This window comes from Myotis nattereri (genome assembly GCF_964212035.1).
Source record: "Myotis nattereri genome assembly, chromosome: 4".
NCBI classification, from domain to species: Eukaryota; Metazoa; Chordata; class Mammalia; order Chiroptera; family Vespertilionidae; genus Myotis; species Myotis nattereri.
In genome coordinates, this window is record NC_138079.1 from 103,802,383 (window position 1) to 103,924,278 (window position 121,896).

Here is a 121,896-nt window from a genome sequence, read left to right on the forward strand (position 1 = left end):
GTCATCTTAGCAGGTGTGAAGTAGGAACTCGTGGTGGTTTTGATCTGTTTCTCCCTGATGACTGTGATGCTGAGCATCTTGTCAGACACCTGTTGGCCATTTGCTTATCTTCGCTGGAGAAATATCTATTTAAGTCCTTTGCCCATTTTTTTGTTTTTGTGTTCTGAGATATAGGAGTTCTTTATAAATTCTGAATATATTCAATATAGGGTGTGCAATTTTTTTTTTTTTATCATTCTGTAGGTTGTATCCCCTGTTGATTGTTTTCTCTGCTGCCGAAAAGTTTGATGCCATCCTATTTGTCTATGTTTGCTTTGCTGCTTGTGCTTTTGGTGTCATATCTGATAAATAATTGCCAAGCCCAAAGTCATGAAGTTTCTCCCTATATTTTTTTTCTAGGAGTTTTATAGTTTCAGGGTTTACATTTAGGCCTTTAATCCATTTTGAATTAATTTTGTATGTGATGTAAGATAAGAGTCCATCTTCATTCTTTTGCATGTGGATTTCCAAACACCACTTGTTAAAGAGACTACCCCCCCCCCCCCGCCTCGCCTCCTTGTCAAAGATCGTTTGACCATGTCCACAGGGGTTATTTCTGGGCCTCTATTCTGTTCCATTGGTCTCAATACCTACTTGTCTCCCTTTGTGCCAATACCTACGTTGATTACTGTAGCTTGGTAATATATTTTGAAACCAGGAAGTCTGAGGCCTTCATCTTCATTCTTCTTTCTCAAGATTTGGTTATTTGGGGCCCTTTGAGATTCCATATAAATTTTAAGATTTTTCTCTATTTTTACAAATAATGTCATTGGGATTTTGACAGAGATTGCATTGAATCTGTAGATTGCTTTGGGCACTTAAAATATATCAAGCCTTCCAATCCATGAGCATGGAATATTTTTCTATTTATTTGTGTCTCCTTTAATTCCTTTCAGCCGTTTCTTTTGTAGTTTTAAGTGTCCGAGTCTTTCACCCCCTGATTAAGTTTACTCCTAAGGCTGTTATTCTTTCTGATACTATCGTAGATGGCATTGCTTTTTAAGTTCTTCTTGCATTGTTCGTGTATAGAAATGCAGCTGATTTTTGAGTGTGGTTTTGTATTCTGCCACTTTACTGAATTGGTTAATTAGTCTAACAGGTTTATTATGTGGAATCGTAGGGGTTATTTATATTTAAGATCATGCCACCTGTGAACAGAGATAATTTTGCTTCTTCCTTTCTAACTTGACTGCCATTTGTTTATTTATTTGACTAATTGCTTTGGCTAAGACATCCAGTATTATGTTAGTGGTGGCAAGGATGAGCATTCTTTTTTTTAAAAAAAATATTTTATTGATTTTTTACAGAGAGGAAGGGAGAGGGATAGAGAGTTAGAAACATCGATGAGAGAGAAACATCGATCAGCTGCCTCCCGCACACTCCCCACTGGGGATGTGCCCGCAACCAAGGTACATGCCCTTGACTGGAATCGAACCCAGGACCCTTGAGTCCGAAGGCCAATGCTCTATCCACTGAGCCAAACCAGTTAGGGCAAGGGTGAGCATTCTTGCCTGTTTCTGTGTTTTTATTTTGTTGTTAATCCTCACCTGAGAATGTGTTTTTTCCATTGATTTTTGGAGGGAGTGGAAGGAAGGGAGGAAAGGCGAGAGAGAGAGAGAGAGAGAGAGAGAGAGAGAGAGAGAGGGAGAGAGAGAGAGACATTGATGTGAGACACATCCATTGGTTGTCTTCTGCACATGTCTCAGCTGGGGCCAGGGATTGAGCTTATAACCCAGGTACATGCTCTTGATCAGGAATCGAACCTGTGACCCTTCGGTGAGTGGGCCAACACTCTAACCACTGGGCAACACCAGCCAGGCCTTGCCTTGTTTTTTTTTTACATTAGAGGAAAAGCTTTTAGCTTTTTACCATTGAGGCGAACAGTGTATTCATTTATGACATTTATTATGTTCAGGTAATTTTATTCTATTACTAGTTTGTTGAATGTCTTCATCATGAAAAGATGTTGAATTTTGTCGAATGCTTTTTCGGCATTATTTGAAATAATCATGTCATTTCTGTCCTTTTTCTGTTGATGTAGCGTATTTTTGTATTTTGAGCCATCCTTGCATCCCAAGGTTAAGTCCCATTTATTCATAGTGTATATCCTTTTTTAATGTGGTGTTAAATGTGGTTTGCTAGTATTTTGTTGAGGATTTTTTGTGTCAACATTCCTTATGCATGTTGGTCTCAAAATATCTTATTGTACTGTAGTTACCCTTATTTTTGTGATGATGTGAGATGATAAAATGCCAAACCTATTCCTAAATCAGGGTAACCATCCCTTACTTGCAATAAATGACTTGGTCCACTCATTTCAGGGGGCCTTTCTGATCCAGCATGTTGCCATCAATTAGAGCACATTTTCTGTTCATGTCTTCCACCCACAGATTTAATGTCTTTCCCTTTTTATTCATTCATTTATTTATTTGTTTTTGTTAATCCTCACCCGAGGATATTTTTCCATTGATTTTTTAGAGAGTGTGGAAGAGAGAGGGAAAGACAGAGAAACATCGATGTGAGAGAAACACATCGATTGGTTGCCTCCTGCACGTGCCCTGACCAGGGCCCTGGCCGGGGAGGAGCCTGCAACCAAGGTATGTGCCCTTGCCTGGAATCGAACCCAGATCCTTTGGTCCACAGGCCAATGCTCTATCCACTGAGCAAAACTAGTGAGGACACCTTTTCCATTTTAACTAAGCATTTATCATGCACTGTGGCTCTTACTTTTGTAGTTTGAAGTGTGACAGCAAAACTAGCATAAATTTCTTTTTCCCTCTTCACAATATCATGGATAGAAGATTTATTCTTACTGCATATCTTAGCAACCTCAGCATATGATTTTGATTCTTATTACGTATAGAACTTTCACCTTTTCACTTAAAGGAAGCACTTTATGGCTTCTTTTCGGCATATCTGAATCGCCAGCATCACTACTCTTGTGCTTTGGGGCCATCAGTAAGTGAAATAAGGGCTATTTGAACACAAGCGGTGCAATACCACGACAGTGGATCTGACGACTTCTGAGAAGGCTAAGTGATCAATGGGCAGGTAGCATATAAAATGTGGCTACACTGGGCAGAGGAATAATTCATGTTCCAGGTGGGACAGTGTGAGATTTTATCACACCAATTTAAAATTATGCATTATTTATTTCTAGAATTACTTAATATTTTCAGTCCGCAGTTGACCATGCATGAATGAAACCGCATAAAATGGAACCGTGGATTAAAGGAAACCACTATACCGATTTTCAGATGTTGAACTAACCTTGCGTTCCTGACATATATCTCATGTGATACTGATGTATTACCTACTTTTGCATATATCATTAGATTTGATTTGTTAATATTTTCCATAGAATTTCTGTATGTATATTTATCAGAGCGTTTGACCTATAATTTAAGTTTCTTGTAATGTCAAGTTTTGGTATAAGGTTACGTGTTTAATTCAAGTGTTTAGTTTACTTATATTTGATAAAGGTGCTGATGTGTTTGAGATGAAGCCTATCATCTTGCTATTTATTTCCTTTTGCCTCATCTATTCTTTCTTCCCTTTTTCCCTTTCTTTTCCCATTGTTTAGAGCAGCGGTTTTCAACCTGTGGGTCGCCACCCCTTTGGGGGTCGAACGACCCTTTCACAGGGGTCGCCTAAGACCATCGGAACACACATATATAATTACATACTGTTTTTGTGATTGATCACTATGCTTTAATTATGTTCAATTTGTAACCATGAAGTTGGGGGTCACCACAACATGAGGAACTGTATGAAAGGGTCGCGGCATTAGGAAGGTTGAGAACCACTGGTTTAGAAGGATAAAGTTTTAAACAAATTGTTATTTTATGTTTTCAGTCTATTGTTAGCTATACTTCCTTTTTTAATTCTGTTAGTGCGTATATTAGAGATTACAACATGCATGTTTGACATTTTTAGAGACTGTCTTATATTAGTACCTTTAACACTTCCCAGACAATGCAGTGACCTTTTACTTCATTGACCTTTGGGGTATCATTATCATGTATTTTAATTCTACACATGGTTTAAACTTCACAATATTATCATTATTGCTATTTTAAGCAATTCATATTTATTTATATTTATAATACTGTCTCTTGCTCTTTATTTCTTCCTATGGTAGCTTTCTTCCCATCTGGGATTCTTTTTCTTTCGCCTGAATAACTCATTTTAGTATATATTTTCATGGGGGTATACCAGTGACAAATTCTATCAGCTTTTCCTGGTCAAAAAATATATTTATTTTGCTTTCAATTAAAAAAAATTAAGATCTAATTTACATATAAAAATCACTCTTTTAAGTGTACAATTAAGTGATTTTTAGTATATTCACAGAGTTGTGCAACCATTTCCACTACCTAACTGCTGAACATTTTCATCTCTCAAAAAACACACAAACCTACGTCCCTTAGCAGTCACTCCCATTCCTCTCCCTTCAAAGCTCTAGTCCCTAGCAACCACGACCTACTTTCTGTCTCTATGGATTTGCTTAATCTGGACATTTCATATAAATGGAATCCCACAATATGTGGCTTTTGCTTCTGGTTTGTTTATCTTTGCATATATTTTCAAGGCTCATGCATGTGGTAACATATATCATTACTTCACTCATTTTTATGGCTGAATAATATTCCACTGTATAGCTATCCCACATATTGTATGTCCATTCACCAATTGGTGGAAATCTGAGTTGCGTCTAGTTTTGGGCTATTATGAATAATGCTGCTGTGAACATTTGTGTACAGGTGTTTTCTGTGGACATATGTTTTCAACTCTTTTTGCTACATACTAGAGGTCAAGTTGCTTGGTCATGTGATGACACTATACTGTATTAACATTTTGAGTAACTGCAAATTCGTTTTCCACAGAAGATACACCATTTTACGTTCCTATTATCAATGTACAAAGTTGCCAATTTCTCCACATCCTTGCCCATACTTTTATTTTCCTTTTTTTTTTTTTTAAAAAAAAAAATAGCCATCTACTTGGTATGAAGTATCACATTGAGGTCTTTATTTGTATTTCTTTAATGACTAATAATAATGATTATCTCTTCATGTGTTTATTGGCCACTAATATAACTTCCTTAGAGAAATGTCTACTCAGATCTTTTACACATTTTAAGATTGGGTGATCTTTTAAGTCTTGATATATTCTGAATACAAAACCCCTAACAATGATATGATTTGCAAATATTTTTTCTCATTCTGTAGATTGTCATGTCATTTTCTTGATAGTGTCTTTTGAAGCACAAAAGTTTTAAATTTTAAACAGTCCAATCTAGCCCTAGCTGGTTTGGCTCAGTGGATAGAGCGCCGGCCTGCGGACTGAAAGGTCCCAGGTTCGATTCCGGTCAAGGGCATGTACCTGGGTTGCGGGCACATCCCCAGTAAGGGGTGTGCAGGAGGCAGCTGATCGATGTTTCTCTCTCATCGATGTTTATAACTCTCTATTCCTCTCCCTTCCTCTCTGTAAAAAATCAATAAAACCTATTTAAAAAAATAAAGAAAGAAATAGTCCAATCTATCTTTTTTTTTTTTTTTTTTTAGGTTGCTGTGCTTTTGGTGTCATATCTAAGGAACTATTGTATTTGGTTGTTCATTTGTTTTATTTCATTTTGTTTTTTTGGTGTTTTTTTGGTGTGAATTCCTTAGGATTTTCTATACAAAATTATATAATCTTAAAATAGCAACACTTTATTTCTTTTCCAATATGGATGCCTTTTACTTCTTTTATTTGACTTATCATCTTGGCTAGAAACTCCAGTACAACGTTTAATAAAAGTCATGAGAGTGAATATTCTTGTCTTGTTTATCTTAGAGGAAAAACTTTTAATTTTTCATCATTAAGTATGATGTTAACTGTGGAGTTTTAACTGATTTCTTTATCACCTTGATCTTAACTTTTTTAAAAGGATATTTTTGCTGGATATAAAATTTAAGTTGGCTTTTAAGTATGTATTTATCTTTAATTTTTTTAAAAAAAGTTTTCTATGATGTATCTAGATGTGTTTTTCTTTGTATTTTTCCTTTTGGGATTTTGTAGAACTTCTTGAATCAGTGGCTTAATGTCTTTTTCTAGTTTTGAAAAATACTTAACTCATTTTCTATGATTGCTTCTGAGTAGTTCTTTCTCAATTCCAAATACATGTATTTTAGATCTTTTCACAATGTTTTATGTGCCCATTTTGCTCTTTTCTGTATTTAAAAATATTTTTTCTCTGCATATTTCAATCTTGGCATTTTTTATTGACCGATCTTCTAGTTCACCAATCCTCTCTTCCAATGTTTCTCATCTGTGGCTAAAACTCAGTTTTTATCAATTTCAATTTTTGTACTTCTCATTTCTAGGGTTTCTGATTTTAAATAAATTTCATATTTCTGGTGGAATTCTTGAACATACTAATCATAGCTATTTTAAATCATGTCTGATAATGCCATTTTCTGAGTCACCTATGTGTTTTTCCATTGTCTCTTTTCCTCTTGTTTTTTGGTCATTTGATATTGTTTCTTGGTTTTCCTTGTCAACTTAAGGGAATGCTGAACATTTTGTATGAAAAATATAAAGGTTTTGGATAAATCTAACTTTTTCCAGATAGGTTTTCATTTTCTTCTAGTAGACATATAGCATATAGGCAGATCCCCTTGATGCTGTCAAGGCTAAATTATTTCTCATTTTTTTCTTACTCTTAAGGCATAACCTTTCCTGAATAACTGGGTATTTACCAGGGCCCATCTTTCTTTTTAGGCCTTGAACTTCAATTCCTCCCTCAGCATTGTGAAATTGCCAAAATCTCTTCTTAGCTTTTTAGCCTATTACCAAATGCTCGCTGCTAGGTTTCTTGGTATGCAACTCATTAGCAATGACTTGGCAAATTATTTGAAAGGAAATTGCACACAGAATTTCAATGCATTTCCCTCCACTCCGACACCCTGTCCTCTCAAGTACTATCTACCTTGGTTGCTCTCTCGTGCTTTCTCACAATATTTTCCCTGATTAGTAGTTGTTCTCAGTAGGGGAATTAGTCTGAGACCAGCTACTCCATCATAGCCAGAAGTGAAAGTCCCCCTCCACATTTTACTTTCCAAACTTAAGATTCACTTACATTTAAAAAGCTATGAAATAGTTTGGACATACAAAAAGGTATGAAGAATAATATAGGAATCAACATCCATGGGAACGTCACTCAGGTTTACTGCCGAGAGCCGGTCCATGCTTGCTGTTTCAAGGAACCTGGCATATATGGCATACTGTTCTTAATATGTTTGCTCACCTTCTTGGCACTATGTGTTTTAACCAAGGTCTCTGAGAAAGGTTGTTTCCCCAGGTAGGGATTTTCCCCTGAAGTTAGGGAGGGAATAAAACCTCTTAACTAAGTGCCAGGCGGGTAATTAATCACTTTAACGATGAACAATCATGCTTAAGCTACATAATCTTTACTCCCTGGAATGGAGATAAGAAACGCCCTAACCTTTGAAATAGAGATTGATAGGATTGAATCAACTGGTATAAATACAGATGTAACAAGACAGCAAGAGACAGAGAGAGAGACAGAACCTAGGCACAGAACCTACACAGAATGTTCTCTAGGGACAGAAGGACTTCGCTGGAGAGAACATGGCAAAAGATCCTGGACAGAAACTGGCCTCAGAACCTAGAGACAGAACCTAGCGAGAGAACATGGCAAAAGATCCTGGACTGAACCTGACTACAGAAATTGGCAAGAGAACCTGACTAGAACCTGGTGACTGAACCTGGCTGGAGAACCTGGACAGAACCTGACTGGAGAACCTAGCAAGAGACCATGGACACAGAACCTGGCTAGAGATCCTAAGCAGAACCTCTCTGGAGATCCAGACCAGAACTTGGCTGGAGATCCTGGCTAGAGATCTTGGCTAGGCTGCTGATCAACTGAACACTGTCTCTGTATCCTTCCTTCTTCGCCGACTCCGTCTACGCCTTTGGGAACCCCTGGACCTGCTGGGGTTGGACCCCGGCAGTTTACCAAACTGTTGAGACCCCTGAAGACCCCTTTTCATCACATCCCCTCCTTTTCTCCACTATTTGAAGTTTGATGTTTGGGCACCTCTTTGCTCTGTAAGGACACGTGGAAGTCCACCTGAACAACACATAGAGCAGTTGTACCTGGTGCTGAGTGTGCCACGGATGGTGTTCGTTCCTAACTTGTTTTCATTTCGCATTTTGTTTGTGAGAGTCATTTGTTTTGTGGTGTGAAGCTATGATTCATTTTCACATTGAGTAATTCTACCACTATTTACTTTTCCATTCTCTTGCTGTTGGATATTTAGGTTGTTTCCAGCTTTTCGTTATTAAAAATCAATGCTGCTGTAAACATTGCTGCATACGCTTCTGGTACACATGTGGCAGAGTTTCTCTTGTAATGTACGTAGGGGTGGAATGGCTGGGTCTCACGGCAAGTGCTTGCTCATGCCGATGAGCTCATGCAAACTATTTTCCTGACCAATTGTATCAATTTACATTTCCGATAACTGTGAATGGGAGTTCCCATGACACACGGGGTGTCGGCAGACTCTAGGTGTTGCCAATTGATAAAATTGAAATGGTGTGCTGCTGTGCTTTTTATTTGCATGTCTCTGTTGACGGGGAAAGAAACCACTTTATATTCTCCACAGCAGCTACTTCAGTCTTGTTTTCTGCCCCCAGGCTGGTCTACTTCCTCAGAATCTTCTGAAATCCGGCCAACTTCTAAGCTGCATTACCACAAGCCCAGAAACCACTTCTCGGCACTGGGGCCTGGTGCGCAAGCGCCTGTCCAGGGCTCCCTGCCATCCAGGGCTGTGCTGGAGCGCCCAACCTGCAATGAGGCGGGTAGTGCTCCCACAGACTTGTAGCCAAGAGTCGTGGCCCCATTTTATAGATGAGAAAACCGAGAACAGAGGGTCAGGAACTTGGCCAAGGACACCCAGTTGGGACCTGGCAGGCCAGGTGTCAGGTGCTCTTCACTCCTCTGCAGGAGGCTGCACAGGGAGGTGCTGCTCAGGGCCCCTTCGCAGGAAGCCCAGCAGGGCACCCTCTGTCCTGCGCTGAGGAAGCACACCTACCTGGGTCTGGTGTGCAGCTGGCAGGTAAGTTGCTGTCGCCCTCAGGAGCCCGGGTGAGAAGTCCCATAAATAGGAGGATTCGGGGCAGGGAGTGCAGTGGGATGCGGGGGAGTTCCCACTCGGTTGGGTGGGAACACGAGGAGAAGACGTCATCCATCGGTCATGGCTGGTGTTTCCCAGAAGCAAGCGGCCTGTTTCCGCTGGTGGTAAACATCCCCGGGCCCCTCTGAAAGAGTTAGACCCTTTCAACCTTCTCTCAGTCCACTGATGGCGGAAGGCGAGAGCATCTCGGGTTGGTGCTAGGATGTTTTAAATGCCTCTCAGACACTCTTCCATCCCCCTTCAAACAAAGGCACACAAAATCTCAGGTCCTAAGTCTTAAGCAGGGTCGCATCTTCCTAAAATTCAATGACTGTCTTTTGTTTTCCTTGTATTTAGTTTTCATATTTCGCTGTATTTGGTTTTATGGTGAGTTGACTGTTTCGTTTAAGAAACACTTAGATAACATCTGCTATATGCCAGGGTTTGTTCCAAATGCTTTACAAATATTGACTAATTTAATGTGAAAAACTTATGATGCAGGTACTGCTATTACTACCTCCATTTCACCCTGAGGACCCCGAGGCCCAGGAAGTAAACTTCTCAAGGCCTGGGAGAGATGGGACAGAGCTATGCAAATGGCAGTGCTGGGATTTGAACCGAGGCACGCGGGCCCCAAGTCTGTTTTAACGACTGTGGTACACACTGCCTCTGCTTCATGCTAATTACCTGTCAATGGTAGTGTTATTGCATCTTCCTTTAAGACATGTTTATTGGCGCGGAAACAGGAGGTAAAATAAAGATACACGGCAAATAGAAAACAGCACGGTGGAAACCTTGACTGCAGTGAGTGGTAGGAGCTCTGGAGCATTTCAAGGTGGCTTCCTGGGTGCAGGGATAAAGCAGGTGGGCCGTGAAGGCAGAGGCTAGAGTGGTGGGAGGGGAAAGGGTGTTCAAGCAGAAGACGGCATGAGAATTTGCCTCAGGCAAAGGCAGAGAGGCCTGACGGGCCTGGGGTGCGAGGAGGATTCTGAGTAATTCAGATCAGTGGGACAGGAACAGCCGGAGTCCAGCACCCTCGTATAGTCGCTGGCAGCCACAGAGCACGGCCCCGTCTGCTGTCCCCCGGACTCCCCTTCACGGCCAGGTGCCCTGGGCATTATTGTCCCCATTTTAGAGATGGGAACTGAGGACAGAGAGTGAAGGCCCAGAAAAGCTCCAAGATCCTCTGGCTTCAAATCCTGGGCCCTTTACTCTATCCCACTGTATCAGCTTTCTTTGGTGGCAAGCAACAGAAGCATGATTCCACATGGTTGAGCAAAACAGGTTCCCCGCCCCACCCTCGGCTTATGCAAATGAAGAGTCCAGGCATGGACTTCATGTGCGGCTGGATCCGGGTCCTAAATGAAGCCCCGGGGCTCTAGTCTGTATCGCTCCGTATTGGCCTCATTTCCAGGCAACCTTTCTGTAGTAGGTGACAGAGATGGGCACCAGCGTCCAGTGGGCACCCCCAAAGTCCCTCTCAATTAGAGTTCTAGAAAATTCCCAGGACGGCTCTCACGGGCATGCCTGGGCTGCTGCCCATTCTGACCCGCTCCCTGCGGCTAGGCTGGTGGGTGCTTTGCTGGCCCGGCCTGGGCCAGGTGCCCACCCTAGGGAGTCCCAGCCAGTTGGAGGAGTGCCTCATAAGAGGGGCAGAGAGGCCAGGCGGACAGAGCAGCAGCTCCCCATCACCCCCAGGGCCTGTGTGCCATTTGTGTAGACCTGAGGCATGTTGGCCGAGGGGTCCCTTGGATCTGGGTGAAGGAATTTGTGCTTCATCCTGCAGGCAAGCGGAGCTGCTGGGGAGGGACGGGGCAGAGCGATGCAGGGCCTGTGCTGGGCTGGGGCCCAGGTGTGGACACGCTAGTGAGGCGCAGGTCTGGCTCCGTCTCCTGTGGTGGGAGGTCCAGTCCTCCCAGTGTGGTAACAGGACTGCTGCTGGGCTTGGGGCCAGGTCAATGTGCTTCAAAGCAGCTTTATGGGGTTTTCCCCAACATTATCGTTAAAACAACAACCCACAAATTTTTATTGATTTCACGGAGAGGAAGGGATAGGAAGAGAGAGATAGATACATCGATGAGAGAGAAACATCCATCAGCTGCCTCCTGCACGCCCCCTACTGGGGATCGAGTCTGAAACCTGGGCATGTGTCCTGACCAGGAATTGAACCAGCTACCTCCCGGTGCATGGGCCGGCGCTCAACCACTGAGCTACACCGCCGGGCTATCGTATTTTAATAGCATCGTTACTCATTTTAACGTGTGTTGGGAAAATTACACGACTATGGAGATTATTGCTTAGGATGAGGTTGGAATTAATTTTGTAAGTAACTTCATTTATAGAAAACATTAAATAAACAAATGATCTGCAAATATGGCCAACATTTTGAAAGTGAGACATTTGGGGAGCTCTTGGCTAGGTCCTTCTGGAATTCCTTCATTTCTGAAGCTCTAAATTCTGTATCAATCAGGGCTCTTTATTATTGAGTGTTTGGGTGTCAGGGGCATGCAAATCACTCTGAATTCTCACAAGAATCCTGGAAGTGGGCTTTACTGTTTCCTGCAAGGCTCAGAGAGGGCAAGTGACTGGCCCAGAGACACACAGCTGGTAATCTGACCCTCTCCGTGCCCTTTGCGGCTGACTACTTGGGACTTGGACGGGAGCTCAGAGCGAGCTCTTGATGGGGCCGGAGTAGGATCTTGGGAACCCCGGTGTGTGTGTGTGTGTGTGGGTGTCCCGCTGTGGGCTCGGGGATGGTCTGGAAGAAGCCAGGTGTGTGACTTGCTCCCTGCATGGATCATTCTGTAGGCTCCAGGTCCAGCCATTCCCCTGTCCGTGGGGGAGGTCTGGGGGAGGATCCTGGCCTGGCAGGCGGGCCCACTGGCCTCTGGCTGGCACCTCCCCAAGCAGACACAGAACTGGGGATGCAATGGGCAAGGCTGGCACTGCCAGCCTGGTGGCTTGTTCCTCTGTCAAGGGCACCAGAGCCCACTCCTCCTGGATGGGCTTGCTGTTCTCCACAAAGGTCTCTTCTCCATCTCACCTAGACCGGGGTGCCCAGGTCCCCTTTGGTTGGCGGGGTCTGGGTTTCCAGGACGCTGCCTCATAGGCAGCCTGGGCTTTGGATTGAGTAAAGGCTCATGGGACGAACCTTATCTTCGGGACCCAGTAGGGGTCTCCTTTGTGGGTGAATCTTAGATTCGTTGTTTAGTGAGGAGACAATTTACAAAGCTCATGTCAACACGAGTGTCTTATGGGAGGGGGCACTCACGATTGCTGGTCATTGAATATCACTTTCCAAACCAGCGTCCCCTCCCCGCTCCTTCCTCCTCAGCTGCGTAAATGCCCACATTTAACCCCCCACACAGTGTGGACTGAGTGTGTGGGGGAGAGCAGCGAGCCCCTCCCTCTTTGAACTCACCTGTCACTTGTGGCTGTGTAAGGGGGACAGGAAGAAGGTGGGAGAAGTGGGAGGGGGACCCACGGGGGAGCTGTTTCCAAGGGGCAGGAACTCTTGGGGGTGCCCTCGGGCTCCTCAAAATCTTGTTTTTCTGAGACACATTCGGGACTCTGAGGCAAGTCTTCCAAGGGAGGGATGGGGACCGGAGGGATGGGGACCAGAGGGAGGCTGTCCAGGGTCCCCTGATCCCCAGGCGGGGGCCCACCGTCTGCTGTGTGTCTCTTGCAGGCCCGGAGTCAGCATGCCGTGTGGCTGGGCCACCCCTCTGCTCCTGCTGCTGCTCCAGGGCGGTGAGTAGCGGGCCGGCTCTGCAGCGGGCGGGCGGGCGGGCGGGCGGGCCTGTGGGCTCTGGGTCAGAGTCCATGGCACGTGTCCACTCGAGGCGGACACAGGGGGAGCCGCCAGCTCTCCACGAACCAGAATTCACCCACCCAGAGCGCCTCATTAGCCAGGTTTGGGCAGGTCCAAGCAGCTCGGCCCTAGCTTGGTCTTTGAGGCTCACTGGGGCCCTGGGAGACCGCACCCTGCATTCCCGTGGCCCTGCCATGGCAGGCTTCGACCCCACCTCCCAGGCCCCCCCACCTCCAGCCCCCCTGTGAGGGAGTCTGCCTCTGGTCCCACCTCATCTCCTAGGGGAAGTTCTCCAACCATCACCAGGCTGCCCTCAGGCACTGATGCTCCCAGCGAGGAAGAGGGGGTGAGGACCAAAGTAGCAGAACCTTAAAGGTTCTGGAGAAGCTGCAGCTGGTGGGGGTGCCGGGGGGAATGTCAGACACGGAGCTGGGGAAGGCCAGGAGTTAGACACGGGGCATGGCCAGGGCTGAGATCCAGGAGGCCTTCCCAGAGGAGGGGCGATGCAGCACCCAGGCTCCAATGGGGCTGGATGGGGGCAGGGGGCCCTTCAGCCACTCGCTGACCATCAGCATTTCTCTCTGGTTTTTCCTTAAAGACCCAGAGCCTCGAACAGCTCCTTCAGCAAACAGGTGTCAGGCTCCCGTCCTGGGCAAGGCCCACTCTGCCCTGGCTCTCACAGGCCTTCGGGCACCCGCCACAGCACCGCCCCTGTGGGCACCAGTAGCGAGCCCGCTATGCATGGTGCCGAGCGCCGTCTCAGCCCATGCTCCTGACAGCCCACGGGCCCAGGCCGAGCGCCGCCCGGTTCTCAGCTGAGAAAACTGGCCCCGAGAGGGTCAGGGACAGGTCACGGCCACACGACGGGCGGCGGCAGCCTTGGGGCCAGGCCACAGGTGTGCTGATTCCCGTGCTCACCTGGCTTGGCTGCTTTCCTCAAGCACGGGCTGCACGTGTGACAGACAGCACACGCTCACCTCCACACCCTCCAGGCACCAGGTCCCGTTACAGGTGGTGGCGCGAGTGGCCTGAGGCACGTGTCCACGCTTTGGTAACCACAGGCCAGGGACAGCCCTGGGGCTCTCGGCCCAGGTGGCCAGGTTTTCACTCCCTCTGGTCCCTGATGTCACCTCCATCCCAAAGCAGTGCCCATTCTCCACAAGTGCCCGGGGCAGGCCTGCCTCCTCCCAGAGGGGAGCCTAGAGCGGGAGTCATTTCCCAGCCCCGGCCGTGGGAGGCCTCTGAGGCCGCGCCCAGGGAGTGTCCTGTCCACCAGCATTGCCTGCCCGTGTGTGGAGGGCGGACGCCCGGACTTTCCAGAGCGGTGCTCCGGGCTCCGAGCCCAGCTTCTGACCCGGGTCCCCATGAGTCCCGGGAAAGTAAGGAAAAGCCATTGAAGATGAAGCTACTTGAACAGGGAAACACATTTCTGGTAAATGGTGGGAGTGGGGTGGGGAGTGGGGAGAGCAGCACTGGCACTTGATCTGATAAAACAAAACTAAAACTTATTACGTTTATTTTGTTAAATACGGAGCAAAATGTAGATTATGACCCACTGAGTTAATTCTGTCTCATTAGGAGTGTCTTGTCCCCGTGGCTGGCCTTGAAACTTTGGGGGCTCAGACCAGGAATCTCAGACAAGGGGACAGGACCTCCTTGCCTCAGTCCCACATCTTGGTGGTCCCTGACTCGCCGTATTCATCCTGTCCCTGGGACCCGCCTCCACTCATCCTCCAGCCCTGGACGGGCTGAGGGAGCGGGGAGCTCTGCAGCCCCTCCCAACCCCTACCAAGGCCTCTCTCTCCCTCACCCTGCAGCCTGGGGATGCTCAGACCTTGTCTGCTACACCGATTACTTCCGGACAGTCACCTGCTTCCTGGAGACGTGGACCCCCCACCCCAGCATGCTCACCCTCACCTGGTAAGTGGCTGGGCCTCACCAGCCCTAGGAGTGCTCCTCAGGGGAGCCTGGTCCCAGGACAGGACCACAGGAGACCATGAGCTGAGTTGGACCTACTGTGTGCCAGATAGGTAGTTTAGCAATAAAGACAAGAGCTGCCGCTTCCTGGGGGCTCACTCAGCAACGTCACCCACAGCATTTGGTTTCACCCCAAGAAAGACTGTGAGATGGGAGTCACTGTGCCCATCTTGCAGACGACCACCCAGGGCTCATGGGACTTGTGCAGAGAATGCCTGAGAGGCGTAGGGCTGCTCTGTCCAGCTCTAAGGCCGTTCTCTGTCACTCACGCAGGCCTGACTATGGTTTTGAGACGCCGAGGTGACCGGACTGCCACACGATGTTTTTGAGCACTCAGTACATGCCAGGCAGCCCGCCATGTGCTTCACATGAATGACCACCTCCGGTCCTCACAATTATGACTCTCATTTTACAAGTGAGGGCACTGAAGTTCAGAGAGGTTATGCAACTTGCCCGAGGTCACACAGCCAGCGAATGGCGGACCTCGTTTCAAACACAGGCAGCCTGACTCCAAACTCCACGGGTCCTTATAAGTCCATATTGTTAAAGAAAAAAATCATGCATGACACTTGTTCAAGAACGGTAGGGCGGACTTTACTGAAGACCATAGTGGCAGGCTCGGGCCATTGCACAGGGTTTTGCTGATTGGGCTCCACTCGGAACACAACAAGGAAAAGCTGGGCTTATAGCCAAGGAGCAGGGTGGGTCAGTGCAGGGAACCACGAGGAGGGGACACCAGGGGTCCGAGGGCTCCGGGCTAAGCCGACCTAACAGGGCTCCTGCTGAGGCAGCCCAGGGGGCCCAGACTCCACCGGGGGCTGGTGGGGGAGGAGGAGCCCACTTTGGCATTGAGGGTGGGGCTTCCGGCTGGACCGACTCAGCAGGAGCCTTGCTCAAAGTAGACGACGCAGAGACAGACACGGAAACCCGAAGGTCAGGGCCACGGTGAGGAGAGTGCAGAGGAGCCTGCGTAGCGTGTGGTCAAGGAGAGACTTTGCCATCACCCACTCATCATCCACTCACACGGCACTTTGATTAGGCTCCTGCCTGACACGTGCAGGCACTAGTGACTCAGCAGAGGCCCAGCCGTGCGGTCCCAGGTGTCCTGGAGCTGACACACGCAGCGGAGTGGCTGGTGACACACACACACACACACACACACACACACACGCAGCGGAGTGCCTGGTCACACACACACACACACACACACATGCAGCGGAGTCACTGGTGACACACACACACACACACACGCAGCGGAGTGCCTGGTGACACACACACACACACACACACACGCAGCGGAGTCACTGGTGACACACACACACACACACACACACGCAGCGGAGTCACTGGTGACACACACACACACACACACACACACGCAGCGGAGTGCCTGGTGACACACACACACACACACACACACACGCAGCGGAGTCACTGGTGACACACACACACACACAGGGGAGTGGCTGGTGAGACACACACGTGCGCACACACACACACGCAGAGGGAGTGGCTGGTGAGACACACACACGCACACACACGGACACACACGCACACACACGCACACACACGCACGCACGCACACACACACAGCCAGCAGGATGCTTTCTGAGTGCAATGAGCGCTGTCAAGAGCAGGAAGCTGGACCCCATGGTAGAGAGCAGAGATGTGGGGGAGGGCCAAGGGGTCAGGGCAGCCTCTGTGGGTGAGGAGGAGGCAGCCGATGAGCTGGGGAAGGGCCTTCCAGGCAGAGGGCACTGCATGTGCAAAGGGCTCAGGCGGGAGAGCTGGAGAGCCTGAGGCATGGTGGGGAGGTCAGTGTGGCCGGAGGGGGCGGAGCCAGGTGGAGGGGAACCGTGAGTACAGGAGGCGGGAGGGTGGGCGGGCCGGGCTCTGTGGTGTGGGCGGGGAGAAGCCACCGTGGAGTGCTAGGCAGGGGAGGGACGGGGAGTCTTAAAGGCCCCTGGCTGCTGTGCAAGTGAAAGAGATCGCAGGGAGGGCGGGCAAGGCGAGGACCCCACCTGGCAGCCATCAGTGTCCAGGCTGGAGGCTTGGAGAGCATTGATTCAGGAGATGTTTCTATTCCAGCCAACATTTAGCAGAGACCTGAACCCACACGCCCATACTGGCCCTGGGGGTGGCCATGCTCCGAGCCTGAATCTGTAGGCAGGGGGAAATCGCTGGTGAACTTCTATGCATCCTTCAAAACCCATTGTTTCTGCCCAGTGGGAGTTAAAAAGGCAGCACATTTCCCCCAACTCCGTATTAACTACCCCCCTGGAAGTTCACCAGAGCAGGACGGAGCTTCGTGTGGCTCTTGCTTCGGTGATCGGTGGATTTTGGATGGAAGGAGAGTGGGAAGGAGGCCAGAAATGCTTAGCGCCCTTCCCATGGGACAGTGATCCAGGAGGTGGAGCGGACAGGGTCAGAGTTAGAATGCATTCAGGCAAGAGTGGCCCGATTTCTGCAGCTGAGAGTTGCTGCTCTGAGTGACAGAGTGAGTCTGGTCGCTTGAAGGGGTGCAAGCCCGGAGCCGGGACCAACCCACCAGGGCTGCTCCAGGGGAGGGTAAACCTTCGCTGGGAAGGGTTGGTGGGACTAGGTGAGCTCCAGCCCCACCGCCAGCCCCTCCCGTGCACTGAGCCCGCCGGCCACTAGCCGTGACTGGCTGCTCTGTCCTCGAAGGCAAGACCCCTACGGAGAACTGGAGGATGAGGTCACCTCTTGCAGCCTGCACCGGTCCGCGCACAATGCCACTCACGCAAAGTACACGTGCCACATGGATGTGTTCCGCTTCATGGCCGACGACATTTTCAGTGTCAACATGACAGACCAGCCTGGCAACCGCTCCCAGGAGTGTGGCAGCTTTGTCCTGGCCGAGAGCCGTGAGTACTCCTTGGAGGAGAACCCAGGCGGGGTTGGGCCCCAAGCTCCCCGGGCCGGCTCCCCCGCCCCCACAAACTGACGGTCCCACGCCCTGCCTCTCGTTGGAGGTCGGCCCTGTAGATGCCGCGTTTGCCAGGTGTGGGGTGGCAGTGGGGCCTGGCCTGAACCAGAGACAGGCAGCAGGGGGTGAAGGAGATCTGGGACCGGGACCTGGGGCTGCCGTTCTGGTTCAGCCCCGTGACCTTGCACTATAGAACGAGAGCCCTTTAACTCTGACCTCTGGGACTCTCTCCCAGTGTGAGGCAAGTGGGGGACACTGAGTCACAAGAGAAAACCTCCCCAAGTTTCCTCCCATCGTTAGCTCCAGGGAGGAGGCCCAGGGACAGAGGGACCTGGCTGGTGGAAGCAGTTGTCTTTGTGGGTCCAGAGCCAGGGTGGGGCAGGGAAGGGGCCGAGGCAGCTTTTAGTGTGATGTGAGCGCAAAGTGGGGTGTCCAGGCAGGGAGTGAGAGGCCTGTCCCCAGAGGCATGCAGAAACGAACCGCCAAGAGAATCCCGCCCTCGGGAGGGCGCAGGCCTGCGGTTTGGCAGTGTCTGCCTCCCGGGCCCCAGTGGGGGGGCAGGGGACACGCAGGTGTCTCATTCGCACTCTGGGGTCCAGGTCTGCACCACTTTGCTGAGTGAATGTCACACCACAGAGCATGTGAGCAAACTTCACACACACGCAGGCACACCCAGACTTTCACATGTGCACACACACACATACACAGAGACACACACAGAGACACACGGACACACACACAGCCAGGCACACCCAGATTTTCACACGCGCACACACACACATACACACGGGGACACACACACACAGACACACACATGCACGCACACGGACACACCCAGACTTTCACACGTGCGCGCACACACATACACACAGGGACACACACACCCAGACACACACAGACTTTCACATGCACACACAGACAGACACACCCAGACTTTCATACGTGTGCACACACACGGACAGACACACCCAGACTTTCATACGTGTGCACACACACGGACACACCCAGACTTTCACACGCGCGCACGCGCACACACACATGGACACACAATGACACACAGACACACACACACACACACACGGACACACGGACACACTCACACTCACAAACCCCCTCAACCCCTGGCCTAGACAGCACGGACACAGATGCCCACATTCTCATGTTTATGCACACACACGCACACACATGCATATGCCTACACACATGCACACTCACTCAGCCATTTAGATCCAGGTGTGTTGGTTTACCAAGCAGGGGTGCCCTCCTATCTCCCTGAGAGCTGGGCAGGCAGAGGAGGGCACAGGGCAGAGCTGCCCCTCCTCCTGGCATTTCTCCGGCCCTCCCTCCCCCCTCCTGCCAGGGTCTGAGGCCAGGCCTGTGCTCAGCGGAGGAGGAGGCAGTCTCCTGTCCCTGGGCAGCCTTCCCCGGCCCCTTGGTCCTCCTGGGCCCTGGGCTGCGCCAGCCTCTCCCGAGCTGAGTTCCCCCGTGAATTGGTCCTTACCAGCCAGCCAGGCCCCAAGGACGCTGACAACCAGGCCCCCGCCGGCCTGGGAGGACAGAGGAGGGCTTAGGGACTATTCCAGTTCAGAGGGGCCCGTGGCTGAGAGAGCAACCACCACAAAGCACTCAGCACGGCGTGAATGTGCGCCTTCTCGCACCTCAGGCCGCGGACGGAGTCGGCTTCAGAGCTCCTTTTGGAACACCTGGATTTAACAGGCATTTTGTGAGGGCCTACTGTGTGCCGGACTCTGTCCTCAGAGGTGCAGGCACAGCACTGACCCCGGAGAACTAACCCTCTGCCCCAAGGAGCTGAGATCCCAGAGAGGGGGTGGCCAGCAGCCCGGAGAAGGCGGGTGCGGGCACAGGCCCCTCTTCCCTCTGACAGGAGCAGCTTGCCACTGGCTTCCCTGACGTGCCCTCCTTCTCTACTTAGCTTGGTCCATGAATTTTCACTCTATGTGATAGGAACCGACTCCCTTTTCCAAGAGAGGACATGAAGGCACGCGCTGTGGGTGCCCTGCTCAGGTTGAAAGCAGATTTGGGAGGGGCCCCGGGGCCGCGTGTGTGGTCCAGATCGCCGCGCTTACACTTTCCGGGGGGTGCCTGTGAGGTGAGGGCGGTCACACTCTCGGCCACTGCGGGCCGGCTGCTCAGCCGGTAGCTTCCGGTAGCCACAGCAGGACACTCACTGCAGCCGAGGTCCGCAGAGCAGAGTCATCAGCCCTCGCTGATCAGCGTCCTCTGCCTTCTCAGGGCCGGAGGGGCTCACTGACGCCCTCACTGACAGCAGGACTAGAGAACCTGAGGGTGTGGCCATCAGGGAGCTTAGAAAGGCATGGATCAGCGCCTAACTTTAACATTTGAGCGATTTCCTACAATAATCTGGGCTTTCCGGGTTTTTCCTTCCTGGCCACCCTGGTCTGCACTCCTGCCCGGCCCCTGTGCGCTCGGAGGGCTCTTTATAGTTCAGTGCCCACACCTGCTTCACCGTAGCTGTCACCTGCCGCCTCTGAATTTGCCACCCCACAGCAGTCCATTTTTCAGATGCATAAACTGAGGCCCGGAGACAGGGGAAGCTTCACCCAGCCACCCGGGGCCACTCGTCCTGGTCACAGAAGGGATGGGCCACCAGGGCATGTCCAGCTGATACAAATCTCACCCATTTTATCTTTCTGGCATTTTTCTTTAAGTCAAGCTGTCTCCTCCTTTCAACGTGACCGTGACCTTCTCGGAACATTATAACATCTCCTGGAGCTCCGATTACGACGCGTACGCGCTCAAGGGCAAACTGCAGTATGAGCTGCGGTACAGGAAGCGGGGAGACCCCTGGACGCAGGTGAGACTGCAGAGAATGGGCAGGCTGGCGGGGGGGGGGGGGGAGTGCCCGGGAGACCACTGAGGTGGTCATTCACAGCCAAGAATGGAAACCCAGGACACACCCAGGATGGAGCTCCCCTGACACGCTCTCATGCTGCCCTCTCTCCTTCTCCCTGGGGTAGGAGACCCCTTACCCCTGTTTCCTTCCCGTTCCTGGGTCCTGTCTACCAGCTGCCAGAGAAGGGGCTGGCACCTCTGCAGGTCCCGCCTCACGTCTAGCGACAGTAATTGTTTCAGAATTGGAGGTTTGGAACCGTCCCACTTCGCTTAGGACGGCTGGCCGCAGTTGAGGAGTTCCAGAAGCTTCCATAACCAAAAGGCCCAGGGTCAGAAGGACATTGTTTCCAAGCCGAAGGGCCAGCGGTGTCCTCTGTCTAGGTGTCAGAGGGTTCCAGATGGCCGCTGTTAGGAGGGCTCCAGCGTTCTCTACCCTTTAGAATGGCCCCAGTTGAAGGTCTTCATGGTTTAGTCTGTCCCCGTGGAAGACTCCTGAGGTTTCCACGGCTAAGAGGCGTGTGGTGGGAGCCTTTCAAATGCCCGCTGTGGGGAATGCCCGCTGTCTGGAATGCTGCCCGTTAAGCACTGCCAGGAGTGGCCGCTGCTGCTCCTGGGGCAGCCCCAGTCCCAGCAGGGAGGGTCCCCTGCTGTGGGATCAGAGGGCCATGAACAAAGCATCGTGACCTGGGCAAGGCCGAGACGTGCCCATGGCTCTGCGCTGCCCACACTGGAGTGGCCAGAACTCCAGCTGGGGCCTGGCTCTCGGGCAGGGAGTGCAGACCCCAGGAGAGGGCTGGGGGGGGGTTCTGCTGAAGGCAGGGGGGTGAAGGCAGGGCCGCCCGCTCGCCCTCACAGCGCATCCTTCCCCTGTGCTGGCAGAGTCCGGGGAGGAAGCTGATCTCGGTGGACGTCAGGAGCGTCTCCCTCCTGCCCTTGGAGTTCCACCCAGGCGCCAGCTATGAGCTGCAGGTGCGGGCGGGGCCCCAGCCCGGCTCCTCCTTCCAGGGGGCCTGGAGCGAGTGGAGCGACCCGGTCCTCTTTCGCACCCAGCCGGAAGGTAGGTGTGAAGCTGGGTGGACGCCCACTCTTGGTGCCAAGCCTTGTCCTGAGCCCTGAGATGTCCAGCGTGGTGCAAGGTATCCACGCAGCTGAGCCATATCCCAGGAGTAGCCATTTGACAGTCGGGAGCCCCTGCTTGCCAGGCCCTGTGTGGGGTGCCAGGGGCCTCTCCTGCCAGGCTGTGCGTCTCCCTCCCTATCAGTCTGTGAAGTAAGCATCCTTAGCCCCGTTTCGTAGATGAGAAAATTGAGGCCCAGCAGATAAAGTCTCTTCCCCAGGGAGGGGGTGGGAGGGGGTTCAAGGCACCGAAGCCTTCCCAGCCCCTTCCCGCCACCCAGACCCCTGCCCACCACCCACGCCACGTGCCTCTGTACAGGTGGGTTCCATGTGACCCACTATGTGCTTCTTCCCAGAGCTCAAGGCAGGCTGGCACACGGACCTGCTCTATCTCTTCCTGGTCTTCACGCTCCCCATCCTTGTCTACTTAGGTCTGAAGATCCGCCTGCCTTGGAGGTGAGGCCAGGGGCTCGGGGTGGGGGGGATGGGGTCAGCCTGGGCCACAGCCCCTCTGTGACTCGCCCCGGCTGGGGCACACCCGTCATGGAGACGGTGGTCGTGACAGGGGTGGTGACAATGACCAGCTCCCGGTTTCCTCCGTGCTGGGCGCTCACTCAGCCTCACAGCCGCCCCGTGAGCTGGATTCAGGCAGTGACCTCCATTCGACATATCCGGGCACTGAGGCACGGAGTCGGCAAGGACGCCGCCCGATTCACACGGCTGTGAAACAAAGGAGGACCTTGAGCCCTGCGCTCTTTTTCTTTGTTTTTTGGTGAATCCTCGCCGGAGGATCCTTTTTCCATTGAATTTTTAGAGAGTGGAAGGGAGGGAGGCTGGGAGGGAGAGAGAGAGAGAAACATCCTTGGAGAGAGACACACTCATTGGTTGCTTCCTACAAATGCCCCAACCGGGGCTGGGGATCGAACCTGCAACCCAGGTGTGTGGCCTTGACCGGGACTTGCCCCTTTGATGTGCGGGCCAACGCTCTAACCACCGAGCCACCGGCCGGGCTGAACCCTGTGCTCTGAACAGTGGCCTCAGCTGTGATTGTGTCAGGGAATTCTAAGCTTTGACCTGGGGGGCATGAGGGACTGCCAGGTGGGGTGACCCCCCTCCCCCGCCTCAACCCGAGGTTTTGCTTTTATTTGTTACGTGTTGGTTTCTGCTGAGCGTGGTCCCTGAGAGAAGGTGCTGCTGGTGGCGAGTCCAGCATGGGCTCCCCGGCCTCCGAGCGCGGCCGGCTATGGTGGGGCCTCGCCGGGTGGCAGCGCGTCCTGGTCCTCTCGGTCTAGAGACCGAGCAGAGCCAGAGGCGGCGCCGTGGCTCAGGGGGCTCCTGGTGCCGGGTGCGCCCCGAATCCCCCACAGCCCCGAGGAGCCGGCCCTTTGCCCACCTGGCCCTAGAGGAGGAGTCGGGGCTCAGAGGGGCAGCGCTCACCAAGCACACAAAGGGTGGCGGAGCCCTCGTGCCTTCAGGAGCCGTGGGCGACTCGCTGCCTCAGTTTACAGATGTGGACATTGTGGTCAGGGCAGGTGGGGGGAGGGGAGGTGGAAAGGAGGCACTTGGGTGTGTCCTGTAGGACAAAGAGGGGGAGGCTGGGCTGCCCTCCGTGAGACCGGGGGGCTTACCTTCTCTCTGCCCTCCCAGGCTGTGGAAGGTGTGGGTGCAGGTGCCCAGCCCAGAGCCATTCTTCCAGCACCTGTATGTGAGCCACAGCGGGAACTTCAAGGTGAGAGCCCCACCCGACCAGCCCTTGACACCTCTTACCCTCTCCAGCCCCAGCCCCAGATGCAGGTCCAGCCCCAGCCCCAGCCCCAGCCCCAGCCCCAGCCCCAGCCCCAGCCCCAGCTGCAGGCCCAGCCAGGCCAGAAGCCAGACCTCGGTCTTGGCATCTGCCAAGTGCAGGAAGTAATTCCGGGGCAGAGTTCATCAAGATCATGCAGCCTTTCCCAGCCCCAGGAGCCAGCTGGGGGTGGGTTGGGCCAGGTGCACCCTGGGGCCACAAATTGGCTTTCTGGGTCTTAGATGTCCTGGTGTGAGGGTGGAAAGGGAGGGACATGCCTGCAAAATGCACAACCCCCTGCCAAGCTTCAACCACCACAGCCACCACGGCGCCCACGGTTCTCTGGGCCCATTTACTGCTCAACACCCACCCTCGGTGGCGGGAGGGGCCTCCCCCGGAGAGGATGTGGTGAGGCGGGAGGAGCCTGGAAGTCAGGAAATGCGGGCTGGCGCCTTGATTGAGCTCCTGCCAGCTGCCTGGAGCTGCGCTGAGCGCTCTGGGCTCCACCCCACACCTTCCCCGCAGCCCCTGCAGGGCGGGCGCTCCTCCCCCCGGGGGGCTGTGAGGAGACCCTGCTCAGATCGCAGAAGTGGCTTTCGTTGGGGAGGGGAGGAGCGTGGACTCCAGCCCACGTGGGTGGACCCTTCCTCTTCCCTCTGCTCCTTCCCAGAGCTTCCGATATCACCTCTATTTTGTATCCATTTTGCCAGTACTCATAGCACTCACTGTGTCCTGGGCAGATATTAACTCACTTAATGCTCACAGCAGCCCTGAGGAGTGGGTCCTATGCGCAGGCCCACTTCACAGATGGGGACACTGGGGCCCAGAGAGAGTAAGTAACTGGCTCAAGGCCACACAGCTGAGAAGCGACTTCAAAGCAGTGGTGGCAGCCACGTCAGGGTCCTGAGATGAGCTTTCCAGGGGCAAGAGGCTCAAATCGAGGAGATTCCAGTTCTCGGGGATTCTCTCTGCTGATTGGATGGGGACCCTGTGTCAAAAGGGGGATTCTCAGCGCTTAGGGGCCGCTGCCCCAGTCCCTCATGGCCCCACAGCCCTTAGCCACTGTGCACACATAGGCCATTCCAAGTTGGCGGTCTCTCATTCAGTTAAACATTTCTCGGCCACTGACTGTGTGCCAGGCACTGTGTGAGCCTCGGGATGCAGCTGTGACCAGAAGAACCGGGAATTGTGCCCTGGCCGAGTGTCCGCTGTAGTGGGGACACAAACAGGAGAACGCTGGGTTTTAAGAAATAAAACAGGGACTGGTGGGGGCTCTGTCACTCAGACCTCAGGGTCTCCTGTATTTTGGCCCCCGCAGGCCACCGAGTGGCCCACGGTCTGAGTTTATACCTTCCCTGGCCCCCGACCCATGCGTGACTCTCCCTCCCGGTTCTCTCTCACAGAAATGGGTGGGCACGCCCTTCACTGCCTCCAGCCTGGACCTGGGCCCCTGGAGCCCAGGGGTGCCCTCGCCCTTGGAGATGTACAACTGCTGCCCCCCGCTGAGTGCAGTCCAGGGGCTGGAGACCACGCTACTGCCCGCGCCAGCAGATCTGGTGGAAACCGACTGCACCCCTAAGCCCGAGCCCGAGCCCGAGCCCGAGCCTGGCTACTGGGGCCCTGCCCCCTGCACTGGCAGTGCAGGCAGCTCAGCTTACAGCCAGGAGGGGGACCGGCCCTATGGCGTGGTGTCCATCGACACGGTGACCGTGGTGGGTGCAGAGGAGCCGTGTGCCTGGCCCTGTACCTGTGGGGAAGATGGCTACCCAGCCCTGAACCTGGACGCTGGCCTGGAGCCTGGCCCGGGCACCGAGGACCCGCTCTTGGGCCCTGGGGCCACAGTCCTGTCCTGTGGCTGCGTTGCAGCTGGTGGCCCTGCCGGGCTGGGGGCCCCCTTGGGCAGCCTCCTCGACAAACTGATGCTGCCCCTTGAACATGAGGCGGGTTGGGCGCCAGGGCCGCCTTGGGGGGGTGGGCCACCCGGAGGGGTGTCTGACAGCGAGTCGGGCTCGCCCCCCGCCGGCCTGGACATGGACACGTTTGACAGCGGCTTCGCAGGCTCTGACTGCGGCAGCCCCGTGGAGTGTGACTTCTCCAGCCCCAGGGACGAAGGGCCCCCCAGGAGCTACCTGCGCCAGTGGGTGGTCATGGCCCCTCCGCCTGCTGGGCCGGGGCCCCAGGGCAGCTAATGAGGCTGCCGGCTGTTCAGAACTGGCCGTGCCCCCGGGCGGTGAGGCATGGGCGCCTGGGCTGTGGTGGGAAGAGGCCTGCGGCCTTTGGTCTCCCAGGGCCCTGAGCCTGGAGTTGACGCTGTGCGTGTGTGGCTCAGGGCGCACGGCGTGTCTGCGTGTGCGAGCAGCACGCACGGGTGTGCACACGGCGGCAGCCTCCCTCCCTGCCGGGCACGTGGGCTGGCCCCTGGGTCACATTTGAGAATCGGGTCCAGTGCTGCCCACAGGTCTCCTGGGACCAGGACACGGCCCGTGACAGACACCAAGCCCCGCCCCCGGGGCCGGCCCCTCCAGGAGCCGCACACTGTTCCTGATCAGGTGGGAAGCCCCGGGGACAGGGAGAGGCCTGTAGCCAGGTCTGAGCCTCACTCTGACGCCTCCTGGCTGTGCCACCTCGGGTGCTGGTCCCCCCTCTGGGCTGGGACTTCCTATCTGGACATGTGGATGGCACGCTGCCCTCGGGGAGAAATCAGTGCAGTCACCCACCTAGTGCGCAGCCCAGAGCAGACCCTCAATAAACGTCAGCTTCCTTCCTTCTGAGGCAGGACCGAGGCTTGTGCTGAAGGTGGGTGGGGGCAAGAAAGCAGCCACCACCTGGGCCTGTGGCCATCCCCACCCTGCAGAGGGGCACTGCGTGGGCGGGCGGGGGGGTGGGGGGTGGGGGGGAGGGTAGGAGGTGTTTCCGGGCTTAAAATCAGTCAGCCTTGTCTCTTCAGACAGCCTCCCACCCACTAAAAATTGTTTTTCTGGCTCCTTCTGCCTATATTTAAATTCCCTTTATGCACCCAGGAAATATTTATTGAGCACAGTGCGTGCTGAGCCTTGTGCCGAGTGCTCGGTACAGGGTGGGAGCACAGGCCCAGGGACCCCCTTGGCACGCAGGGTGGGGACGGGGCAGCGGGAGTTGGCAGGAAGGACACAGCACTCTCATGTGCTCCTTGGGGAGTGAGGGGAGTCACGTTCTTGCTGATGCCTTGTAAGTCTGTTGAAATGTGAATTAAGAAGCCAAGAAAACGGTTCTCAGCCATGTCTTGAAGGCACGTCCTGAACATCATTTTGCACAGGCGGTGACACAAACGCTGCATATTGCACTCTACTCACTTGTATTTTTTAAAAGAAAATGGGCTGTTTTCCCCTAAGAGCCTTGACCTTTAGAGGTGACTTTTCAAGACCATCCGGATGGCGAAGGCAGCTGGGAGGTGACTCAGAGGCCACTCCAGGGCCCTGAGGGGAATCCCCACCCAGCCTGGAACCCCACTGGGACCCCCGCCTGTCACCCTCCCCCCGTCAGGCCGACTGCAGGGCCAGGCCTCAAGCAGACAGCTCTGGCTCGTCTCTCCTTTTGGGCAAGTCTGAGCTACACGTTGGTCCATCTGAAAGCTTCTCTGTGACTCATCTGTAAAACTGAGCGGTTGGGAAAAGTCGCTGAGAGAATACACGAGTCCGTGGTGTGGAAAATTCTAGAACATTATTAACCTGGATTAGGCTGTTTGTGGCTCGACGGCAGCACAAATGTGAAACCACAGCTCCTGCATATGTGTGAACAGCCCTCACCACCCCACCATCACCCTGGAGACACCTGAGCCAAGGTGGGCTGTGGTTTTCTCACCCCCTTGGGGGCAACAGGTTCTAGGAGCCACCTGGTCCCCTAGTGCAGCTGCTCAGCTCTCCACACACACAGCTGTGTGCTGGGGGAGGGGAGCTCCTGGGGCTGACTGACGTCAGGTCCCGGGGTCCGACCGGGGCTCTGGCCTGAGCCAGACATAGCTCTTGACTAACTCCATCTTTGGCGGAGCTCAGATCATACACACGGGTGCAAAACGAAGACAGGAGCGGGCCCACCTGGGAGCATGGAGGTGTAGGAGGAGGCCAGATGGCTGGATGGTGGCTGGACCTCCAGGCACATTGGTGGGTGAATATGGATAAGTGATGGAGAGACAGATGCAAAAGCTGGAGGAACAGTTCGATGGGTGGATGGAGATAAACATGCTAGAGACAAAGGTGATGGAGCCAATAGACGCTCCACGAGGGAAGGACTATTTTGTCCACTGCTTTCTCCTGTCTGCTACATAGGAGGCCCTCAATAAAGCCCGATTTGTAGCGTTTGCTCATTTCCACGGTGTAAATACGTCCACCATGGCCAACTTCAAGCACCAACGCCATGGCCACACATGGAACTGGGAAAGGGTGTGCACTACTGACTCTCCCAGCTGGGCCCGCCGGCCCTGGGACGCCAGGGAGGGGAGCCACGAGGGGCATCAGAGGGGAGGGTGGGGGCTGCAGGGAGGATGCGCTGTTTGTTGAAAACCAAATAGGAATTGTTAGATGCACCAGCCTCCAGGCAGCTGGAGGAGCTTGAGCAAAGGCCTGGAGGTGTGACCAAGCCCTGAGCACCTGGAGGTGGGGGAGGTGGTCTTTGTCACCCCAAGTCCAGGCCAGAGTTGCTAATGCCCTGCTCTTAAGAGGCGGGAGGACTGGAGCAACACCCCTTGCACAGAAGCCACATTCTGCTCCGGGCCCAGACCCTTTCCATCGCAGGCTCTGCAGCGAAGGAAGGTGTGGAATGGGCCGGCGACCTCCTGAGGTCACCCACTGAGTAAAGCTGAGTCAGAACCTGAGCTCTGGTCTCCGGAGCCCAAGTCCAGCTCTTCCTCACTGTGCTCTGCTCATAGGGACTTAGGTCAAGAGGCAAGAAACTCAGCGGACACCTCTGGGTGCCCGTCGCTTCTCCCTGTGCAGCACCCTTATGGGGATGGCTGGCTCCAGCTGTGGCGTGGCTATGGACCCAGGCCTGGCCAACCGAGCATTCCATCCCCCGCGGCCACAGTCCCCGTCAGGGAAAGACATGTGGCCCAAGCTGGCCCATGCACCTTCTCCTGGGATTGCTGAGCTGCTGGGGCACCAGGAGGAAACAGGCCTCCCAGCACCCAGGAAAGCGGACTTGGGAGACGGCGACATAGCCCTGGGAATCTCTCTTGAGCTCCTGGAGCCAGCCATGCCTGAAACCAGGCCCCTGGACCAGCGGTTCTCAACCTGTGGGTTGCAACCCCTTTGGCGGTGGAACGACCCTATCACAGGGGTCGCCTAAGACCATCCTGCATATCAGATATTTACATTACGATTCATAACAGTAGCAACATTACAGTTATGAAGTAGCAACGAAAATAATTTTATGGTTGGGTCACAACATGGGGAACTGCATTTAAAGGGCCAGAAGGTTGAGAACCACTGCCCTGGACCTTGAGGTACATGAGTAGGGAAGGCCCCAGGCCATCCCCAAGCTCTTCCCAGACGGTTCTCAGAATGAGCCTGACGCGGCCCTCTGCCAGGATTGGAAGAACCCCGAACTCCAGCTTCACGCCCTTCCCCGCTCGAGTCACTGGGAGCTCTCAGCCAGGGCTGCCATCCGGCTGTCCCAGACGCCTGCTATGGGAGAGGGAGGGTGGGGGCAGGGCGGGGGGTGAATCAGACCTGGCCCTTCATGTTACCCTTGACTAAGGAGGCCCAGAGGGCAGTGACCTGCCCAGAGTCACCCGAGGCTGTGAGCCTCACTCCGCGTGCTGGGCTCCTTTCCGCCTCCTCCTGCTGGAGGGAAAGCCTCTTCCCTACTCCCATCAGGGACGCCGTTCCCTGTCTGGCTGCGGGCACCCTGTGCTCAGCCCTTCACGGCCCATCCCAACGACACTGGCCCCAGATGCACCATGGGAGTCAGGAAGAGGCCTTCCCGGGGAAGGTGAAAGGGTGAGCACATGCATTTCCGTCCCAGGAGCCCATTCATCACATCAGGAGTCAGAAGTCTAAGTTCTCAGCAGAGAGGGACATGGGAGAGGAAACGAGAGTTGAGATTTTGCTCACATGTCACCTCAGTGGGACCTGCACCGGGTCCCTTACTCAAAACTGCAGCACCCACTTCCCTGGTTTTGGTTTTCCTCACACTTATCATCTTTACTCTGTCCCACTAGTGCAGGGGTTTTACTTTCTTCACTGCTGTTTCAGAGTCTAGAATAGAATAGTGTGGCACGTAGCAGGTACTGAAAAATATTGAATGAGTGAATCAATAGCAGGGCAGTGACTGAAAGGCAGTGGGCTGGGAGGCCCCAGATCTAGGATGCCACAGAAAGATGAAGACGGGTATCCTTGGGAGTCTGTAAGGGAGCGAGCCCCTGCCACACTGCTCATCCTCTGGGGCAGCTGTGAGTCTTCCCCATCCCTACTGGCAACAAATGGTTTCTTTCAAAAACTGACGGCCCCAGAGGAAAACCCTTTGCATTCTGCTACCTAAGGGTCTCCCAGCATAATGCTGGCTGCCTACCCCAGGGCAACCCCTGTCCCTGGAAAGTGGTGTCCCGGAGGCGGCATTTGAGGCAGGAAGTCTGAGCTGGAAAGCCAGCAGATCCACTTCCCAGCTTCCAAGTTTGCAGAAATTACTGGGCCTCCTGGAGCCTCAGTTTCCTCAGACGTGAAATGGGTACACTGATTGGACATACCTTTTTGTATGCCTGCCTGTTGAGACAAGTGCCAGATACAGTGTCTGGCACATTTCAAGTAAGAAAATGTTATCACTTTGTCAAGATCTTTTTGTGGGAAAATCACACCACCCCTGTCAGCTTTTACTGAGCTCAGCCTACAACCTGGACTAAGGTGAAGCAGCAGGAACAGATGCTGGGCTGCTGCTCTGCTGTCCAGGGGACTCCACTTGCATCTGCCAGCGCTGTCGGGTGGCTTACAGAGGTGGCCCTAGACCATTGCCACAGCAATCCTCTGCGATGGGAACATGGTGATGAGGACCAAGGTGAACTGGCAGGTTCTTTTCTTGAATTCAACAAGGGCTGACTTCTTGAATGGGTGGGCCCGCACTGGGCCCTGGGCAGTGCAGGTGGTGAGGTCACTAAGGGGGGGGGGATCACACGGGTGCACACACCCCCATGCACAGATACACACATATAGGGAGACAGACACATGCACACGCACATTTGGAAAACCCCTGGCAGAGTGGGTCGAAGGCCTAAGGGAAGGATGGGTGGTCAGCGGAAGGGAGAGGACAGAGATCACTCAGCCAGGGGCGTGGGCAGCCCGGAAGGAAGAGGGCGCGGAGGCTGGCAGCAGCAGCAGGAATGGAGGGAGGGAGGGAAGGAAGGAGGGAGGGGTGGCTGTGGAATGCGCAGAGGTCGCCATAGGAAAGCCCCATCTCTCCACTTGAGGTGCATCCTCACCCCCATGTCCAATCTCCCCACCACCTGCCTGAAGTGCCCCCCACCCGGGGTACGGGCCAGGCAGTGAACCGCTGAACCCTGTCGTGTGTGGGCACTCGGTGTTCTTCAGCCCCTCTGCCCTCCTGGGAGGGAGACACTGAGTAACGAACGTTCTGGAATGCGAACGTCAAGAGGCCCAACCTACCTTCCTTCTAGCACACGACGCATTCCCAAATCACCAGCATTGGCAAGTATTTGATGTCTATAAAGCAGACCACATCCATAGTCCTACCTGATCTGGAAAAAATCACCCCCAACACTGCCCTTTCACACTTGAATAACAGTGACAAAGAAAAACATAATGCTAAGACTTGGCCAGGCTTTGGTTGTGCTGGGTTCACCCTCAGGACTTCAGACCCCATGTTCCTGTCCCTGGCCTTGGAGTCAGGCCTGGAGTGGCCAGGTCCCGGGGGAGGGAGGACAGGCCTGGAGTGGCCAGGTCCCGGGGGAGGGAGGTCAGGCGTGGAGTGGCCAGGTCCCGGGTGAGGGAGGACAGGCCAGGAGTGACCAGGTCCCGGGGGAGGGAGGACAGGCCAGGAGTGGCCAGGTCCCGGGGGAGGGAGGACAGGCCAGGAGTGGCCAGGTCCCGGCGGAGGGAGGACAGTAGCACAGGCCTCACGGCCGGCCAGGCCAGCGCCGCAGGTCAGACGTGCACAGGGAGGCTGGTTGTGTAAGGAACGGACGCTTCAGTGGCTGAGGCCAGACCCAGGTGGGGCCGTGCTGACTGGGGTGTGGAGGGCATGTCCCAACTTCTGACCTAAAAAAATGTGGAACCAATATTTTAAAATGCTGGCAACGAAAACAAAAAGAGCTTCCAGGGACCAAACCCATGCCCAGGCCTGTGAGCTCGGCCCCATGGCCCGGGTGGGCCTGCCGCACACCTGCACGGCTGCTGCCAAGGAACAGCCGGGCCAGCTGGGAGGCGGGCGGTGCAGGTGGCCGTGCTCAGCCACCGCTCCCTCTCCTCCGGTTTCACGGGGAACACCCACTCCCAGCTGTGAGGCAGCTGAAGACAAGGACTCCCCCAGGAACAGACTCTTTAGGAAACACACAAAACTGAATGTATTTTACTTCACTGTAATTGAACAATAAATAAACACATGCCAAACGATTTTTCTTTCTTTTTTTAAATGAAGATGCTGAAAAATGAAACAAACCCCAAACCTACAGAAACTCTGGGTTTCTTGCCAGCAGGAGGGCGTGCCCACCCAGCTGGAGGCCTGCCAGGGGGCTTGCCAGGCTAAAAAGGGGCCTGCACGCTCCTCTCTGGGAGGCCAGCCCCAGCCCCAGGGGTCAGACGTCCTGCCTGGACAGGAGTCAGTCTCCGCGGGGCCAGGGGCGCCAGGGCACACAGCTCTATTCTGTGACACGTCCCCACAAGGCCCCAGCGCTCAGGGGCACTTGGGCTCTTGGGAGCCGGGACACAAGGTGTGCACGGACAGGGCAAACCCAAGCCCAGAGCTCAGGACCCCCACAGGCCAGCAGCTGACAACTCAGGTCCGTACAGGAGGCTCGGGGCCCAAACAAGTAGCGCAGTTCCTCAATGGCAGACACCTGGGAAGCCTGTGGAGAAGTTTGCTGGGGCCTCTCAGACTCACACCACCCAGGAGGCTTCAGAGAGAACGGCAGGCAGCTCGCTGGCAGCGGAAACGTGTCTGCAGCGACGGCCGAGGCCCGGCAACAAGAGGGAGAGCAAGGGCAGGGGCCGAAGTCTCTGTGCAGCCGCTCCCTACAGCTCCAGGGTTCCCGGGCCAGTCGGGCACAGAGCAGGCGGGTGGCCTCTTCCTGAGTTCCAGGCCGGCTCGGGGAAGGCAGAAGGCCCCTCCCCAGGGGAGCTCGCCCCCACCCCTGGAGGCAGCGCCTGGATGGGAGGGGGCTGGTGGCCACAGGTGCCTCACAGGTGGATCCACTTGTTCCAGTTGACCTCGTGGGGGAACACGCGGCCCAGCCGGAGGGTGCAGTCCAGCGTGGGCTCATAGAACGCCACGCAACTCTCGCTCAGGCTGGAGGGCGGCTCGGCCTCTTCCACTACGGGTTTGGAGAAGAGCGAGACGGCCGTGGGCTTTAGCAAGCGCTTCTTAATGCAGCCAAGGTGTTCCAGGCCCTGGAGAACCAGACACACAGGTTGAGAGGCGCATTTATGGACACATCTGCTCCTTCCCAGACAGGGGACACCTGCATTGGCCTTGAGTGACAAGTAGGGACATATCAGGAGGCCAGCGAGAGAACGGTGTGACCAGCATTCCCCTGGGCCAAGCTGCTTCTAGATGGGGTTCTGTTTGGCCGCACATGCTTCAAGGCTCAGGAAATTCCAGTTTCCACTTGTGAGGAGCTGGAGCCCCTGGGCACACATGGCCGTGGGCACAGGGTGGCAATGGGGCCCGCAGGGACACAGCTGCCCGCAGGAGGCTGAGGCATGTCTCCAGCTCTCCCTGCCACCCATGAGGGCTCGCCACTCGTCCACCAGGCTGCCTGTGGGCCTGTGAGCTTGTGGCCCTCGCTAGAGAAAAGGGTCAGAAATAAGAGCCGGGACTCCATGTTTAAGCTGAGCAGCAGCCTGGGGCTGGTGGAGGCCGCTGGGAGTGCCAGCCAGGGCAGGGACCCAGGTGGCTGGGGGAAGAGTGCTGAGCAGAGCTCGTGCCAGGGTGTCAGAGGGCAGGACACAGGCGTGGGGCCTGTTGCCGGCAGAGCTGCCCCGGAGGGCAGACTTCTCAGTGCAGGGCTGAGAGGAGGTGAAGCACGTAATGGGGACACCGGAGCAGAGGCTCTTCTGAGGAGCATGGCGCTCTGCCAGGAGGACGGTGGGCCAATCTCTGCATCTGTCGCCCCATGTGGGTGGCGCTTTATGTGGCCGCAGCACCCACCTCCCCATCCCTCTGAGACCCCCGGGAGGGGTGCACCTGGAGCAGCTCGAGCACGGCGATGGGCTGCAGGACGCCCTGGTAGTGCTGCAGCAGGCAGCTCTCCGGGATGCCGGGCCTGCTCATGATGTGGTACAGCACGGCCTCCATCATGCCCTTGCACACCGGCGTGTTCAGGTGGCCGTCCACGATGCGCCAGGGGCGGCTGATGAAGCAGATGCTCTCACAGTCCCTGCAGGGTGGGCAGGCGGGCATCAGGCTTGGCGGGAAGGGGAGACGGCCCGCTCACACGTGGCCCCCAGTTCAGACGGGACACTGAGGCTCAGAGAGGTCCAGGGTCTGGCCCAGGTCACAGGCTGAGGATGGTCTACCTTCTGCTCTTCCCCCCGTCTCCCCTCCCACCTGGGCAAAGAGGTCCCAACCCCAGGGCCCATGAGCACCGGCCGAGGAAAGAAACAGTGTGGGACCTGCCCAGACTCAGCTGCAACCACTGGCAGGGAGGGAGAAGGACTGACTTCTGGGTTTCCCTCTCCAGCTGGGCCCCGGCCAGCGGCTGCCTCCACCCAGGCCAGGTTCACAGAGGTCTCACTGCAGCTCTACTGTGTCATGTAGGGGCTTCCAGACACACTATCCTTAGAGCAAAGGTTCTGCTGACCCTAACCCAGTGACTGGTCTGCCACTCGGGCCCAGGTGTGGGACAGGCTCTGGACCGGCTGGACACCGGCTGTGGCTGGGCCCTGGGTGCATGGAGCCTGAGCTCTCGGGAGCCAGGAGCACACGCATCCCGTCAAGCTGAGGCCATGCACACAGGTGGGGCGCCCCTCACTGTGAGACAAACCGGACGCTGCACATGCCCAGCAGGCGGGCCCCGTCGCTGCAGGCGGGGAGCACCTGCCTCGTCCTGCAGGGAGCCCGACCACCAAACGCTCCCACGCGTTTCCATGTCCCCGGCCGAGAACCCCTGTGCCGGGCAAACCTGATACTGTGACAGGCCGTCATGTTGTCATTACTGTGGCCTCCTATCGGGGACCCTACGGACACGCTGCCCAGTCACTTCCGCCCCAGGCCTCCTGACTGGGCCACTCACCGTGCTGCCCGGGAGACACTGCCGGCCACACCACTCTCTGCCGAGCCTGACAGAGGGAAAGGACGGGGGGCTTTAGAGGGTGGAGCCCGTCTCTCCCACCCCATTCACTCGACAAGTACCCCCGGGCTGTGGGGCGTCGCTGTGAAGGAAGGGACAATCCCGTTCCGCACGGAGCCCCATCCTCCAGTGGCGGCCACGGAGTCCGCAGCCAGCACACCCAGAACCAAACTGGGACGGACCGCGGGTACCTGTGTGGGTTTGTTCCCAGAGCCCAGCGGAGGTGAGTCACGCCTCGCCCTCCACCAAGAGCCCTGACCACAGAGCTGGCGTGTAAAGCCCTCGGAGAAACAGCCCCAAAACAAAACATCCCGAGAAGCACCTAGGAGGCCCCTGCTGCGATGCGGACAGGGAAATGGCAGGGTCAGCCAGGGCCAGGCCTGAAGGAAGGGGGCGCCCTCCTATTTCTGCCACTGCCCCTTCCACTGGGACGCAGAGAGCCTGCTCCAGGGCCACCAGCCTCTGCCGGGATGCCCAGGCCTGCTCAGGAGCTGCAGAGCCCCCTGCCCTCTGGTGGAAGCACCAAGTCCTCTCCCTCCAGGTGAGGCAATGGAAGCTGAAGTAAAGGTTCCCGGTCTCGGAGGATGGGCAGGCCCAGGGACAGAGAATGGACGGGCGGGGGGCCGGGGAGTCGAACAAGGTTCTGTACCTCTCGCGTCTTCCGAACCCTCTGGAAGCTGGGCCTGACAGCTCAGCTGCTCTTGGCCTGTGGAGCCCGGTACCCCGACTCCCTCCTGGTCCTCCTGTCTGGCTTCTGATGCTCCTGGGAGGGGGTCCCCTGCACCTGTGTCTTCAGGAGCTACGGGAAGAGCAGGTGCCGGCGTTTCTGCCCCCTCCTCTGTCCTGGGGCTCGGGCCCAAGCGCACGTCCTGGAGCGTGGGCCTCTTGGCTGGGGGCCCCTGGGCACTCTCGGGGTCGCTCTCCCCACGCGGAATGACCGGGTCGGTGCTGGCCCAGCTGGCACGCCTCTTGCTGCCCTGGGAGCCCTGAGAAGGTGGTGCCTGCCTCTCAGGGTCGTCCTCGCCGGAAGGCTCCTCCGGGGGTCTGGCCTGGGGGTCTTCTCTTTGAGTTTCCGTGTCCTTGTCTTTCCCTCTCAGCCGCACCGAGTGCAGGAGCCAGGGCTGGGCAGAGGCCATGGTTACCAGGCGAACGGAGTTGCCGCCCACTTCCAGCACCTGATGTCGCTCCAAGAGGTCCTAGGAAAAGCAGGGGACACGCTGGGTCTGGGCGGGAACCCGGATCATCAGGGTCTGTGTCCCCTGCCTGATGTCCAGTGTCCTGATCAAGTGCCCAGGGCCATCAGGCAGACAACGCGAGGAGGAGGCGGGGCTTCCAGCCCCAGGCAGCCACCAAGCGGGCCGTGTGGCCCTGGGGCAGCCCCTTCCCTCTCTAGGCTGTGTGCCTGTTTGTAAAACGGGTCAGATGCGTGAACTGCACCCTCGAACCTGATGTGACATTACAGGTCTCCTGCCGGCCAGTGTCCTCCCACAGAAGCCAACACTCCGAGCGTCACCAAGTTCTGCAGAACCCACTCTTGTTCCACATGAACAACAGCCCCCTCACTGTCTCCTGTGCCCTCCTCCCAAGTCCTTGTCCTTACCCAGGAGCTGCACCCCTTGGAGAGGCACAGGGTGTCACCATCATCTTTCTTTTACATTTTCTATTAAAAACCCACAATTTGGGGCTCACGGATTTGCCTGGAACCAGCCTCTATCAGGCCTAGTGGGTCTGGGGAAGGTCAGGAGTGGACACTCGCCCTCGGGTTTCTGGGCCAGGCACCAGGAGCCATCCCACCCCCGCCCCCCGCCCCCCCACCCCCGGCTCCAGGTGCACCAAGATGCCCATGAATAAGCGAACCCCACGGACAGCAGTTGTCACCACCTCTCCCTTCTGCACTCGCACGCGTAAGAACTTGTTTGATAACATGCCACGGCCTTCCTCCTCCCCCTCCCCCAGGACACTGCGAGGCAGGCGTCTCCGAGACACCACCACTGCCTCCCACTACGGACAGTGCGAGGAGGGCAGCAGGCCCCAGGGCACTCCACTGAAAAGGCCCTTCTGTTGCGACAGTCTTGGGTTTAAGGGTCACTGAAGCTAATGGGTCCCGGCAGGTAAAGTGGTGAGAAAAGGGCTCCAGCCAGGTGGGCTGAAGGAGCAGGGCCCGGTGTGGACAGACCTCTTAACATTCAGGAGAAGCTGGCTTATAGGCCAATCTCCTATTTTTAAATGGTGACAACGAATTCAATTTTTTAAAACATTACACGCTATGCCTCACACCCAGCGCACCCGCAGTGTGCCCCTGGCCTGTGAGCCGCAACTAGTGCTTCGGCTGCCCCAGGCTACCTGCGAGCAAGCTCACCTGCACGTAGTCTGTGAAGGTCTTGGCGCGCTCACCATCCGCCCTCTCAAAGGCGGAGAAGCGTCTCCTCAGCTCCGCCTTGTCCACCCCAAAGCATCCCGTGGCCGCGATGGCCCCCTGGACCTCCAAGGCGGCAGACACGTCGGCGGGTTTATAGCCAGACAGCGCCACCTGGTGCACAAACTCTTCCAAGCTGCAGGTGTCCTCCCGGCGGTGGATCAGCCTGGTGAACGTGCCAGGGAGGCAGGAGGTTCCCACTGCCAGCTCTTCCAGAGCAGGGGCTGCAGAGACAGGACGACGAGGGTCAGCCCGCCCCAGGCCAGCGCATCAGTGGTACCGCGTCAGGGCAGTTCCACCGCAACTCGCCGCTCCCAAACCTCCACGGTGGGCACGGTGGGCCCGGGCAGTCAGGTCCCTGCGACATGCCCCTGGGTCCTTGACTGCAGCCACCAGGGCCGGATTCCTGCTCAAGACTCAGAGGCGAGGCGGGGTCCGAAAACTGTGACCCCAACCTTCTGGAGGGAGGTCCTCAACTCGCTGGCCCTGGGCCCCACCCTCCCGACACCGTGCCCACAGCCCCTCACAGCCGGATAGACTCAGACCTCCCGAAAGTCCCTGCTTTGCCTACACGAGCCGGGCTGCTTTCCGCTGCTTCCTGCGAAGGTGCCTCTGCTAAGACCACAGTCTTAGGTAAGCCCTACCCTGCCCGAATCCAGCTCCAGACAAAGCACAGGATACTGACTGTGGTTATGAAACCAAAGGTAACACCATCCACCTCAATTCGTAAAAATAAAGAAGGTCAGACAGAGGCAGGAAACGGGTGGGAAGGACGACGAGACATGCAGGGGAGGGAGGGCCCTAACATCCTCGCTTTATGCCAAGGGGAGAGACTGCCTAAAGTTGAGGGTTCAGGAAACAGAGGTCCAAGTCAGTTATTTGAAGTTTCAAAGGTAATCAATGGAACTAAGAAGAAGTCTAAAAATGGGGAGTAAAGGAGGTGAGAGATAATGAAATGTAAGGGGAATACTCATTTTTCACAGCAAGAACTCAAAATACTTAGAAGTTTCATACAAATGCATCATTTAGTTACAAAGGGAACCAGAAGAAGAACTAAAGACAGAAAGAGAGAAAAAGCTGCCCCGCATAACAGGCCAGGCCTGGGGCGTGGGGGCAGGGCTGGGAGCAGGTGCATGGGCGATGGCGAGAGAAGGCAGCGCAGCTGGGGCTCCACTGACTGGCAGCAGGAAGGCATCTGGGAAACGTGCTTCTCGAGCTGGCCAACAGGCTGGGAGGCGCTTTCCTTCTGCGTAGCCCTGACCAGCTTGGCCTACAGAGCTGGGAGGTGGGAGTCAGGGCCTGGGGCCAGGCCGGGCCAGGGGCAGCCCTCACCAGGCCCCCTGAGCTGGGTGGGGTGGGGCAGCGCTCAGCAGGCCCCCTGAGCTGGGTAGGTGTGGGGCAGCGCTCAGCAGGCCCCCTGAGCTGGGTAGGTGTGGGGCAGCGCTCAGCAGGCCCCCTGAGCTGGGTAGGCGTGGGGCAGCGCTCAGCAGGCCCCCTGAGCTGGGTAGGCGTGGGGCAGCGCTCAGCAGGCCCCCTGAGCTGGGTGGGCGTGGGGCAACGCTCAGCAGGCCCCCTGAGCTGGGTGGGCGTGGGGCAACGCTCACCAGGCCCCCTGAGCTGGGTGGGGTGGGGCAGCGCTCACCAGGCCCCCTGAGCTGGGTGGGGTGGGGCAGCCCTCACCAGGCCCCCTGAGCTGGGTGGGGTGGGGCAGCGCTCAGCAGGCCCCCTGAGCTGGGTGGGCGTGGGGCAATGCTCACCAGGCCCCCTGAGCTGGGTGGGGTGGGGCAGCCCTCACCAGGCCCCCTGAGCTGGGTGGGGTGGGGCAGTGCTCACCAGGCCCCCTGAGCTGGGTGGGTGTGGGGCAGTGCTCATCAGGCCCCCTGAGCTGGGTGGGTGTGGGGCAGTGCTCACCAGGCCCCGAGCTGCGTGGGCGTGGGGCAGCGCTCACCAGGCCCCTAGCTGGGTAGGTGTGGGGCAGTGCTCACCAGGCCCCGAGCTGCGTGGGCGTGGGGCAGCGCTCATCAGGCCCCCCGAGCTGGGTAGGTGTGGGGCAGTGCTCACCAGGCCCCGAGCTGCGTGGGCGTGGGGCAGCGCTCACCAGGCCCCTAGCTGGGTAGGTGTGGGGCAACGCTCACCAGGCCCCCTGAGCTGGGTGGGGTGGGGCAGTGCTCACCAGGCCCCCTGAGCTGGGTGGGGTGGGGCAGCCCTCACCAGGCCCCCTGAGCTGGGTGGGGTGGGGCAGCGCTCAGCAGGCCCCCTGAGCTGGGTGGGCGTGGGGCAATGCTCACCAGGCCCCCTGAACTGGGTGGGGTGGGGCAGCGCTCACCAGGCCCCCTGAGCTGGGTGGGGTGGGGCAGTGCTCACCAGGCCCCCTGAGCTGGGTGGGTGTGGGGCAGCGCTCACCGGGCCCCGAGCTGGGTAGGTGTGGGGCAGTGCTCACCAGGCCCCGAGCTGCGTGGGCGTGGGGCAGCGCTCACCAGGCCCCTAGCTGGGTAGGTGTGGGGCAACGCTCACCAGGCCCCCTGAGCTGGGTGGGGTGGGGCAGTGCTCACCAGGCCCCCTGAGCTGGGTGGGTGTGGGGCAACGCTCACCAGGCCCCCTGAGCTGGGTGGGGTGGGGCAGTGCTCACCAGGCCCCCTGAGCTGGGTGGGTGTGGGGCAACGCTCACCAGGCCCCCTGAGCTGGGTGGGCGTGGGGCAGTGCTCATCAGGCCCCCTGAGCTGGGTGGGGTGGGGCAGCGCTCACCAGGCCCCCTGAGCTGGGTAGGCGTGGGGCAGCGCTCACCAGGCCCCAAGCTGGGTAGGTGTGGGGCAGTGCTCACCAGGCCCCGAGCTGCGTGGGCGTGGGGCAGCGCTCACCAGGCCCCTAGCTGGGTAGGTGTGGGGCAGCGCTCAACAGGCCCCCTGAGCTGGGTAGGCGTGGGGCAGCACTCACCAGGCCCCCTGAGCTGGGTAGGCGTGGGGCAGTGCTCACCAGGCCCCCTGAGCTGGGTGGGCGTGGGGCAGCGCTCACCAGGCCCCCTGAGCTGGGTGGGCGTGGGGCACCACTTACCAGTGGACCTGAGATGGGTGGGCTTGGGGCTGCAGCGGAGCCGGAACCTCACGTGGCAGGAGTTCACCACGATGCTGTCATTGGGGTTGAGGTTTCGGGTGCTGACGATGCCGGGGGCACAGTAGCCCTTCATCAGCAGGTAGTTGGTGTGGGAGGCCTGGGGGGCCTTCACCTCAATGCTCCGGCGCTTGCCCCCCGGGTCTTCGTCCAAGTCTTCCTCTTCGTCCTCATCCTCTTCCAAGGCGCCGTCCTTCCCCAGGCTGGGAGAAGAAAGTGCCCCGATGACCGAGCTCAGGCCCTGCCCACCCGCTGCCCTGCTGCCCTCCCGGGGCACACAATCCCAGCAGACAGTGCCTGTGACCAGGCCTGAGCTACAGCCGTGGTCCCTGTGGACAACCCTGGCCCTTTGCAAGGCTGTTCCTTTTGCTGGAAAAACCTTTCTAGTCTCTGTCCACAAAAATGCCTACTTCCCATTAAATCCCAGTTCAGCTATTACACCACCAAGGAACTTGTGCCATTCCCTCCTTCTCTGTCAACCCTTCTTGCCACTATACCATGTCCTTGCCCCCTTTGGCACAGCCGTCACGCCCCTGGCTCCCCTGGTGCCAGAGGCCCCAGCAGAAGGGCCTGCATTGATGTGGAACTGGAATTACCAGTCTGAAGGCATCACTTACGCTCTGCCGGCCAATGCCCAGTGCTGACAACACGGGAAAGCCAGCAGGTGCTTGTGGCATGAATGCAGACCAGGTGACCGAGCAAATAAAAGTGCAGGCGCCACAGGGACGAGGAACAGATGGCCGAGGCGCAGCCCTTACCTCTTAATGACCTCGTTCTCCACCATGGAGCTGTCCACCACCACGATCTGCTCGGGGATCCTGACATCCACGGAAACGAGGCCCAAAGAGAAGAGGCTCAGGGCGGCCACACAGTGTCCCCCAGGACCGTCCAAAGAAAACGCCACCATGTCATCTGGGGAGTCGTTACTATCCTGGTCTTTGAAGGAAAAATTATCAGGCTGGTCCAACTTGCCGGCAGCCCGGATTCTGTTAAAGAACTGGAACGATTCGGTGCAGATGGTGCTCGGAAATCGCCATGTAAAGATCCTACAGACAGAAGGGAGGGCCTTGCTGAGGACGGGGTGGGAGCCTCACCTGGGAGCTGTGCGCACTGCAGACCACTGTGGTCCAAACACACGCTGCTTCCCTTCCCCTCAAACGCCAGCACCGCCCTTCAGCCCGCGGCGTCCCTCCTCCCCACTCACCCGAGCACCTTCAAGGCAGGCCACGCCTTTTCATCTACCTCTGTGCCTCCCAGGCACTCACTATACAAGGTGCCAAACTGGGGCGATGATGTGCTTTTTGTAATCATCTTTGCACAAGGCAAGCCCTGAACCATACAGAGAGGAGGGGACATGTGTGTGCTCAATCCCGCCGCCTCCAAGGGCGACTGCGGAGTCAAGCCCTCGCCTCTGCCCAAAGTCAACTCCCAAGACTCTGTCACAGCAGAGACAGCGGGTCTAGGCCAGAGGGAGGGGCCCACAGGCCTCCTGATCTGTGACCACCGCTTCTCAGCTCACAGATGAGAATGGGCTCAAGGTCAAATGGCCTTGTTGGACTCGTCTTCTGCCGCCCAGCCCACTCTCCGGAAAGGAAAGGGGACCGAGAGCCACTCAGGATGGCATTTAGGGAAGGAACAAGTTCATCCTGTTTGTTGTTCTGATTCCGAATGCAGCCACTGCAGGTCTGAGGGCTGGTCAGGAGGCCAGCACGGAGGCGGGAAGCCAGCCCGGGAAGAGCTGCCACTGAGAACTCCTGGGTCTGTTAGGGGGTGGTTAAGGAGGCTGGGGGTGCAGAATGCCAGAGCAGCCAGGCTTGTGGCCGCGAGTGAGCTGAGGGGGTGCTCCTGGCAGGAGGGGCCCCAGGGCAGAGACCCTCAACAGTGCACCCCAGCGCTCAGGTCGCTGCTGTGCTGCGACCGGCTGTCTGAGCAACACCTGACGGCTTCACAGCCCGTGAGCCTGCGAGACGGGCAGCTGTGCGCCCTGAGCGAGAGGACCAGGGACGGAGGTTAAGACCAATCAGGACGGTGCACTTTTAACCGGACCAAGCAGTACATCAGAAACTGGTCTTATCCAATGTGACAGGACAAAGGGAGACCACCGGCAAGAGGTAAATGCCCCAACACAAAACACCACTAGTGTGAACCATACGCCATCACAAGCTCGGCATCTGACATGGGCCCTGCCCTCCCCAGGCCAGACCCAGGGCTCCTGCGCCGTGCTCACTTGTAGTAGCTCTGGGACAGCTGGTAGGACATTGGCACGAAGGGCAAGGCCCGGTTTTTCTTTGGGCCCAGCGTGTGGTTGACCCGGCGCCGGTTGACCAAGCTCCTCTTCTGGCACTCCACGAAGGCCTTGCACAGGATCTGGTCCTTATACTCCTGGTACAGGCGGAACGTCTGCAACACACCGAGTCGGGGGTGAGCGGCGGGCAGGGGCACAGCAGGACGGGCAGGTGCTTAGGAGCCTGAGCCGATCGTCTGTAGGGGAAGCAACTGGCATGGGGACTAGGGGTGGGGAGGCCAGTGCTGACACCTGGGGGTGTGAGGGGGGAGCCTGTCAACTTCTACCCCCACCATCATGTCACACCCGAGACCAGAGAAGGACAGGTGACTGGAGAAAAGGAAGGCTCTGCACCCACACCTGTTTCTTAAGATGCAAAGACACCAGGAATCAACGCAGAATCACCAGGGATCCGCTTTCTCTTACTCCTCGCCCAACACGTCCTATGTCTGGGGGCTCTACTCCTAAAATATGTTCCCAAGTGTATCTGGTTCGTGCCGCCTACATTGCCACCACCTAGTTCACGCTGCCATAGTTTCTCATTGCAGCCTCCAGCCAACTGCTGTCCCTGCTTCTGCATGTGCTACCTCCTCCAACCTGATTATTCTCCACAGCAAAGCAACCCTTGGATGCCTAGGTCACACATGTGTCTATCCCTCAAACCTCAGGGACTCTCCCTGCAGGTAGAATGTCCACCCTCTCTATGCTGGACAAGGACCCCTGCGAGCGGGACCTTGCCCACCCCAGCCGCACCCCCTCACAAGTCCACCTCTCATCAAAGCACTGGATTTTGGAGGTCCCTGGGTCCTCTGCCCACACTTGAAAGATGAAAGAAGTGAGGGCCAGAGTCTCAGGTGAAGTCAGGGCCCTGCACCACACGGCTGAGAAGAGAATGAGCAAAACCTCGCACGGCACCAGCCTCTGCAGGGACCCTGGCCCTGAGCCTGCTGCCGGGTCTCGCTACGCACCTGGAATGACTGGCAGGACTTCATCTGGCTGTCGGAGAGGGCCAGCGTGCTCTGGATCAGGTTCTGGAGCACCAGGTAGTGGATGTCATCCATGCTGAGAGAGAAGGGGCAGCACGGGAACGTGAGGCCACAGAGCACCGGGCAAGCTCGGGAGACAGAGTTCTTATTGAAAAAACATTTCCGATCTCACAGAAGTGACCTGAGCACCCAAACTACTTATAAACCAAAACAAAACGCATGATGGGCTTTAAGCCTTACTAACTGGTCAATTTTTGCAGGAAAAATGTGACAGCCTAGGGCAGTGATGGCGAACCTATGACACGCATGTCAGAGGTGAACGCGAACTCATTGTTTTGGTTGATTTTTCTTTGTTAAATGGCATTTAAATATATAAAATAAATATCAAAAATATAAGTCTTTGTTTTACTATGGTTGCAAATATCAAAAAATTTCTCTATGTGACACGGCACCGGAGTTTAATTAAGGTTTTTCACAATGCTGACATGGTGAGCTCAAAAGGTTCGCCATCACTGGCCTAGGGGGTGAGGGGGTGACATAACCTGGAAACAGGTTTTCATGACAATTAACAAATGTGGTTAATTGCTTATATGTTCTTTTCATCCAATTTTAAACAAGCTTTTCTCTAAAGGGAATAGGCTTCTCACTGAAACACAGAGTTCAAATCAAACTGAATATTGCTCATCCAAGACAGGGAGAAAGCTGGGCTTTCTAGCCACTTCTGCTCAGGAAGCTCATGGGCTGAGAGTTCAGACCCTTTCCCCAGCCCACTTAAGCCCAGGCCAGTGACACTGGAGGTCAGGGGTCAGCAAACGTCTCCTGTAAAGGGCCAGACACATAATTTAGTCTTTGTGGGCTATCTGGTCTCATTGCAACCACTCAACTCTGATGTGCTGATGAAAGCAGCACAGACAATACAGAATTGGCACGGCTGTGTTCCAATAAAACTTTATATACAGGGGGCAGGCTGGAGTGGCCCTAGATGAGCCCTGTGTGAGGCTGTGGGCAACCCAGTCAGACAGCTGAGGAAAGGCACTCGGGACGCCAGTACTTGCCTATTAAGTTTGTCCTCCTTCCTTCCTTGATCTTTTTGGTCTCCAATCACCAAAACTCGGTATCTGCATAAGAAACAACAACAAAAAAGCATGTCCATGCACCATAGCAGACCTTCACTAACTGAGCAGCAGCTGGCTCAAGATGGCCATTTATTGGCTGACATGTTTAAAAAATGTTAAACTTGAGAATATCATGCTAGGCAAAGTAAGTCAGACAGAAAAAGGCAAGAACCATATGATTTCATCCTATGTGAGATGTAAAACTGAAAGCAACAAATGAGCAAACAAGAAAAACAAACCAACAAAAACTCACAGACACAGCAACAGTATGGTGGTTCCCAGAGGTAAAGCGGGGGGTGGGGGTGGGGGGGTGGAAGGGTAGTGAAGGCTAGAGGGGGTTGATTTCACTTTGGGTGGTGGGCACCCCAGGCAACATACAGATGATGTATCATAAACTTGTACACTTGAAACCTATATAATTTTATTAACCAATGTCACCCCAATAAATTTGATAAAAATAAATTTAAAAAATAAGAAAAAATGTTAAACTTACTAAAATGAAAATATGTACCTATAAGTTAAAATGAGAAAATACTATGTTCTGGCTATCAAATGAGCATGTAAAAAAATGAGGGTTGAGAAAATGAGGAATGTTCACTTATGGACAATTATGAAGCGATACAAGACAATGTTAATAGGCAGGGAGCTACTGTTAATTGTTCAGGGAGGATATAAACTTGTAGGCTCATTATGATTAAAAACAAGCACAAGAAAGAAGACTGGAAGAAAATACCCAAAAAGGGAACGGCTGTATGAGGTGTTGAAATTACAGATTATTTCTGGTTTTTTTTAAAGCTACAGACGGGTGAACAGGACATGTGACTATAAACCATGCAGCTGGGGAATCAGGGGCACAGTTCACTGCCATTAAAAAACCAAAATTCCCAAATAGCTCAAGGGTATCAACCCTGGAAATGACTACGAATCCGTGGGCCTGGCATATAGCAGCCCAATATAAATTATTTGCTGATCGTATGAAAGAATAAAATCTCCAACAGAATCAGGTATTGGAACTAATCGATGAATGCCGTCTCCTTACCGGAAGAAACTCAGAAATAAATTTTCCTAGAGAGACTGTACTGATGAGGATGGCGAAGAGGAGATTCCCACTGGGATTAAGCAGAGGAAACAGGTGTGGTTCAGACACAGGGCTTTACACGTGCACAGGGTTCTATGCTCAAACCCAAGCACGCTTTCTCCAGACGCCAAGTGGTTGAGTTGGAAACTGTCGGAGCTCTGAAGTCAGACCCACCCAAGTTCAAATCTTGGCCCTGTTGCTCACAGGCACCGTGACCTTGGGCAAGTTTCTTACATCTCAGAGTTTCCCTGTACGTAAAATGAGCAATTTGCATGTTTATATTTTATTTATTTTTTATCTTATTTTATTTTATGAGAGTAGAAGGGGACGGGGAGAGAAACATCAATGTGAGAGAGGCACATTGACTAGTTAGTTGCCTTCCACACCCGCCCCGATTGGGGCTGGGGGTCAAACCTGCACCCCAGGTATGTGCCCTTGACAGAGAATCGAACCCAAGACCCTTTGGTGTGTGGTCCGACGCTCTAACCACTGAGTACACGGGCAGGGCTAACATGAGCGATCTTAGCAGAAGCACACCGACCTGAATTAAGTCAGCAGCAGGGCTGAAAGGGAGGATGAATGGAGTGCCGGTAGTGGGGCAGCGGCCTCCCAGCTCACCGTAAGATGAGGTGGCCCAGCGTCAGGACAGCCAGCAGGCTCAGCTGCAAGGCCACGTGCGACCACTGGCCCGGGGCTGGTGACATTTCCTCTTGTTTCACAAGGACCACACTGAACCCCCAGAAGAACCTTACCTGGCAAACAGCTCCTGGAGTGTGTCTGGGATTTCAAGGTTAGGATTCTTTAAGGAGGAACTAAACTTCTTTTTAAGCTTCTCCACGAATTCTTTAAACTCGTTGGCACACACCTTTTAACGTGAGAGAATGAGATGTTAGGACTTCCTCCCTGAAGGGCGGCTTCAGTAGAGATGTCAAGGACAATCTTGTAACCAACTCCCCTGGCAGCGGCCGCCCAGAAACCCTAACTGAGAAGTGCTGTCTGCCCCGCCTCCGGCTCCCCGCCCACCGAGTCCCCCTGGGAAGGAGGACACACTGACAGTCCTCACAACTGTACTGGCAGCGCTGCCCTGGCCCCAGGAAGACCCCAACTGTCCACACAGTCCCCAGGATGCCCCCCGTGTCCCACCCCAACCCCCAGCAGCAGGCCTGTACCCCATCACCGCCTCCTTCCAGGTCTGCTCCTCCCTCCCTCACTCTGTTTGCGCCCACCTCCTTCCTCTCCTCCCCGCCTCCAATCAACCATGGACCCAAACCAGTCCCCTCTGTACACCTGCACTGTGACCATCCCATTCCAGACTGAATCACAACAGCCCCCTCACTGCCCTGCCACCTCCAGTCTCACTCCTCCAGCTCATCCTCCATGGTGTGGCCAACAAACCGACCATGTGTCCAACCAGGATGAACGCTCTCCCTCCCTGCGGCCCTCCCAGCACTACACCCACGGGCCACCTCAACCCCTTCCTTCACGGCCATGGCCTCAGCCGGCCCCTCATCTCAGAGTCTGGGATCAGCGCCGACACCTTCGGGAAGCTCTCTGCAGCAGATGCCGTTGGCAGCCTACTTCCTCGCCCCAATCTTTCCCAGGAGCGGACCCAGCTCCAACCGAGTTTGGGGAGGATGCACCCTCACCAGCTGGATGAGTCAGGACAGGTCTAAGCCAGTGGTGGCAACCTCAGGGGTCTCTGGGAAAGGCTGTCCCTCCATGACACAAGGCCCAGTGGGCCCAGTGCAGCCCCTCCCCAGTTCCTCTCGCCCTCGGGTTCTGCTGTGAGGGGCTGAGCTCCAGTCGCAGCAGCGATGAGGGGACTGGCCTGAGGATGGAGAGCTGACTGCTATGGACGGGAAGTGCAGTGACAGAACGGACCTGCCTCCCTGCCGGCACCTGCCCACACTGCCTCCTCTAGACGGCTTGGCGTAGGGAAAACAAAGCCTCAAGCCCCTGAGACAGTCTCTGTCCTTGCATCGTAAGCACTCCTGGTTCTCCTTCGGACCCGTGCCTTCCCCTCAGGGACTGCACTGTTCTCGCAGCCCACTACCCCTGGCTTCCTGAGGGAAGGGCTGGCCCTCCGTTCTGGTTGGCCTCGCCTGGCCAAGGCCTGACACACACAGCAGAGACTGGCGTTAGCTCAGTGAGCGCGGACGCAGTGGGCTCCGAGCTGAAGAGCAGAGACATCTGGTCTGTAAAGACAGGCCCGCCCTTGTCAGCCACTGTGCCAGCCCCACTCAGAGTCTCATCTGCAAGCGTTCCAGGAAGTCTAGCTGCTTATAACTTCTGCAGAGCTGCCCTATTTCCTTAACAAAATAGGCCCAAGGCACAGCAGTACTGCAAAGTTGCACGTCAAATTCTAATCATCTTTAAAAACGGATCCTGGAGCCAGATCCAATTACGTCCAAAGTCAAAGACCTGCCCAGCCCATTTCCCCAAAGAGCAGGAAACCCCCATGTTGGTGAGGCTGGCAAGGCACGTGTGCCCTAGGGGAAAGACCAGGACCTAGAAAGCCTGCCTGAGAGCAGGCTGAGCCAGCCACCGCCTGGGCCTACCTTTGGGTCTTCATAGTCACATTTTCGATTCATGAACTCTCCAACAAGGGCCTTATCTTGGTACACCTCGGCCAGGCACACCCTGCAGAGGGAAGATCAATGAGGCTGGTGCTGCAGTTTCCACGCTCAGACCTCTGGTCTAACGTTTCTGGCTTCGCCTAACCCAGTGGTCGGCAAACTGCGGCTCGCAAGCCTCATGCGGCTCTCTGGCCCCTTGAGTGTGGCTCTTCCTAAGCCTTAGGAGTACCCTAATTAAGTTAATAACAATGTACCTACCTATATAGTTTAAGTTTAAAAATTTGGCTCTCAAAAGAAATTTCAATCTTTGTACTGGTGATATTTGGCTCTTCTGACTAATGAGTTTGCCGACCACTGGCCTAACCATAAAGCGTGACTTTCTTATATACCTCTTGTGTGGTTATAACTTGTAAAAACGAAGGATCTGGGCTTAGCCCAGCCGTGGGCAAACGGGCCAGATCCGGCCCGTTTGAAATGAATAAAAGTATTGAAAAAAAAAGACCATACCCTTTAATGTAATGATGTTTACTTTGAATTTATATTAGTTCACACAAACACTCCATCCATGCTTTTGTTCCGGCCCTCCAGTCCAGTTTAAGAACCCATTGTGGCCCAAAAAGTTTGCCCACCCCTGGCTTAGCCAAACCTGATTCAAGCCAGGCCTGAAGCAGGTTACACCTTGATTACTGCTCAGACTTTACACCTTGGCTTCTCTGAGCTTCTGTCCTCCATGTGTAAGCTGAGACCAGTGACTCCAACTGCCCTCCCAGGAACTTGGCCAAGACCAAGTGAGACGACTTGTGTGAAAGTGTTCTGTAAATTTAAAAATATTCACACAGGCACTGGTGCTCATTATTGTCAAGAGTTCCAACTTCCTCCCAAGCCCTGTCTGTCTACGCCACAAAACTTCAGACACCAGGATGTAGGGAGCCTGACTTGCCCAGAGGAAATGGAGGAAGAGACAATAAGAGTTTGCTGAACTCTTATGAGCCAAGCACTTCAATCTGCATAAAGAGCTGGCAGACAGGCTGTCATTCCACTGTAAGCGTGGAGGGACGCCAGGGTCACACATGTGCCAAGCCCGGGCAGGTGTGGCTGCTATTGGAATTACGATCCTGTTCCCGGGCGAGGAAACGGCCCGAGTGGAGAACCCCGTCCTAGATTGCACCGTTCTGACTGCAGTGAAGATGGAGACCCAGGCCTGCCACCCTGCAGCCTGCCGGGCCCAGGTCTCACTTCACTGCCAACTCCCTGGGCCATGGACAACTCATGTACTCTCTCTGAGCCTGTTTCTACTCTGGAAAAAGAAGAGTTTGAACCAGGTGATCAGAACACTTTCAGATAGAAAAGTTTAAGATTCTGTGCACAGGGAACAGTGGCTTCACATGGGAAAGCCCCTTGTATGTGGAACCCAACGGCTCCACACTGGGCTGATACGCCCCCCCCCCGCCCCCCCCCACACACACATCTGGAGACAGAGAAGGAGGTGCTGACATCTAGTGGGCAGAGGCAGGGATGCTGCTCAGCCTCCAACACTGCACAGGACAGCCCACTGGCAAAGAGTGGTCTGGCCCCGATGGCCCAGTGCCAACGCTGAGAAACTTGGGCTGAGTTGCGTTTCCTCCACAATTCAGGGCTGGACCCAACTGACTGCAGACAGCCCATGGCTCAGAATCAACCCAGAGCCAAGCTCTTCTACCAGTGGGTGGAGGCGGCACTTCCCACCCCTCCAGGTTTCCCATCCTGGCCCCGCTCTCACACTGGCTGCTATGCCTGGGCACCTCCCCCAACACCTGGACGCTCTCTGGTGCCCCTCACTCAAGCCCATGCCCGTGGAGGAGTCTGAGGAGGCTGGCACTGGCTCTTTGCCTGGGCCCTGTGAGGAGATGTGGGGAGGGGGCCCCCTCACTGGCAAAAGACAAACCACAAGGGGGTGTTATGTGACCCAGCCAGCTCACACCACCACACAGCCAGGCCCTGGCTGGGAAACCCTTAGGGAACACCCAGCTGTGCTGCTATTCGGCTGAGTCCGTGTGATCCGAGGACCCCAGTCCTGCCTAGCTAGCTCCCGCAGTGACGTCTGTGACCAACAGGGAGATCAGGAGCTGCCCAGAGTGCTCGAAACAGTGGTGACATTGGCAGATGCCCCGCCTTCTCCACGTGCTAAGTAAGTCACCAGCCTGCTTGGCCCCTGTTTCTCCATCTGTAACCTCCTTCCCTAGGCTTTCCTAACATCTAAACAATACTTTGCGTGAGAAAGTGCCTAGAATTGGGCCCAGCCCTCAACAAATCAAGGCCGATTTCCCTAATGAGGACCAGCACGGGCAGACGCTGGCGTGTACTGAGCAGCTCCGCGTGCTCTCAGGGTTCCACCCTGACCCTGACGCAAACGGACGAGGGAGGAGCAGAGTGAGACAGGCTTACTTGTAGTTCATGTAGGCTTGTGGGTTTCTGACTATGTAGCGAGCTCTTCGGCCAACCGAATGAGAGGTCTTATCCAAAGACTCTTCAAAGGTAGCGTGCAGAATGTCCCGCACGACCTGCCAGGGGACGAACGGGCCCTTTACCTGGATCAAACACAGAGCCAGACGGGAGATCAGGATCCTCGGAGCCCACCTGGGTCACCGACACACACAAGTGGACGAAGGTGTTCTGTGGAGCCTCCCTCGTCAGTGGGCACTCCGCATGGCCACCTGCACTTACGCGTCACATTAACTTGGCATTAACAATGTGCCTGGCAGAGTGAGGTGCTGGGCAGGGAGGAATAAATAAGGCCACAGAGTCCTGTGGGGAAGGTGCTTTTGACAAGACTGGTGCTCAGAGGGTGCTGGGTGTAGGACTGACTAGAAGGGCAATACGCGAGGGGAGGTTATGAATGTGAAAGGTGCTTCGTTAGAGGGTTTCACAGGCTTAGCTACAGAGTTTGCGTGCTCCAAACACTCTGTCTGTTACACTAGCAGACTCAGAATGCACTAGGTCAGCAGACTCAGGACGTCATTCACGCAGGAAGGCAGAGCTGAGAAGAGGAAGGAGCTTGAAGACGAGGCATTTTCTCATGGCCCCAGATTGAATAGCCTACGAATATGGTGTAAGTGCAAGTGAGTGAGTGGAGGTCCGCCTCCCCTCAGGCGCAAGCCTCTCCTAGCTCCTCCCGTGGCATCCAGGGTGGGTGGAGGGAGACACCGCTCACCCATGTTGTGATGAAAAAGCCAGTATAGAGGCAGAGAACAGAAAAAGTCCCCTTCAGGTGTTTTGTTAGAGAAGGGACTGGTTGGAATTTAGGAGGGGCTGAGGGTGAGAATCAGGGAAGGTGGTCAAGGGATCTGACGAGCCTGCGGACAGAGCATCGTGGCACAGGACCTCGAAGTAGACCTCGCTTGGCTGTCACGGCTGAGAGCAGGAAGCGCCAATGGGGCTCTTACGACGCTGCCTCACCATCTCCCTGGAAGTATTACCACCTGCCAAAGCCCTGGGTTGGATGATGGCAGAACTCACTCTCCTGGTGGCTCTGTGACCCAGCCTGATGGGACACTCGCCCACCTGGGTCGCTCTCCCGGGCCTTGCTGCAAAGTGGGACCAGACAGCACGAGTGGGGAGACTGCTCTGGGGAGCACAGCGAGGAGATGGACTCTGGTTTGGGTTGTGAAACCTTCTTGGAGGCAGTGACATCAGAGGAAAGAGGGAGAGTTTGCTAGACAGGGAGCAAGTCCCTCCCCACCCATCAGGAATTCAGGGACACAGGCAGGGAGGACACACGAGTGTGGGGACTGTGGTGCGGAAGGCAGAGGAGTGAACCATGTGAAAGTTGGAGTCGGGCGAGGCCGCCACTCAGCAAATACCGACTGGATGGGCAGTGTGAGGCAGGCACCACGCTGGGGGTTACAGCGATGAAAACAAATAAGAAGTTTCTTTGCCTTAAGGAACAGCCATTCTAGTGGGCCAAGAAGTGCCAGAGGCAACAGAGGCAGTATATGTCCAAAATATATGTCCTGGCTGAGTGGCTCGGTTGGTTAGAGCATCATCCCGATACACCAAGATTACGGGTTCAATCTCTAGTCAGGAGACACAAAAAAACAACAACCAATAAATGCATAAGTGGGTGGAACAACAAATCGATGTTTCTCTCTCCTTTCCTCTCGAAAATCAATCAATAAATAAAAAACTTAAAAAAAAAGTGTATGTCCAAGGGGCGGAGGGAGAGCACAGAGATCACTCGCACTACACAGGGTCAGTGAAGCCTTTCCATACAGGAGGAGCAGCTACTGAAAGAGGAACCACAACTTCTCAGGCATATGAGGGTGGGAGGAGGGGAACAGGAAAGGGTTAGTTAGATTCCTGATGAAGAGAGAACAGCTCTGGTCTGCTTCGCCTGCAGCCAGGCAAAGATTCGTATGTATTAGCCTAAGGCTGCAAAGAAATGTGCAAAAATGGGAGTGGTGTTAATTGGTAGGATTCTGGGAAATGCTTTTCCCAGAGACCAGTTGGGATAGATGAGATGAGCGGCCCCATGGGTCGCACAGGAAAGAGCTCCCTGAAAGGGACAAGAGATCAGCCGGCGGGAGGCTGGGAGGAGCGGGGGGCGGTGGGGACGGTGGCCGAGTACCTTGGTGTTGAGGATGTTGCTGGCAATTCGGCAGAGCATGAGCAGCCCGTCTTCCTGCATGGACCACACGACACGCAGCCGGGTCATCCTCTTCAGGGCGCTCTGGTCAGCCTCGTCATGGTAACGCAGGCTTTTGCTTTTTTCTTCCTGGACTTCTTCTAAGAATACAAGGGGAGAAGGGAGTGAGCCTGAACAATTGGTGGGGAGCTGTCACTCTGCAGAGGGGAAGGTCGCTGCCCAGCTAGCAAGACCTGACCAAGGGTTTCAGTTATCAGAGTCTCACTGGGCCCGGAAGCTGTATAACTAATCACAAAAGACACAGCCCCTCCCGACAGATTTTCCACCATTTCTCTTTGGTGGAATTTCACGGACGGGCTGGGCAGCCTGAATGCAGCCTCCTGTTAGCTGTCTGCCCGTCTCCAAGCCGCCTTACTGTGGCGCTAAGCCCTTTAAGGCACCTCCACAGAAGCCTGTGGAGCACGCTCAGGGCACGCCTGGCAAATGAGTGGAAGCCCAGCATTCCGCTGCTCTGTGACCTCAGAGATGTGCGAACTCTGGTGCACCGTGGGGACAAGGCCCACCCTACAGGGCTGCCTTGAGGACCGAACAAGACGGAAACATCTAGTGTTGCACCTGGCACAATGGAGCTAATAAAGGATAACAGTGCTAACAGGATGGATTATTTACTATGTACCAAACACTGATTGAAGCTTTTTACATATATGAACTTATAATACTTTGCAACAACCCTATGGAAAGATATAGTTATTATCCTGGGTCTGCAGTGGAGGAATCTGACACAGCGACTTGCCCAAAGTCACACAACTAAGTAGCAGGCCGAGGATTTGAACTTGAACTAGTACCCACTGGGTTTTCCAAGGCCTCCTCCTCTTGGGGGAGACACTAATGACAGTATCTGCCATGTGCTACTGCCAATTCCAAAGGGCTGTTTAGTGATCTTCCAAATGAAGGCAGAAGAAAAGCAGGGTGGGAAAATTTGGGTTCAAAGCAATACCGCACCGTATTTTGCCTTGTAATGAATTCAGGTCGTTGTGAGTCAAGCTGATCTGACACATAACTGGATGGGCTACGCTGAGCGGCCACTTCAACTGATACAGACTGTTTGTTATAAACACCAGCCAAATAAGCCGCCGAAAGCAGGCTCCTGTTTCAACACTGTTTTCATCTGAAATTGCTACCTATCAGACCATCGCCAAACCACACAGCCACTTGGGTGACATAACGACAGACCCTTCTCCTCACTGCCCTCCTTCCCTGTAAACACTGCCCAGGTGAAGAAGCCAACGTGCGGACAAAGGGTACCACACAGAGCTTCAGGAGCTCTGAAGAGACTGCAGGCTTCCAGGACCCGTCTTTCCTCTAATTTAAATATACAAGCCTTAGACTTTGGCCTGATTAGCAGAAATGCAGATATTAAAAGTAAACCAAAAGAATAATAGGATTTTAGCTGGTTATGATGAAGATTTTGCTACGGACTTTTGCTAAGGTTTTTTCGGTTGAGATGAAGTCTGAAGTTTTACTGAGGCAGTCACTAGTGAAAAGGCTCATACAACACAGAGAAAGCAGGGGGCAGCATGAAGGAAACTCCAGGATCTCTGTCTGGCAGCTGGATTTGGAAAACAGGGCAACCACAGAGTGAGCACTGTAAATGGAGGGCAAATGGAAACCCAAGTCTGAGGGCAGAGCTCGGGCCCAGCGGCGCCAGCCCGCTGCACGTCTCTGAGCCTGAATGTGCAAAGATAAGGCCTGGCAAACATAAATGATCATCATATAACCTTTCTTCTTTCTCTTCATCTTCTTTCCAGGGTCCTTCTTCAGCCGTTTCCGCTTCTGGTTCTTGCCACCCCTCACTCTCTGATTCCTGTCCAGCGTGGGCTCTTGGTCAATCTCAAACTGCTCGTCCTGGTCAACACAGAGCTCGGACCCTGCTCTGGCTTCTCCCCAGATATCCAACCTGCCATTGCCTAGAAGTGATCACAGGAGATGAGCACTTCAAGATGAGCTCGGCAAAGCCGAAGCCAAATGAAACGTGCAGCGGCCATGCTGGCCCTGAGCTAGTACCATGTCTGTTCTGGGCAGAACTGGCGCACACGTACCTCCAGCGCCAAGGGGCAACGTGCGCTTGGTCAGAAAAGACTGGAGCCTCACCGTGAGCCCATTCTCTGCAGCGGCGTTCTCCTACAAGGCAAGTGCGGCACTGGAATGAAGCCTGCGGTTTCATGAACCCCAGGAGCCCAGAGCCACAAAGGCAAGGAGTGTGAGTGTGACAGAGAAGCTGAGGACGGCTGTGCGGTGCCTGCCGGGAGGCTGGCAGGGTTGCTGCAGGACACGGATCTCTTGTCCAGCTACTTTCTTTTTTTTTTTTTTTAAATATATTTTATTGATTTTTTACAGAGAGGAAGGGAGAGAGATAGAGAGTCAGAAACATCAATTAGAGAGAAACATTGATCAGCTGCCTCCTGCACACTCCCCACTGGGGATGTGCCTGCAACCCAGGTACATGCCCTTGACCGGAATCGAACCTGGGACCTTTCAGTCCGCAGGCCGACGCTCTATCCACTGAGCCAAACCGGTTTCGGCCAGCTACTTTCTAACTGCACACGCGCTCTTCTTGTATGAGTTTTGTCTCACAGACTTTCTGTTCCTCCTTTAAAAAGGAACACTGTCCACATCACAGAATAAGTTAGAATCAGCTGAGAAGGAAAACAGTCCAGGCTATCGATACACATGGAAGTAAATATTTGTGTCTCTGGTCACTTTTGGTTTTACCAATTCAGGAACTGTGAGCTTGGAAAGGGACAAGAGGATGTGTGGTGCTGGCAGCCCCGGGGTGGGAGGGGGGGTGGCCGGGATGTGCGCACCCACACCTCAAAAGCCCACCTTTTTGGCCTTGTTGATGATATAGCTGGTCCAGATCCAGTTGCGCTTTAGGTGTCCATAGAAACTGGAATCGAGGCCAGCGGCTCCCAGCCCATCCCCGGGGATCAAACCTTCATCCACCACCTCACGGCTGCCCCTGAGGCGGGAGATAGAGAGAAAGAGTGCTCCTCAGAACTAGAGAGTCCAAGGAGCAGGTGAGGGCATTTCCCACAACTAGCTTTTACCTCCCCTGACAGAAAAACACCTGACAGAATTGAAGAACTTGTCAAAACCCCCAAATTTTAGGTAAAATTCCCAAATTTTGAATTTTTGGCTATTGACTCATTTTTTGTTTGTTTTTTAAAACAATGTCTGGGCTAACTAGAGTATGGCGGGACCAGATATGGCTGGTGGCCACCAATCTGCAGCTGCCGCACTGACGACTCAGGCACTCCTGGTCTGACAGCTGAAGCCCACAGGGAGCCAGAGCCTGTGGGATGAGCATCGCCATGACCCTGCACATGGGGACAGCGTGTCAGGGACAGGGACTTACGTGGAGTACTCCATCATGGCGCACTTGCGCTCCAGGTTGTGCTTGTGGATAGCGCTCTCCTGCTCCTTCTGCTCCTTCTGCAGACTGTCCTTGTCATCACCACCCTGATCTGGGTTGCTGTCGTCTGGGTTGCTGTCCTTCCTGTTACGCGGGTGGCGCACCACACCTGGAAAACCAAACAAGCCCTACTGAGCGCCCTCCTGCTGTGGTGCTGGGGGGCCACCGTGTCTGCGGGGTGGCCAGAGAAGAATGGATTCCCTTTCTGTGACCAGGGTCCCCCAAACGGAGAAGGTATGAGACCGGTAGAACCTCTTTGCACAAAATGCCTTGGAACAGGTGCCGGAGCGAGCTGGAGGAAGAGTTAGACACTGACAGGGGACTGAGAAAAGGGCCTGTACTCTGACTGAACGCCATTAAGGTGGGTGGGCAAGTAGGCAACCAAAGAACAAGCAGGCTCGGGGAGTTATGAGCAGAGGAACCACTGCCTTCCCTCCTGGGGGCCCGTGGGCATGCTGTGTGCTGGCAGAGGAGGCAGTAAATGGAAATGACCGCACGGGGCTGTGGCTGCAGGGTCGGGGCGGCAGGGATGGGGCAGATAGCTGATGCGGCATCAGTTTCCCCGAGAGCAGCCAGGAGCAGCCACTTGTTTCCCGAGTGCCCAAGAAGGGCACTCATTCAGTGGAGCGATTACGTTCAGTTATTCCAAAATAAAGAAGATCGCATTTCTCCTAAGAAAACATAAATTATTACTAAAACTGCTGCTTGAATAGGGCAAGGGAAGGTGATGATAATTTGCAGACTATCGAAGACCCGCTCATAACATGCTCATCTGGAGACTTGATGGGGTGGGGGAGGGGTTGTGGGGAGAGGCCATGTCCGCGCCCCCCTCAGCCAAGTTTACAGAGACCTCTGGGTGAAGCTTCGCCTCTGCCCATAAGGTGGTGGTGGTATTCCCAGTTTAGGAATGGAGACACTGTGAAACAGTCCCCTAAAGTCAGGAGGTTACAAAGAGCTTGTCCAAGGTCATGCATTTGAATGGAAAGTTGAACCTAAGGGGACTTAAGGTGATGCTTCTGTGCAGCACAGCTGCTGGTAGGAATGCAGGTGTAGGCCAGCCCAGGTCTGCCGAGTCCAAACCTCTGCACGGGGCCCAGGAACCTGCACTTCAGTCTCCCAGGTGCTTGTGTCCGGAGCCCCTGCTCTAAAGGATGCTCACGTCTTTTAGATGGTGCTTTCCCCTCATCCTTGGGGAACCCCTCACATGTTCGCTAAATGATGGGACAATCAAGGTCTGATTAATGGATTCAATAAGCCCCCCACTTGTCTGCTCCCAAACACTAAAAGGGAGGGATGGAAATTCACCAACTGTTAAGCCTGAAAATCTTTGGTGCAAATAACACACTGGCTCACAAGTTCTCATCCAGGGATAAAATGCAGGGGAATTAGATAACCTAAATTCTGAAATGGGAAAAGCCGAGCTCACTAGTGAAGGCCAGAGGAGTCTGTGACACACACTGTCCTAAAATTTGTCTGGACCCATTAAAGGCTCTAAACACAAGTGCTCATTACGCTATTGACCCTGAACAATTCCACGGAACAAGTATGTAATCCTTGCTGTGCAAAAACCAGCGTGTAACACTGATCTGCAGCTCTGTGACAGGAGGAGGAGGATCAGATGTCTCTCCCGGGTGCAAATCCGATGCCCATCCTTTTTCTCCTGGTAGAACTGGCAAGAAAAGACCAGCTGAAAACTGGCTTTGAGGAAAGCACGCTGGGCTGGAGGGAGGCTCTATAGCTCCCACAAACCCTCAGTCACTCGACAAACATTTACGGGAGTCACTGTGTGCCAGGCACTTTGAGACACCATGGGGATGCAAGCCAATGTCCTGTGCTCACAGAAGCCACAGAATGAAATAAGACGATGACAGTAAAGGTGCTGGGAAGGCTTTCTCGAAGAGGAGACACGTGAAATAGGAGTGGCCTCCTGCGAGGCGAGCAGGGGCTTGGGGACATTCTGGAGAGGAAAACAATGCAAGCAAAGGCCCCACCCAAAGCCCGACTCACCAACCGGCAAGTCTGACAGTTCTTCCTCCCAGCCTTCCCCATCTGCCCCTCCATCACCGTCACAGTGTGCATCTCTCTGGGGCACGAGTCACAGCCCCAACTGGCCTTTCTCCTACTCCTGTCCCCGTCTGTTCTCCAGGGCAAGCACTGAAAGGCATAGTGACCTTGTTACTCCTTGATTACAACCACCACCATCTTCCTGGGCTTCTAGAACACACCCAAACCACCGTGTCCCGCATGGCCCCCAGCGTCTGCCTCCTGCCCACTTCCCAATCTCAGCTGCCACTCCTTCCCACCATGCCGGCCTTTTCTGTTTCTCCAACCACACTTGGGTCCTTTGCACTCGCTGCTCCCCGTGCCTGGAATGTTCTTCCCCAGTTCTGGACACGGCTGGCTCAGCCTCAAATGTCTCCTCCTCAGAAAGGCTGCCTCTGACCTTTCGTTCAAATGCCCTCAGCTCATCGCCCTGTTTATTTCCTCGGTGTGTGTGTGTGTTTGTGTGTGCGCCTTCTCCCCAAGAATGAAGTCGCAGGAAGGCAGGGACGAGGTGTGTTTTCACTGCTTGTGGTCAGGCACAGGAAATGCACGCTGAGGTGCTCAGAAACACCTGCTGAGTGAACACATACATGAAGACCGAGTGGATCTGCTGGACACGAGTGGAGCCCCAAGGACACGATAGGCCTCCGGGAGCCTGAAAACCATGAGGCATCATCTCGTCCTCTCCAGCTCTAATTCCAGTTGTTCCACAGAAAGGGGGGGAAACAGCGAGGACCAGCAAAGACAGATGGTACCTAGAGGGGTGTTGAGGCAGACGCACTGCAGGTCAAACCAGTAGTTTTCCACATCCTGCATTGAATTCAGGACATAAAGACGCCTCTCAAAGGGCCGGCTGCTGTGGGCGAGGTGGTAATGTGGGTCGCAGATGGTGGTGTCAACGATAGCCGCATTCTTCTTCAGGAAAATGAAGATCTGCAAGGCAGGCAGGGATGGGGCAGGAGAGACCTCAGAATCAGCCTCAGGTTAGCTGCCTGGAAACTGCTTAACGGTCAGGATTGCTTCAGTTTGGGCTTGACAGATGCTACCTGATCTTTATCCTGAAACTTCTCTGTGGGACCGAACTGCAGCAGCCCCATGTAGCACAGCCGCTGCAGGTTCTCCAACACTGAAAAAATGTATCGCCTGGAAAAGAGAGGGGAGGGGCAGGATCCAGTCACACTACACGCTCACTGTGGTCAGGGGGTCTGCATCTGGGGCAAGGAGTGCACCTCACTTACTCTCCTCTTCCACCTGGTGGGACCTGGAGGACTGGCCTTGGGCCTGCACAACACGAGCCCAGAACTGCCCTTCCCACACCCAACAAGGGCAATGGAGCATCAATTCTAACTGGGGTTTTGGGTTAGAAAGTAAAAGTAACAAAAGGACAAAACCACATTAAGGCTTGCAGACTTTATCAGCAGAATTTACTTTAAAACAGTGGTTCTCAACCTTCCTAATGCCGCGACCCTTTAATACAGTTCCTCATGTTGTGGTGACCCCAAACCATAAAATTATTTTTGTTGCTACTTCATAACTGTAATGTTGCTACTGTTATGAATCGTAATGTAAATATCTGATATGCAGGATGTATTTTCTTTGTTACAAATTGAACATAATTAAAGCACAGTGATTAATCACAAAAACAATATGTAATTATATATGTGTTTTCTGATGGTCTTAGGTGACCCCTGTGAAAGGGTCGTTCGACCCCTAAAGGGGTCGCGACCCACAGGTTGAGAACCGCTGCTTTAAAAGAACCTTGAAATCAAATATGAAATTTACCAGCCCACATTTCATTTGCACGGGCTTTAGCAGGCTCACAGGTGGCTGAATTAATGAAAACCTCGAATCTTTACAACCAGCGAGGCAGACACCTTTCCTCTCCCTGGTTAATGAGGATTCAGACCCTACTAGCTTCAAGGGGCGTGCAGGGAGCCTCGGCCACTCTACGTCAGTTCTGGGGACTCACCTCTTGTACAGGAGCTGCTGCCGGATGGGCCTGGGGAGAAAGCGGATCAGCGTGTGCTGCTTCAGAGGGTCATTCAGAAATTCATCCAGGTTGTCCACCTACAAGGTGATTTAGGGTTCAGTTGAACCTCAAGACCAGAGTGAACTGCTAGAATTGTGAAAAAACATTTACCACTATTTTCCTTAATCTTTTAAAAATTAATTTTAGAGAGAAAGGAAGGGGAAGGGAGAGAAAGACAGAAACATCGATGAAAGAAAATATTGATTGGCTGCCTCCTGCATGCCCCTCACTGGGGATTGAGCCGCAACCCGGGCATGTGTCCTGACTGGGAATCGAACCAGCAACCTCTTGGTGCATGGCTCGATGTTCAAACACTGTGCAACACCAGCTGGGCAAAACACACCACTATTTTCTGGTCTGCAGCCTCTCTCAACCTGCCTATCAGCCCTATGGTGATTGTGCCTCCTCCTTCCTGCCTCCCCCAAACCTCCCACATCTCTGCTTTCAATCATGTTACCCCTCCTTCCCAGCCCATCTGCCACACTGCCCTCATATACTGCTAATGGGCACTCAAATAGCTAAAATATTTCCAGGGGATGACATGGGAATATACTCATTTATATTTTAAAAACAGATGAAGATGGCAGCACAGGTAAATGCAGTCCTTGGAAACTCTCACAAGCACATCAAAATTACAACTAAACTACAAAAAAATAACCACCATTCAGAACCACCTGAAATCTAGCTGAAAAGAAGCCCTATAACTAAAGATATACAGAAGAAGCCACACGGAGACTGATAGGAAGGGCGGAGATGTAGAACAGCTGGTCTCACACCCATGTGTGGTAGGGAGGGATATCTCAGCTGTGGAGGTTTGAGGAGCGAGGGTCCCAGCCCCACCTCATGCCCCCCCCAGCCTAGGGTTCCAGTATCAGGAAAGAAGTCCCCATACTTCTGGCTGTAAAAACCAGCGGGGACTGTGGCTAAGTGAGACGGAGGGCTGCTTGAGTCCCAGGCAGTTCCTCTTAAAGGGCCCACACAGACTTACTTGGACTCATGTGCTCTAAGCTCCAGCACTGGAGCAAAGGTGGAAAGGCACCAGGGATATACAGGGAGGAACTGAATTGACTGGCATCAAGGTGAGAACTGTGAGGGCACCTTTCTGCCAGGCAGAAGCGCTGGCAGAGGCCATTGTTCCTTCACTGAGCTCTCTGTCCCACAGAGCCAGCAGGCTGGGCTCCATATTTGAGTTTCCATCAACCTGGCTAACACTGTTCATCCTGCTCTGGTGATTCCCTGAGACCCAGCCTCATCTCACTTGTGGGCCCACCCAAGCTGTTTCCAGTGGCTTTTCCATATGAATGGCCCATCTTGGCTCACACTACACTTTCCTAAAATCTCTAAACAAGTAGCATTTGGCCTCAGCATGCTGCATGCCTGTACCTCTCACTAAGTGGCCCCAGGCCTGTCACTAGTGGCAGCCAGCCTTGGTGTGCAGCTTGGCCTCTCCTGGGCATCTCCAAGCCCAGCACAAGCAGCAGCCATCTGAAGATTGCTTTGTAACTCATGGGGTGGGGGGTGACAGTATATCCTGGGCAGGGCACAGGTAGCAGCTGATCTTGGCCTGAATCTTCCAGGAGGACCCAGAGCCAATGCATCCCATGGACAGCTTCAGACCACGTCCAAACACCACCCAACTACCTTCCCAAGAGACACACTCAAGGGACGGACTCGGCAGGCACCAGAGCCCTGCCGAAGTACGTCCTGCTTTGTGGGATTTGCTCCTGCACGGCTGATCCTCCAGGGTGGTCACAGGTCATCCTCACAGCCATTGGCCTGGGGGTAATTCCCTCCTATTGGGGTGCCAACAGTAATCATAGCTTCCACAGGAAGGTGCACACAGCCCACATGGGGGGCGCATGTGAAGTGCCCAGCTTGGGTGATTGGGGTTGGGGGGAGGCTGTGCCACTGGATTCAACAGGATAGCTACTACACAAGGCCACTTTACCAAGCCTGGGAGATGTAGCAGCTCTACCTAATACAGATAAACAAACACAGGGAGGCAGCCAAATAAGGAAACAAAGAAACATATCCCAAATGAAAGAAGAGAACTAAACTCCAGAAAAAAAACTAAACTAACGGAGATAAGCAATCTACTAGATGCAGAGTTCAAAACACTGGTTATAAGGATGCATAAGGAACTTAGTGAGAACATCAACAAAAAGACAGGAAACATAAAAACAAAGACAGAAAACATAAAAAGGAACCAGGCAGAAATGAAGAATACTTTAACTAAAAGCAAGAATATAATTACAGAGAATCAACAGTGGAGTAGATGAAACAGATATTGAAGATAAGGAAGCAGAAAACACCCAACCAGAACAGCAAAATGAAAAAGAATCCATAGCCCTAGCTGGTTTTTCTCAGTGGATAGAGCATCAGACTGTGGACCAGACAGTCCTGGGTTAGATTCAGGTCAAGGGCACATACCTCGGTTGCAGGCTCCTCCCTGGTCTGGGCCCTGGTTGGGGCGCGTACAGGAGGCAACCGATCCATGAGTTTCTAGCACATCAATATTTCTCTCTGTCTTTCCCTCTCTCTAAAAATCAATAGAAAAATATCCTCCGGTAAAGATTAAAAAAAGAAAAAAAGGAAAAGAGAATCCACAAAAATGAGGACAGTTTAAGGAGCCTCTGGGGCAATTTCAAGTGTATCAACATTCGCATCATGGGAGTGCCGGAAGGAGAAGAGTGAGAGAGAGCAAGGAATTGAAAACCTATGTAAAAAAATGATGGAGCCCTAGCCAGTTTGGCTCAGTGGATAGAGCGTTGGCCTGCGGACTGAAGGGTCCCAAGTTTTTATTTTGGTCAGGGGCACATGCCTGGGTTGTGGGCTCAATCCCCAGTAGGGGGCATGCAGGAGGCAGCTAATCAATGATTCTGTCTTATCACTGACTAGAGGCCCAGTGCATGAAATTCACGCATGGGTAAGGTCCCTAGGCCTGGCCAGCAATCAGGGCCAATCAGGTTCCCCACCTCCTCCTCCCCTTGCTGCCCACACGCTACCACTACGCGGTTCCCCCTGCCTCCCCGCCTCCTCCTTCCCTTGCTCCCTCAGTGCCCTGCCGCCACCGCCACTGGTCGCCCACCATGTTCCATGACGACCCCTGGTAGTCAATGCATGTCATAGCGAGTGATTGAACTCCTGTTCTCCCGGTCAAACTCCCAAGGGGATGCTTTGCATATTAGCCTTTTATATATATAGATGTTTCTATCTCTCCCTCTCCCTTCCTCTCTAAAATCAATAAAAATATATTTTAAAGAAACTGATGGAAAACTTCCCTAACCTGGTGAAGGAAACAGACATGAAAGTCCAGGAAGCACAAGAGGGTCCCATACAAGATGAATCCAAAGCAACCCACACCAAGACTTATCATTATTAAAATGCCAAAGGTTAAAGACAAAAAAAGAATCTTAAAAGCAGCAAGAGAAAAACACTCAGTTACTTACAAGGGAACTCCCCAAAGTTTGTCAGCTGATTTCTCAACAGAAACTTTGCAAGCTAGAAGGGTTTGGTAAGAAATATTTAAAGTGATGAAAAGCAAGGATCTAAAACCAAGATTACTCCACCCAGCAAAGCTATCATAAAATAGAAAGATAAAGAGCTTCCCAGATAAGCAGAAGCTAAAAGAATTCATCACTACCAAACCAGTATTACAAAAAATGTTAAAGGGTTTTCTTTAAGAAGATTTTAAAGATTAATAATAAAATGTAATAACTACATATCTGTCAGTAATTTATTTATTTATTTATTTATTTATTTATTTATTTATTTATTTACCTGTATATATTTTTGTTAATTCTCACCCAAGGATATTTTTACATTGATTTTTAGAGAGAGTGGAAGGGAAGAGGAGAGACACACAAGAAAGAAACATTGACATGAGAGACACACAGCGATTGGTTGCCTCCCGTGTGGGCCCTGACCAGAGCCAGGGACTGAGCCTGCAACCTAAGTATGTGCCCTTGACCGCAATTGAACCTGAGACCCTTCAGTCTGCAGGCTGGTGCTCTCTCCACTGAGCCAAACCAGCGAGGGCTTTATTTTTATTTTTTAAACATCTTTTATTGATTTTTAGAGATAGAGGAAGGGAGAAGGATAGAGAGATAGAAATATCGATGACAGAGGAACATCACTGATCTAGCAACTTGGGTATGTGCCCTGACCAGGAATTGAACCAGTGATTTCTTGGTTCCTGGGTTGACACTCAACCGCTGAGCCACACTGGCCGGGCAGTCAATAATTACTTTAAATGCTCCAATAAAAAGACATATGGAGGCTGAATGGGTAAGTAACAACACAAGATCCTTACATATGCTGTCTACTAGAGACTCAATTCAGATAGAAAGTAAAGGGATGGAAAAAAGGTATTTCATGAAAATAGAAACAAACAAACAAAAAGCTGGGGTAACAATAAATACACCAGACAAAACAGACTTTATCACAGACAATAGTATGGTGATTGCCAGAGGGAAAGGGGTTGGGAGGAGGTACAAGAAGGTAAAGAGGGGATAAATGGTGATGGAATGAGACTAGACTTGGGGTGGTAAACACGCAATACAAAATACAGATGAGGTATTCTAGAATTATATACCTGAAATCCATATAATTTTATTAACCAATGAATTTTATTACTCCAATAAATTCAATTAAAAAACCACTGACTTGTAAAAAAACAAAACACAGGCTATCTAACAAGAGAAAAAGAAGGACCCAGCAATTCCATGTCTGGATATTTACCTGAAGAAACCCAAAACAATAAATAAAAAAGACATATGAACACTGTAGCATTATTTAGCCCAATATGAAAGCAACCTCAGTGTCCATCAATAGATGAATGGGTACAGAAGTACACATATATAATGGAATACCCCGCCATAAAAAAGCATGAAATCTTGCTGTCAACGACAACATGGATGGACACAGAGGGTATTGTGCTGAGTGAAGTAAGTCAAACAGAGGAAGACAAATACTATATGATTTCACTTACGTGTGGAATCTAAAAAATAAAATAAACAAGCAGAACAGAAACAGAACATTCTGACAGTTGTCAGATGGGAGGAGGCTGGGGAGTTGGGTGAAGAAGGTGAAGGGATCAAGAAGTAAAAATTGATAGTTACAGAAAAGTCAGGGGGGTGTAAAGTACAGCATAGCCGATATAGTCAATACTATTGTAATAACTATGTACAGTGATGGGTGGGTACTAGATTTATTGGGGTGATCACTTAATAAGTTATATTAAAAAGAGAAGAAGAATGATGATTTCCCTGGAAGTCAGTGATTCCATTTCTGTCCTTACCATAAAGAAAAAAACGTTGGAACTTCCCAAGAATATGTCTACCAAGAGGTATTATCACCTGTCATTTATAATAACAAGAAACTAGAACTTAAATGTCTAAGAATAGAGGACTCATTAAATAAATTAGGGTATGTGCATAAGAAGGAATATTATGAATTTACCTAACATCAAGTCAAAACTCAATGATGTGGAAAACACAATATATTGTTCAGTGGAAAAAAAACACATAAAAAGTAAATATAGTATAGTCTCAATTCAGTTAAAAAAACAAAAACAAATGGGAGATCTAATATACACATATACATGCATGTACACACAAACATGGCATAGGATAAAAAGACTAGGAGAAAATCTACCAAAATCACTAGCTGTCTGAGTGATAAAGTTATGGGTAATCTCTATTTCCTCCTTTTTCTGTATAAACCAAATTTCTAAATAAATATTGTATTGTTACACCATGATTATTTGTCTGTCTTACAGTTGATCTATCTAAAAGAACAAGTCTTTGACTTATCAACCAACCATCCATCCAGTCTCCTCTCCATCCATCCATCCATCCATCCATCCATCCATCCATCCATCCATCCAGGCAACTGCAGTCTTGAGGCATTTTAGCTTGACCAGGTGAGTATGGGCTCTCTGGCCTGGAGCTGAGGGACCAGCCCCTGTATAGCTTGGGAGCTGCCAGTACCTTGTAGCTGACTTGCACAACCTGGATAAAGATGGAGAGGGGCAGGCAGAGGAGAATGTCGCTGACAAGAGCCCAGCCGAAGCCGAAGTCCCTGTAGATTGGGATGGGAGGGACGTAGCGTGTCCATGAAGCTTCATCCACATATACTATGAGAAAACCAGAGACAGGGTCCAAGTCATGATGGTGGTATCACCTCCTAGTAGGTCTTGGTTCTCTCTTACCACAAACTTTGATAAAATCCTACTTGTCAGGCAGGAAGCCCAGAGGTTCAGAAAGTTTGTGATCAGGGCAGTGCAGATATTCTGCCAGTTCAGCCCACAAGAACAAGAAACCATCATGACTCCCCCTTTGGGTCCGCTGCTGCTGGCCTGCCCTGGGTCATCTCACCTTTCTCCGAGGGGAGCTCCACTTCAGCCTCCCGGACTTCTTCATCTTGGTTGTCCTTCGATGGGGCATCAAAGGAGGCCTCCAAGTCTTTTCCGGAGGAGGGCGGGGCCCCGGGCCTGGCCGGCTCCTGCTTCCCTGTTCTTTCACTGCTGAGGCCCTGCTTCTCTTCCGTGTCGCTGGCAGGGTGCCCGTAGATCAGGTACCACAGAAACCTGTGGACCACCCGCAGGCGAGCCATTTTGGGCAGAAATCCTATAGATCGCCCAAGTCCAGGAACTGAGGCAAGAAAGGGGGAAGGCAGTGTTTGAAAAGCCCCAGATTCAAATCAGTTCAATTCCCTAGAAATCTGTTGTGTGCCACCATGTCTCAGGTGCCAGGGAGACAGAAAACGTTCTTACTCTCGTGCAAGTTACTTTCTAGTGGGAAAGGGCAGACAATACCAAAATCCTAAAAGAAAATAATACATCAGATGGAAATAGCTGGCGCAGAAAATAAAGCGAGGAAGGGACGGGGAGGGGGACTGTAATTCTACATAGAGGCCAGGAGAGGCCTCATGGGGAGAGGCCTGAGTGACGGCCACAAGTCCTCACTGGGCAGGCCATACGGAGAACCTGGGCTGTCAACCCAGGGTAATGCAGGTGCCTGACACATTCGAGGAAGGGCCACAGGCTGAATGACAGGGTAGAGCAAGGAAGGAGCGCACAGGAGGTGAGCCAGAGAGTAATGGAAGAGGGAGCCACCATGAAGGGCCCGACATACCTCCATTTAGAACTGCCTTGATGGGGGTTGTGCAAAATATTCCCAAATCTAGGCTCTTTTAAAGTATCTTATTTCTTTGTTGGTACAAATTAAGTGTTCCTTAGCTTTCCCCAGCAAGAGGGCGGTAAGGACAGTGAGTAGAGGCAAGCCCAGCCCATCTACTCAGCTGCATGCGCTGTGCAGCTGCGCACACTCGTGCCGTGTTTTCTCTCCGCCTGCACTCTCTGACTATGGAACCCGGAGAGTGAAGGCCACGCTGTGTGACTGCAGCCTTCAGAAAGCGAAGTCACGCGGGTGGCTGTCCTGTCTGGCGTCCCGAGTCTGCCACATCCCATACCAGGACACTTTCTGCCTGACAGCCTGTGCCCTGATAAGTTGCCTTTGCCCTCACCACCAACACGCATTTGTGACTAGGAGAGGAACAACGAAGCACTCGATTATAAAGTCCTGCCACTGCACTTGACCCCACACATTTACATTAGAGCGCTTATGGGGGATGAGGGAGGAGCCAGCTCTGTTAGAGACCCGACTCTGAGAAAAGTATATGAATGCTCAAGCTCGCCAATGGCTGTAACTACCAGAAGGCTCGTGGGGTCAGCAGAGGTAGAGATTTTCTGAAATAGAATATTCCAGCCCAAGGGTAGTTAGCAAAAGAAAGTAATCTTTGTAAATAATTCCTCATGTTGGGATCTAGAATAGTTTCTTTTTTTAGAGAGAAAGGGAGAAGGAGAGAGAGAGAGATTGATGTGAGAGAGAAACATCAATCGGCTGCCTCCTGTATGCACCCCACAGGGTACGAAATCTGCAACCTGTGTATGTGCCCTCACTGGGAATCAAACCTGCAACCTTTCTGAATATGCGATGATGTTCTAACCGAGTGAGCCACACCAGCCAGGGTGGGATCTGGCATAGTTTCATCTGAGTCTTGTAACAGCCTTGTGAGGTATATTGGGCAAGAATCATTTCCATCTTGCAGATAGGGAAACTGATGCCGGGGGAAGTCATGTGACCAGCCCACATGACCCAGCCAGTAATTCAGACCTTATTCCCTGACTGCAGTCCAGTGCTTAAATGTACACCAAGTGACTCAAAGGGCATCATGCAAACAACCAAGGAAACACAATTACACATTGACGAGAAGTTGCTTTTTACCTACTACAGGGTTGTAATTTTTAAGCTGGGTTATGCCCATTTTCTCATCGGTTTTTTTCACCCGTCCACTCTCTGGTTTAGAGCAATCATTCGGCTGAGAGTCTCCGGATCCACTCGGGTCCGCTTTTGCTTGACCTTGTTCTTTGGCCTCCCCTTTGGGCACTGCAGACTGGGGCACTTTAAGCCTGCAGACCAAGAGCGAGCCAATGTTACGGTGAGAAAACCAAGGGCTGAGAGAAAGGGCAGTTTGTCCTCATGAATAGATGAAGCCATTTGGTCCTGAGGCCTCAAACTCAACTGCCCTAGTGGCCTGGCAGGTGTTTTAAATGAATAAGATGTGCCAGGTCACTAGACACTTGGGAATGAGCACTGTGGTGACCTGGAGAATGCACCCCCACCTACAGGGCAGCTGTGAGAAAGGGAGCCTGACAGACCAGGTCCTCTGATACTGCATAAATGCCAGGAATCAGGAATTTAATATAAAATTAATTGGCACCTGATTCAAAGTACATGTGGCCAATGCATGGCAAGACGCACAAGCCAGGCCACTGCTCATCCACAGACCACCTGTGGTTTAGACCCAGCTATGAAGTCTCTCCCATCCCTAAGTTTCTTTCAGTCCATTAGAGGATTTATGGGCAGAGCTAGAGAGGACGTCAGGAAGGCAACTAGAATCGTTCTGAGCCATTATGAGGTGGAGCAAGTTTCACACATCACAGGGCCTGTGACTTGGAGTGCTCTGCCCACAATTAGAATGGAATAAAAAATGCGAGGATTTTCCTTTTTCTTAAAGAATCCAGATATTGATCCTTGTCATACTAGGGGGTCATGACCACAAAGCCCAACCCAGTGAATTCACTGAGAGCACATGAGACTAAACAAAGCTTTTGTGAAAATGGCTGCAGAATGAAGACAGACCCGGGCGGCTTCCCGTGCACTCCTGTGGGTGCTGCTACTCGCCTGTTTGCTGTGCTTGAATTGGAGATCCGGAACCGAACCTGCTCAATGGCACTTCTCACCAGAGGGTCGTTCTGGTCCATGGACGGGTGCACTACCAGATCCACCTGCAGAGAGAGGGCAGTGTCCCCAAGGGGGGGGGGGGGGGAAGAGCTCAGGGAGACCGAGCTCCACAACTCGGCTCCCTGGTGGAGCGCCGGTGACCCGCTCATTAACCTTTCCTACAGACAGCTATGAGACTGAAGCAAAGTGCGCCGTGAACCATTTCCCATTGTCACAATCCCTCCGCTCATCAAGCGATCAAGTGCTGCCATGCGCAGTGCGCTGCTCTGCTCAGGAGAGGAATTCTGGCCTAGAAAGAGCCGTCTTCCCTGCAGAGCCCTCGCTGGGTGTCACGGCCCTGTGGTCTCACATCTACCTGGTGGGCTGTTCCCTAAGCCCCGCTCCTGCTATCTGAGAATGTTCCAGAAGTGCCTGTGAATCCTGAGGGCTTCCATCTGGAAAAGGTAAACGCCTTCATTAATCTCCCCTCGCTGAGTGCCGCTGTGGGGCTCCTGCCAGGCGCGCCTCTAAACAAACTGGCAGAGGATTTAGAGCTGCTTTTGTTGTTTTAGCTTTTCCGAGGTGCTGCAGCTGAGCAGTGCGGGTGGTTACCACCTCCGGAGGGATAACTGGAGGACGAATGCAAATGACCTGGAACTGAGAGAGGGTGTGGGGTGACAGCTGTGCAGGAGACGGCAGGCACAGTGGCCAGGCACCTGGACAGCCAGGCTTCCTTTCTGTCTCTGTCACTGGCAGGGGAGAGCAAAGTGAGGTTTTCTAAATGGCTAACTCTGATCAGCAGGCTGCGAGCCAAAAATGACTGGAAAGAGGGTCACAGGGAAGAGGCAGCAACGCCTCATGTTTTAGAAAACAAAACACCAAAAGCTGCCTTGGCTCAGTCTCCTCTGCTCCTCATTTGTGAAATGGGAACCCCTCCCTCAGGCCCTGCCAACTTTTTTGTGGTTCTGTGAGGCTCAAATGAGAGACAGCTAGATAGCACCCAGGGAATTTGAAAGCATGGCACAAATCCAAAGCATTCCTATTTCCCCACTTTCCACAGCCAAATGGCACAGCCAACTTTCCCCAGGCCCAATGGGCAGGTGGCCAGATGCGGAAGCCAGGGCCAAGGCTGGTGCTGGGGCAGAGCAACTCTGGTCCGCATGCTCCAGGGGACCAGGGGCAGCCCAGGCTCCGGGTGCCAGGGTATTCTGGAGGCAGATGTACAATACTGCAACCCTTTCCAGCTGGAAAAGTGGGGTACCATGTAGTGGCACCACTACAGTGGTACAGTCAAACCTTGGTTCTTGAAAGTCTCCCGTCTTAAACAATTTGGTTCTCTACCAAGTTGTTGGGAGTGGGGTGAGGGTGGGGGATGTTTCGGTTGTTGAACAAAACTTCTGTTCTCAACCTGACAACCCCTTCTTGTTGGTACATTAGCATGACAAAAAGCGTTTCTCAGGCCACAAACAAAGGAGAGTTCAGTCAGTTTACCACAACACCTCCTCTTATTAACATCTCAGGAAATTGTGTGTGAATATTTTTGTGTTTATTTGCACAATTTTAAAACAAAGAGGCCATCAAGAGTGCTGATGTTGAGTGTGAAAGTGCTAACAAAACAATGATTACAGGCAATTGAAGAGGCAGTTGTTTTGGATAAACAAAAAGCAGTTACCCTGTGAGAGCACTTGGGAGGCGACTATAAGTGAAAAAGTGAAGGCTGAACAGTAACCTCCTAAAATCCACCTGTCACCAGTGCTGAAAGGGATTTGGTTAAGGCCAGTAGGGGTAGAAGGCCAGTAGGGGGTGGTTCGATAAATTTAAGTAATGTTTGTTAGAGATTAAATAGACATTAGACCTACTGTACGTAAGAGAAGTTAAAATAGGAAATCATTTGGGAGTCGAATGATTTAATTCAATTTACGTTATTTCTAATAGGGAAAAATGATTCAGTTTTCAAACAAAATGCTTTTGAATAGCCTTCCGGAACGAACTGAGTTTGAGAACCGAGTGTACTTGTGGCAAGAGGTCCCCGGTCTGGGCACCTTCATCTTTGAGTCCTCATTGCACTTGCTCCCACCCCCACCCCTGTCCCACTCATGCCAGTTTTGCCTGGTAGTTATGGGGCCAAATAGGAATTGGAAACACAGGGGATACCGTTGTCAGACTGCCCCTCTCCATGACTAGATGGAGTAAGGCTTTCTTGCCCCCAATTTCTGCCCAGACAGGTCTTTCCCCTCTGAAACCTCTGCTCTGTGAAGACCAACAGAAATCAGAGGTGTTGCAACTGATGGGCTTTTGTCCTTCCACGGGAGACAGAGGCAGAAGGCCTCCTGCCACTGCTTCAGGGGCTGAGTGGCAGGCTGCTGGGGATGGGAGAGGAACACGGTCAAGGGGACTCACAGCAGACATAAAGATCGATGAGTGCTGTCAACGCAGAATGGCAGAAAATGTGTTTCTGAAGTCATTTTTTGTACTGCTCTTTTTCAAATTTCAATGTCTCAATAAATAAGTTAAAGTGAAAAAAACTGAAATGACCTTGCCAGCTTATTAAGAAAACAAAACATCAAAGCAGAGCTCTCTTAAGGCAGAGATTTAAGGTGCAGTCAGAAAAAAAGGTCAGGAAATTACAAGTGACTGTCCCCACAGCACCATTCCCTTTGGTCCCAGTGCCCAGCTGGGCTCTCAAATTATTCTGACCCTGAAAAATTTATGCCTTAGAATATGTGCAAAGTCACTGAGCTACAGTTGCTATGGGAATACCCCCAAACTTTAAATTTTACAGCAACAGATACATTGAGACAGAAGAGAGATGTTGTTCCCATCGGATAAGCACAGCAGTGCAAGCTAACTGAGCCACAGCCATCATCTCCTCTGGGAGATGTTTCCCCTGATCTCTGTGGAAAGTGTTCTTGCTGCTTAGTCTAAATTTTCCACCTCCTAAGTGTTGCTTAATTACTCCCCATGCTACACTGCTGAACATTCATATGCCTCAGTTTCCCTCCTCTCTTCCACGGCTGGACACCTGCTGTGGGCGGCACATGCTGCTCTACGATCCAATTACATTATTTTTCTCTTCTGTTTCCAGCTTCCACAGAAAGATGGGATGAACCCTGTTCCCCAAATTAGGAGGCATAACAGGAAACTCCGAGTGATTGACAGCAGAGGAATGACAGAGATCTAACAAGGATATGAGAAGCTGGACAAGGAAACTTGCAGCAGTTGGCTCTGCAGGCATCAGGAGAGCCTGTGGTTACCTTCTTCTTGATGCCATCTTGGATAACCGTAGTCCGATATAGTCTCAAGAGCCCTTCCTCAGACAGGTTCCGCACCAGGCGGACAATGGACTTCTTACAGCACTTGGTGGACACGCCTTCCTGCTTCTCCTGATCCATGATCATTTTCTGAATCCTGGGGCAACACAAAATAAGCAGTTAATATTTCCAACCTCAACATAGAAGACCATTCCCAACCCAGGCAACCGAGACATGCCTAATGGCATCCAACAGAAATTGGGGGAGAATTAAAGGGAGTTTCACCATTGAAAGGCTGACTCCTTGAGATACTAAGATCATCTCTCTTGGGGATAAATAGTTGGCTAAAGACAAACCACCATTCGCAGCAGCTTCACGTTCTGAGCTTCTCACCAGGAACTCAAGAGATTACATGATTTGTGACGCGATGGCAGGGAAGCTGGGAGCCATGATGGCAACCTCTGGACGAAGTCTCTATGCCAATTTAACACCCAGCGAGGAGTGCTCCAGCTTACCACTGCTGACACCTCAGATTGGAAGCTCTTTTTGATTCCTCTCATTTACCTTACCCTCTAGAGCAGGGGCGGGGAACCTTTTTTCTGCCAAGGGCCACTTGGATATTTATATCGTTCATGGGTCATACAAAATTATCAACTTAAAAATTAGTCTGCTAGCCCTAGCTGGTTTAGCTCAGTAGATAGAGCATCGGCCCTCAGACTGAAGGGTCCTGGGTTCGATTCCTCTCAAGGGCAAGTATCTTGGTTGCAGGCTCGATCCCTGGCCCTGTTGGGTGTGCGTGGAAGAGTCAACCAATCAATGTCTCTCTCACATCAATGTTTCTCTCTGTCTCTCCCCATCCCTTCCACACTCTAAAAATCAATGGAAAAATATACTTGGGTGAGGATTAACAATAACGAATTAGCCTGCTATATGTAGTAAAACATTTAATTAATTCACTTCTAATGGCTTGGCAGAGCCAGACCCAATGATTTTGTGGGCCTTATATAGCCCAGGGGCTGGAAGCTCCCCACCCCTGCTCTAGATCTTACTGAGTCACTATGGCGACGTTTCTAGATCACTGATGGGAATGGCAGGGACAGTAGGAACATTTGGCCAAACCCGTCACTGCACCAAAGAAGGGAGCTCGGCAGTAGTGTCTGCAGATGGCCTCCCCATTGCCTAGAGAGGTCACGTCCTTGACTCAGGTGCCTTTCATGCTGGGTGCCTCAGGAGCCATGAAGATGCCGCCCAGGAGGTGGTGGTAACAGCAGTTGGAAGGACCAAACCAGAGTGCAGAGCCTCTCCATGAACAGAGGCACCCCGCGCACGGAGTTCTACTTGCGTCTCTTGTTTCTGCTTTCATGTGAGATTCTAGCCGATGCTACTATCTGCCCAAGTTTCTTCTTGCCCCTTTGCTGCCACAAAGTTTCCAAGGAGGGAGAAAGGCGCAGCTGTTCCCCCAGGACTTCCAGCTCACGCTCAGTCTCCACTCCGTCATGTACTGATGCTCCTCAATGTCCACACTTGTCAAATCACAAGAACAAACTAAATCCTTTCTACCACAAGGAACACCATGATCTATACAGGGAGGGGAGATCCAAATGGCTCTCGGCCATTTCTGCACTTGTGATGACTAACTGGCCTGAGGTTTATCCCTAGTGCGAGACCGACAGACTCCTTACGTGAATAAGCTCTCGATTAAGCGGAGGTTGGTGACAGCTTCTATGATCAGATTCCTGCGTTTCAGCAGTCGGTAAGTTTCGTGGGGTTTGTCTTGGCCTGGGCCGTGCTTCCCAGTCTTCTGGGAACTGCCACTCTCCTAGAACAGGGACCAAAAGCACAAGAATACGATGGGCTCAGCACAGTTTGGGGGGCAGACACCACTCCTGCGGTGTACTTTCCCTCCTTAGGGAACTTCTATGCCCTGTTTCTAGAAGGAAGCCAAGAGGACTACTTCCCCGGCAGGATCCACCCCCCGCTACTTCGGGGTCGTGAAACAACAAAGGCATCTGCAGCAGACGGCCCTGGACTCTATGGAGACCAGCTGGGCTCAGAGAGAAGACGAGGCATGTCCTATGGCACCCCCTGAAGCAGCACAAAGCACACGCTCCATTTTTCCTGGGTCCTTCCCCAAGAAACTGACACACTGAGCACAGCTCCACGCCAGTCACTCTATAAAGCTTCTGCTCATCAAAAACTCCCATTTTACGGGAGAGGAAACCAGGGCTCAGTGGGGCAAAGTAACCGTTCAGGTCGCAGAGCGTGAATGTGCGCCAGGACAAGTTATGCCCCATGGGCTTCTGACTCCAAATGCAGGAAGTCATGGGAAATCTCTCTGGGAATAGAAGACAGAAGCAGAGACCGGCTTGAGTTCAGAGCAGGCCGCCCTAGGGAAATTAGGATGAGGTGAGGGAAAGAGGAAGGAGAAAAAAGATCATTTCTCCCTCTTATCCCTGCCAAACGCTCACTTCTCTCTCACAGCTCCCTTCTGTCCTCTAGGAGCCTAAATGAACTTGCTCTCTCAGATCAAACATGCTGCAGCTGAAACGTGCACGTGCCGTGAAAGGAGATTCCAGCTCTAACATACTCCTTGCAAACCACTTGGCACAGATCAGCGCCACACGGCAGCCCAGGGTCCTTCTCTGGGGGCCCCTCGCTCGGAGTGGCGCTTTCAGGAGGACGAGAATGCGCTGGAGGCGGCCGCTCAGGGCTGGTATCACAACAGATCGCTGCCCTGCCTTCTGCGGGAGCTCCGAGAGGCACAGCTCTTCCGTTCAGGCAGAAAGGCTCGAGGGCCCAGGAGTGGCACAAAGACCTTTGTTCTCTCTTGCATTTCAGAGCAAACATTTGGAGAAGAACATGAGTAAATGTGCCACACTTGAGTGGGGCTGCTGGAGAGCCACGTGGGAACAGGCTCTGCTAGGGGCCTGCGGGTAGTCCTTCTCACGCCCCTCTCCTCAGCAAGTACAAGGACGCGATCCTGCCAATACTTTGGCAACACATTTCTAAGAGGAAGAGAAAGAGCTGAGTGAGGAAGCCAGCAACAGGAGTTCTAGGGCGTGGAGGGAGACGCGTGGGCCTGATTAGAAGTGGGAGGAGAAGGCAGGCTGGGATCCACTTGCATGCAAGCCTAGGTTCTTCGATTAGACAATACCAGTCATGACTCGACCATGAGGAGGCATGGCATCCAATGCACAGGAAAGGGCTGAAAGGTTTTAGAAAAATCCAGAAAGCCTTTCCCACCCTCCACCCCAGTCCTTCTGCAGCCCGGAGAGTAACAGCATAGAACTCCATATAGAAAGGGAGAGGCAAGGGAGGGGGTGGGAACTGCACACAGGAGGGTTTTAATTCTCAGTGTCATGAACTGGGCAGGCACCTCACCCAGTTCCTAGAGCCCCACTGTCCTCTTCCCGGACCAGAGCTGACACCGCACAGGGCTGCTGTGAAGCCTGAACAAAACAGCAGCGGCAGCATCCAAAGCCGCCCTGATCACAGGTCTGTTCTCTGCTGGGAGCCTCCTCCTCTGACCCTGTGTTTCTAATGTGCAGGAGGCGCCACCATTATCTGAGGCAGTTTCAGGTGGCTAAGGACAGCGAACTGAATCACTTGTCTTTTAATCTAATTACATTGATGAAAAGGCCTTGGTTTGATTGTACTGTGTCTTTAACCCTCTGACATACAACAGTATTTGGCCCAAATGTACCAATATAGTTTTATTTTCATTACATCTATCTTATGGTTTATCTCTTTTTATAGTAATGATGTTGGCCTTTTGTCTGCAGCAGTTTCTCAGTCCTGGCACTGCTGGCATTTTGTGCTGTGGGCTGTCCTGCACATTCTGGGATCTGTAACAGCACCTCTGGCCTCTCCCTGCTAGATGCCAGGAGCACCCTCTCCCCCAGGTCATGACAACTAAAAACATCAAATTTTGGTGCAAAATTGGGCCAAAGTGAGAACCACTCATTTAAACTGGCCATATACATTTCCCTCCAGAACAAATTTAAGTAGAAAGTGTAAGGTGCTGGAGATGTAACAACTCTAGGTATGAGTGCAGGTGACGTGTGGTGGGTGAAGGCCAGGCTGCGTCAGGTGGTGTGTGGACGAGCGCCTGCGGCCTGGCAGGACCAAGCACTGGGCCTCTGAGGCCTCTGAGGTCGTTGTGATCCTTAAGCACAGAACTGACAAGGCTGACGTCCACCTGCCGCAGGCTGCTTCCTGGAGAAGACGCACCCTCATGCGGGCACGCGCTCACCTTTGGGTTGTCAAGCCGGACCTCTTCGATCACAGCTATGTCGCCGCTGTTACTCTCCACGCAGTGGGAGCCGAAGGCCGAGGTGGCTTCTGAGGAGCTGCTGGTGTCCAGGAGGCTGTCGGCCCCGACAGAGCCCCGGCGGGCCCTCTCCTCAGCAGCTCCGGGGGAGGACGTCGGCTGCTTCTTCAGCGGGTGCAGGTTTACTTTCCAGCCACCTGGAGGCAGAGTAGAAAGAATGAACTGCGGCCACATCAAGGGGAGAGCGAGAGGGGCCTCTCCTCTTGGCAGCCAGCCCAGACCCACCCAGGCTAGAAGACCCACGTGCTCAGCGTGAAGATGGGGCAGTGACCCAGCAAGCAGGGCGGTGTCCCCACAGCTGGACACCTGATTTGAAAATCTGTCACCAGCACCACCCTCCACACATTAGGAATGTCTTCTGTGACTAAACTGAAAGCCTGAGGGGTTCTTAGGTTGTTGGAGGGACTGGACTAAGGGAGCTTATGGGATTCCATCGCTTTAACAGTGAAAACACAAACCAAAGCATTGCCAAGGAGCCAGGAGACAGACTGCACAGCTGTCTCCTCTAAACTTATGACGTGACGTATGTGACACCAGCAGGTCCCGAACTAGGACGGCACCGAGGACATTCTCAGTGCCTGCTGAACCGAACGGGGTGTTTTCTGAAGAAACCAGAGCAAGGCCGATGGGCAGCAGCTCAGACCGAGGCACTCGTGCCCGGCCGCTCCCCTGCTCCCACCCCGAGCACCGTACCCTTGATGGGGGTGGAGTGATGAGGCTGGCTCCCGAGACTGGAGTTCAAGGAGGATTTCATGTCTCCCTGCGACCCTCTGCCTCTCCGTTTGCTGCCGCTGCTGCTGCCCTCCTCCTCGCTGTCCAGCTCAGAGAGGAAAGTGTCCTCTCCCTCAGGCGGGAGGGACTCCTCCGGCACCGAGGCCAAGCTCACGGTGGCCAGCAGCTCGCTGCGCGCCTTCTCCCTTTCGTACTGCCGGCTCAGGTCGCTCTCCTCTGCAAACGCGCAGGAGATGTACTTGGTGGTCCGCTGCCGCCCCTCGTCTTCCATGAATCCCTGGGAAGGTGAGATGTGTTTAATTACGTTCAAAAGAGGGCATTGTTCACACAGGCATTCAGGTGGCCCCTGGGCCTGCGGTGTCCATTTCCTTATCATGCCTGCGTTCGCCTGTGTCTCCTCCACCTCACTGCCCGGGCCCCAGTCGGGCCTATGGATGCTCCCTCACAGGTCTCCTGCCGCGGCCCCCTCAGCTCCTGCGTCCACAGGCCTGTCGGAGTGTTTTCTCAATCGCAATCCTGAATGTGTGTCTGCTCTGCGAGACACGCTTTGCTAGGGACCTGCAGGTAGTACAGTTCATGCCAGGCCCTAACTTGGTCTTCCACGTGCCCCCATGGCTGGCTCAGGACTAGGCCATAAAGAAATGGTTAGTAAGCAGTGAGGGTTTGTTATGTACAATTCAATGGTTTAGACCTGTGACCACAGACTGGCGAGTCAGGGCCCGGAGGTCACAGCTCCATTCAGCCACTGCATGGAGACTGATATGAGGTCATCACCAATCCACACTCTATCTTCTAGGACAGGGCAGAGGGGCTCTCCCAGGGCCCTAAATGTCAGGAAGAGCAGCATTTTTTATATTCCAACCACATGCCATGGACAGTGCCAAGGGCCCTACAATCATTAGCTTCATTCTAATACTGCCCTCCAGAAAAGTTGCCAAAAAATTCAGAAGAAGAGAGTGAGGCACAAAGGGCTGAGACAGCAGGTCTGAGTTCTGAAAGGAGAACGCCAGACATGCCTACTTAGCCAGCTCAGGCCCTAAGAGCCAGACAAGTAGCATAAAAAAGAGGGGGCCAAGAGGGCCTGTGGAGCCCTGAAGGGCACCTGCTTTGTCTGCAGGGGCGGCCGGAGGCTCTGTCACAGCAGCTGGTGCCCCACACGGAAGGGGGGTACTGCCACATGTCCTGACTTTCCAATGCTGACAACTCCTTCAGTTTTTAAGAAGTAAAAACTAACAAAACCACAGTATGGGGCCCCGGGCAGCATTTGCTGCCTCTAGAGACGGCAGCCTGTCCGTTTTCTGACCTGCTGAGACACTCCTTCGTGATCACACTGTGTGCACACCCAGACAGTGAATGGCCGGGAGGACTCGCAATGTTACCTTGACAGCTTTGAATCTTTGGAGAAGACGACACAGCATTCTTGCTTCCAGCTTTCCCACATTCATGGCCACTCGGATTTCAGCCTGGGAAATTCCTTTCGTGCCTCTGCGCTCAACTGTGTGAAACAATACACTTGAACCCAACCTCTGCAAAGGGGCCATTCTGCACCAGTCACGTCAATTCCCACCCACCTCTAAAGCAGGCATTTCAGTGCAGTGACACCAACAAATAGAAGAAAACAAATGCCTCCTCTCTCCCCTCCCAACACTCTGAATACCATCACTAAGGCCAGTTTTCTTTTTTAATATATTTTTTAATTGATTTCAGGGAGGAAGGGAGAGGGAGAGAGAGAGAAACATCAGTGAGGAGAATCATCGACTGGCTGCCTTCTGACGACCCCACAAAGGATCAAGCCTGCAACCCGTGCATGTGCCCTTGACCAGAATCGAACCCAGGGCACTTCAGTCCACAGGCTGATGCTCTATCCACTGAGCCAAGCCGGCCAGGGCTAAGCACCAGTTTTTAAGTGCTCACCATCCAAATGGCAAGTGATCAGCTTCTGATCTACTAAGTTCCAGCAGCAGGAAGTTAGCTCTTTCCCATGAATGGACTTTTTTAGATAAATTTAATGAATCCCTTGAAAAAGCATCCCAATACTGTTTAATTAAAAACTTCAACATTTTCCCAGCCTTTCTCGGTGGACACAGAGGTGATGTGGATCACTGTCCTGTCACAGCTGTCAACCAGCAGGACTCTGGAAGGGATCATGCTAGGTGGCCCCATCTACATGGCCAGCAGGTGGCTGTGCCTTAGCACTGGCTCCATCTGTTGGCTCCGGCTGCTACATGGCCACACCCAGTGCCGTTACTGTATCGCTAAGAAGCCCTGAATGGGCTGGGCTACTGGAGCCTGGCAGCCCTAGGAAGGAGCCTGGCAGGAGCCACGGTGGGCAGCAGGGAGTCCCTACAAGTAAAACACGCGACTGCAGGGCAGACTTCCTGGCACAGCCCTTTGCTCAGAAATATCTTCCCCTTTATTTCCTGACTCACACACACTTGAGGCTACCAGATACCGCCAATCCGGATGAAGGAGGTTTGCTGTATTGTACATGTAGAAAAAGCAATGTCAAGATGAAAAGAGGTGACGAGATGTGTTCCCAAACTGAACTAGTAACATGCTAATGGTGGGGCGGAGAGGGTCCAGGGTGACCTTTCCCAAACTGTGTTCTGAGGAACCCATTCTGAGAGATGGGAACAGCTGATAAAAGCTGCCACTCAGCCTGTCAAAAATGCTGTGCTGACTTGCCAGTGTGTCTTTTCCTGCGGCCAAATCAGCTCTCTGGCAGCCACCTCACCTTCTACTCTGTTCCCTCCCTACAGGGACCGGCAGCCACACCTACTATAATGGGGCACTGCTGTCTTACATGGATTTTAGGGGATCCATAGGAAAGCTAAAGAATGAGGGGAGACATATCTTCCCTCTCCGCACCCCACTTGTCACTGGAATTCTCAGCCTGCAGTGACTCCAGATCAATTTTAGAAGATGGTAGGTGGCTCTCAAATCTTAGAGTAGTAACACTAACAGCTAATATTTTTAGTGCCTTCTATATACCAGGCACTACACCAAATGTTTTAATCCTAGTCCTCATTACATGCCATGGTGGGTATTATACCCATTTTGCAGATGAGGGAACTGAGGCTTGGAGAACTTGCTAAAGTCATAGAGCTAACAAGTGGCAGAGCAAGGATTCAAACTCAAATCTGATTCAAAAGCCTACACCCTTCAAGGACCCATGGTGCCTCCTGCTGTGCTACAGCCTCAAGAGCGAAGCCCTCTTGGCACACGGGCAAACATTTCTGCCTCCAACGCTCAGGAGCCGCCCACAAGCAGGTGTGAGAATGGGACTTACTGAGTTCGTAGGTCTGCGTGAGCATATCCCGCTCGTACACGATGTCCACCGGGGGCACTGCCTTGGAGATGACCTCCTCGTCCTCATCGTCGTCCTGGTCGTCCTCAATCTTCCGTCTAAATTCCTTCAGCAGCTTCAGGCAACGCACCATGACGTCGGTCCCTGGGAACACAGGCACGGCCTCCAGCAATGAGTGAACAGTGTTGGGGGAGGGCACTTCAGCAGAGAGAGACCCAGAGAGAGGACCCGCACAGCATGGAGTTTGACACTCTTAAAACTGCACGTCTTGGGGTACAAGACCTGAAAATTTACTCCGTAAAACTGCTCTTTGTTTTGGACATAATTAGTGAACAAAGAAATGCAAATGAGAGGAGAAATGAAGTGCCCTGTCAGTCCTACTAAGTAAACAGCAGCCTCTGCTTGAAACATGCTCCAGGCCTGTCTTTTCCCACCGTAGTCGCCCCAGCCCCCAGAACAGTGCCGGGAGCACAGCAGGCAGCAGGCAGTACTGCTGACAGGATGAAAACCATCCTGTTCTGAGTGCCGATACCCACTACCAATAAAGGGTGGGCATTTCAGGAAGCCTTTAACCCAGTGATTCTAAGTGCAGACATTTAGTCCAAAAGAATAGCTCAAAACAAGGTGAAAGCTGCCACCATAACAGGCCCCCCAGCACTCTGTGCAGCAACAGCTTTTATGTATAATATAAAAGAAGGACGACGGGGACCAAGTGGTGGTACCCAGAGAAGCTTCCTCACCCTGGGCTGGCTTCAAACCATCACACCGCACCTATTCTGAAGGCACAACGTAGGAGAAGGGACAGTGAGTGCCCACGGCTGGAGAAGATAAAGGCACGAGGAAAAGCAACAATGTCTGACCTTTACACATGCTAACTTATTGGATCCTGACGACGCCAGGAGGCCCTTCGCAGATGAAGAAACTGAGGTACAGAGGGGCCAAGCATCCAACAGCTCGCCAGCAACAGGGGCCTAGCTGCTCAGGCAGGATCGCAGGTCCCCAACCTGGGAGAAGCGATTCTGCACTGAGGGGTCCTATGACACATGACAGTGTGGAGGCAGAACACTGCCCGTCCAGGATGTCCCCGCCCTAACTCCTGGGACCTATGAACAAGTTATCTTCCGTGGCAAAAGGGACTTGCAGGCGCAATGAAGGCTTATGTGGTGGTGGCGGTGCTGGATTATCTGACGGGCCCAATGTAATACCCTTGTCAGAGGGAGGCAGGAGAAGAGTGAGACTGGAGGTGCTATGCTTCGCTGGCTTTGAAGATGGAGGGAGGGAACCTGAGCCGAGGAATGCGGGTGGCTTCTAGGAACTGGCAAAGGCCAGGGAATGGCGTCTCCCAGAGCCTGTGGACAGCTCGATTTCAGCCCAGTGAGGCCCATTTCAGACTCTGATCTCCGGATTGTGGAATAATAAATTCCTGTTTTGTCACTCAGCTTGTAGTCATTGCTGCAGCAGGGACACGATGGTTTCTCCACCAGCTTCAGCAGCACTCTGAGGTGCAGAGTCCTCAGCACCATCGAAGAGGGTGGCACTGGAGCTGGTCTGCGACCCAGCGCCTCCTGTGCAGGAGCTGTGGCCACGGAAATGCCCACAGCAGAGCGCCACTGAGCGTGGTCAGAGGAGCCTGGTGGAGACAGAGCACGTGGCTCACAGTGAAGTTCAAAAACAAGAAAGCATCCCAGGGCTCTGAACTTGTCAATCTTACTCTCAGAGAAAGGGTAGTTGAGGCTGACCCACCAGAGGGAATATGGGCAGCTTTGATGGTCCTCGGGGCAGCCTGGTGCTGACTCCCCCCCACACCTCAAAGTGACAGGAATCCCCCCAGTTCATGGCTTTTTAACAGGAGAAACCTGAAGCCACACCTTGGCGCAGACCTTCTTAAGCCCCAGCTCCCTGTGCCTGGCGGGTCCTCCCAGGCTCTCCTGCTTCCTGTGACTTTGCCTTTGCTCTAGGTACCTGCCTTCTCCCTCCATTTCTCTTGCCTGGATGGGAGCCTTAATAATCAGGAGAAAAAACCTGTGGACATGGGACCCCTGGGCCCATCTATACAGGTGAGAACTATTTGAAGGCCCAGGTGACCGGGATTGGGCCCTCCCTTGGGGCAGAGGCACCTGCTGCTAACACATGACCAGAACACTGTCCACCAAGCCACTCCCCAAGGGGTCTTCCCTGCTGTCCTCTACTTGAGCCGCTCCCAACCCCTGCACCCCCTCCTCTGGCTCCTAGGTGGTGCTCACAGAGCAATCTACTGCTCCTAATAGTAAAACGCCTACCATTTCTCAAGGAGAGCCGTGTCCTGGACTCTGATCTCCACGTGTCACACGAGCCAGTCCTCACCACAGCCTGGGGATGGTGCTCCCACCCGTTCACACTGAGAGACTCCCACTGGTAGCAAGTGAGGAGCTGGGTTCTACCAGGCAGTCTGCCTGGGAGCTCAGGCCCCAAACCTTGGATGACAAATAGCTCCTACTGACAGGCGCCCATGTGACCTGGGCCAGGGCCAGTGGCGTCTGCGTGAGCGTGACCCGATGCAGCACCTAGCGGAGCAGACCGGCACACTCTACATTTGCAGCTACAGCCCTGCATTTCTTCTCCCACCCCTTTCAACTTCCTTACGGGGCTCATTAGCCAAGAAGATACACGGAACAGCTCTCCAACAGACACACGTGGAAGAGGGAAACATTGCTATACACTCACGGACCCCGAGGGTGACCAAGAACCCTCCCTGCCTCCGAGGCCTCTGCTCCGCATCAAGGCGGCGACTTCCCACCCTCCGCTCCCACAGCACTGCCACCAATGCCAACCCCAGGCCTCTCCAAACGCACAGCTGCCTCCTCTGCTGACAGCCAGACGGATGGACGGCCAGGAGTGTGGGGGCAGATGGGCTTCAGGACCAAGAAAATGCCGGTCAATCTCAGCTCTACAATCTCTCATTTCTGTGACTTTGGGAAGTGACTTAGCAAAGATTTGTTTTCCACTCAGTAAAATGAGATGACAAGGTTCTCTGCTTCACAGGTTAGTATTAGGATGACCCCAGATAACGTCCGTACAGAGACTGGCACACAGTAATCGTTCCACCAGAACAGCCAGCATTGCTGTGGGCCAGGCACTGTGCTTGGGCGTTACAAGAAGGAACCCAGCAAATCTCACCATCAGAGGCCGGTGGGCCCCTGAAAGCCCATTGTACAGATGTGAAAGCCGAGGCCCAGAGATTAAGTGACCTGCTCAAAGTAATGGAGCTACGGAGTGGCAGAGCTCGTATCTGTAAAGTTGAGAGTTCTGGTTCTATCCTGCCAGGTGGAAAAGCCCCAGGGCCTAAGGTGGTGGCCTGGCTCCGGAAGATAATGCGGAAACTCCTCCTGCTCTGGTCCTGCGCCTGGGGTTCAGGAAGGCCCGTGGACAGGCAGGCTGCTGGCCGGGGTGGGGGAGGTGACACACAAGGACTGAGCTGTTCCCAGCAAGCACACTGGGCACTGGGAGTCGGACTGCCAAGGAGCATGTGACTCGGGAGAGGCGAGTCTCTAGCACACCCCGAGTGGAGGGTGGTCTCAAGCATCCCGCTGGGCCTTGGTGAGGTAGCTGTGCTTCCAGAAGGCCCAGCATGACTCGGCCGGATGGCTGCTGAGGTTTGGGCCCGTGGGTCTGCAGCCCTGCCTATCCCAGATCCCACGGATCACAGCTCTGCTGCGAGTCCCAACTGCACCACATTCTTCTGCAGCCACCAGACTAGGAGACCCAAGCTGCGTCTGTCTCTAGTCTTTCTCAACTTACTGTCCTTGGAGACACTTCACTTTCCCCATGCCGTCTCATACTCATCACACTTTGGAAAACCTTGCATTAGAGAGGCAGCGTGCACAGTGGTTAAGAATCTGGACTTCTGCCCCAGCCAGTTTGGCTCAGTGGATAGAGTGTCAGCCTGTGGACCGAAGGGTTGCAGGTTTGATTCCAGTCAAGGGCACATAACTCAATTGCAGGCTCGATCCAAGGCCCTGGTTGGGGCATGTGTGGGAGACAACCAATTGATGAATCTCTCTCACATCAGTGTTTCTTGCTGCCCTCCCCCCCCCCCCCCATCCCTTCCACTCTCTAAAAATCAATGGAAAAATATCCTCAGGTGAGGATTAACCACAACAACAGAAGAATCTGGACTCTCCTGCCAGAGCTGGTGTGTGAACCTGGGCAGGCTGGTTGCCCTCCCTCAGCCTCAAGCGTCTCGCTTGTAAGTAGGGTTAATGAGTGTCCAGCCCGATGGGGAAGGGGCGAACAGTCAGAGAGAAGGCAGGCAGGGGACGGACCACGTGCAGTCTGTGCGTCATGTCCAGGCCACTTGGAATCAGTTTCACTGGCGCTCATAGCTTTCCCACAGTTCTGGTTTTATCAGCCTCAGCATTTCAGGTTTTCATTATCAAAATCCCTTCAGCCCATTCTACCTTTTTAATGCAGCCTGGTCCAGACCACAGGTCAGCTAAAGCCGAAGCACGAAGGGCGAGAGCGAGACCCTGGCCAGCACACCCAGACAAGGTGGGCACAGCCTCTCTCTCCATTTCGGTAACCAGCAATCCCTGGAAGAGCTGCTGCCTATTAGTGGCAGCCCCCGACAACTGGGTGCAGGGCTTTCTTTCCAGGAACAAAAGGCAGGAGAGATACAACCAGGTCAGAGGCACAGACTTCCAAGCACAAGGAATTTTAGGCATTTAACAATGTGGTGCGCTAATTTCAGCAACTCAACACAAAGGAATCATGCAGTTCTATTGTGTCAAAGACCCAGGATCGGCTGTATTAGCCTGAAGGAAGGATGCTTCCCTCACATTCTAAAGATCCTGAAAAGAAGGGAAGGGGTGAATCTTTACTGAACACCCATGTAAGCCAGGCACTGTGCCAGGTGTTTTCAGAAGCTATTTTACTTAATTATCATGAGGATTCTGCTGGTTATTACTGCCGTTTTAAGAGAAAAGAATCTGAAGCTCAGAGGTCGAGTGATCTAACCTATGTCTTGGCCCCAGCAAGTGGCCTTTTTCCGCATGAGGCTACCAGGCGAGGCTAGAGTTTCACATGTTTGTCAGAAAGCACTGTTTGTTTGGTGTAAAGGAAAACCCAGAGTGGCTGTGAGGTGGAACCAATAGCCTGTGTTTCTCACATTCCCAAAGGAAACTATCATCTGGCCTCCTAGCCAAACGGTACACATAGCTGTGATCACCCCGAGAAGAACAAAAGCCAGATGGGAACACGGAGCACCAGGAGAGCCCTCCTCCTGAAGAGTCAGCAGCCCAGGGGCAGTCCCATTGCTGAGCCAGGCAGATATTAGGAAGTTCAGTGTTATATGCCATGCCCCCCTCCCCCCCCCCCCCCCCCCCCGCCCCGCGACACACACACTCCTGAAGAGGGACCAGGTCCAGGCTGGTCAGTGCTAGGAAGGAAGTCATCTGGAGAGTCTGGACTCCGGAATGATAAGCAAGCCAAGGGGACAATCTGAGGTGGCTGCCATGGGTAACTGCAGAGAGGCCTGGGCAGGAGCAGGAAGAACAGACTTCAGGGCAGCACCTAGAACGATGGAGGAGGGTGCTGCAGCCCCGCCCCAGGGTGACGGAATAGGTTAGAAGTACCTGCTCTGCCCTGGCAGTTGTGGCTCAGTGGTGAGAGCACCAACCCACACACCAAAGGGTTGTAGGCTCGATTCCAGTCAAGGGCACATACCTGTGTTGCAGGTTTGATCCCTGGCCCCAGACTGAGACGGTGTGGAGGCAACCAGTTAATGTGTTTCTCTCACATCAATGTTTCTGTTTCTCTCTGCACGCCTCCCATCCCCTCCCTCCCATCCACCCTCTCTAAAAAGCAATAAAAAAATATCCTTCAGTGAGGATTAACACAAAATCTACACTAATAAAAGACAAACATGCAAATTGACCATACCTTTGCTATACCTTAAGCCATGCCCACCAGCCAATCAGAGTGACTATATGCAAATTAACCCAACCAAGATGGCGGCCGGCAGCCACGGAGCTGGAGCAAGCAGGAGGCTTGGTTGCTCCAGTGATGGAGGAAGCCAAGCTTCCCGCTTGCCGCAGTGGACTCTGAGCTCCACTCAAAGCTACAAAGTTTCAATTATAGAAGGTAAATAAACCCCAGATACCTGCTTTCAGCTGGCTGTGGCCATGGAACTGGAGAGAGCAGGAGGCTTCCCTCCTGCCCGCCCTAGCTGGCTCTGAGCTCCTCTCAAGGCTCCTCTCAATAGTTTCAATTATAGAAGGTAAATAAATCCAATAAAAAAGAAAAAAGAAAAAAAGGAGAGGCTGGGAGCTTCCGTCGACAGGGGGCTTGGCCAGCCTGAAAACGGCCCTCAGCCCTCACCCAGACTGGCCAGGCATCCCAGTGGGGACTCCTAACCCTAAAGGGGGTGTGGCCAGTCTGAGAACAGCCATCAGCCCTTCACCCAGGCTGGCCAAACCTCCATGGGGTGAGGGTCCTCACTGGGGGGGGGAGAAGGGGGGGGGCTTGACCAGCCTGAAAACACCCATCAGCCCCTCACCCAGGCTGGCCAGGCACCCCAGCGGGACCCCCACCCTGATCCGAGACACCCTTCAAGGGCAAACCAGCTGGCCCCCACCCATGCACCAGGCCTCTATCCTATATAATAAAAGGGTAATATGCAAACTGACCCTAACAGCAGAACGACTAGGAATGACTGGTCACTATGACAAACACTGACCACCAGGGGGCAGACGCTCAATGCAGGAGCTGCCCCTGGTGGTCAGTGTGCTCCCAAAGGGGGAGCTCTGCTCAGCCACAAGCCAGGCTGACGGCTGCCAGTACAGCGGTGGTGGTGAGAGCCTCTCCCACCTCCTCAGCCACACTAAGGATGACTGCAGCTTAGGCCTGCTCCCCGCTGGCAAGTAGACATCCCCCGAGGGCTGCCGGGCTGCCAGAGGGATATCTGACTGCCAGCTTGGGCCCAATCCCCCAGGGAGTGGGCCTAAGTCAGCAGGTGGACATCCTCCAAGGGGTCCCAGACTGCAAGAGGGCATAGGCCGGGCTGAGGAACCCCCCCCCCCCCCCGCCCAGTGCACAAATTTTTGCACGAATTTCGCGCATCGGGCCTCTAGTAAATAAATAAAAGTATGGGCTCTGGAGCCAGTCTGTCTGGTGCTGGGGTCCAACCCCAGTAGGTCCAGGGGGGTCCCCAAAGGTGTGGACGGAGTCGGCGAAGACTATCCACCCTCTTCCTACGGTGGAGTCCTATCCATCCTGAGAGTGGGGCTTACCTAGGGGTCCCTGTTCGGGTGCCAGATGCTGGGGTCCAACCCCAGCAGGTCCAGGGGTTCCCAAAGGTGTAGACGGAGTCGGCGAAGAAGGAATGACACGGAGACAGCATTCAGTTGATCAGCAGCCTAGCCAGGATTTCTAGCCAGGATCTCCAGCAAAGTTCTGGTCAGGATCTCCAGCGAAGTTCTGGTTAGGATCTCCAGCCAGGTTCTGTGTCCATGTTCTCTTGCTAGGTTCTCCAGCCAGGTTCTCCAGGTTCTCCAGCCAGGTTCTATAGCCATGTTCCCTCGTTAGGTTCTCCAGCCAGGTTCTGTCCAGGTTCTCCAGCCAGGTTGGGTCACCATGTTCTATCCAGGTTCTGTCTCTAGGTTCTTCAGCCAGGTTCTCTCGCTAGGCTCTGTCTCTAGGTTCTGTGGCCAGTTTCTGTCCAGGATCTTTTGCCATGTTCTCTCCAGCGAAGTTCTTCTGTCTCTAGGTTCTGTGTCCAGTTGTCTTGTTACATCTGTATTTATACCAGTTGATTCCAATCCTATCAATCTCTATTCCAAAGGTTAGGGCGTTTCTTATCTCCATTCCAGGGAGTAAAGATTATGTAGCTTAAGCATGATTGTTCGTAGTTAAAGTGATTGATTACCCGCCTGGCACTTAGTTGAGGGGTTTTATTCCCTCCCTAACTTCAGGGGAAAATCCCTACCTGGGGAAACAACCTTTCTCAGAGAGGTGACCTTGGTTAAAACACATAGTGCCAAAAAGGTGACCTGCCTCTGCCACTCACCAGCGGTATAACTGTGGAATGACCTCTCTATGCCTCAGGGTACTCAGCTACCATAAAAGTGGACAAGAATAGTATCTTAGAGTACTCAGGACAGCATCTGGCATACAAGTATTGTTCAATAAGCCGTGCTTGATTCTGCTTTTACCATTGCTATTATAATTATTACAACCTTAGAAAACACAGCTTTTGAGGACCAAGAATCATATCTAATCACCCAGCCTGAAATGTCAAGAAACTGTGTGGGGCCTTTAATTCAGTTTCACGTCATTTACTTTGTGTTGGGCCCAGAACATATAGAGATAAATGTGATGGGTCCCTGCCCCTGCAAAGAGTTGCATCTGTGTCAGAGGCCGGGAGCGCAGGTCAGTGTGTTGAGTTCTGGTTCTATCCTGGGTAAGCTGCTAACGTCTCTGAGCCTCAGGTGCCTCATCTATACAGTGGGGATCATTCTAACAGCAGGTTTAGACTAACCTGGGGTAAGGACTGCGTGGTAAATGTGTGGAAGTGCTGAGCATGTGAGCTGGCCCCGTGACCACTGAGAAACAAGCTGTAGAGTGCTCAGGGCTTTACTGCCAGCATGCACTGGGCTGGCGAACGAGAAAGAGGCAGGATGGGGCTGGCAGGGGCAGGGGAGAGGCTGACATTTGGGTGGGATTAAAGGATACAAGAGAATTGTCTAGGCGGAAAATAGGCATCCCAGGCAGAAGGAAAGACACCAGCAAAGGCACAGAGGTGGAAAGACAGGCCTATTTGGGAAAGTGGTGTTTTTTTAAAAATCTTATTATATTAGTGGCCTGGTGCATGGATTTGTGCAAATTGAAAGGAAATGAATTAGAAGAAATACTTTAACATCACTGTTCGCACTTTCTCTGTAAGTGTCAGAGATGAAAGAAAATTAGTAAAATGTATATGAAAATAATATATAAGTTGATTAATAAATAAACAATAACAACATGATTTAACAACACAGACATGTAAAAACAACAAAAACACGATATAAAAACAACAAAAACATGATATAAAAACAACACTTGTAAAAACAATGACTGATAAATTGATTAAACTTATTCTAGTATCTCCCTGTATACCACATTAAGAGTAAAAACAGCCCTGGCCGGTTTGGCTCACTGGATAGAGCGTCGGCCTGGGGACTGAAGAGTCCCAAGTTCGATTCCAGTCAAGGGCATGTACCTTGGTTGCAGGCACATCCCCAGTAGGGGATGTGCAGGAGGCAGCTGATCGATGCTTCTCTCTCATCGATGTTTCTAACTCTCTATCCCTCTCCCTTCCTCTCTGTAAAAAATCAATAAAATATATTTAAAAAAAAAAAAGAGTAAAAACACTTTGAGTGCTTGACTTATTTTCCTTGTGATGAAGTATTTACAACTTTAACTTTGTCGCACACTCTTTGAACTTGAGAGAAAGCAACATATAATTGACCATGTCCAAAAATGAGTTCAGGTGGGAATATTCCTACATTGTCAAGATTGGTACCAGCGAGAGTTTTATATGTATTGTGCATGCGCGAGTCAACATTTATTTATTTATTTTTATTTTTTAAATATATATTTTATTGATTTTTTACAGAGAGGAAGGGAGAGGGAGAGAGAGTTAGTAACATCGATCAGCTGCCTCCTGCAAACCCTCCACTGGGGATGTGCCCGCAACCAAGGTACATGCCCCTGACTGGAATCGAACCTGGGACTCTTCAGTCCATAGTTCCGACGCTCTAGCCACTGAGCCAAACTGGTCAGGGCTCAACGTTTATTTTTAAATTGCCAGTGCGCATCATATGTACCGGTCAGTTGATTGGTCACTTAGCCTTTTATATATATATAGGTTATTTATCTTAATTATTAATGATAGCAATTACTAATTTTTTTGCCAGTGTCCTTTAATCAACTTTTTCACTTTTAAAGATTTCATGCTACTTTTAACTGTTTTTCCCCAGCACCATTAATATTCTAGGCTTTAAATTTTCCTCCAATCTTTTTCTATTCTTTCTGTTTATCCTTTTGTGTTTCTAACCTTCATTTTTTTAAAATCTAGATTTCTGGTTTCAAACATCTTTTAAACATTCATATTTATTTTATTGCATTTTAATCCTTAATATGGCCCATTCCTCTTTTCTTAGCTTGTATACTTTAACTATAATATTTTAAATGTCTCCTTTTGTCCTTTTAAATTAATTTAATTTGCTGTACCCTATTATGTGTTTCTTGGTTTTGTTTTGAATTTTAATAGCTATATCAAGATATAATTCATATACCATACAATTCACCTATTATTTAAAATTAAGTTTGTTGGGGTGACATTGGTTAATAAGATCATATAAGTTTTGAGTATGTAACTCACCCATTTAAAGTATACAAGTCAATGGTTACTTAGTATGTTCACAAGTATGTGCACCTGTCACCAGGCAATTCTAGAGCATCTTCATCACCTCAAACCCTTTAGCTACTGCCCTAACCTTTAAGTACTAAGTACCTACTAATCTATTTCTCGATTCCCTATACTGCACTTTCCCATAAAGGAATCATATAGTAATGGCTGGTTGTGACTGGCTTTTCTCCATTCAATGGTCTTGGCACTCTTTTTGAAAATTAGTTGATGGAGGTGTGGGCTTATTTCTGGACTCTCAATTCTATTCCATTGATCTCTGTCTATCCTTGTGTCAATACTACGCTGTCTTGATTGCTGTTGCTTTATATACATTTTGAAATTGGGAAGTGTGGGTCCTCCTACTTGAGTTTTCTTTTCCAGAATTGTGTTAGTTATCTGGGTCCCTTGCAATTCTACAATAATTTTTGAATTAGCTTGTCCATTTCTATAAAGAAGTCAGCTGGATTCTTACAGGAACTGCATTGAATCTTGTGGATGAAAAAGGGGCCACATATTAAACTTGACAAGCTCAGGGGATGCCTGCATGATGGCCTTACAAATTGAAGTAACCATATAGAATGGTCTGAAATTAAAACTAAAACATAGTGGGTAGTCATGACTTAGGCTAGTATTTTTCCCTAACAAAAGTCTACCTTGCCCTAGCTCAGCCATGGGCAAACTACGGCCCGCGGGCCGGATCCGGCCCGTTCGGCTGTTCTATCCGGCCCACGGAGCTGAAAGAGCGGAGGGTTCTCTTGCTCTCCCCTCCGCTCCTTCACCAGCAGCAGTGTTAACATGGCAATGTCGGGAAACATGGCTGCAGCTCCTTCTTCTGAGTCCAGTTTAAGAACCCATTGTGGCCCTCGAGTCAAAAAGTTTGCCCACCCCTGCCCTAGCTGGTTTGGCTCAGGGGACAGAGTGTCGCCCTGCGGACTTAAGGGTCCCAGGTTCGATTCCAGTCAAGGGCACATGCCAGGTTGTGGGCTTGATCCCCAGTAGGGGGCATGCAGGAAGCAGTCAATCAATGATTCTCTCTCATCACTGATGTTTCTATCTCTCTTTCCCCCTCTCCCTTCCTCTCTGAAATCAATAAAAATATATATATTTTTAAAAAGTCAATCTTTACCTTAACTGGGCCTATAGTCTTTTTTTGCTAACATACCTTGGAATATCAAAGTAATTTCCTTTTTTCTGGACTTCTCAAAGCACAACCACTGCACCAGGGCAGAGACCACAAATTCCCTCATTGTTATCATGTTAATTGTTAACTGTTAACTATCTTGTACCCACCTATATAAAAGAAGTATGTGTCTATTCCTTTTACTATTTTTTTCCTTATTCCTTTTACTTTTTATTTACTCCCAGAGATTTCCCACTTTGCTTTCTCCAGGCTCCCTAATCTATCATCAGTGAATTTCACGTAACCCCCTTACGCCTTCTCCTTTGATTGTAATCCTATCTAATAAAAGACAAAAAGGGTAATTGACCGTACCTTCGCTACGCTTCCCATCGGCTAATCAGAGCAATATGCAAATTAACCACCAACAAAGATGGCGGTTAATTTGCATATGTAGGCTCCAAGCGGTGGAGTGAAGCCAAATGACCCCGAAGCCAGCCGAGCAGCGAGGCCTCACGGCCCCGGGATCAGTGGAGCCACAAGGTCTCACAGCCCCGGCGCCAAGCAGAGCTGCGAGGCCTTACCGCCCCCGGGATCAGTGGAGCCGGGAGGCCTCACGGCCCCGGGATCAGTGGAGCCACAAGGTCTCACAGCCCCAGCGCCAAGCAGAGCTGCGAGGCCTTACCGCCCCCGGGATCAGTGGAGCCAGGAGGCCTCACGGCCCCGGGATCAGTGGAGCCACAAGGTCTCACAGCCCCGGCGCCAAGCAGAGCTGTGAGGCCTTACCGCCCCTGGAATCAGTGGAGCTGCGAGGCCTGAAGGTGGGGAGGCGGGGGGGCTCTGGCCGGAGCCCAGCCAGAGAGAAGGCCTGGGTCCTGGGTGCCAGAGGAAAACTGGTGCCAGCAACCAAGGGAAGGGAAGGCCTATTGCACAAATCTCTTCGTGCAACAGGCCTCTAGTCCTATATAATAAAACCCTAATATGCAAATCAACTGAATGGTGGAACAACTGGTTGTTGTGACACACACTGACCACCAGGGGGCAGATGCTCAACGCAGGAGCTGCCCCCTAGTGGTTAGTGCGCTCCCAGAGGGGGAGCGCTGCTCAGCCAGTAGTCCGGCTCATGGCTGGTGAGCTCAGCAGCGGCAGCAGTGGCAGCGGCAGTGCTAAGGACTCCTTGGGGGATGTCCACTGAGGGGTCCCGTACTGTGAGAGGGTGCAAGCCGGGCTGAGGGGTCCCCCCTCCCCCTCCCCAGTGCATGAATGTTGTGCACCGGGCCTCTAGTGTATAAAATAAGGTGCAAAACTGCCATTTTCTGGAGCATTATCTCAATCCGTTGAGATTTTGCTTCCCAGCAATTGTTGACAGTTTGGCTCAAATAAACTGGCAAAAATTCTCTACATGTCTGAGTGTTTCTTATGTTGACACCTTGAGATTTTGCTTCTCAGCAACTGTTGTCAGTTTGGCTCAAATAAATGCATAAAAATTCTTACAGGTTTGGACATTTACTTTGACAATCTTCAGACCAGTTTGGGGAGTATCGCCATCTCAATGTTGTTTTCTAATCCATGAATATGGAATATTTTCCCACTTACTCAGATCTTAAATTTCCATCAACAATGTTTAACAGCTTTCATTTTGTACTTCTTTTGTTAAATTTGTTCTTCAGTATTTTATTCTTTGTAATGCTACTGTTTTCTTAATTTCATTTCTGGGTTGTTCATTTACCAGTGCAGAGAAATACTACTAATTTTTTATATTCATCTTATTTTCTGAAAATCTTATTGAACTTGATTATTCTTTTAAGGATCTTGGGGTAACAGGTGTGGGAAAAGTCCACATCATTAGCAGACCCACTCTCACCCTCTGCAAAGCTCATTGCCTTGTCACAGAACCTGGAAAACTTGCTTCAAGGACTGCCTCAGGCATCAGCCCCAGGCAACTCCACTTCCATCAACTGCTTCCAACTGGGACCCTTAGCTGAGGGATTGCCAAGTTAACTTCTATTTCTCTTCCCTCCTTTTCTCGGCACAATTTAATAAACACAGAATAACTGGTAAACACTTGAAGAAAAGAATCCAAATTTAGAAAACAGATCAGTTCCGATTGACTGTTTTCATTACCAAGGTTTTTTGCAAAACAGATCACTGTAGCTTTCTGTAATGCATTTGAAATACGCCCAAATTCAAGCTCTTTGTTTATGGGCTTTCCGAAACAACTCATATAGATCCAGGCACACCTGTGAATTTACATGAAGTAATACATCATCTTTCTTTATTATTTAAGTCCTGTCTACTCCATAATGCCTTAGAGGGAAGGTTTTATGTTAATTTTGCCAACTGGGAAGGCAGAGAAAAACTAACACTGCATTCATCCCTTGCCTCCTGCACAGGAAAGTAACTCAAGTGGCACCTAATTAAAAAAATTAGCTAAACATTACTTAGCACCTACTCTGTTCCAAGCAGACACTGCACAGGCATTAAGGACAGGAAGTATGGGAGGCGTGGCCACCACCCTCAAGGAGCTCACCACCTAGTGTGAGGGGACCCCTGACGGTGAGCCCAAGCAGCAGAGGGGGGGGGGGGGTGACAAAACTCCCATGGGAATGAGATGAGCCTCCTGAGTAGTCCGGAGGGACTCACTGTGCCTGTGTGACAATCTGAAAATTCTGAATGTTGCTGTCTTGGGTGCCTGTCCTCTTAATCCCGAGTAAAGAGCTGACGCCACCACTCTCCTTGGTACTCAGCGGTGCTGAGCCATGCTGACGCTCCTGCTCGGAGGGCTCATCTTCCCAGCACCAGGTAACAAGGACCCACACTGTGCGACAGGCCCTGCGCATGGACATACCTTCAAGGTCAGGTGGGTGACATACCAGAATGAAGACAGTTGTGGGTTCCGTAGCAGAAAGCAGGGTGCCTTTGCTAAATGGGAGAGGTGGGCCAGAGAAAGGGAGCAGCACCTCTCTGCCTTGCCAACTATTAAAGGAATGCAGTTCAATGTGGCCTAACTTTATTTTTACAGAGAAGCTGAAAGGCTGATTTTTAGGTGAAATTCCTGATTTTTCATGCCAGAAAGTAATCCAATTAAAATAAACACTGTGAGCCCAACAGAATACATTGCTGGACATGGCCCACGGGCCACCAGCTGTGGCTCCTGCTCTGTGTACACTGTCTCCTGGAAGGCCCACAGCATTCTGGGAAGCTATATTATTATCCCCAGATAATCCTGCGGAGAAAACTGGGGTGTAGAGAGGCCACTGCCCTAACAGGAAAGGCCGGAACCAGAATTCTAGCCGAGGGACCTTTAGCCTGGAAGAAACTTTGCTTTGCTCCATGGCTGCCTGCACAGCAAGAAAGGTTCTTTAACAGTATTTCCTTCTGACTTTCTATTTACATTAAAAATAAAATTTCTCATGTTTATTTTCAATGCCTTTCTTGCAACAGGCCAGAAAGTAAAAATGATGAACTATTTTAAGCATTCAGATAATCATACCTCCATGTCAAATGCGGGGGGCTCCTCTAACAGTTAAGTCCCAGCATCCCTTTCGGTTCTTGGAGTCTTTTCTGCCCTGCCATGGGGCCTAGCAGTATCCCCCAGTTTCTTGCCGATGCCGCACACTCCCAAGGAATTCTAGTCATTCAACCAGTCTCACGTTTACTCAGCAGAGGTCTGCTCTAGAGGGCTTCCCTACCTCCCAGGCGGCCTTCCTGCTTATACACCTGCTGTACGGAAACATCTCTGTGCTACCACCTCCTCCACAGGATTTTTCTCAGACACAGGGACGCCAGAAAGGGTGGGCAGTGATTCCACCAATTAAGCAAGGAAATGAAGGAAGAGACAGAGTTCTCCGACTGGTATTCACAGACACTCAACAAATACGAATGCCTACCTCCCGCAGGCAGAGCTAAGGGCCTGTCCTCATTGAGAGCACATCTCCTGAGCTGTGGTTACAAAGCCAGTCTCTCTCCACGGGGCGCTTTCTGTGCTGACAAAGGCAAGCACATAGGCCCTAAGCTTTTGTTCTTATATATCTTTTGGTTTTTCTTTGGATTAATAACTTTTCCCCCCATTCACTTGGTTTTCTATGTACCTACCATTAAATTCATGCTCAGACTCCAACAAAGTACAACTTCCACGAGACACATTCACATGCACGAGGCATGGACTTTGCATGACTGCCATCCCCTCCTGGGACCATCTGCACAGGCTGCTCTCAGAGCCTGTCTGGGTGATTTCCCTTCGCCATCTCCTGGACCCATGTTTTCCTGCCTCTTGGCTTAGCCCATCACTTGATGTACATCCTTCTTAAGCTTCCTGAGGACATGGAGGATGGGAGACGCAGTGTTTCAGATCTGCATCATGAAAATGCCCTTATTCACACACCTGGTTAAGGCAAAGCTGAACAATAAACTGCAGATTGAACATCTGTTTCCTTCAGAATGTCGATGGCCTCGCTCCAAGGCCTTCCGGCCTCAGTTACTATTGGGCAATGGGATCTCTCCTCCCTGAAGGCTGTTATCCTGGTTTCCGAAGCTCGGGGACTGGGTCTTGGAGCAGGGCTCTTTCCGCTCCTTATGCTTGGTACCGGGTAGGTCTTTTGATCTAGAACCTTTGTCCTTTAGATCTGGAAGAATTTCTAGTGTCATTTCTCATCCTCTCCTCTGCTCTAGTCCCCTGCATATACTCCCTCTTCCTCTCTCTGGCGCCTCTGTAGTGTGGATGTTAATGAATTTAACCTTTTAGACTCTCCTGTTTCCCAGTTGAGTTTCTGTTCTCTGGAATATTTTTTCCATTTAATCTTACTATCTTCCCTTCCACTAAATCTTTGATTGCAACAGTCATATTTGTTATTTCCAAGAGCTCTTCTTTATTTTCTGTAGTCCCTTCTCTATAGCCTCTTGCTATGGTTTCATGGATGCGATCTCCTCTCTTCTCTCTGAGAATTCTTTTTAAAAAAGTTTCCTTCTGCTCCTCATTTTGTTTCTATTTCCTAAGTTTGTTTCTCTTACATTCACTAGAGCAGTGGTTCTCACCCTTGGCTGCACATTAGAATCACCTGGGAATCTTTTTAAAATCCTGATTTCTGGACCTCAAAAAGATTCCCAGGTGATCCTAATGTGCAGCCAAGGTTGAGAACCACTGCTCTAGAGCGTTCCTCAAACGTTGGGCAAAGCATTAAAATGCTGCCTCAAAGCCCTGGTTTGAGGTGTTTGGAGGGCGGGGAGGAGAGGCTGTCACTGTGGGCTTCTGTGAAAGGTGAGCAGGCAGGGGCCAGCTATTTGATGGGAAACCTCCAAACTTCATTCTCTAGGTGACTTTTCTCTTGGACGGGCCAGTTTCTACGGAAAAGCCTCTGGCCTTTAGTGTACAGAGGCTGTCACTTGTCGCCTAACCGCTTTCAGCACAGCACCCTGTCCCCCGTGTCTGTGAGGACAGAGTCCTTCTGGTGCATCTTCTCTCAGGAGAAGCCAGACTTGTGTCCCTGTGGGAAAGGGTTCCTCCTTGGCTGTGCACAGGGGGGCAGGGGGCGCAGGTACATACGGCTTTTCACACAGACTACTGACCAATCCCCCTGTGTCCAGTTCCATCCACTTCTGCGCTTTCAAAGGTAACGGATTCTAGAAATTTTCAGTTGACTTCAGGTTTTGAGGTGTCAATTCCTGGCTACTGCCCTTCGCAAGTGTTTAGCTCTCCCACTCCGCTCAGTCAGTTACCATTTGTCCATCTGCCCTTGGGCACCAAAATGTTGTTGACGGCTCTCTCTCTGTCATATCCTGTCCTCTTCTCTTTGTACTTGTGGGTTTACTCCTTTCATATCCCGTATCATCCCTAGGGTGCAATTTGGGAAGAATCTACCATCTTTTACCGAAAGCTCTGACCCTCAGCTTTTTCCATGACTTTGGTTAATGAGAGGTAAACGGCACCAGATAAAAATCAGGGATAGGGAAAAATAAAGGACTAAGGAAGGTTTTAAAGTTTTATAGGCCAATGTCCTTAGTTTAACTTTTTTAGAAGGTGTAAGTCCTACCTCTCCTGCTTACAGCTTGCTCAACCTTATGTGAGTTACTCAGCACCTCTCACTTTCATTGTCTTACGTGTAAAATGGCGGCACTGCCTAGATAACGGGACCATGCAGCACGGTGCACCGACTAGTAGTGTGAACGGACAAGGCGAACTGGTTCTTTGTACACCAGGAAGCTGAGATGTTGGAGGGACAGCCGCATAGAGGTGTTTGCCAGAAGTAAGAACTTTCCTTCGGCAAACATCTCCTGAGCACTTTTTATACAGAAGATCCTAACCAGGCTCAGAGGGAGAGAGCTGGGAAACATGTGAAATCATCCCACAGCAGGCAGACGTGGGGAGAGAGACGGGCTGGAGCTTAGAAGGGAGGAGTGAGCGCCGTTCATGAAGCCCAGAGAAGAGAGCTGAGACTGCCTTTACCTTTCTTTGTCTTAAAAGGTCCACATTCAGGGTGAATCTCTTGTAAGGGAAGAGACACCACCTTCGCCAGACCAGCACTCAGCATGTATTGGTACAGACGCTTAAACGTCCTTTCGCACAGGCCCTGCCAAAACAAAATTTAAAGCTACTGTTAGGTACAAGCAAGGTGTTGAAAACGATTAAAGAAGCATGTAGCCCAGCTGGTGTGGTTCAGTGGTTGAGCATCGACCTAAAAATCAGGAGGTCATGGTTTGATTCCAGGTCAGGGCACATGCCTGGGTTGTGGGCTCGGTCCCCAGTGGCGGGGTGTGCAGGAGGCAGCCAATCGATGATGTTTCTCTCTTGATGTTTCTACTTCTCTATCCCTCTTCCTTCCTCTCTCTAAAATCAATAAAAACATATTTATAAATAAAAAGTAAGGAATCATGTAAATGAGCACAAATTCGAGACCTGAGTTAATTGGTCATCTTGAATGAGAGCACACTGGCGGGTATTAATGAGGAAAGACTGCTAAGCTACCTTGTCAAGGGCACAAAACGGTCGACAGCAATATACTAACAGTTCTACCTTCTGATTACAAGAGGGGAAAGGGGTTTTCTTAGAGATCCTGGAAGGATACACAGGGGTGAGAATGAGGCAGAGGGAGGTAGAGAATGGAGACTTTTCACCGTATACCTTTCATACTATTTTGATTTTAATCAAATAAGAGTATTAATTATTAATACATACACACACCTCCCACAGGCAGTGGGACAAATAGAAAAATATTAAAACCATTCTTTAGATTTTAGTCTGTCTGTGTAGTTCCCCATGTGCCGCTTGGTCACATTTCTGCAAGGTGATAAACCTCAGTGACCGGACGTGCCCCTGAACTGCAGCGGTTACCTGCCACCAGCCTCTGTCCCGGCCATGTCTTTCCACATAAAAGTACATTACATGCCAACACTGAAAAGTGAGAGGTTTCATATAAAAATCCACATTCTGGCTTCTCTTGAAAAACAAGATCTGGCAATAAATCCTAGGACTGTTCACGGCAGCAGCCAGCGGAAGCCGAGGACAGCTGCTCCCTCCAGTGAGGCCCCGGTCTCCATGGGACCAGCGCCTGCACGCTCCCTCTCGGCCCCTGCACAGTGAGGCTGAAGGCCAGTTTCCATTTATCATTATTTTTGTGCTGCTTTTCTGTTATGACAGTTAAGAAGAAAATGAACTATTTCTTGGAATCCATACTAGTATCAATCCATACTTCTCCACTTGTACACCTAACCTGTCTGACGCATGTACACGCCCTCCCCAGCCGCTGCTGCCATTTGACTTTGCAACCTTGGAAGAGTGAGGCAAGTCACCACTGTTGTAAGTTAGGGACTGAACAGCAGGAGGCACTCAGGACTAAGAGTTGTTAGCTGGGTCATACAGGTTTCTTCTTACACCCTGGGAGAAAGAGAGGGTGCCAATGTCTGTGGGCTGCTGCTGCCGCAAATGTGAAATCAGCTCCCAGACTAGCCAGCACTCTAGCTGTTGGGCGGCAGAACATATGGCTATCAAAGAAATACAGATGACTCACATATGGCTCATTCAAACCCACTTGCTTGGAAATGGCATCTATCGTTAATCTAGCTGTGCCCCCAGCATCGTGGAAAGACCCTTTGGAAACTCATCCATCAAACCCCAGCCCTCAACATATGGTCCTGAGCCCTGGCCCATACTAAGCAGGGAGGATGATGTAGTCCTGCCTTCTGGGGGCTGCCATCCAGGACTCACAGTCTGCCCGGTGAAAAGAGAAAGAATAGGAGCCTCCTCCACAATCTTCCCCCTAAAGTTAGCATCTATATTCATGTCATCAATCTCATCTACAGGCTAAGTATTCACTAAATCCTGCCAAGGTCACCCTGACCCCTACTTCCAGCTGCCAAATGAATGTTCCAGAGGAACCTCAGACTCAATAAGCCCTAAAATCAAATTTGTCGTCTATCTCATCATCACTCAAACTTGTTCTCTTTCTGTACTTGACTTTTTCATACATTCATTCACAACTATTTACTGAGCCTTTACTGTGGGCCAGGCACTCTCCTCCTGGTGGGGTCACCAGTGAAGGCTGAGTCCTGGTCTCCTAAGCTGGCCCTCAAGTTCCAGTCTACTTCTCTGAGTGGTGCTCATGCAAACCAGACAGGACTCCTTTGTTCAGCTCTACATCCTGGCTTTGGTCACTTACCAAATCCTGCTAGTATCACCTCCAAAATGGCTCCCAAACATTTCCAGCCAGTCGCCCACCGGGCCTGAGGCAAGAGCAGCGACCTCGCTGCCCACTTCCCATCTCTCTTCGGTCCACCAGTTCATTTCCTCAACACCCTTCACATTTCCTGAACAGCCCTTCAGGCTAAAGGCTAAAGTCCCAACTCCCCCGCCTGGTACTCAAGGCCTTTCAATGTGGCCCCAACTTTCCCTCTTAGCGGACCTCTAACAGTCCCACAGCCTCCACAGCTCCACCCTTTGCTCGAGCCAGTCTCCCTCACCCGAAACGCCATTTCTCCTGTCCGCTTTGGGAGCACTCCCTTTCAAAGCCCAGCTCTGGACTTGCTCTATAGCTCTCCCAGCTCTGCAGAAAGCTCTCCCGCCGTTCGCGGGCTCAGACATATCTTTCTAGGTAGCACTCTAGCCTCAGTGAGTGCTCACTGCCGCCCCTCCAGTCAGACTGCTCCACGACAGCGTGAGACTGTCGTCCTCATTCATTGTTGTCGTCTTAGTGTGGAACATGGTTCTGACTCAAAGTAAACACTTACTAAAGTTTTTGTTGAAGGAATAAATGGAACAATGTCCTGTAACAGTTAAATCTTGCTGCTTAGATAGTCCACAGTTCTGACCTGAGAGCAGACTAGCCCCGTCTCCTTTCCTACCACCCCCACGTGACTCAGTAGGCAAAGGGTTTCAGCCTCCAGTGTCTGCATGGGCAGGACAAGAAATATAAAGAACAAAGCGGGAAGATACTCATTCATTAAGCATGCAGGGATCTTCTTCATTTCTATTAGGGTCTCTGAAGAGGCCTTAACAGTCTATCTTTTATTTTTCTACTATGGATAGAGACTCCGATAGAAAAATATTTCTTTCCTACCACAGACAGCAGTGCACGTGTAAGGACAAACCGCACTGACTCTCTGCTTGGTGTCTGAAAGGTGACAGGGTGGGGGGCCTGCGGGGAGCTGGCCAGTGCACAGCTAGCTCCAGCTACCTTTTGTTGTGAGAGACTGAAGGCCCGGCTTGTCAGAGCTTCTGATATTTCAAGGGAAGCTGGAAACCTAGATTTTTTTCAGGTGAAATCTCAAATAAAAATAAAGCTAGGTCAAGTTTATTTTTAACAATGTGCAGGCCGAATGTGACCCACACGCCTGTGTGTGAGCTCTGCTTTAGACACGTGGGCGTGCAATGAACCCAGCAGGAGGGAGCACATCCTCCTCTCTGAACAGCGAGAGCAGAGACGAGAGCCCCCGGAGGCAGCACCAGGTGAGCAGGCCTTCCTGCGGCCTATGGTCAGACTCCGCCTGCTCCTTTCGGACTGAGTCCTGTTATTCAAATATCCTGACGTTAAATTTCAAGTTTCAAGTTCTACCTAACCTACGGGGCAATTCTGCCTTCTCCCATTTCCAACTTGGCTTTTCCTTAACCGTTCAAACCCGGCCGGAAGCGGCGCCACCTCTGTGCTTTCATCCTCGTCCTCCCTTCATCGCCGCCTCTTCTGGGGCCCAAAGGCGAAGCAGGTCAGTGATTTTGTTTCTCCCCGTGTCACCTCACCCCCCTCTTGGTAAAGTCACTGTTATGGCACTATAAAACCACTGGGAGCAAAATTACAAGCTTAATTATGAAAGTAAATCTACAGGCCCAGGTTTCCACTCCAGCTGAACTTTTACAGCAGGTCTCAGGGCAAAAACCCCAGGGGGGAATGGAAGTCAGTCAAGAGCAAGAAGGATGCAAGTTAGGGACTGAGCAATTTTCTGTTTTATAAAACAAAGGCAAACTCCACTTATTTCATGGTTAGGGATGCACGTCCATAGCAGGGCTTTCAATGCAATTCATTCCATCTACACTTAATCATCTCCGCGCCGCGGTAGGGAAGCCAGCCCCGCCCCCGGGAGCTCCGGCAGCTCACCAGCTCCTCCCGCAGCTTTCCTAGTGTCTCGATCTGGTTGCTCCGCATGCTCAGCATCACCGAAAGCTTCTCCATGAGGATGTTGTATTTGCTCCTCCTGTGAGAAACACAAAACGGTTCAGTTTTTCAAACCTGCTACTAAAGGCCGTCTAGATTCAAGGCTGGGCTCCGAGTGGTTTGGTCTCATGGCCCAGGGCGCCTAACTAGGGCAGACTCTACACTAAAACTACTGAGATGGTTCTTTAAAATGCATTACATTTTGATAATACCTTCAAGTTTAGATTGATATTTCCTTGTCAATCACTTGGTGGAGAAGGTCAGGTTACTCTAGAGTGTGAACCTAGGCCGCCTCCCTCCAATCCAGTGCTCTCCTCGCTAGATCACAACACCACACGGATTCTGAAGCCCAGGTTTCCACTCCTGACGTCACTGGAGTGACGGATCCCTCCATCGGCTGCATTTTTACTATGAAGTGGACGTCACAAAAAATCCTTCCAAGCTAAAGGCCACCAAAGGAAGCTACTATTCAAGAGAGCAGGGCTCCTCATGGTGTGCCTGGGGGAGCTGGGGGAGGGTGCAGAAAGGAGCCTGTGGCCAGTGCAGCAGGTGAAGGAAAGCTGGGCTTTAACTGCCTACAGGCTGAGGGCAGGGAGGGCTTCTGTATGGGATGCGGAGACCACAGCCACTTCTCCATTTTTATTGCCCCTCAAGGAATGAAAGAATAAATGAAGACACAGAATTACTGAACAGGAACTAGTACCGAGCACCATGTCATGGCCGTCATACAGAACTCAAACAGCGGTCCAGAGAAGCCAGGTGACTGCCTAAGTCAGAGGCAAAGATTTACTTATTTTTTAAAGTATATTTTTATTGATTTCAGAGAGGAAGGGAGAAGGAGAGATAGAAATATCAATGATGAGAGAATCCTTGATCAGCTGCCTCCTACATATCCCACCCTGGGGACTGAGCCAGCAACCCATCAGGAATCGAATCGTGACCTCCTGGTTCATAGGTCGACGCTCAACAACTGAGCCGAGGCAGGCGGGCCAGGGGCGAAGATTTCAATACGGATTTGACTTAGTCCATTGCTCTCTCTTCTACCGGCAGCTGTCACCCTATGTTCCTCGTGGATCACAGGCTACACACCAGTTATGAGTTCCCAGATAAAGATATTTAACCAGTGGATGTTATGACTAAATAATTAAAATGCGAATTATTAAAGTATAATTCTCTCTAATGTATTCTTTCTTTTCTTTTTTTCATTTTTTAATCCTCACCCAATGATATTTTCCCATTGACTTTTAGAGAGAGGGAAAGACAAAGAGAAATATCGATGTGAGAAAAACACATCAATTGGCTGCCTCCTGCACGTGCCCTGACCAGGCCCTGGCCGGGGAGGCGAGGAATGTGCCCTTGACTGGAATTGAAGCCGGACCCTTCGGTCCACTGTCTGACTGTCTACCCGCTGAGCCAAACCGGCTAGGGCTCTAACGTACTATTTCTCAGACATGGATTTGAAGACAAACTCAGAGTGACATTTCCACTCCTGGAAATCCTGAGTCAATAGTTAGTCTACACATGCATATCGAGCACTTCCTTTGGGCCCATCCCTGTGCTATGCAGTGGGTACTGCAAACTTTAAAACTTATACTTAATCTGGAGTGTTTACCCTTCCTCCCTTTGGAGGGTGCACCTGGCCACTGGGTAGAGGGTAAGACCTCTGTCATTTGGGGATAGGAGAATCACAGTCAGTCCCTGTGGTCCAGGAAAGGGTCTGCCCACTGCCTCCGAACTCTCCCTTGACACTGTCCACCTTTAGCATGGAGGACTGGTGGCCAGGCACGGTGCTCACACTGACTCACCCAAGGGCACTCATTCCAGCCCTGCACCAGCTTAACCCTCCCTACCCTGGTCTCTGCCCCTCCCACAAAGGACGGCATGGGGTGGTGAGGGGCAGGCTGAGACCGCTCTGCTGGGTGGTGGAACACTTCTTTCCCCCATTTCTATACCCCAACAGGGAGGTTTAAAGAGTCAGAGACCCACTCCCAGACTCCCTGGCTCTCAGAGGGGCTATTTTATCAGCTTGCTGTACTGCCTGACTATGACACACAGCTAAATGGCACCATAGTGATCACTGAGGAGAACCTCACCATCTCATCTACAGGTTCAGATGGTTGCATGTTGCAAAAACATGACAATTTTAAATTGATACAATTCAACCTCAACTCTGTCACCATAACAAATCAAATCTGATTTATTTATTTACTTTTAATTTTACATTCCCCCGAAACGTCACCAAAATATTAACAGTCCCTATTGCTAAGCTGTGGGGTTACAGGCCTTTTTACCTTCTTTTCTGTATAATTTCCAGGTTTTCTAAATGAGCATGACTTATTTTTCATAATCAGAAGCACACAGTACATATCTTTTTAGAAAGCTAAAGCAGTGTGCTGATTTGGCCTCTGACTTTTAAAGACATAATATACCTGGCTGCAATAGAGATGTAACAGAGGGTTCTGGTCTCCTAACACTTACCTGTCCACATGGAACCGGTTCAGGAGGAGCAGGATTGAGTGCTGCTGGGCTCCGCTGGGTAATCGGATCACATGGGACTGCATTGTAATGAGCCCATTTTTGTTCAGAATTTTCCTATGATAATGGAGCTTCCCAGCGTCGACCCTGGAGGAGAAGATGAGTGTCATTTTGTTGGCTGCTTTCCCCCATCAATGTAGAGAGCCTCACCTGGACATGAGTGCCAGAGATACACACCTGCTGTCCTGCTCGTCTGAGACAACAGCCATCATGAGACAATGGCCTTGGAAGAACCTCAGCCTCGGAGCAGGACCACACCTCCAGGAGAGGTAGGTGGGGAGGGGGAGGCAGAGGCCAGGGCAAATAGAGAGGGAAGGGATGGCTGGGGTGGGGGACAATAGGAGGTGATCAAATAGGAGGAGAGAACCAAACGTGGACCTCTAATCCTGTAATGGCCAATAACCAGGGTGACCACACATCCTGGTTCGCCAGAGGGTCCTAACTTACGCCCATTTCCTTAGCGCCCCTTCTGGTCAGCTCCACCTGCCATTCTCAATGTCTGGTTTGGACAACAGTTACATGGTCACCCCAGGATCTCTTCAAAAAGAAAGCACTGTGCTCCCCATCACCATAGATGGGGGACTGCGAGATGACCAGGATAAGAGGAAAAGGGAAGACAAGTCTGCAGGCTCCAGTTTAGACACAGGGCATAATGGCCAGTGAGCCCTATTGTTTAAAGCAGAGAAGCAAAGCATCCCCGCCCTTCAGTGATTTTCAGCCCTTTTCATCTCATGGCACACACAAATGACTAAAATTCTGCAGCACACTATTTTTTGCCACTGACAAAAAAAAACACCCCAAAACAAAAAAACCCCAAATAGGTATAATTTTGATTCCTGCCCATAGGATGACTACTGTGTTGGCTGTTGTCCTTGTTTTATTTGACTCTCTAAGGGAAAAGAGGTCAGTGCCCTAACTCAATAGTCAGGTATTGCATGTTTTAAGACTTGCTACAGCACACCAGTTGAAAATCGCTGCCTTACTTGAATGCAGCGCTGTGGAGGTCTCGCTGGAGCTCCCCCTGCCACCGGGACCGGCCTAATCGCTCCAAAATGCAGTAGGAGAAGTCGGGGAGTTTCAGGTCAGGGTCACCCTCCAAGCCTATCAAGGCCCTGTAACGCATGTCCTGGGAGGCAACGATGATCAGTTTCTTCCCCCACCTGCAAATTAGAAACAACCACAGGAAGAAATAACTTTTTGATTTTAGGAAAATAGAAACAGGAAAAAGCAGAAGCTTGGAGAATCATCATTTTCTGTGAGGTTCAGAATCCCCCAATTCAGCCAGTTAGTCCTGGTACTACTGCACTGTTTTCAGGGTGAGCAGAGCCAATGCCGTCATGCCTTGTTAAAGCCCTCCCAGGCCTGGCAGGCGCTCAGACCAAAACCCCAGCTCCGCACCAGGGCCTGGACTGCCCCACACCTTCCCTGGCTCTGCCCTGCGCACAGTGACCCTGCTGGTCCGGAAACAAGCTGTTTCCTCTTCCCGCTGCTCTTCCCCAACGTCTTCAAGTGACTGTTCCTTCTCATCATTCAGGTCACCGCTCAGATGTCAACTCCTCAGCCTTCCCCCAATGGTAACCAGAGTCCATTCCCCAGCTCTGACCATTATTTCCACATTCTTCATGGCACCAAGCACTCGGAAATGGCGATATGTAATGTTTAAGAGAGACCTGTCTGTCTCCCCCTCTTCAAATAAGAAGCTCTGTAAGAGGGGCACATTGTCGACTTGTCCACAAGGACATACCCAGAGCTTAGAATGAATGCGGCTCACAGGAGGAGCTCGGTGAGTATTTGTTACGTGAATGAACTAGCATACTGAACTAGACAGATAAAGCAAACTTCAGAGTCAAAACCACTGGACTGTGTAATCACTGGACCTGTATGTAGTCTGTTAAAGATCAGACCTTGGACAAATCATTAGTTTCTCCCACTGACTTGGTAAATGAGAAATGCCCGAAAAAGTGGCCAACAACACTTCCAGCAGGGCACTGGATACCCTGGCTGAGAACACTGACTTCTCTGCTGACGCCTCACAGGGCCCACCACGGTGCCTTGTCTGTTAACTCAAATGCATGTTTTGAGCAGACTGGCCCATTCCACTCGTGCACTCTTCGGGTCCAAGCTCTGCAGCAGAGATAACACGAGGTGTGCGGGCAAAGAACCCCCACTTACTCACTCCTGAGCATCAAGATACACCCAATCGGAGGAGCTCCCTTTCCTGGATGAGTTACCAAGAGTCCACATGTGAGGGCCCATGGGCTTGAGCCAGCGTCTACTCATCACAGCCTGTGACCCAACCACAATGTCTGCCTGCTGTCACATCACACATCTCCCTCCTCCCACCCACTCAGATGCCTCCACCCAGGCAACAAGAAAAAAGAGGTTGTCTTCATTTTAACTGAACTGCAGCTTCCTTCACTTTGTAATCTATAATTAATCTTCTGCAGAGCTGCAGAAATCTGCCCAGTCCATCTTCAAAAGGATGTGGCTGTGAACATCTGTGAGAGTCTGCATGTCACAGCTTAGGACCTGTGCTCTCTCATCTCAAAGCAGGATCATTAAGTTAAACTGGAAGAAGTCAGTTAGGAAAAGGAAGTTTAAAACTAAGGAACTAATTTTCTGCTTTAAAATTACTCAGGCCCTGGCCCGGTGGCTCAGTTGGTTGGAGCATTGTCCTGTACACTAAAAAGGCTGCGGGTTCGATCCCTTATCAGGATGCATACGGGAGGCAACGGACAGATGTTTCTTTTTCACATCAATGTTTCCCTCCCTCCCTCTCTCTCTCAAATCAGTAAACATATCCTCAGGTGAGGGTTAAAGACAATAAAAAAAAAAAAAAAGGTAATTAGATTAGTTTACTATCTTGTATTAGCAAAGTCCACTGATTTCAATTAGCTGATGCAATGACTCCTGGTAAGTTCAAATACTGATTAAGCACCATGCAAAGTACCAGAGATACTAAGATAAATAAAGTCCTTCAGTAGCTACCTTCAGGGAGCTCAGGCTACTCAAAGACAGACAGGAAAATGACTCAGTGACTAATGTGATAACTGCTCTGGCAAAGCAGCTCTGGTGGCCAAGGCTATCAAATGACATACATGAGGGGTCCCAATTCAAGCCGATGTGTGTGACTAGAGCAGTGATGGCGAACCTTTTGAGCTCGGCGTGTCAGCATTTTGGAAAAACCCTAACTTAACTCTGGTGCCGTGTCACATATAGAAATTTTTTGATATCTGCAACCATAGTAAAACAAAGACTTATATTTTTGATATTTACTTTATATATTTAAATTCCATTTAACAAAGAAAAATCAACCAAAAAAAATGAGTTCGCGTGTCACCTCTGACACGCGTGTCATAGGGTCGCCATCACTGGACTAGAGCGTGTGCATAGTCATCAGGGAAAACTCTCACCGGAGGCGATTCCTGAGTCAGCAGTAAGCTGGGTGGGCGAATGTTAAGGAAGCAGATGCCGCAGGTTCTGCAGGTACGGAGGAGCTTGCCTATTCAGGGAGGCAAGTGGTGTGGCATATTCGAGAGGCTAAGGTGTGGTGTAAGCTAGAAAGCAGAAGGAAGGAAAACTGGAGGCCAGCTGAGTCCACATCCTGAATGGCCTTTCAATGCCCTGCTGGGAATTTAGATTCCACGACACAGGTCCAGGGTTGCAACTTCAACCCCAACAGGCAATCCATCCGTCAACATGCGTTTTTAGGAGCCAACTTTGTGCCAGGTACATTCCAGAGCAGGGGTGGGCAAACTTTTTGACTCGAGGGCCACAATGGGTTCTTAAACTGGACTCAGAAGAAGGAGCTGTGGCCGTGTTTCCCGACGTTGCCATGTTAACACTGCTGCTGGTGAAGGAGCGGAGGGGAGAGCAAGAGAACCCTCCACTCTTTCGGCTCCGCGGGTCGGATAGAACAGCCGAACGGGCCGGATCCGGCCTGTGGGCCGTAGTTTGCCCACGTCCTGTTCTCAATCCTACATCTATGAACAAGATGGACACACTTCCTGCCCTCAAGAGTTTGTAATCTGGTGAGGAAAGTGACATAAAAAAAATCCTTAAGCCCTAGCTGGTTTGGCTCAGTGGATAGAACATTGGCTTGCGGACTGAAGGGTCCGGGTTCAATTCCAGTCAAGGGCCGGCACCTCAGTTGCAGGCTCGATCCCCAGCCCTGGTAGATGGTAATAATAGTTTATTTGTCTTCATTCAGGGCCCCGGTTTCCGAGAGTGACTAACCCAAGTTGTCATTTTGTCAACCTGTCTCTCTGTCTCTCTCACATCAATGTTTCTCTCTCATTGCCCAACTTGGCAATGACCACAGTGCCTCTTCAAATAGAAGTTCTGTAGCTAACTAGAAGAGGAGGTGGCAATGTGAAGATCTGACAGTGTAGACCAGTGATGGCGAACCTATGACACGCGTGAACTCATTTTTTTGGTTGATTTTTCTTTGTTAAATGGCATTTAAATATATAAAATAAATATAAAAAATATAAATCTTTTTTATACTATGGTTGCAAATATCAAAAAATTTCTATATATGTGACACGACACCAGAGTTAAGTTAGGGCTTTTCAAAATGCTGACACACCCAGCTCAAAAGGTTCGCCATCACTGGTGTACACCAAGCCCTTTAAAGCCTGGTCTAACAGTATCCCAGGCTGGTTCACAGGGATCTGAGGATAAGATTTTGGTGAAGCGATAAAGGCAAAAATGGATCACCGTGGGCAGAGGGGTGGAGGGGAGGTGAAGAGGGGAAAGAGTGAAGTGAGTATAGCTACCTCTTCCAAAAATTATGGTTGTAGCCTAGGATAGAGAGAAAGTTACAGTTACAGGGAATGTGAGGTAAAGAGAAAGTCCTGATATAAGAGGGGCAAGTCACATTCATGTGCTGAGAAGAGAGCACCAGCAGACAAGCAGAACTGAAAATAAAGGAGAAAAAGGAGCTAACTGGCAGAGGCAGGAAAGAGCCTGAGTCTGAGGAAGGGAAGGAAAGGGGAAGAACTGCATCCCATTACAGGGCAAGTTTTTCATCTCCTCTGAGATGAGGGATGGGGAAAGAAATGTGGGAAAGTCTGCAAGTTGAAGAAGGTGAAAGTTAGGTGACCTCACACTGGTAGCTTCTCCATGTTCAGTCAAGTAGAAAGGAAGGTGGGGATGGGGGCAGGTTGACAAAATGACAACTTGGATTAGTCACTCTCGGAAACAGGGGCCCTGAATGAAGACTCACAAAAGGATCGATGGGCAGCACAGGGCCCAGCTTGGACAGAGAATGATAGGCACCAATCTGCACGGCCAGTGGGGTTCGGTAGTTGAGCATCAACCTATGAACCAGGAGGTTACGGTTCGATTCCCAGGCAGGGCACAGGGCCAGGTTGTGGGCTCGGTCCTCAGTGTGGGACGTGCAGGAGGCAGCCGATCAATGATTCTCTCTCATCACTGATGTCTCTCTCTCTCTCTCTCTCTCTCTCTCTCTCTCTCTCTCTCTCTCTCTCTCTCCCTCCCTCTCTGAAATCAATAAAAATATATAAAAAAAAGAAAGGCACCAATCCAAAGGACAGCTGCCTGCTCCACCCACCTGTGCTAGGACTATGGACACAAATGGAAAGAACGGCAGGTCCCCTGAGCAAAGTTAGCCCAAACAGGAGCAGAGTGAAGAAGGTAGAGGACTGGCTCAGCGAGGGGATGATGCCCTCTGAGCAACCCTGAGGCCGCAGACCAATCTGGCACTCTGACTACCTCACAGACTTCAAAGCAGGAAGAATCCTGTGAGTTTCTGATGGTGCAAGTTAGTTACCTGTCAAAGGCTTCCACCATCGTACAAAGGGGCTGCAAAGATTTAGTCCTGATGTCATTGGTAATGTTTTTCCTCTCCTTAAAGTATCGGCATGAGCCCTGGATGCCATCCTTATTCTCTAAGATCATATGAATGGGGTAGACATCCTCCAAAGGGTCCGGGTCCCTCTTGGACTCCAAAATTCCAGTTTCCAAATCGATTTCTTCATACCTAAGGAGGAAAGCACAAATAGCAAGCCATAGCTCAGCTTCAGAAATAATACATGCTTGGCGTGTTCTGAGAACCACCTGAAGAGATCAGAGAGAGGGAGTGAGACCCCCGTCTTCCTGAAATGCAGATCATCTTGACAAGCAGTATTCTCTGCCCCAGAAAACAGAGACCTTTCTAGGACTCCCAAAGCCACTCCAGAGGCTGAATGCTGGAACCAGAATCATTATAGTGGCCCAAGTTATGGCCTTTTGGTTTCCCTACAAATCTGGTGCCTAGTCTCCAAACCAGTAGGTTTGGACTTAATGATTCAAGGTTTTCCTCCTAGAAGATGCCATCTTTCCATCTCTTTTTAATGATCTCTCTAGAACTTCATCCATTTTTATGGTTTCAACTAGAGGCCCGGTGCCAAAATTCATGCACTTGGGGGTGTCCCTCAGCCCAGCCTCCACCCTCTTGCAGTCTGGGAGCCCCCAGGGAATGTCTGACTGATGGCTTAGGCCCACTCCTCCCGGGTAGTGGGCCTAAGCCAGCAGTCAGATATCCTTAGCACTGCCCCGGAGACATGAGCCCGGCTCCTGGCTGAGCAATGCTCCCCTGTGGAAGCACACTGACCACAACTCCTGTGTTGAGCATCTGCCCCTTGGTGGTCAGTGTGCATCATAATGACCGGTCGTCCCGCCGTTGGGCCGAAACCAGCTCTCTAATATCCCCCTAGGGATCCCACATTGCAAGAAGGCACAGGCCAGGCCAAGGAACCCCATTGGTGCACAATCTGGGCCAGGGAGGGACGTGGAAGGTTGGTCAGCCGGGGAGGGACTGCAGGAGGGCTCCAGGGCATGCCAGCCCTTTTCGCTCAGTCCCTATTGGCTGGACTCCAGCAGCAAGCAAACCTACCAGTTGGAGCATCTGCCCCCTGCTGGTCAGTGCATGTCATAGTGACTGGTTGACCAGTCGACTGTCTGACCCCTGGTGGTCAGTGCACATCATAGCAAGCTGTTGAGCGGCCTTAGCATATCATTAGCATACTAGAGGCCTGGTGCATGAAATTTGTGCATGGGGGTGGGGGGGAGGGGTGTCTCTCAGCCCAGCCTGCACCCTCATCCCCTCTGGGGATGTCCAACTGGCAGTAGGACATCCCTCTCACAATCCAAGACTGCTGGCTTCTAACCACTCGCCTGCCTGCCTGCCCCTAACCACTTCTGCCTACCAGCCTGATCACCCTCTAACTGCTCCCCTGCCAGCCTGATTGACACCTAACTGCTCCCCTGCTGGCCCGATTGCCCCCAACTGCCCTCCCCTGCAGACCTGGTCCCCCCCAACTGCCCTCCCCTGCAGGCCTGGTCACCCCCAACTGCCCTCCCCTGCCGGCCATCTTGTGACAATGTAGGGAAAACCATCTTGTGACAACGTGGGGGCGGCCATCTTGTGAGGGCACAAGGGTCAATTTGCATATTACCTCTTTAATATATAGGATTATGCTTTGATTAGTTGAATGGCCAACTGGATGACAGGACATTTAGCATATTAGGCTTTTATTATATAGAATTATCACCTGAATGTTAACAATTTCCACCATTAAATCCTCAATACTATTTTTTCCTCCCAAATGTCAGTCCCATCTTCAATTGTCTACTACACACCTCAAATTCAATGAAATTAAAACCAAAGTTATGACTGCCTCTCCCTACCTCCCACAAGTCCCTCCTTGACCTCCCCAGTTGCCTCTTATAAACAACAGAGAGACATCTTTGGCCTGTGGATTGTTCTTTTATCCAGTCAGCCAAGTTTGTCAAGTTCTCCTTAGAAATCTTGCTCACATCCTACACTACTTGAAGCTAAATCCCCTTTACACTTTTCTTAAAATATATTTTAATTTATTTCAGAAAGGAAGAGAAAGGGAGAGAGAGATAGAAACATCAATGATGAGAGAAAATCATTGATCAGCAGCCTCTTGCGCACCCCTACTAGGAATCGAGCCTGCAACTGGGGCATATGCCCTGACCTGGAATCAAACCATGACCTCCTGGTTCATAGGTCGACGCTCAACCACTGAGCCAAACTGGCTGGGCCCATCTATACTTTTCAACCCTTTCTTCCTTGCTGTCTCTGTGACCCCTGCACTATTTACACCTCCATTCTCAAATCACATCTTCCCTAGCTTCCAGGACACCATTCTGGGCTGCTGCCGCTCTCTCTCTCCAGGCACATCTTCCCAGTCTTCTTTTGAAGGTTCATAGTTTTCCATCCAGCTTTTAAAGGTAGGTGCACCTTAGAATATACATTCTTCTCAAATGCACATGGATCATTCACAAAAATAGACCACATGTTAGGTCACAAACCAAGTCTCTACAAGTTCAAGAAGATTGAAATCATATGAAGCATCTTCTCAGATCACAGTGGAATGAAATTAGGAATCAACTATAGTAAATACACCCAAAAACAATCAAACAAATGGAGGCTAAATAGTATGTTATTAAACAATGAATGGGTTATCAAAGAGATCAAGAAAGAAATCAAAAACTTCCTAGAAACAAATGAAAATGAACACACAACAATCCAAAATCTCTGGGACACAGCAAAAGCAGTCCTGAGAGGGAAGTTCATAGCACTACAGGCATACCTCAAAAAACAAGAAAAATCAACAATAAACTATTTAACCCTACAACTTAAAGAATTAGAAAGAGAACAACAAGAAAGCCCAGCGTAAGCAGAAGGAGGGAAATAATAAAGATTACAGCAGAAGTAAATGACATAGAGACTAAAAAACAAACAAACAAAAAAATAAAACACACACACAAATCAATGAAACCAAGAACCGGTTCTTTGAAAGGATAAACAAAATTGATGAACCATTAGCCAGACTCATCAAGAAACAAAGAGAGAGAGCCCAAATAAATAAAATCATAGACAAAAGCAGTGAAGTAACCACTGTTACCACAGAAATACAAAGGACTGTAAGGAAATACCATGAAGAACTATATGCCAACAAGCTGGACAATGCAGATGAAATGGACAAATTCCTAGAAAAATACAATCTCCCAAAACTGAATCAGGAAGAATCAGAAAACCTGAATAGGCCAATAACAACTGACGAAATAGAAGCAGTAATAAAAAAAAACCTCTCAGCAAACAAAAACCCAGGTCCAGACAGCTTCACAGGGGAGTTTTACCAAACGTTCACATAAGAACTAACACCTATACTCTTCAAACTATTCCAAAAAAATCCAAGAGGAAGGAACACCTCCAAACTCTTTTTATGAGACCAGCATTACCCCAATTCCAAAACCAGATAAAGACACTACAAAGAAAGATAATTAAAGGCCAATACCCCTGATGAACATGGTTGCTAAAATCCGCAACAGAATATTAGCAAATCGGATCCAAATGGGATTTAAAAGATCATACACCATGACCTAGTGGAATTTATTCCAGGGATGCAAGGCTGGTACAATATTTGAAAATCAATAAACATGATACATGACATAAACAAACTGAAAAAAAAATCACATGATCATATCAATGGACTAAGAAAAAGCATTTGACAAAATCGAACACCCATTTTTGAAAAATATATATTTTATTGATTTTTTACAGAGAGGAAGGGAGAGGGATAGAGAGTTAGAAACATCGATGAGAGAGAAACATCGATTAGCTGCCTCCTGCACACCCCCTATTGGGGATGTGCCTGCAACCAAGGTACATGCCCTTGACTGGAATCGAACCTGGGACCCTTCAGTCTGCAGCCGACACTTTATCCACTGAGCCAAACCGGCTAGGGCCCAACATTCATTTTTGATAAAAACTCTCAGCAAAGTAGCAATAGAGAGAGCATATTTGAACATGATAAAGGCCACATATGACAAACCTATAGCCAACATCATACTCAATGGGCAAAAACTAAAACCATTTTCCCTAAGAGAAGGAATAAGACAGGGATGTCCACTTTCACCACTCTTATTCAACATAGTACTGGGAGTTCTAGACCAGTGATCAGATAAATCTGATCACTGGAAGTAGAAGGCCTCCAAATTGGAAATGAGGAAGTAAAACTCTCATTATTTGCAGATGACATGATAGTACACCTAGAAAACCCTAAAGACTCCACCAAAAAACTACTAGATTTAAAAAATGAATTTGGCAATGTAGCAGAATACAAAATCAACACCCCAAAATCAATGGCTTTTTTATACACCAATAATGAATTCTCTTTCTGAGCAATCCCATTTACCATTCCAATTTTTTTTTTTAAATACTTAGGAATAAACTTAACCAAGGAGGCAAAAGACTTGTATTTGGAAAACTACAGGATGTTGAAAAAAGAGATAGAAGAAGATATAAACAAGTGGAAGAATATACCATGTTCATGGATTGGTAGAATCAACATCATTAAAATGTCTATACTACCCGAGGCAATCTACAGAATCAATGTAATCCTTATTAAAATACCAACAGCATATTTCACAGATATAGAACAAATACTCCAAAAATTTATAAGGAACCAAAAAAGACCTGTAATAGCCACAGCAATCTTGAGAAAGAACAAAGTTGGAGGAATCACAATATCAGATATCAAGCTATACTACAAAGCCACCATAATCAAAACAACCTGGTACTGGCACAAGAATAGGCATATAGATCAATGGAACAGAACAGAGACCCCAGACATCGACTCAAGCCATTATGCTCAATTAGTAACTGACAAAGTAGGCAAAAGCATACAATGGAGTCAAGACAGTCTCTCCAATAAACGGTGTTGGGAAAATTGGACAGATATATGCAAAAAATGAAATTAGGCCACCAACTTACACCACACACAAGAATAAACTCAAAATGGATAAAAGACTTAAATATAAGTTGTGAAACTATAAAAATCCTAGAAGAAACCATAGGCAGCAAAATCTCAGACATCTCTCGTAGCAACATGTTTACGGATATATCTCCTAGGCCAGTGGTCGGCAAACTCATTAGTCAACAAAGCCAAATATCAACAGTACAACGATTGAAATTTCTTTTGAGAGCCAAATTTTTTAAACTTAAGCTATATAGGTAGGTACATTGTTATTAACTTAATTAGGGTACTCCTAAGGCTTAGGAAGAGCCACACTCAAGGGGCCAAAAAGCTGCATGTGGCTCGCGAGCTGCAGTTTGCCGACCACGGTCTAGGCCAGTGATGGCGAATCTTTTGAGCTCGGCGTGTTAGCATTTTGAAAAACCCTAACTTAACTCTGGTGCCGTGTCACATATAGAAATTTTTTGATATTTGCAACCATAAAAACAAAGACTTATATTTTTGATATTTATTTTATATACTTAAATGCCATTTAACAAAGGAAAATCAACCAAAAAAATGAGTTCGCGTGTCACCTCTGACATGTGTGTCATAGGTTCGCCATCACTGGTCTAGGCCAAAGAAAAGTAAGGAGGAAATAAACAAATGACACTACATCGAAATAAAAAGCTTCAGCACAGCAAAAGAAACCATCAACAAAACGAAAAGGGAACCCACTATATGGGAACATATTTGGCAAGGATACATCTGATAAAGGGTTAATATCCAAAATATATAAGGAACTCATACAACTTAACAGAAGGAAGGCAAACAATCCAATTAAAAAATGGGCAAAGGACCTAAATAGACACTTCTCCAAAGAGGACATACAGATGGCAAAAAGACATATGAAAAAATGCTCAAAGTCATGGATCATCAGAGAAATGCAAATTAAAATGCCAATGAGATATCACCTCACACCTGTCAGAATGGCTACCGTCAACAAATCAACAAATGACAAGTGCTGGTGAGGATATGGAGAAAAGGGAACCCTAGTATACTGCTGGTGGGAATGCAGACTGGTGCAGCCATTGTGGAAAACAGTATGGAGTTTCCTCAAAAAATTAAAAGTGGAACTCCCATTTGACCCAATGATCCCACTTCTAGGAATCTATCCTAAGAAACACAAAATACCAATCAGAAAGAATGTATGCACCCCTATATTCACAGTAACACAACTTACAATAGCTAAGATCTGGAAACAGCTCAAGTGCCCATCAGTAGATGAGTGGATAAAAAAGCTGTGGTACATTTACACCACGGAATACTATGCAGCAGTAAAAAAGAAGACTCTCTTACCCTTTGAGACAGCATGGTGAAACCTGAAGAGTCATGCTAAGTGAAATAAGTCAGAGAAAGAACAAGGATCACATGATCTCACTCATATGTGGAATCTAAGTAACAAACTGATGAATGGAGTGGATCGAGAGACTTGGAAGCATGGAACAGAGTGCGGAATCTCAGAGGGAAGCGGGGGAGGGTGGCCAGGTGGGAGGTAATCAACCAAGACCTTGCATGCATATATGCATGGCCCATGGACAGACAATGGGGCAGTGAGGGTCTGGGGTGGGGAGTGGAGGCAGGCTGGAGGGGGGAGTTAGTGGGGGGAAAAAGGGGGGACATATGCAATATTTTCAACAATAAAGATTTAAAAAATAATAAACTTGCTGTTTACTACTTGATTAGATCCCAGACACCATAAAGTTACACATTAACTTATAGATTTCTCTCTCGTAGACAAGATAACATCAAAAGTTATGGTTTTATTACCCTGTATGCCAGATAGATAAATAAATAAATAAATAAATAAATAAATAAATGAAATTAAATGTAGGTGTACCCGAGGGCCATGTTTTAAGGCTTCTAATCCCAGTATGCTCTCTCCTATGGATGATCCTGGCCAACAGCTTCAATTACCCGCCATATGGGAGGACTCCATATGTCTAGCTTAGTCCCTCCCCCTCTGACCTGCTTTCACTCCTCTTGAAGCCAGGTGTTGACTAAACAGAATCTCCACTTGCATAACCCAAAGGAATCTCAACTACAATGTGTCTCAGAGTACATTCAGCCCCTTTCCCACCTCCCCCTAACTCAACCACTGTGCTGCTCCTCTGAGTTTCCTACCACAGCGAGGGGGGCATCAGCATTCACCCAGGTGCCTACACCCCAGGAACAGGAGGTTCCTCATCCTTGACTCCCACTTTTCCTTGTACCCCACATCCAATCAGCCATCAAATGCTCTTGATTCTTCTGCCTCGTCTCTTCATTCTCAACCGCACTATGGTAAACTAAACCATAACTGGTTGTTCACAATTGGATTACTAAAAACCTCTCCACTTCCCTCATTGCCCCTCATCCAACCCTCCCTTCAGGGGCTTCCAACTGTCCTTTGGTAAAGGATCAACTCTTTAAGTGGATGAAAAGACCTTTGATTACTTCTCCAGTCCAATTTGGTTAATAAGGACAGAGTATTTTTTGTGCCCAGGCTTCTTGGGATCACATCTGAGTAGTGCCCTCACTAGTTGATGACCTTGAACAAGTCCCTTCACCTCTTTGACACCTCCATTTTCTCTTCAGGAAAATAAGGATAATAGCACCTACCTCTTAAGGTTGCTGTAAAAATTAACTTGCTAGATGTCAGGATCTTAGGACAGTCCCAGCTCACAATATGCATACATTTAAGTGTCAACTGCTATTCTTCATTCCCTACCTCCAGTTCTACACTTCCACCAAACAACTCATTTCTCTTCCTTCAGGCTTTCACACTTGCTGTTCTCTGTTCAGAATACTCTGCCAACTGGCCAACGAAACCCAAGTCTTGTTTTGGACAGTAGTGTCTCTCACAACCTCTTCTCTTCCTCACAATATGGTTTAAGAGCAAAGACTCTGAAGACAGACGGACTGCGTCCAAATCAACACACTGATTTGGTTGACTAAACAGAATCTCCACTTGCATAACCCAAAGGAATCTCAACCACAATGTGTCTCTTCTGATAATCTCCCTAACTGGACAGGCTATTCACTTATTTTCTCTCCACGACTCTTCTGCAAAATGCGGAAGATAACAGCACCCAGCTCATAGAGTCACCAAGCTCCCAGAACATGGTCTTAGAATAGTGCCAGGTCAATAATAAGCACTCAATAAATTCTAGCTATTATTATTATTATTGCTAAGCTTGTTATACAGATCTCATTCCTCCTGTATCCAGTGTTTTAAAAAATTTATTGACTTTAGAAAGAAAAGAAGGAAGGGAGGGAGGGAGGGAGAGGGAGGAAGGGAGGGAGGGAGAGGGAGAGGGAGGGAGGGAGAGGGAGGGAGGGAGAGAGAGAGAGAGAGAGAGAGAGAGAGAGAGAGAGAGAGAGAGAGAGTTGTTGTTGTTCCACTTACTTACGAATTGGCATGCATTGTTGATTCCTGTATGTGCCCTGGCCGGGACATATGGGGACGACGCTTTTTCCCACTGACTACCCGCCAGGACCTGCCTCTAGTCTTGGCCTGAACCGCTTTGCCACGCCAATCCTACCCTCCACTCTAGAGGAAATACTCTCTGAAGCTGGCATACTATCCCCCCAGTCCTGGTCACCATCACCCCAAACTTACACACCGATATAATGGGACATCAGCAGGCGACTCCCACATCCATCAGACCATGCCCCCCAACTCCATCAGTCACCCAGGCCCTGCCAGGCTGGAGGGACCCCAAATCAGCTTCACACAGAGCTCCCACCCCCATTTGACCCCCGGTTCTCCGACGGCTCCACTGCTTTCTCCACCTTCCTTCCATCACAACCTGGTCCCCTCTGGCTCTATCGGACCCCGGCTCTGGGCCGGCCGGTCGGCCTGCCCGCTCGCCCGCCCGCCCGCCCGCGCCCGCCAGGCCGAGCCGCTGACCGGTCCTGCAGCTGGAGGTCGGGTCGCTCCCGAGGCTCCACATAGAAGCTGATGCCCGGGTGCGTGGCGAGGGCCCTCCACAGAAACTCCTGCGTGTAGGGCTCCAACGGCAGCGGGAAGGGCGGCACGCGCGTCTCCAGGCGGCTCCACAGCGCGGGCAGACACAGGCCATCAAGCCCCTCCAAGGCCACCTCGTCCAACAACGACTCTAGCGCGTCCATTGCTACTTCAGTTAGTAGCGCCCGGGGCGCCTGCGCACTTCGCTGCCGAGGACCCCGGTCCAGCGCGCCTGCGCACGACGGCGAGCCACTTCGGAGGCGGGTCAGACCCCGCGATCGGAGGAGGAGTTTCAGAGCGCCTACGTAACGTCATCCCTTTAGAGGGCGGGCTCAGCCAGTGAAGCTCCGCCGCCATTGGTCCGCAAACCCGCAGTAACCAGGGGAACTGCAAACAGTGCAGAGACCGCTTCCGGTTTCAGCACCCGGAACCACCGCCTCTAGGGATGGACGGTGAGTGTTCGTTGGCTCCTCCGGGAGGTCGGGGAGTTATTCTCCCATCTCTCCTCAGGCTTCCTTTCCCCCACGCCCCCCCCCACCCCCGGGGGGGAG

General features: G+C 51.5%; 2 protein-coding genes across 2 annotated transcripts; one reads left to right on the top strand and one right to left on the bottom strand.

The window, feature by feature from the left end:
- Positions 1-12,922: 12,922 nt before the first annotated feature.
- On the top strand, positions 12,923-28,064 carry IL21R (interleukin 21 receptor; the record flags this gene model as incomplete). Its single annotated transcript, XM_081090303.1, has 8 exons — positions 12,923-12,971; positions 14,850-14,952; positions 17,695-17,894; positions 20,647-20,792; positions 21,710-21,887; positions 22,303-22,402; positions 23,594-23,675; positions 25,133-28,064. The coding sequence occupies 8 exons, from the start codon at positions 12,923-12,925 to the stop codon at positions 25,916-25,918; spliced, it is 1,644 nt and encodes a 547-aa protein (XP_080946429.1). The 3' UTR covers positions 25,919-28,064.
- Positions 28,065-32,257: 4,193 nt separating this feature from the next.
- On the bottom strand, positions 32,258-121,559 carry GTF3C1 (general transcription factor IIIC subunit 1). The gene is made up of 37 exons (XM_081089351.1): positions 121,289-121,559; positions 112,359-112,568; positions 107,548-107,724; positions 106,508-106,651; positions 103,973-104,069; positions 99,835-99,958; positions 81,835-81,996; positions 79,925-80,040; positions 78,507-78,822; positions 77,736-77,950; positions 75,166-75,302; positions 73,487-73,640; positions 70,194-70,297; positions 69,234-69,418; positions 67,323-67,598; positions 66,936-67,081; positions 60,886-60,983; positions 59,963-60,059; positions 59,672-59,849; positions 56,817-56,982; positions 56,285-56,420; positions 55,501-55,582; positions 55,180-55,368; positions 53,384-53,541; positions 51,205-51,347; positions 48,763-48,844; positions 46,957-47,069; positions 45,067-45,129; positions 43,994-44,087; positions 42,969-43,141; positions 41,500-41,787; positions 40,685-40,944; positions 37,577-37,857; positions 35,867-36,413; positions 35,161-35,206; positions 34,113-34,305; positions 32,258-33,316 (listed from the first exon to the last, which is right to left on the bottom strand). The coding sequence occupies exons 1-37, from the start codon at positions 121,507-121,509 to the stop codon at positions 33,107-33,109; spliced, it is 6,381 nt and encodes a 2,126-aa protein (XP_080945477.1). The 5' UTR covers positions 121,510-121,559; the 3' UTR covers positions 32,258-33,106.
- Between the last annotated feature and the right edge of the window lie 337 nt (positions 121,560-121,896).

Excerpts from the sequence above, each read along its gene's own strand:
- GTF3C1 (XM_081089351.1), bottom strand. The coding sequence starts at position 121,509 with ATGGACGCGCTAGAGTCGTTGTTGGACGAGGTGGCCTTGGAGGGGCTT. Across the intron at positions 80,041-81,834 it reads CACGCAGACCTACGAACTCA|TTGAGCGCAGAGGCACGAAA; the intron begins GTAAGTCCCATT and ends TGTTTCACACAG. Across the intron at positions 35,207-35,866 it reads GGGTTCGGAAGACGCGAGAG|GCTCGGCAGAGAGTGGTGTG; the intron begins GTACAGAACCTT and ends TCCCTCTGTCAG.